At 41.1% G+C, this 144,179-nt stretch overlaps 4 protein-coding genes across 9 annotated transcripts; 1 reads left to right on the top strand and 3 right to left on the bottom strand.

Moving 5' to 3' along the window:
* Window positions 1–27,821: 27,821 nt before the first annotated feature.
* SLC17A8 (solute carrier family 17 member 8) lies at window positions 27,822–58,608 on the bottom strand. Of its 2 annotated transcripts, XM_008144772.3 has the most exons (12): window positions 58,508–58,608; window positions 53,489–53,741; window positions 47,740–47,858; window positions 45,887–46,001; window positions 43,770–43,857; window positions 40,530–40,616; window positions 39,874–40,013; window positions 39,280–39,429; window positions 38,179–38,311; window positions 34,737–34,847; window positions 29,940–30,067; window positions 27,822–28,166 (listed from the first exon to the last, which is right to left on the bottom strand). In XM_008144772.3, exons 1-12 carry the CDS (start codon window positions 58,606–58,608, stop codon window positions 27,822–27,824), a joined length of 1,770 nt encoding a protein of 589 aa, XP_008142994.2. The 2 variants fall into 2 exon arrangements, with proteins under 2 accessions (XP_008142994.2, XP_054574514.1); XM_054718539.1 differs by lacking the exon at window positions 39,280–39,429.
* Window positions 58,609–70,787: 12,179 nt separating this feature from the next.
* On the bottom strand, window positions 70,788–123,896 carry SCYL2 (SCY1 like pseudokinase 2). 5 transcript variants are annotated; one of them, XM_054719400.1, is made up of 19 exons: window positions 123,667–123,896; window positions 113,343–113,546; window positions 107,130–107,287; window positions 105,431–105,575; window positions 103,786–103,935; window positions 102,669–102,890; window positions 102,114–102,230; window positions 101,398–101,523; window positions 99,984–100,160; window positions 98,223–98,345; window positions 89,675–89,788; window positions 88,641–88,670; window positions 86,853–86,985; window positions 84,492–84,610; window positions 79,042–79,142; window positions 76,915–76,981; window positions 76,684–76,776; window positions 74,764–74,883; window positions 70,788–73,409 (listed from the first exon to the last, which is right to left on the bottom strand). In XM_054719400.1, exons 2-19 carry the CDS (start codon window positions 113,517–113,519, stop codon window positions 72,765–72,767), a joined length of 2,817 nt encoding a protein of 938 aa, XP_054575375.1. In that variant the 5' UTR covers window positions 113,520–113,546; window positions 123,667–123,896; the 3' UTR covers window positions 70,788–72,764. The 5 variants fall into 5 exon arrangements, with proteins under 5 accessions (XP_054575375.1, XP_054575377.1, XP_054575376.1 ...); XM_054719402.1 differs by lacking the exon at window positions 74,764–74,883; XM_054719401.1 differs by lacking the exon at window positions 88,641–88,670.
* On the bottom strand, window positions 94,732–96,146 carry LOC103288973 (actin-like protein 7B). Its single transcript, XM_008144774.3, has one exon. The coding sequence runs from the start codon at window positions 96,070–96,072 to the stop codon at window positions 94,819–94,821; it is 1,254 nt and encodes a 417-aa protein (XP_008142996.1). The 5' UTR covers window positions 96,073–96,146; the 3' UTR covers window positions 94,732–94,818.
* DEPDC4 (DEP domain containing 4) lies at window positions 115,863–138,184 on the top strand. Its single transcript, XM_054718632.1, is given in 13 exon segments — window positions 115,863–115,924; window positions 123,304–123,507; window positions 123,972–124,104; window positions 124,106–124,142; window positions 125,393–125,733; window positions 125,735–125,805; window positions 127,266–127,297; window positions 127,300–127,410; window positions 129,248–129,317; window positions 129,319–129,415; window positions 129,714–129,839; window positions 133,753–133,831; window positions 138,009–138,184. Coding segments are annotated over 13 exon segments (1,539 nt in total).
* Window positions 138,185–144,179: the final 5,995 nt, after the last annotated feature.

Below are 144,179 nucleotides of genomic sequence, written 5' to 3'. Positions count from 1 at the left end.
AGGACAGAGAAGAGAGAAATCTGCCAATAGATATGAGGAGGATTAGCCCAAGAGATGTTAATAATCCCACATAACCAATGTAGCTGTAGTCATAATCTAGCAGCACCATAAGAAAATAGATTAAAAGAAATGTAACTGAAAACCATTGATGCAGCTCTTTAATTGCAAATCTGTTCAAATATTCATTTGGCCAAAGATATGGTGGACAAGAGACAGGTTTTTATCTAAATAAAGGCTTGTTTAAATATATTCTGGGAGCTTCATTTTTTTTTCACTCCATTATCCCAATCAAGAATTAATTTGGAGTCATTCATTGATAGATAAAGAGAATATCATCCAATTCCATGCTTAAGGGTTTCCTGTGGGCCTGCATCATGAAATCCCCTTGGCCCTGAGAAATGACTGCTTGTCAGCATGAAGCTAGGCTGGTGAATAATTTTGACAACATCACACACCAAATTAGTGAACTGGCCAACTTCAAATTTCTCCTCTAGCTACTGTTTTTGCCAAGTTTTTAATTGCGAATGGATGTGATAAGGTTACCCTTTCTCCCTTCTCTTAGAATAAATATTTGTAGGCTCACTGACATTACACTATCCATATAATGCATTTATTCTCTCCTTGTGCTATTGGGGATTTAGGAGGATAATACTCCACTGGACCATAGCATAAAAGACGAGGTCAGGGAATCCTTCATGTGAGATAATGGTGCCATTTTAGAAATGTTCAAGGTAAACTTACTTAGCACTGGGGAAAAGAAAGGACATGAGAAATAGCTCTGAGGTCAGACAGAGCTGGTAGTGAATTTGGGTCCCACCACTTAGAAACTGTGAGAATTAAGCATGTGGCTTATAATTTCTGAATCTGTTTTTCCTCCGCCAGATAAGGATAATAACATCAACTTCAGAAGGTTGTTCTGAGGACTAAATTGTGTCTGCAAAGAGCTAGCACAGTGCTGGGAAAGATAGAGCTGGCAAAGTTCTAAATTGGTATATTTACGGATTGTTTTTAATATTAAAAAGGTTATTGAGGCTAAACATCCATTAGCTATGTTGCAAAAGACATTCTCCTTTATTCATTCCTTTGTATAAAGTGTCTTTGTTTGGGAAAAAAATTCATTAATGCAGTCAAGTCTGTCTAATTTTTCTCTTTATGGATTCTGCATGTATGTCTTGCTTAGGAAAGTCTTTGACATTTTTAAGATTTAAATATTGTCCTGCATTTTTCCTAATACTTTCTTAGTTAAGTATAAGCAATTAATTTGAGACTTAGTGTTAGATTATGATGAAAATTTATTTTTTCATAAAATTTATTTTTTCCAAATCAATATCCAAAATTCTCTTTTCCAACACTTTATTGGAATGACAATTTTACCATTCCATATATGTATGCCTTTGTTTATAAACTTTGTCCTCTGTTTCATTGTTCAATTTATTTCCTCATAAGTATCACATTGTTGTATTAATATCAACAGAGTATTTTTGATATCTAGTAAGGCAAGATCTTCATTGTTCTTTTTTAAAATAGTTTTTTATTCTAGCCTAATTTTTTAAATCATCTGAACTTTAGGATCAATTTATTAGTTTTGCTTTTTTTTAATTGATTTTAGAAAGAGAGAAAGGGGAGAGTGGGGGAGAGAGAGAGAAAGAAACATCGATGTGTGAGAGAAATATCAGTTGCCTCCCACACTTGCCCCAACTGGGTATCAAACCCACAACCTGGGCTTGTGCCCTGACAGGAAATCAAACCAGCCACCCCTTGGTGTATGGGATGATGCTCCAACCAACTGAGCACACTGGCTGAATTTATATTTTTATGAAATTCGATCTTCCCATCCAGATCTATTTATTAAAAACTTCTTTAAAAGAGCTTTCTGGCCCTGACCGGTTTGGCTCAGTGGATAGAGCGTCGGCCTGCCGGCTCAAGGGTCCCAGGTTCGATTCTGGTCGAGGGCATGTACCTGGGTTGCGGGCACATCCCCAGTGTGGGGTGTGCAAGAGGCAGCTGATCGATGTTTCTCTCTCATCCATGTTTCTGGCTCTCTATCCCTCTCCTTTCCTCTCTGTAAAAAATCAATAAAATATATTTTTTTAAAAAAAGAGCTTTCTGTTCATTTCTTTATAGCTTTATTCATTCATATATTTATAGTTTTTTATTGCTCTGTACAATTCTTGTTAGATTTTTATATACATTTAATAGTTTTATTGCTAAAGATAAAATAAATGGAAGTTTTATTTTATATTTTCTAATTGATCATCGCTGACATATAGGAAAACTATGGTTTCTTGCTTTTTGTATGATTATGTACGTAATCTTCTGAGTTTTCATGTAAGTCTTACTAGTTTCTCCACTGTTCTTTTGGAAAAATAAAAAAATAGAACATCAGGGTTTTACAAAAAGTGACCATTTTATCTCTTCCTGTCAAATACTTTTACTTCCTTTTTTTTTCTTGTTAAATTGTCATTTTAAGCCTTCCATAATAATGTTGGACAGTGAGTCACCACAGGCCTCCTTGTCTTGTTTTCTGACATTAGTAGGAATTTTCCTGATGTTTCACCATTAAGGACAAAGATTTTTTTTTCCTAATTCTAGTTTTACTAAGAGATTTTATCAGGAACAGCCACTGAATTTCATCAAATGCCTTTTCAGTATCTATCCACTTCCAACTTTTAATAAACAACTCTCTGAATATTGAGGCATCCTTGTATTCCTGGAGTAAACCCTACTATAGTGTGATGAATCATTTCTCTACATTTCAGGATTTAATATGCTAATGTTTTAAGACCTCTTTCATCCATCTAGAAATGGGGTGGGCATACATTTTTCTCTCTGTGTGTGCTCTCTGCGCCAGTTCTTAGGTTATTGTCTCTCAGCTCCAAGACCACCCTTCTGTACTTGGGTTTGTGGTGCTGGGGCCAGAACCCCGCAAATCACATCTCTGCTTTGCAAGCAGACTTCTTCTTAGTCTCTAAGAAAGGAGACTGCAGCCAGGCTGGAGTGGCTCAGTGGTTGAGCATTGACCTATGAACCAGGAGGATCTCAGCTCTATTCTTGGTCAGGGCACATTCCCAGGTTGCAGGCTCAACCCTCAGTGTGGGGTGTGCAGGAGGCAGCTGATTGATGATTCTCTCTTGTCATCGATGTTTCTATCTCTCTCTCCCTCTCCCTTCCTCTCTGAAATCAATAAAAATATATTTTTTAAAAAGAAAAGAGACTGCAAGGCTAGAGGAAGAAGAAGGTGTTTGCTCCTTCCTGACAGTTTGCTATGATCTTCCTGTCTGCTTCCTGTTCCTGTGTGCGGTATCCTGGCAACGTTTCTTCACCCAGGCCGCAGCAGCGCCTTTCCATAGCAACAGCTGCATCCAGTTTGTGGTTCTTCCAGCACTTGAAGAACCAACCTCAGCTCTATACCAACCCCCTCACCCCGACCCTCCCAGACCCCAGCACCTATGGGACAGCAGCCTCTCCTCAGAGATCTGTTTCAGTTCATGGGGACCCTCCTCCAAACTTCTATATTTTAATGACTTCAACCTCTTCCCTTTATCTCTTCATGCCCTGGGGTGGAAGCTTCTTTCTGCAGCTGCTACGAGGTGACACCTTAGAGCTCTCTTTTGGGGTAACTGGGTAACAACTTTATACCTAGTTATCAATTCTTTCCATTATTATATCATTTTTCCTTAACTGGCAAGGTTTCTATCTCCTGACTGGACCCTCACTGCTTCACTAACCTTGTCTGGTTTTGGTAGAGGGTCTGGTAGCCTCTTTGACTGAGTTAGAAAGCTTCCCATATTTTTTCATCTGTTCCACGAAGTTCTGTAAAGCTCTCTCATAGATACTTCTGGGCCTGATGCCTTTTAATATGTATATATTGAAATTAATTTTCAATTTCTTCTTTCCATATAGGTCTACTCAATTTTTCTATATCTTCCTGAGTCAATTTTGATAATCTACTATATTTTCCAAGAAAATCATCCATTCCCACTTTAATTTCAAATTTTCTCCTATTAAAACTGTTCACTGTAGTCTCTTAAAATCCCACTATTACTAATACTCTAATTTGCCTGGCTATAGCATTTTAGATTCAAAATCAAATCCTTTCAGACCTCTGAAAATTTGGTCCACTGTCTTTTAGCATTCTGCCAATGGGAGGCTGTTAACTACTCAACGTCTCTTGCTTTTGTAGAGAAAGCTTCCCTTTCTCTTTCCTTTTTCTTCCTCTGTAGAAGTTTTCTAACTTTTTTTCTTTTTGAGTTAAGAATTTTTAAGGGAGGATATGATTGCATTCACTCTGCTCTGGGCCCTTTCAATGTAACAGCAAGTGTCTATTCAGTTCAAGAATTGTTTTCTATTGTTTTGATGATCCTTGATAATTTCTCTCTGTGTCTGGAAATCTTATCAGATGAATATTGGACCAACTTCCATAGCTACACAATGGTGGAGCAATAGGGACTGAATTTATGCTCTTGCCTTAAACAACTAGAAAACTAGACTAAATATATGAAACAATGGTGTTTAATTATTGGATAATGGAATTTAGAACTATCATCCATGAGAAAAATGAAATTAATGAGGTGAGCCTTATGATGGCTCAGCTGACCTGCCAGGAGGCAATTTCCAGGTCACAGTGCAGGGAGGGTGCAGCCAAATGAATAACTTGGCAATCTTGCTAAGTTGAAGAGATAGATTTCAGGGTTTGGCGCAGCTATCAGAATGATAAAAATTAAAAATTATAACCACACTTTTCCTTGCTAAGACTATGGGGAAACAGGTACCCTCGTGCATACTGGTGGGAATGCAAACTGGTAAAACTCTTCAGGAAGGAAATTTGGCAATACATTACAGAACTACATATGTACTTAACTTTTAAACAGCAATCCCACTTCTAGAAATCTATTTTGAAGATATACCTTCAACAATAAAAACATGCATGCATACATTCATATAGCTATTCACAGCATTGCTGTTTACAACTGCAAAATAATACACAATCTAAACAGTCAAACTTAGGAGAGTGGTTGGATAAACTATGATGCACCCACACAATAGACAATTATGCTGCTGCGAAAAAGAATAAAAATAAGGAAAATGTCTATGAACTGATAGGAAGTAGTCCAGAGCATACTGCCAACCAAAAAGAAGCAAAGTTCAAGAGTGTATACAATATGCTATCCTTCTCAAAAGAAAGGTACATACAAAAATATACATTTCTGCTCATATGTGCAAAAGAAATGCAAGAAAGATAAACCAGAAACTAATGAGATTATTTCCTGCAAGTATTGGGTGGGAATGGATAGAAAGGGGGGAAGAGGATTGGGGTAGTTGGGACGAGGTGGGTAATGGCACTTCTCTGAATACATCTTTTGGATAGCCTTGACTCTTAGAATCATGGTAATGTCTCATAAGCCACAAAATAATCAACCAACATCAACTAAGATGAATGTGTGCATGGGGCAGAGGAGAGGGGGAGCCAAAATGGAATACAAACAGTAACAAATGAATCTAACTGTATTCCAGGTAAATAATATAGCCACACTTGCCACACCCCTGCAAAGTCCGATCCACACAGCAAGAAATCACTGTTCAAGTCTACAACTGCCTTATAGCCGGACACCTAACTTCGTTCTCATGCTTTTCCATGCATGGTAGAAAAGGAAATTCTCCTATGAAATAAAGGGCACTATATTGGATGAGAAAATTTCATAATCATCAGTTTCTACATGACTTTCAAATGCTCTTCATGCTCATTAACACAGACTAATTAGCCTTTTCAGTTTAATCAAAGTTGGAGAAGTAGGCACTGGTTTTTAAAAGCCTGGTGAGACAATGATTAAGTGAGTGCTTAAATGGCTCACTGTTGGGGACCTTAAACTCCCAGCTTATCATGATGTTTTAGGTATATTGTTGAGAAATGATTGATCACCAAGAAGTATTTTTTTTTACCCTTAAAAATATTGACCTGCTGATTTCACATTTAGCAATTTCTCATGAGGAAATCATCAGAGACCCACACAAATATCTATGTACAAAGATTGCAGCAGCATATTTCATAGCACAACAATGCAAAATACCTAGATGTCCATAATAGAGAAATGGCTAAAGGCATTATGTTACTAATACACTGTGGTATACTATGCATCTATTAAAAATGTTTTCCAAAACGGGTTCATGACATCAGGAAATACTGAGAATATTAGAAAATAATGCTACAGGAAAGCTTGGTGGAGCAATAGGGACTGAATTTATGCCTGTATTATGCTGCCCGCTAACAGAAAAACATTGGGTAACAATAGCTCAGAGGTATTTTCATTTTAAGTTTTTTTTAAAAGCAAGATAACTGTATTCTGTACAGCTAAAGCAAAATATATGTATATATGTATATACATATATTGCTATATACATGCATTTGTATATTTGTGTATATATGTATACACACAGGAAAAAAAAAGCCTAAATAAATAACAAGGAAGATTAAAAAGTGACTAGATGAAAACACACCAAAATGTGTTTCTTACTTACAATTTCCAAATATTCTGTGTTAAACAATGAATAACTTTTACTAATTCTATTTTTCTTGTTGCTCAAGACAATAATCTTGACCTTTTTTGTCTAAAACCCTGTATCCAACCCATCAGCAAACCTGTCACAAAAGTTCAGAATCTAGTCACTCACTTACCACCTCCCCTTATTAGGGTCCAAATCCGTGGTCAGCAAACTGTGGCTCGCGAGCCACATGCGGCTCTTTAGCCCCTTGAGTGTGGCTCTTCCACAAAATACCACGGCCTGGGCGAGTCTATTTTGAAGAAGTGGTGTTAGAAGAAGTTTAAGTTTAAAATATTTGGCTCTCAAAAGAAATTTCAATCGTTGAACTGTTGATATTTGGCTCTGTTGACTAATGAGTTTGCCAACCACTGGTCCAAATCATCATTGGTTGCCTGGATTTCTGCCATAGTTTTCGTTCTGGTCTTCCTGTTTCTGCACTTGCCCTCCCATGCCCACCCTAGTCTCTAGAAGGACCAGAAGGAGGGGTGATAAGAGAAACTTATGCGGAGTAAAACAGAGTCCCATTTAGAGAGAAACAAATCAATATCTAAAAAGAAGCATTTCCAGTGGGGGAATTGAAGGAAATGGCTGATACATTTGAAGAAATCCCAAAGTCTGACATTACATATGAAGTTGTGTTCCTACTCTGTGCTTCAATTACACACCTCACCTCCCATTATCCACACAAAACACAACGAACGTCTTTTATATGTAGTCATCTCAAGTTCACGGTGTTTTGAGATGCTGTGGCAAAGACATTCAGATCTCGTACAGAAAAAGGAGACAAGATGACAAAGTGAAGAACAGGAAGGGCAATTGGAGCAAGAAGTGACCAACAGGGATCCTCAGGAAGCTTAGGGCAGGGTACTGACTTTCCCACAGTACTTGCCATGAAGGCGTGAGCCATTTTATTCCTATATGAAGCAAAAAGGGGACCTCAAAAGTCTGGGGAATGTAAGGACATCCACTCAGGCATTGTTACATCAATATAGTGTCAGGAAAGAAGATGGGTTAGACAGATGTCATTTCCACATTGTTTTCTAATTGGCTTCATGTGAATATCATGAGCAGAGGAACAAGGCAGGTGTCAGAAGAGTCAGAAAAAGAATGAATTAGTCAATTAGAAAGGAAGAAGTGAGGGCGAAAAATGAATGAGTGATGAATGAATGAATGAATGAATTTTCAGATAACTATAAGAATGGCTAGTGCTCCTGGAGCATTTGCTCCACCAGGTACTGTTCTACGTGTTTTCCTGTGTTAACTCATTGACGAGATTAGAATTTAATTCCCCCTAGCTTTATGTACCTTGTATACTTTCATTATCAGCTTCACCAGTGATCAGATTTATGGTGCAAAGAAAGTCTCTAATGAGACTAATAAAAGAAGCAAATGTCCTTAATTAAAAAGAGGATGATCATCAAAGGCATTCTTATACAAGTTGTCCAGGTGCTGTTGGCTTATGAAAATGCATATGAGCACCCGAGGCTAGAAACTCTGAGGGGATGTCCTCAATATTCAATTATATGAACAACCAGGAATGACAGGCTGAGTCAAGGCAAAGTAATTACCCTGTTAATTCAGGCTTCCCGAAAAGCTGCTTGTCTTGGCAGTTGTCTTAGTTCACTAATACTAAATATAAAATAAAAATATAGAGATTTATATATGTTTCCCAAAAGTCCCTGAGTGCATTCTCTTGCATTTAGTCATTTGACAAGTATTGAGCACCTACTATGTGCCAGGCACCATTCTAAGTGCCTGGATACAGCAGTAATCCAAAGTCACTGCTCCATAGAGTTCACATTACCTCACAACTGAGATAGCAGAACCGCAATCCCCATTTAATAGAAAAAGAAGCCGGGGTTCATAAAAGTTGAGTGGCTCTGATTAATGCCAAACAGAGAGATAATGGCACTAGCCTCTGATTCTTGATATGTAGAATTTCAAATGCTATAACTTGTAGAGATTGATTGTTTTGATGCAATAGTTTTTAGTGTTTTGGTTTGTCCTCAGACTGTAAAGTATTGCGCCATGTGTCACACACACATTGTGAAGGTTCTTGAACCCTCCATCCCCTTTGTGGCAGTTGCTTAGAGGATTCAGTGACGAGGTCCCTGATAGGAAATTTGTAAGTGTTGATTTCTCTCTTTCTCTCAGATCCCTCAGCAAATCATATCCAGAACCCAGTAACTTCCCTCTACCTCACTGCTACCTCCAATGTGGTCTAAACCATCATCATCTCTTGTCTAGATTCTTGATCTAGACTCCTATCTGGTGTCACCATTGTTCTCCCCTCCACTTTCCTCATCACAACAGCCGGAGGGATCATTTTAATATGTAAGTCAGATTTTGTCACTCCTCTGTCCAAAACCCTACAAAGTCTCCCCCATTTCACTAAGTCAACCAACGTCTTTGCAATGGCCTAGAAGGGTCTGCAGAATCTGTCTCCCATTTCCCCTGACCTCATCTCCATTCTCCTCTTTCACTTTCACCATTCTAGTCACATTGACCTTCTCCCATCTCTCAAATCCATAGGGCATGTTTCTACCTCAGGGCCTTTGCACTAGCTCTTCTCTTTGCTTCAAACATTTCATCCTAGGTATCTTCATCTTCAACTTCTTCAAGACTTTGCTCAAGTATTAACTCTTTAGTGAAGGCCCTGGCCACTCTATTTGAACTTGGCATACTCTCAGATAATTCCAATCCTCCTTACCTTGCTGTATTTGTTTTTCTCATTACACTTAAAAACTATATAAATTGTTTCTATATTATGTTTTCTTTCTTCCCCTACAAGGGCAGAAATTTCTCTTTCTTTTTATTTACTTATATATTCCCAAAAGCTAGAACAATGCCTATTCTATTATAGGCACCTAGTAAATATATATTGTCATTGTTGTTATCATCATCATCATCATCATCATCATCATCATCATTATTTGTGAATGTCAAGGGGCAGGAACTATGAGACCTTTAGAAGAAGAGATTTTCTCACTTAGAGACACCAGACTTCAGAGAAAGATATCAAAGATTTTGAATCCTTGCTCTGCCATTTACTCGAGACCTGTAGCAAGTTACTCAGCCTCTGTGAGTTTACATTCAAGTCTCTTGAATGTAAAGCTGGGAAAAATAATGCCTAGCTCACAAGGTTGCAGAACTAATGAAGTGATACAATATATAGAATCTAGTATAATCAGAGGACAATTGGAATTAACTCTCTCAAATTAGTTTTGTTTTACTTTGGCCAGATTCTTAGTTAACAGTATGGCTTTGAACACATGACTTTCCCTTTTGGAGGCTCGGTTCACACAGCTATCCCGTGAAGCGTTTGTTGAGATGGTCTCTCTCATAGGAGCCCATGACCCCCCATGGCTTGAAGCGTTCCGGCGGGGGTCGGGGGGGGGAGCGGGGGGCCCAATGGGAACCCTGAGCCTCACAATACATTGCTTCACCCTCTCCGATGGGTTAGCTAATCTGCCACTGTGCTGTCCCTTACTGAGCCCTTTAAAAGTCAACAGATAATGACAGGAGATAAATAAAACCTTTGCCACTTACTGCTGCCTCAGTTTTACACAAGTGCTGCCAAAATGAGTTGCAACAGGAACCTTTGAACAGAAGACCAGTCAAATGGTATGTGCTGATAAACGTTTGTTTAGAATGCAGCTCTTTCTTTTCCTGGAATTTCTCAGTAATTAACCAACAGCACTAAACAAGGCCCTTTCAGACAGCTGTTTAGAGTAGTTATTCCCAAACTTCTTACCACTATGCCCCTCCTGTTCCCCCCTCAATTTCCCTCACATAAACCCAGATTTCCAAACTTGTTTTCTATCAAACGAACTGCCTGCACCAAGTGATAATTCTGTGTTTTTTACATTAGTCCAACTAATGAGTAGAGTCAAAGACTTATGCTCTTTAGGACTTCCAATCAGCAGGAACTGACATGCTTTCACACTGCATGGCGATCCTTCCAGCCAAAAACAAAGAAATCTGATGTTTTAGATGACAGCCTGAGCAACCTGATTTGAACTTTATTCATTCAACACATATTGAACCAACACCTATTATCCTCCAGACACGATTCTAGGTGCTAGAGATATACCAGTGAACAATACCCTCATAGAGTTCACATTCTAATGAAGACAGACAATAAGCAAGATAAATAAGTAAAATATATAGTCAGAATAAGTTCTAAGGGAAACATAAGCAGAAGTAAGATGGTATGAGCGAAACACAGTGCAGGTACGGGGATGTTCTTTTCGATAGTGAGGGCAGAAAAGGTCGAACTGAGGTGATATCTGAGCAAAGATCTGGAGGTGGTGATCGAGTGATCCGTTGAGATCCCTGGGAAAAGAGGGAGAAAACAAAGGAAAGAAGCATGCTGTGTGGTCAGGGATCAGCAAGCAGGCCTGGGCCGCTGAGACAGAGAACTGAACCACAAGACACAGTTAGAGAACAGACTGAAGAAAGTCTTGGAGTTGGTTCTCAGGATCGGCTTTTATTATGAGTGAGAAGGAAACCATTGGACAAAAAGAGGAATGGCATGATCTTCCATTTTAATGGCATCATTTTAACAATTCTGTGAACCAATCTGATGTTTCCAGTGATATCCTAGAAATATTGAAAGGGCTCATGAAAGGAGTAAAGGTCGTCTCAAAAATTCAGGACTTCAACATTATTCACAATGGCCAAAATGTCCATCAATTGATGAACAAATAAACAAAATATGGCTTTTCCATCCAATGACATTTATTCAGCCATAAAAAGAGATGAAGTACTAATTAATGAAAGGGGGCTGCAACAGAATTTAAGGATCCAGCTAGTATTTTAAGAAATATTAATCACGCTCTGTTAACCATGATGGTTTTATTCTGATTAAGGAAGGCACATTCTACCCTGGCTGGAGCTAACCTGGAGATGCAGCCCTTCCTCCCCATTTGGAGCTGCCTGTTATCATAGAAAGCTTAACAAGTATGCTGCAGAAACCAGGACTGCCAGCCCTTTGAAGATCCCCAGCCCTTTTTGTATGCCTGCAGGCCTTTGCAGACCTCCAGCCTGCTTACCTGTTAACTGCCCATCTGGCACTCCTTTTGGCTATTTCCCCATGTAACTCCAGCCCTTGCATATCACTAAGCCCTTTGAAGACCCCCTAGTCCTTTTGCATATCTGTAAACTGCCCTTTTGCCTACTTTTCCTTTGTGCTTGTGCTATGTAAACAGCTGGCTTATGGTGGGCTGCAGAGCAGATTTCTGTGGCTGACCTGCTGCTCTGCCATACTGCCAGCAGTACTAAAATAAATGCTCAGATATGATTCAACCCTGTCTTTGCTTCATTGGCTCAAGTAGTGGCAGGCAGCATGGACCCATTGTTTATTCGGTTACACTAATAGATGCTACAACATGGATGAACCTTGAAAACATAATACTAAGAGAAAGAAGCCAGTTACAAAAGGCCATCTATCCTAATAAAAGGGTAATATGCTAATTAGACTGGACGTCTTCCAGATGTCCTTCTGGACATCCTTCCAGACAAAGCCATGGTGGCTGCAATGGCCAAGGGCCAGCAGCTGTGGCTGTGAGGGCCGGTCCAGCACCACGGTCCCTTTTGCAGAGGCCATGGGAGAAGGCGCTGCAGGAGAAGGCAGAAGGGAGAAGGTGGCACCGTGGGAGAAGGGAGAAGGGAGAAGGGAAAAGGTGGTAGTTAGGGGAATCAGGCCCAGGAGGGGAGAGCAGTTAGGCAGTTAAGGGGATCAGGCCAGGAGGGGAGAGCAGTTAGGGGGATCAGGCTGGCAGGGGAGAGCAGTTAGGAGGATCAGGCAGGCAGGCAAGTGAGCGATTAGGAGCCAGTAGCTCCAGATTACGAGAGGGATCCTGGATTGGAGAGGGTGCAGGCCGGGCTGAGGGACCCCCCACCCCCTCCACCGTGCACAAATTTCATGCACCGGGCCTATAGTATGTTATACAATTCCATTTGTATGAAATGTTCACAATAGGCAAATCCATAGAGACAGAAAGTTGGTTAGTCATTGCCAAGAGATGGGGAGAAGGGAATGAGGAGTGACTGCTAATGGGTACAGGGTTCTTTTGGGGGTGATAAAAATGTTCCAATTAGACAGTGATTTTTGTCGGGTTTATAGTTGTGAGTACACAAAGCACAGAGTTTATTCTTGTATTATTATTTATTAATTACTAGAGGCCCGGTGCACGAAATTCGTGCACGGGGGCAGAGGGGTGTCCCTCAGCCCAGCCTGCACCCTCTCCAGTCTGGGATCCCTCTCACAATCCAGGACTGCTGGCTCCCAACTGCTCGCCTGCCTGCCTTCCTGATTGCCCCTAACCACTTCTGCCTGCCAGCATGATCACCCCCTAACCACTCCCATGCCTGATTGATGTCTAACTGCTCCCCTGCCAGCCTGTTTGCCCCCAACTTCCCTCCTCTGCCGGCCTGGTCACCCCTAACTGCCCTCCCCTGCAGGGTTGATCGCCTCCAACTGCCCTCCCTTGCAGGCCTGGTCCCTCTCAACTGCCCTCCCTTGCAGGCCTGGTGCCTCCCAACTGCCCTCCCCTGCTGGCCATCTTGTGGTGGCCAGCTTGTGTCCACATAGGGACAGGATCTTTGACTACATGGGGGCAGACATATTGTGTGTTGGAGTGATGGTCAATCTGCATAGTACTCTTTTATTAGATAGGTTAGAGTCCTGGTGCACGGGTGGGGGCCAGCTGGTTTGCCCTGAAGGGTGTCCTGGATCAGGGTGGGGGTTCCCTTGGGGCGTGCGTGGCCTGAGCGAAGAGCCTGTGGTGGTTTGCAGGCCAGCCACACCCCCTGGCGGAGGCCCTGGTATCTGGGATTTATTTACCTTCTACAATTGAAACTTTGTAGCCTGGAGTGGAGCCAAGCCTCCTGCTTGCTCTGTGGCTGCCGCCATTTCTGTTTGGATTTGTTTACCTTCTATAATTGAAACTTTGTAGCCTTGAGTGGAGGCTTAGGCTGGCAAGGGCAGGCGGAAAGCTTGGCTTCCTCCGTTGCCTGGGAAACCCAAGTCTCCCTCCTGCTCTCTGTGGCTGTAGCCATTTTGGTTGGGTTTATTTGCATACTCACTCTGATTGGCTAGTGGGTGTGGCTGGTGGGTGTGGTGGAGGTGTGGTCAATTTGCATATTACTCTTTTATTAGGTAGGATTATATTATTTGTGTGTGACACACGAACCCATCATCATGGGTGTGACTTCTTTCTTCCCAATGCCTCTCACATCTTGATTTCATTTCCCTGTCACCATGACCCTTATCCATTTCACATGGGTCAATGCATCAGTCTGGATGGAGTACCTACATTTTCCCTCTCCTATCTGTAATCTCCAACCTGTTCTGACAGAACAATCAGAAGACACCACTGTCATCACTCCTGTGCCCACTGAAGAATCTAAACAGGCCTCCCCGAGGCAATTCCCATATCAGAGAATGAATTTTTCTAGAGAGAGAAAAAAGGATCCATCCTTTAACTATGATTTTGTGTTGCTTCTGCCTTTCAAATGGAGTTTGGATGCTCAAATGTTAAAAGATGTTGGTTTATGTAGAAAACAAAATATTTCAAATCAGAACTAGCTTGGAAAATTCAGGAAAGGTAGCCTGGGCTCCACTCCACACCCTCCAGGTGGTTGTAAGTACAGCCGAGGTTGAGAACCATTGTCGCAGGCCTATTTTCCTCCCTGTACACAAAAGGGTCAGCAAAGAAAAGACCAGCTGTCATAGAACTGATATTCTAATGGAAAAATTAGCATATATTTTTTAAAAATTTAAGGTAATTTCAGAGAGTGATAACATAGATAAAGCATACAGAGTGATAAAGAACAGCTAAGGAAGTGGAATGTCAAACACTAGACATTCTGAGGGTTCTCACTTATTTGTGGAATCTAAAATAGTCAAACCCATAGAAGCAAAGAGTAGAATGGGTAGTTACCAAGGGCTGGGCGGGGGGGAGTGGGGGGCAGGAAATGAGCAGGGAATGACCAAAGGTGCAAAGTTTCAGTTATGCAAGATAAATAAGTTCTGGAGATGTATACAACATAGTGCCTATAGTTAACTATACTGCGTTCTATACTGAAAATGCACTAAGAAGGCAGATCTTATGTTAAGCACTCTTATCACACACTAGTAATGCTAATAATAGGGGTGGGAGTGTAACCAAACAATCAATGGGTCCGTGATGCCTGTCACTACTTGAGCCTATTCAGCAGAGGCGGCGTTGAATCATATGAGCGTTTATTCAATGCTGCTGGCAGTATGGGAGAGCAGCAGGTCACCCACAAAAATCTGCTCTGCCTCTCCCCATAAGCCAGCTGCTTATATTGGGTAAAAGGACAAAGATTACATGGGAAAGTAGGCAAAAGGGTATGCCAAATGGGCAGTTAACAGGCAATGCAGGCTGGAGATTTGCAAAGGCCTGCAGGTATGCAAAGGTTGGGGCTGGCAAAATGCAAAGGGCTAGGGTCTGCAAAGGGCTGGGGGGGTCTTCAACGGACTGGCAGCTCTGGTTTCTGCAACAAGGTTGTTCATCTTTCTATGATAATCGGCAGCTCCGTATTTACAGGTAAGCTCCCAGGTCCCACATGCAACTCCCAGCCAGGTTAGAACCAATATTCTATTTCTGCCCCTATCAGGAGGAACCTTTGGGAGGTGATAGACATGTCCATGGCCTTGATAGTGATAATGGTTTCACCTTCACCGGTATATACTTATCCCTAAACTCATCAAGTTGTACATATTAAATATATAAAACTTTTCCATGTCAATCACACCTTAATAATGTGGTGTGGGGTTTGTTTCTTTCATTCTTTTAAATTCTCAGTGACATTTAACCGAGACCTGAATGAGAAGAAGCCAACACACAAGGAAAGAGCACTTCAGACAGAGGGTACAACAAGGTGGGAAGTCTGAGTGACAAAAAGGAGGGCAATGAAAAAAGGGAAGTGTGAACAACAGAAGACTGAAAAGGAAGGCAGACGTAGGGACTTTTCGACCATAGTAAACATTTGGTTTTTATTCCGACTGTGATGAGAAACTGTGGTACACTGTTTGCAAAGATGGCCACTCCTATCCTCACATCCCTAATACGACGTCCCTTTGCAATGTGACTTTAAGGCACCTCCCATCTACAGGGGAGTCTATTTTCCCTCTCCTGGAACTGGGGCTGGCCCAGAACCAAGAGCATGTGGAAGAAGTGACACCGTGGGACACCTGAGACTCAGCCTCAAGAGCCCCCACAGCTTCCACACTCTCTCCGTGGAACGCTGCCCTGAGTCACCAGGTAAACAAGCCCTGGCGAGAGGCCATGGGGAAGAGAACCAGGTCATCTCAGTCAGCAGCGAGCACCTGCCGCCAGGGAGGCCATCTACCAGTAGCCCATCCCAACCCAGGCAAGCACAGGATGACTCCAGTCACAAGAGTGATTCCAGGGGAGACCACAGAAGAACCACCTGTGAGCCCAACCCAAACTGCTGACCCATAGACCTGTGAGCCAATAGTTTTGTGCTTAAAAAACATAAAAATTTAGTGGTGGTTTGTTATGCAGCGATAGCCAAATAAGAAATCTTTGGAGTTTTAAAGAGTGGAATAACATTTTTCTATTTTAAAGACTAATTTCATTCCAAATACAGCGATGAATCCAATCATAAAAACCATGGTCTATAATCTTTCTAAAGATGATTAAAAATATGATGGTCTTCAATAGAGAGAGAGAGAGGAGATCCCAGGGCTATGTTGGACTACTGGGGTCTTAAATTCTTCTCTTCGAAAGGAAATCCTATCCTTACGCATATTAAAGCTGTGTGAAACCACAAACACCAGACCGAAAGAGAGCTGAAAGGCATTTGACTCTTTACCACATTTCTGCTGAGAATATAATGAGAAAAATTCCGATGAAAACCAAGATTGCCTTTTAGACCAGAACTCATTTTGAAACGTGTTCCTAAAGAAGAGTGTAATGGAAGTGACTGTGAACTCTGAACTGTGGAGTTTTGAGTCTGTGTGATGCTGAAATAATCAAGGAGGCATTCCATCACTCTTAAAAATGGGAAAGATGATCTTTGAATGCATAATCTTGAAAACAACCAGCACTCTTACCTATAAAAAGCTATTTTGTTGGGGGAAAAATTCTGTAATTAGCAAAAGCCAAGATGTTTGCTCTTGCTGTGCATAATTATTTGATCTGCAGAGAAATGGGATTCATTTGGTTATATAAATAGCATTATTTTTTAATGGTTCTTTAAGTGATAATATCTAACCAGTCTTCGTGGCTATTTATTCACACTAACTCCTAGTATTTTCCAATAACTTCTCAAGGATGTTAACATTATCATCCCTGGGTATTTATCATCGTGTTTAATTACATATGACTGTTAGATGTTATGTGCCTTGAAAAGGAAACTATGAAAGTACTTTCAAAAATGAGTTTATCTACTTAATTCTAATATCTTGTAGTCACTACTAGGAACGGTGAGAAAAGACGGTTGAGGAGTAAATTGGAGAAGTTCTCACTTATCTGAACAGGCCACCACTCCAAGCCAAGGTCCCCTGTCAGTCTATTCCAGTACAGAAGAAGAAAGGTGGGCGGCAAGGGCAAGAAAGAAAAGAGAAGAACTCAAATGAAGGAAAGAGACAGCAGAAATATGGAAGAGAAACACAAAGGAAATTAGATGAGTAAGGAAGAGGGGAGATGAGAAAGCCAGATGCCTGAGCCAGAGAATAGACTCCCACAAAGGGCGTCTCAGGGCAATGACTACAAAGCTACCACCTAATTATTTCATTTCCTTCCATTTTGCACACTATCTGTAGCTCATTCTGGCAACTCTTAGCCTCTATGGATCATGGACAACTTCGAGCATATGACAAAAACAACAGAGTAGACCCCCATCTCCAGGTAAAAGTCAACACATACACTTACCATTTAGTTCCTATTTTCTGGGGTGTTCCATGAGCCCCAAATTGAGAAGTCTCATGGTCTCACCTCAAGGCACTTGGGTAGCTGCTCCCACACCAACACTATCCAGAACAGCAACGGCTTTATCCAGCTTCAGGATCTGAGGACACTCTCTCCACGTGAAACTTGCGACCAAGTCAGAACTGCACCCAAAAAAGCTCGGCCTCCTCTCCCAGGTTAGGTGAGGGAGGTTAGTTCTGCTGCTCCGCAAGCCCCGGCTGAAAGGTGGTTCCACCTGCCCCCACTGCAGAAAGCTGAGGAGGAAAGCGGGGTGGACACACCTGGCAGGCAGCAACTCTCAAGCCAGGTTGCCACGAAGGCTTCCATCCCAGCCGCTGAAAGGGCCCAACGTCTCTCAAGTTGGCGGTATGTCTGTTACCTGACTTGCCTCACCCTTGATTTCAGAATTCAGACATGATGAGTGGACATGTATATGGGGAGAACCAAGAACCAAGTTGTAAAGTTAACTCGCATATCAGGGCCCACAAAATGCTGGCTGTCCCAATGGCCTGTCTCTCCTCGCAAACCTAACGCGAAGTCAGCCTGCACTTACTGGAAACACCTGTCACGGAAACTCAACATACAAACCAACAACTCAGCTTCAGGTGGAAAACAGGGCCTGCTTATCAGGAAATCCCTGGCCCTCTGATGGTCCATCAACTGGCTCTTGCTCAAAACCCCTCAGGAAGAGTGCTCCCTGTGAGTGAGGCACTGTCCTCCCCCAGTCCACGGATTGTTTTCCCTTAAAAGACATCAACCTCATGACCACATGGCTTCGGTTTTGTCATTTGACAAAAGAGAGAGAGAGACGGACAGAGGGGAGGGGAGATATAAGAGAGAAAGATACTGGTACCTTGTGCTTTTCCTGTGTTTGAAGTAGAGTTGACCTTAGAACAACACGGGCTTGAACCGCGCAGGTCCACTTTATAGCGGCTCCTGTTCAATAAATAAAGTCGGCTCTTTCTAGCCCCGGTTTCGCCACTGCAGATTCAACCCATCGCGCCATGGCTTGAAAACAGTATTTTCACATTCCCGACCACAGATTCACAGCCCAGATGGAAAATAGTGTTTTCATCTGTGGTTGATTGAATCCGAGGATGCGAAGGACTGCATGTAGTTAAATTTTGGGGGAGGCAGAAGTCATATTTCTGTGTGAAGGTGGTCAGCACCCCAAATCTATGCATTGTTAAAAGGCCAACTATACTTTCAAGCCCTGGGATTTTTTAGCTATCAATCTACTTCACATGTAACGTTAAAGATGTGCATCTCAAAGCCACTTTGAAATTGGTTTTCTTACAGACACGTTTTTGCATTATCTGTTCTGTTATTGTTGCTAATAAACTTAACTAACCAGTTACTTACTGAATGACAAATACTATAGAAATGGAAAGTCAGGCCTGAAACCGGTTTGGCTCAGTGGATAGAGCGTCGGCCTGTGGACTGAAGGGTCCCAGGTTCGATTCCGGTCAAGGGCATGTACCTTGGTTGTGGGCACATCCCCAGTAGGGGGTGTGCAGGAGGCAGCTGATCGATGTTTCTCTCTCATCGATGTTTCTAACTCTCTATCCCTCTCCCTTCCTCTCTGTAAAAATTCAATAAAATATATTAAAAAAAAAAAAAAGAAATGGTAATTTCCCCTTTCTCAAGACAAGAATGCTTATAGCAGCCTTATTCATGATATCCCTCTTCCTCCCCCAAATTGGAAACAATCCAAATGGCCATCGACAGGAGAATGGATAAACAATTTTTGGTTTAGTCATACAATGTAATAGCACACAGCAATAAAAAGGAACTACTGATAAACACAATAACATAGATCAAGTTTAAGAATATTATACTGAGGGACAGAAGTAGAATTCAAAAGAGGCAATTCTGTATGATTCCACTTATGTAAAGATGGAAAATGGGAAAAATTAATCACAATAATAGAAGTCAGAATGGTGGTTACACTAGGAAGTGGAATGCATGTGTTCTAAACATAGATTGATCTACAAATCTAAGATTTGTGCTTTTTACTGTATGTAAATTACGTCTCTGATTTTTTTTACAATCATACTCTTACAGAATATTTAGAGACACGGGATTTTATTATATAAGTTAAGTGCATGAAGCAAGGTATAAAACTACATATTTCAGTATTATCCCAAATTGTTCAAAAATACATTATGTGTAAAAAAAAAAAAAATAGAGACTGAAGGCACATGCGCCTAAAAGTTATGCTTGATTAAATCTTCTGAAATATTAGGGTAATTTTTATTCCCTTCAATGTATTTTTCTCAAGTTTATAAGGAGTATATATTACATTTTTTAGAAAAAAAGATGTTTTTAAGTTTTTCATAACTATCCTTTCTTCCCCACTTCCATTGCTTTGATCTGGCCTCGGCCCTGATTTCTAAGGTATTGTAATTGGCTCTTAACTGACTCCCCAGATTCAAGATTCTCTCTATGTAGCCCAAACTGCTTCTCTGGATATTTCTTCCTTTTTTAAAAAGTAGATTTCTATTTTTGTGTCCTTCATGCACTATTTTTTCTTCTCTTTTAGATTAAGGTTTATTCTACTCCTGCATCCTCCAGTGTCCTCCAAGTATCTTCCTTCCTGTCTGTGTTGGAAATGTTCTGAACTCCGGGCAATCCTTGGCTGTCTGTTCACATGGAAGAGCAAGACAACTAAAAGCCCACCCTTCATTGGATACACTTCATTCAGAGTTTTGTCATCACCTCTACATGGAAAACTGCGCTTGTCAAAGTCCCCATGACCTCCATGCTGCTAAATCCAATGGTCTACTCTCAGTTCCCATCTTATTTGACCTAAGTGGCTGCTTTGACACAACAGATCCTGCCCTAATCCTAACCCTAATCCTAACCCTAACCCTCCTCCAAGCCATTCTTTCTTTTTTTTAAATTTTTATTGTTAAAAGTATTACATATGTCCCTTTTCCCCCCATTTACCTCTTCTAGCCTATCCTGCACCCCCCACCCCACCCCACTCCCAGCATTCACCACACTATTGTCTGTGTCAATGGGTTATGCATATAGGCAATACCTAAGTTCTTTGGATCTCTTCCCACCCACCTCTTCCCACCCACCTGCCTTCTTTCTTCACTTGGCCAAAAGCCATCATGCCATCTAGGTTCCCCCCTCTTTTTCCACCACCACCCCCCCAACGCCCCCATCACTTTTCCATCTCTTCTGCTGATTCCTTCTCATCTTCCTGATCTATGTTGAGTGCCCCATGGCTCAGTCTTGTTCAAATCCTGATGATCTCATCTGGTCTCATGGCTTTAACCACCATCTGTGTGATGTGATGATAACTCACAAATGTACAGCTCCAGCGCTGCCCTGAATCCCAGGCTGTATTCCCACTGCCCACCTGATATTTTGACTTAGATATCAATAGGCAAGAAAAATTCCCAAATCAAACATGTTTAAAATTCCTGATTCCTTCCCCCACCAATCCTGATCCTCTCCAGTCTCTGCCTCTCAGTAAATGGTCCGTCTTCCTTCAAAACAGGTTCAGGACCTGACCACTCTGAGGGACTCAGTGTTCTTTCAATATGTCAATGTGTTCCCACTCCAGGGCCTTTGTAGTTGGGTTGTCCTATTCCTGGAACCCTTTGCCCAAATATGCTCCTATCTTGCTCTCTCACTGCCTTCAGTTCTCTGCTCAAAGTTCACTTTATCCCTAAACATCAGCACAACACACCAGCCCCCCCCCACACACTCCCTATCCCTCTCACTCTGTTTTATGTTTATTCTTAGTACTTATCATCCTCTGACATACTATGTACTGGATTTACTCATCTACCTGCTTATTTTTTGTGCCTGCCCTCTGGAGCTCCTTAAGAACAGACTTATTTTGTTCACTTATGTTCTACTAGAGCCCGATGCACAAAATTTGTGCAAGGGGCTTGGCCCTCGCAGCCCCAGCTTCGTCTGGAAGGTCGTCCGGACGGTCGTTCTGCCATTCAGTCTAATTAGCCTATTAGCTCTTTATTATATAGGATTCCTAGTTCCTAGACCATTATAGGTGTTCAATAATTGAGGTTTGCATTATAGGTGCTAAACAATTGTAAAATGAATGAATGAATGAATGATAGAATTTCTATTCCCATGGGCAGGACTTGGTGGGAAGCCTTCACAGTAAGCGATCAGGTAGGGGTCTACTTATTTTGATAGGGAAACCCCCAAATGTTAATGGCTGTAAGCCTTTCTCTTCATGAGTTCCCACCCCTTACCCCCTGAATCCATCTAGCTCCTGCCTATGGAATCTAAGCCTTACAGCCAGCATTTTGGAAGATCGGCCCATCAGTGTTCAGCATGCAAATTTTTAATTTCCCTGTGTTTAGTAAAGTTCATTCATTCATTCATTCATTCACTCATCATTCATTCATTCATTTGATAAATAGTTACCAAGTGATTATTAAATTCCAGGCACTGTTCTAGATACTTAACATACATCAATGATCAAACTAGCCTAAAATCTCTTACTTTTGTAGGTTATAGTCAGCATTTCCAGATATTCTTTTTTTTTTTTTCCCTAGTGGGTATTTATATCTTTTTTTGTTGCTGTTGTTGTTTAAGGTATTACAAATAGTAGTACATATGTCTCCTTTTTTTTCCCCATTGACCTCCTCCCGGCCTCCCCTCCCCTCCCCCAGCACTTACCCTTACCTCCCCCGCAACACACACACACACACAGTTGTGCTTATATGCATGCATACAAGTTCTTCAGTTGATCTCTTACCCCCCGCCCCCAACCCTCCCCTGCCTTCCTGCTGTAGCCAGTCAGTGAAAGATAAATACCACATGATCTCACTCATTTGTGGAATATAAAGAACATTATAAACTGTTGAACAAAAATAGAGGCAAAGAAGCATCGAACAGACTGTCAAATTCCAGGTGTCCTTGAATCCAGAGATCCTGTCCAGAAAATAAACCTTCTGTTTTCCACTAGGTATGGGGCAGGGAAGTTTCTTAGTTGAGCTGGTGGGGGAGATACCCTGGGGTTATAACTGCTCCTTATATGCACTTCAGCAGGGTGGCTAAATCTGGCAACTCTAACTTTCAACCAATCCTTCCGTTCTCAGCCTCCTTCCTCTAACCTCACTCCACCCTTTCACTCTCTCCTCAGGGGGTACTCAGTGCTGGTACCTCCGATTCTGCAGCTTCCCTGGATGCAGCAACACAAAACAGCTTCCTTCTTTTCTCACTCAGTTCCACGGAAGTCAGTTAACATTGATGTACCCGCATTTAACTTGTAAATGTGATTTTCTTTTTTCTTTGTCCTGGAGAGTGTATGTGTTCTTATACTCCATTATCATAATTTTAGACAGCAGCTACGGCTACCTCCATTTCATCTGCTATGCTCAACCAGCCAACCTGAATGTCACCTCCAGCACACTCTTCCTTAAACACCACAAGAGAGTTTGAAGAATGTATTCATTGAGCACCCATTCTGTGCAGGGCACGTCCTGAGCATCTAGACAGTATTTGCATTTCCATACATGGGGTACCTGGGAGTCCCTTGCAGCCCCACCGCTTTCCCCACTGGGCTACCATGAGAATGAAATGAGCTCAGGTATGGAAAGGGCTTAGCATAAGGCCTGGGCCAGATTCGATTCTATTCTATTCTATTCTATTCTATTCTATTCTATTCTATTCTATTCTATTCTATTCTAATGAACTGGTATCTTTGTGATCTTTCCTGGAAGAGGCTCAAAGCTCCCTCCCATACAAGATTTGCTCCCTACAGCCTAGTGCAGATCTCCCAGAATGCCACATAGCAGAATCATGTCATTTATGGCACTTGGGGTCAGTTAACATGTCAACTAAGAGCTCAGAAGACCCTGAACCTAGGCTAGAGCTGAGTGGCAGATGTAATTAGTGCTGACTCAGTAATCCACGTGCTCCCCATTAGTTCCCAGCCACCTCTATACGGCTAGTGTAGATCGATGGACCAGGAGCAGAAATGACAGTGTCATTCCCAACTGAGGCAGTGGAAAGCCAGAGGGCCTCCTTTTCCCTCTCCTTTTATGGTTACGCCAAAGGTTATATGTTCCCAATGGGGAACTGCAAGATGGTAAGTGGAGAAAAAATAAATCCTGGATCCTTGAGTGGCTGCCTGGAACAAGCCTCCAGTCCACCCAATCCAACCGCACTCAAATAGTAACCCAAGAGAGAACTAAGTGTTGGCTGTAGTGAGCCATTGAGATTTGGGGTTTCATTTATTACCACACTATCTCTAGGGAAGCAAATCCATTTGAGAGAACTTGCGAAGATAAAATTAAAGGGACTTCAGCGTCCACTAATGGCAGACTAGGTAATTCAGGCCAACCTTCACACTAGAAAAATTATATTTTAAATGACTGCTCAAACGCACTGAAGAACCAGCATGGCCATGAAAATTTACCTGGCCACCTGGGAGGAGATAAAAATCCAAAGTAGTGAGCTTGACATGTGAGGCCCCTTTTCGCCTGGGAGCATGTTATTGATAACAAAGCCGGTGTTGGGTAGCTGAGCAGTTTGATGGCCTGGTATGGATACAAAAGTTGGATGCTGGTGGCAACACAGTGGTACGGGTGGGGACCCTGAAGCGCTGTACTCTAGGAAGAAGGGGGAATTGAAAGTAAAAGAGCCGCCAAAGCCGGTTTGGCTCAGTGGATAGAGCGTCGGCCTGCGGACTCAAAGGTCCCGGGTTCGATTCCGGTCAAGGGCATGTACCTTGGTTGCGGGCACATCCCCAGTAGGGGGTGTGTAAGAGGCAGCTGATCGATGTATCTCTCTCATCGATGTTTCTAACTCTCTATCCCTCTCTCTTCCTCTCTGTAAAAAAAAAAAAAAAAAAAAAAAAAAAAAAAAAAAAAATCAATGAAAGCCTTCGCATTGCCTGTGGCCCAGCTTCAAACCATCTGGGTGGCCCAGGAGATCTCAGGCCTTGCAATTGGATGAAAGATCGCAGATTGCTAGTGCCTTTGGGCTCTTGGAAGAAGCAAACAAGAATCCTCTCTGGAGAGAAAAAAACAACATTATTTTAAGCTTAAATTCATTTACACAAACAATGTTTCAAATACAAATTCAGATACCAAAAAAAAAACCCACACAGGCACACTGGTCTCCAGATAGTGGCAATAATCAGACTTTAAAATGTGTAGTTTATTATGTTCCAGGGAGAAAAAAAAATGGATTAAAAATTTCAACAGAGAACTAGAAATGTTTTGTAAAAGACATAGCAGAATTGAAAAAGAACCAATAAAACTTCTAAAGCTAAAAAAAAAAAATAACTAAAATTAAGTGCACAATGGATGAATTTTTTTTTTACTGGAATAGATGTTGTTGAAGAGAAAAATAAAGAACTCAAAAATAAGTCAAAAGAAGATGTTCAGAATGACACAGAAAGAGGCAAAAGACTGGAAAATACAGAACAGATGGTCAGCATCCTACACACAGTCCAGCATCCATTTAACTGGATTCCTGGAAAGAACATAGAGAATATAGAAAAAGCAGTATCATGAGAGAGCATGGCTAAAAAATTTCCAAAATTGATGTAAGACATTGAGCCACGGATTGAATTAAATGAACTTGGCAGGAAAGAAAGGACTAATTTTTTAAATAAGTCAATAATTCTAACTCCAGCAAAGGAGTGTTGCAAATTACTTAGATAAAAAACAGAAAAGGAAGAACAGGTTTGTTGGGGTTGGGAGGAGTCAGTGTGAAATAGAAATAGCAGGTTTCAAGTTTTACCTGTTGAATTTAACATCTAGGCAGGGATAACAAATGTGCCATTATTTCTTGAGTAATTGTTCTTTTTCTTGTCATGTTCAGGAGTCTCCAAATCTTTCCATCTTTAAAAAGAACCAGTTAAACCTTTTTGCCTCAAGAATCCAGCACCCTTAGAGGCCTCCTTTCCTCCTTCTAGAATCCATGGTTTGCCTCCAATGCTTGATCTACAAATGGATATTTACACCAAAATGTACAGACTTGCAAACTGCATCTGCCTGGTGTTCAATTATAATTATCTGTTCAAGGCAACCTTCACAATACCCATCACAACAAAATAATGTGCCTTTTAGTTATAACACCATGATACAGGGCTCCATCATTTTTAACACTATAAAGGCAAGTTACAGGTACCCTAAATGCTTTGATTTACCAAAATGTGAAATTTCTGCATATGACACTGACTTTAAATAATGGAGCAAATACAACTTGGTGTCACAATTTCCAATATTACCTTAAGGATTATCATGAGTTTTTTAAAATAGTTATTTGACTTTATTAACAGAAGGAAAAGAAAACACTGGCTACCATTAAGTTCTCTCTTTTTCTTTTTACTTAGAAAACAGCACGACTTTCACAATAAATTCCGTGGCTAATGGATGAAAATAACATAGCATGCTTTCTTTTCAACTGAAAGTTCCCAAAAGGCTAAAAGATAACAATGATGATGGCTAATGTTTATTTAGCACTTTCTACATGCCAGAAGCTAGTCTAAGGGACTTACATGAGTTCACTCATTAAAGACATTTAAAGACAGATGATAATATAAATTATACTAATGTACTAATTATATAAAGAATATTATTTAATGGAGAATCAGGCAATTCCTTTTTTTAACTCAACTCTTCTGGTACAATTGGGGACCAGAAATATATATATATATATATTAGAAAAACACACTTTACAATAATAAACTACATGCAAATGTATTTTTCCACAATATTATATTTTTCTTCTGAAAGTATAAATAAAATTTTCAAAAACAATGAACAGGAAAATAATTTTATTTTCAAACAACCCTTAACATGCCAACATTAAAATTTAAAATATCATTACATTTTAAAATATATCTGAAGAGTATCCATGTTATTGCCTTTTGCAAATCAAATATGAAATTTTCAACACTATGTCTAGTTGTCCCAGATGTTTTCATTCTAGTATTTCCCTGTATAACTACTACCATATTATTGTTTCCCCTGAATATCATTCCAAATACAGTCATTAAGAATACCTCAATCATAATTTTGTATAACTTAGTCAAACTTTCTAATATCACCAGCAGAAATGGCTAAAGACATACATTTTTTTAAACAGACATTTTTCAAGAAAAGTTTACCTCATAAAATGCATGATCTGATTTTTTAAATTACTGAATGTCTTAATGATTTATAAGTAATTTGGGACATTACTTAACAACATTCTTGATATTATGAAGGGTTGACATTTAATAGCCAAGCTTTTGTTTACCTCTTCTTGGCCATTCTGATGAGAGAGTCCTGGAAATTTACTATCTTGCATAGCCTTTTCTTTTTTTTTTTAAACCAGTTTAGTCTCTCCCATAGTCTGTGAATCTTATTATTTTTTAAAAAACTATGAATTCACAGAATCATTTGACTTTTTAGGTCACAGCTCCTCATACAACATTTGAATGCTCTGCCACATTAACCCAAATGCTTCCCATCCCCTACACCAGCCAAAATGCGAAGTTATGCACAAGACAGCCCACTGTTTTCATTATTAAAACTGTCTTTTCTACCCTAAGGTGAAACCTTCTTCCCCAAAACTAATACCTATTTTGGATCCCACCAACCTCAGCACTGGCCCTGGCAGAATGACTGTGGGCCAATCTCCAGCTTCCTTAGTTGGAAAATGGGGATAAGAAATGTATGTCATTGTGGGTGTGCAGATTCAATGAGGATTTTCTAAAGCACCTGGCACAACACAGGGCCTCAATGAGCATAGCCTTTCTTAGGGTTAGGAAACCTCCTCGGCATGCCACCTCTCAGAAATGCAGTGGCAGCTACTGTTTTCTCTCCTCCAAGCCAAATATCCCCATTTCCTCCCGTTTTCTTCTCCTTTTTAAAATTTATTTATTTCAGAGAGTAAGGAAGAGGGAGAGATAGAGAGAAAAACATCAATGATGAGAGAATCATTGATCAGCGGCCTCCTGCATGCCCCCATTGGGGATGGAGCCTGCAACCTGGGCATGTGCCCTTGATCGGAATCAAACCCAGGACCCTTCAGTCTGCAAGCTGACGCTCTATCCACTGAGCCAAACTGGCGAGGGCCCATTTTCTTTTAAAAAAAACATTATATATATAAATATACCTATTTTGTCAACTTAACGCAAATTCCATACCCATAAATGTCATTGCAAGATAATATCTCTTTTCTCTATTGCTGATTAAATCTTCTCTCCCCCTCCCCCACCTCCAGGGTCCCCATATTTAACCCTCTGGCAAGCTGGGCTACGGGGAAGGCAATAGGTATGGATACTTTCTGGTTCTAAGGTGAGGGGGAGACAGAAGTGCCCCTCAGACATTAGGCTGTATCTGAGAAGCTTCCCTCTTCATTCTGGTATGATGTCAGCTCTCCCTCATCAAGGGTCACTCCCCCCTGCCCTCTCCATTCCTTCCTCTGGATTTCACAATTCTGGGTGGTGGCTCCATACGACATCTTCTTTCTGGGACTTGCAAGACTCTCATGGTTGAGTTCTGTCTCCTCGGCTAATTCATCTTGGTCGATGATTCCACACTTCTCCTCGGAGAGGTTCTCAGGGTCGGCCCACTCCTGTTTCTCCCCCGAAGCAAAGACCCCATAGAAGATCACGCCACTGTAGTGCACCAGGGCAGCGATGAGGAACACATTCTGCCATTCCTCGCGGGTCTAAACAGGAAGCGGTATTAATCATTATTTTAACAAGAAAAAGAGAGAGAGAGAGAGATGAACAGAATGCTCTGGACAAAAGCGCCGGTCACCCCAAAGGCAATGTTGTGGTCCTGGGAAGATGTCAGAAGCATGTCCGGGATCCCAACAGAGTTTGAGTGCTTGAGAAATGCAAATGAACACTACAACGAATATGCATTTTTTAATTTAGAAAAAGACTTGACAAAATAAGCATCATGTGAAATACAGCTCTCTGGATATACAAGAGGTTTCCACTCAGCTGGCAGGTTAAATGAAACTTGCTTTGGAACCCACCATTTTTAATATCAGAGGTCTCTTCTCACTTACTATTGGAGATGTAACCATTTGAGCCATGAAAATACTCAGTCTTCACTGTCAATAGCTTATTTATAATTACATTTTCTGTGTAAAATACAGTATCAAAAATAATGGGTATTGCATTTAAAGTTAAGGGGAGATAGTGGGTGAGATTTAGTAGGCATGTTGTCAATCTTACCATCTCACGAACAGAGAGGGAAACTGAGTATTCTCTGACTTTAATAATCTCCAAATCCCACCTTTCTCTTCTATCAACAAATAAGAAACATTGCCCAGCCAGCGTGGCTCAGTGGTTGAAGGTTGACCAGGAAGTCACGATTTCATTCCCATCAGGGCACATGCCTGGGTTGTGGTGGGCTTGATCCCCAGTGTGGGGCATGCAGGAGGCAGCTGATCAATGATTCTCTCTCATCACTGATGTTTCTATCTCTCTCTCTACCTCTCTCTTCCTCTCTGAAATCAATAAAAATCTATTTAAAAATAAGTAAGTAAATAAGAAAAATTGCCCACGCTTTTTTCTCCGAGAAGCTGAAAGACTTTCTGAAGTTATATTTGTAATAGGCAATCCAAGTTTTAAAAATATGCATAACCCATGGACACACACAATAGGGTGGTGAAGGTCGGGGATGGGCTAGAAGGGGGGAAAAGGGGACATGTGTAATACTTTCAACAATAAAGAACTATTTTTTAAAAATAGTAGGGTAAAAACTCCATAGTTTCAAAAATTCTTATTTGTAGAAAGCAGCATCCTGAAGCCTTTTCAGTGACAGAGATTAAGAAGCCACGTGGCCTGTGGCTGAACTCTGCATGGATCTGAGATCCTCCTTCCTGGTCTAAATGCAGAAAGGTTCAGTACTGACTGAGTGCCATACCCTTCTTAGGACGGGTCATTAATGTCTTGTTTATTTTCTGCATAATAAGGAAGTATAATAGCACTATTTTTATGCTGGAACATGTTAAGCAATAGATGGAAATGGGCTATAAAGTTTAATTACTTAGAATTATAAAACAATCTTGAGTAATTTATTCATCCTGAATTGATTGCCTCAGTTTCTTCCTGTCTCTAAACAGTCTTTATGGTACTTGTCCCCACTACACACACACCTTTTATTTGTCAGTTGAGAAAATTAAACATGGAGTCAAAATTAATCAGTCCTGTTGCCATCAATAAACAATAAATTAAAGAAGAAGGAGGAGGAAGGGGAGGAGGAGGAGAGGTGAAGGAAGGAAGAAGAATGGAAGGAAGGGATGGAGGAAGAAATAAAGGGAGGGATGGAGAGATGAAGAAAGAGAGACGAAAAATAAGATAAGTTCAAATGACTTAGCCAAGGTCAAGGACCATACACATTCACAGGCTCAGGTAGGACTTTGAAATCACAAGTGTGTGCAGTATTTCAGTCCTCTGATCCTCACAGCCCAAAAGGAGACCATTACCTTGTGCTTGGTCATTGCACCAACAATGAGGGGACAGACCATTCCAGAGAGGGTTCCCACTCCGTTTGAGATGCCCATGAGAATGCTGGCATAACGGGGGGCAATGTCCAGGTGGTTGACATTAAAACCTACAATGAAGCAAACCTCAAAATCAGAGTCAAGACCAGAATTCCAAATACATTTTGGAAACTACTTAGTTCCTCCCCAACTCTCATCCATCTAAGTGGTTCCTTCTAGCATATGACTAATGGGTACCTGTACAGAGAGGGCTGGGCTGAGGATTGTCAGGCTGTGTCTGCGTATAAAGGAAAGTGTGTTGTAATTGATTAGCAATGTCTGCCATGGACTCTCCATAGGGAAAATTAAGGCACCTGTGTCTTTTAGGTTCAGAACTCCAAAATAATGATGTTTTCAATACTGAAACGCAGAAAGCCTGGGTCACATTTATTCAGAGTAAACAATCACACAATCACATTTGGTGTGATTAGAATAAAACCCTGCCTCAAAACATCCTTCCAGCCCTCCCCTCACTCCCAATAGGCCACCCTAGGGAAGTCTGCCTTGGCCAAATGGCATCCTGGCTAAGGTACTTTTTAAGTAATACAATTGCAGAGACATTGGCAGAATCCCCTGTAATTTACAAAACACTTTCGTATAATACTTGATTTTGAGTCTGTAAACCTAGATTTTAATCTTATTTCTAACACTTAAGTCATCTTAGGCCTTTGTTTCCTCATCTCTAATATAAGGTATTATTACTACTTAAGTCATAGAAGATGCTGTAATATGAGACCCAGGTGAAATATGTATGTAATATCCCATGGCAAATAGCTAAGCTCTGTTACCTACCACTAGCCACTACTAACCACCATTAACTACTACTACCACTTCCACAACTATCACTACTGCCACTAACTACCTCTACTACCACTAACCACCACTAACTACCACTAATTACCACTACTACCACTACCATTAGCAGTACTACTCCTGCTATGACACTGTTGCTAGGCATCTCCCTCTCTTTGATGAAAAGATGCTGCTGCAGGGAGTGGTAAAATCATAACTCGCCAATACCTCACTGTTCCCCTGTTTATCAGGAGAAAAGAATGAGTGGAAATGGGGAGGAGTGACGGCAGGGGAAGGGCCAGGCTGTGAAAGGGGCAGCTTCAGGCCCTAAGAACCAACTCCACCAATATTACCCAAGGGTGCATTTAATCAGACAGGCCCCGCTCTGTTAGCTGAATTGAGATGCAAACCTGGACAAAGGATTTAAACTTTCTGAATTCCACTTCTTCATCTGTAAACTGGCATAATAATTCTTACACAATTGTGTGGTTTTTTTTTGTTTTTTTTTTTCATTTTCAACCTCTTTTTATTTTATTTTATTTTATTATTTTATTTTTAAGTAGCTTTTTCTCTTTATTTTTTTTTTCAATTTCTTTATTGATTAAGGTATCACATATTTGTCCTCATCCCCCTATTCCCATCCCACACCCCTCCCCATGCATGCCCCACCCCCCTGTTGTCCTTAACCACTCTTATACAATTGTTGTAAGAATTCACTTAAATAATGTATGTCCATTACATGGCACATAGAGGTAGAAACTAGCACGTGTGTTCTTTTTGGTTGGTTATCCATCTGTCTTGATTCTATTTTAATACCTGAACTGGCACACAGTAGGCACTCAATAAATCATTATTTAATTAATTACCAATTTGAACCATGACATGACAGCAGGGGATTGTAATTTCTATTTATTCATTTTTTTGTGTATTGCTTTGCTTTTTAATTCTCTATTCTGTGCAAAGAACCTGAAAATAGGATCTAAGATTGTTTCTCCTAATCTGGCACATTGGCTGGTTGCTTTTTCCTACTTCCATTCAGGAAAATTTTTGAGAAAAGCTATTTTTTGTAATAAACATGCCATCTCTTTCAGATCAAAGTGGCAGACAATTCGAATATGAAACAGCTGCAAAATTAATTAATCTTGCTGTTGATTTCAAATGTGATAAACACTTATTAGAAAAGAAACCAGAGATAAGAAGCAATTAACGTGATTGTCAAGCATTATATTCCGATGCAAAGCCCAGGCATCTGCGTTCAGTTAAAGATTAGGTTCAATTAAAGATTAGGTTTCTAGCTGCACAATCCTGGTGTTCAGGGGGGGGAAATATCACTGAGAAACTCAGTTTTATGTGTGTGGGGGTTTTTGTTTGGTTGTTTGTTTGTTTTGTAGCATATAAAAAAATATTGTTGTTGGCATCCAAGCTGGGAGAGTCTGTCTTCTCTACATAGGACATTTCTCAAAACAGGCATCACCCAGCCCTTGTATCTTTCAATGTCACAGTCTTGACTCTCTCGTCTATAATCAGCTCCTAAATTGTGCCAGTCTTCCTTGGCATCTCTATGAACTCCTTATGAAGGTGGCAGGTAGCAGATCCCGAGGAACTGTCGCCCCCATGGCCACAGTCCCTCCCATCGTATCACTGTCGAGTCAAACAAACCTGTATTCCTGTCCAAGCCACTTACTCACCGGGGCAGGTTAAGTCGCCTTTCCAAGCGTCAGGGTCCTCACTGGCTGAACGGACATAGCAATACCCTTCTTGCAGGGTTGCTACAAGGGTTGAATGAGACCATGTCCCAAAAATGGCTAGCTTGGAGGAAGTGCTAAAAAAATAATGGCAGCTGCTGTGCTTTGGAATATTGGGTTTCACTCCTTCTGATTGTGGCTTAATTGGCAATCTGGGAGCAATATGAACCTAAACATTTCAACATTTCTGGGAACAGAATATGAATCTCTTCCGCATCATAGAACTATAGGGAAGGCATTCTTCAACATCCTAGTGGAAACAGGTCGGGATTGCTCTGTCCTTACTACTCAGCGTGTGGACCACTGAGCAGCAGCAGCCGAAGCTTTGCTGAGGAGCTTATTATAAATAACCGGAGGCCCCGCCCTGGACATGCTGAATCAGAACCTGCATTTTGCAAGATCCTAGAGCAGTGATGGGCAACCTTTTGAGCTTGGTGTGTCAAACTTCGCCAAAAAACTGAGCATAACTCGGGTAGTGTGTCACTTTGAGGAAAAAACATTATTTCGCAAATGTTTCATCCTCAGGAGCAGCAAATGTTTCATCCTCGGCGGCCACATGTCATCAGAAATGGCTACGCGTGTCAGTGCTGACACACGTGTCATAGGTTCGCCATCACTGGCCTAGAGTGAGTTGTATGCACATTGAAGTGGGAGAAGGACTGGGCCATCGTGAATAATAACTGAACAATAATAGTAAATACAATTTTGTTATACCTCTCATACCAGGCTAAGGGCTTCTAATGCTTTATTTCCACTAGAATGTAAATTTTTATGAGAATAGATTCTTTGTTGTTGTTTTTTTCTTCAATGCAGTATCCCCAGTGCCAAGAACAGGGCCTGGCTCATGGGACGTGTGAGTAAATGCATGAATCAGTTCATTGAGATCTCTCAACAGCCCTGTGAGGTTGCCATTACATCTTTCCAATCTCTAATAGAAGAAATGGAGGCTTGAGAATTTAATAACTTAGCAATTGTTTTCTTTCATAAATAGTAAGCAGTAAAGAGAGGTCTCAAATCCAGGTCTATATACCCCCAAACCCAAGTTCTCAGCTGCAAGCTACTTTTAAAGTAGACATTTTCCCCTAAGTTAACTATTCACCAGATCTACTTATTTTGAAACGAGCAAGCCCCTATGCTAGGGTAGTTTAAACCCAGAGGTTCCATATTTTTCTGTTCTGGGATGTTACCACTCTGATCCTTCCGGCCACCTGGAATGCTGGGAAGAGCACAGGCCTGGTGCAGGCAGAACCGCCCTCAGTTCTTCCTTTGCCACCGATTGTGTGACCACAGGAAAGGACCCAATTTTTCTGACTTCAGGTACCTCATGAGGAAAACAGTGATATTATTGTTTGTTTCCCAATGTCGTAAGACAGTGTTCTGTAAGTGATGGTTTTTAGTATTATGGTATGTTTTAAAGGCAGAAGAACAACTGAATTTGACTTTTCACCCAGTTTTGCATGGGAGCTTCTGAAGTCTGTAAGACATGATACGGCAGCACTAGGACCTCTCACACGCAGTGGACTGCGTTCTGCTCCTGTAAACGGGGGTGCTGACAGCCCCCCAGGGAGCTGAGAATTACAGGGATTGATGCACACACAGGGCTCTGGACAGTCTGACACAGAGTGCACTTGATCGACGTTAGCTCTCGCCATCAGCTCTCACTGTCACCGTCATTATTCTTACTATCTGTCCCAACCTGTTCCGAAAGTCACTTCTCTGCACCTGCATTTCCTAGTTTGGAAAATGAAGGTCACAGAGTAGACCAAATCTAGAGAAGCTTTGCAATCTAAAAATCTCTGCCTGCAGAACTAGATGTCAACCGAGCTGTTAGCCGTTCTCTAGTTGGAGGTGAGAGTTGAAAAGGTGGCAAGAGCCTCTGGTAGGTAGCGTGACCTGGCTTGGGAGTGTGAGAGTGCCACTTCACCCAGGGAACATGCTTGGGCCTCCGCCCATGCCTCAGGGGTCGCCTGCACTTTTCCCAAGATGGAGAAAATAGGGACAATTCCAGCTGCACCAGGCTCCTCAGCCCAGTCCTCAGTGACCTCACAGTCATTGCCAATAGGTGACATTCTCTAGCCAGAGGCCCCGCTCCGTGGCAATGGCCTGCCTACTCAAGGAAGAGGACCCATTATAGTTTCCCTTCCTTCCTCCTAAGTCGTGCTGGATCTATAGAACAGATTTGGACATCCAAAGGACACTTTACCTGAAATAGCAAAGCCACTAAACCCCACAGCCAGCACCAGAAAGGAGATAGCCACCCCTTTGGTATGGGAAAAGCCAACCACCAGGAGTAAGGTTGCCTCCATGCCAAAACCTGCGAATGGAAACACCAAGGGGGGAAAATGTCATTGTCATGTCAGTCAGCCCAAGTTCATGAACTTATTAAATAAGAATCTATTAATATTTCCATGGACCTGATGTTTAGCACATACATTCTGACACAGTGCTTACACATATTACCCAGGTGTTTCTTGACTATATGACCATGCTACTGTTACCCAGGTGACCATGCTACTGTTACCCAGGTGACCATGCTACTGTTACCCAGGTGACCATGCTGCTGTTGCCCAGGTGACTACACTACTGTTGCCCAGGTGACTACGCTGCTGTTACCCAGGTGACTATGCTACTGTTACCCAGGTGACTATGCTGCTGTTGCCCAGGTGACTATGCTGCTGTTACCCAGGTGACTATGCTACTGTTACCCAGGTGACTATGCTGCTGTTGCCCAGGTGACTACACTACTGTTGCCCAGGTGACTATGCTACTGTTGCCCAGGTGACCATGCTACTGTTGCCCAGGTGACCATGCTACTGTTGCCCAGGTGACTATGCTACCGTTACCCAGGTGACTATGCTGCTGTTACCCAGGTGACTATGCTGCTGTTGCCCAGGTGACTATGCTACTGTTACCCAGGTGACTATGCTGCTGTTACCCAGGTGACTATGCTGCTGTTGCCCAGGTGACTATGCTACTGTTACCCAGGTGACTATGCTACTGTTGCCCAGGTGACTATGCTACTGTTGCCCAGGTGACTATGCTACTGTTACCCAGGTGACTATGCTACTGTTGCCCAGGTGACCATGCTACTGTTGCCCAGGTGACTATGCTACCGTTACCCAGGTGACTATGCTACTGTTACCCAGGTGACTATGCTGCTGTTGCCCAGGTGACTATGCTGCTGTTACCCAGGTGACTATGCTACTGTTACCCAGGTGACTATGCTACTGTTGCCCAGGTGACTACACTACTGTTGCCCAGGTGACTATGCTGCTGTTACCCAGGTGACTATGCTACTGTTACCCAGGTGACTATGCTGCTGTTGCCCAGGTGACTATGCTGCTGTTACCCAGGTGACTATGCTACTGTTACCCAGGTGACTATGCTGCTGTTGCCCAGGTGACTACACTACTGTTGCCCAGGTGACTATGCTGCTGTTGCCCAGGTGACTATGCTGCTGTTGCCCAGGTGACTATGCTACTGTTGCCCAGGTGACCATGCTACTGTTGCCCAGGTGACCATGCTGCTGTTGCCCAGGTGACTATGCTACCGTTACCCAGGTGACTATGCTGCTGTTACCCAGGTGACTATGCTGCTGTTGCCCAGGTGACTATGCTACTGTTACCCAGGTGACTATGCTACTGTTGCCCAGGTGACCATGCTACTGTTGCCCAGGTGACTATGCTACTGTTACCCAGGTGACTATGCTACTGTTACCCAGGTGACCATGCTACTGTTGCCCAGGTGACTATGCTACCGTTACCCAGGTGACTATGCTGCTGTTACCCAGGTGACTATGCTGCTGTTGCCCAGGTGACTATGCTACTGTAACCCAGGTGTTCTGTGAGCCTTCTGACATTATCTTGGTGCACCTTGAACACTAAATGGTCCAGCAGATTCCAATGAAGCCCCTGGGACAAGGGATGTTTATCATCAGTTGCTTCATGGGTAGTTGCCCCTGCAAATTCTAACACTAAAACTCCTCTCCTTTATACTGTGAGTGAGTCCCCTTTGTTTACATGTTATGGCCTCTCACAGAAAAATAAAATGACCACACTTTAATATTTGTTGCCAAAAATGACCTTCTATAGTGAATGGCTTAAGCAAAAAGCATAAAGCAAAATTCTTCCCTTTCAGTTCACCAAGCTCTCGGGCCTCAAAAGTCATGTGATCTTCGCACAGAAAACACAGTGGGATAGAAGTGCTTTCTGTGCTTGTCGTTCAGGATAAATGACTCCAGCACAACAAAAAAGGACTAGGAAATTCTGAAGATGCTCCTCTGACAATCCAAACAACCACACACACACACACACACACACACACACACACACACACACACACTCAGCCAGCAGCAGACAGAAGAATGGTGATGTAAGTACCATTTCCAGTATAAACATGCCCTAGGAAATGGGAGACAAGGATACATCATTCTCAAGACTGCTTATTCCAGACATCTCCTCAAGACTGTCCACAGGTCCTTCAAAGCCAATATCCCCAAGTTCTCCTATTTCTTACTCATAAACCAACAAAACAAACCACCACTGCCATGCTCTTTCTTCTGCTCTAAATTAATCTTCTATCCACCTGTGTTTAGAACCCAGACTTAGAGTCAGACAGAGCTAGGTTCCGATTTCACCTCAAAACCACCCATTATGTGACCTTGGACAAGTCACTTCACCTCTCAGATTCCTTATCCAAAAAAAGGGAGCTAATAACACAACCTTATAGGGCACCGGAAGATTAAGTGAAATTGGGTATTTAAGGTATTGAGCACAACAGTCCCTGGCACATGGGCACGGCTCAACACATGGCAACCAAAAATCCAACACAGAAATCTCAAAATCTCCCTCTTTCTCGGCATTTCCATAAGAATCCATGAGGTCGGTCTCAGAAATATCTGTCAAAATCAACTTTGCCCTCTCCTCCTTGGCCGCTGTCCTCGGCCTGGGCCCCATCACCGCTCACCTGGACAACTTCAATAACCTCTTTACTGGTCTTCCCATCCCTTCCTCCTCTGCTCCATTTTCCACATCACTCTTTCTAAACCACCGATCTAACCAGTTGTCCCTTTACTGAAAACTGTTGTCAAGGGTCCACAATAGTACAGTGTTATTTGGTAAGTCCCTCCTGCCGTTCCTATCTCATCCTCTGCTAGCCCGCACCTTCCAGCTCACCACTGAGCCCAATAGCGCTACCAGCTATTTCCTGGAGAAAACACTGTTTATGCCTATATGTATTTTCACCCACTGTTCCTTCACCTGGGACACTCTTCTCCCGCCACTTATTTCTCTTTTTCTGGAGGAATCATATCCTTTAAAGTCCAGTTCAAATATTACTTCCTCTAGAAAGCTTTCCTGACAACCCTGCCCTCACCCCCCCGTGAAGCTGACATCTTCTTCTTACTCATAGAACTTTTCAACGTTGCCTGGAATAATTTTTCATCTGTGTTTCTGCCTCCTCAACTAAACTGTGATATTTTCCAGGAGAGGTACTGTATATATAGTACAGTACCTGATGGGGGGTAGACTTAGGGGCTTTTAATATCCTTTCCAGTGATTAGACATAACCTCCAAGATATACTTTGCAGTTCAATTTCATCTCTTTCTAGAAAAGCTGCTTAAAACCGCTTATGAAATCTATAGTACCTCCACAGTTCATGATTTTTCTGACAGCAGTTGTGCTCAAAATTTGTCTGCTTCTTAAATAATCTGCCAATTGTCCTCCCACAGGCACAATGATGGTCATAACCATGTGTGGGAGTGCCGACAAGAGTCCCACCTGGATGGAAAAAAAAACAACAACCAATGAGCTATTTTTAGCTGCTTTCTCCAGATGTACGGATTCCCTGTTCCCACCAGCTACCCTGCCTACCACCATCACCACTAAATTTCATCATCTACTTAAATGGGACCCCGGTAGGCCTGAATTCTGTAATAAATAAAGAATGAACGAATGAATGATTATAAAAGTAGACCTAATTGTCTCCTCCAGCAGATTGGAAGCTCCTTAAGGGCACAAGTGATTGTTTTACATCATAGAGACCCCACCACCCAGCATAAGGCCTGGTACACGGTAGTTAAACACTTGGCACAGAGTGAATGTTCATTGATGGCACCGACTTAGCTCTTCCCCGGTCACTTCAGACAGTACCTGGAGCTACGCAGACATCTATCCCTCCTAGGCTGCTGTTCTTCCCTTGTAAGAAGGGGGCTTGATTCCTTTTTTTCCCCTTTTTTTATTAAATTTATTGGAGTGACATTGGTTAATATGATCATATAGGTTTCAGGTGTAGATTTCTACATTACAAGATCTGTATATTGCACAGTCAAATCTTCTCCCATCACCATATATTATAACTTAATTCTTTCATGATGATGGTTTAAGTTTCACCATTCATACCCTGCCTCCATGAAATACAGGCAACCTAATGACTGGGGAACATTTAAAACAGCTTGTAAACAAGGCTTTGGTCACTATTATCATAACCACCATAATGGAGATAGGAATGATCTGCAAAATAAGCTTTAAAAGCAGCTCGCCACAGCTCTGATTCTTCCTATGAAGAAATTAAATAACTATGTATACTATGCACAGAATGTATGACTTGTCTGACTTCCAGGGCATTAGGTATCATACAACTGATATAAATTATGAAAAGCAATTTAATTACATTACCATGCATAAATTTTCTCAGTAGACGCAAGAGATTTAAAGTTCGAGAACATTTGAAGCATCTATGTGTTTACCTTACTTATTGCAAATCCAAAGACCTCTTCAAAATAAGCAGGCTGACTTATTAACAGCAAATAAAAGGTCCAGCTTCTGCAAAAATTTGCCACAATGATTGCATAAACTGGCAATGATGTGAAAAATTTTTTCCATGGTGTATTAAATTTCTAGAGAATAAAAATACCATGAGATTTTTAGGGAAATATATTGACATGTCATTTTCCTTCTTTTATTTATCCATTACAGCTGATATTCAATATTATATTATATTAGTTTCATGGATACAGCATAGGAGTTAGACACTTATATAATTTGCAAAGTGCTCCCCTAATAAGTCTAGTACCCAACCGGCACCATACATAATTATTACAATATTATTGACTATATTTTCTATGCTGTATTTTACATCCCCGTGACTATTTTGTAACTACCAATTTGTACTTTTTAATTCCTTCATCTTTTCCACCAAGTCCCTCAAACCCCCCAACCCCCACCACCATCAGGCAACCATCAGTTGACATGTTATTTTTCTTAAGAAGACAACACAACCACTAAGAGAAATACTCATAGAGAAGAGAGAGGCAAGTCTTCATCTATCCATCGAGACTTACGCTTAGGCTAACCACGTTGGCTCCTTCTCCAATACTTGTCTCTATGTAGGTCCTCTCCTCCTGGGATATTGTTGGATGAGCTGCCGGGCACTCATAGGCCTGCAACAGCCAAAACATGTACCAAATAATGCCAAACATACCTAAAACAAAAGGTTAAAATAGTTAAAAAACCAGAGGTTTGATGATATGGTCTCATTCTCTTCCATCTCTAAATTTTTCCATTTTCAAAATATTCCCAAACAGTACTATGTTCAGCTAGGACAGTGGTCGGCAAACTCATTAGTCAACAGAGCCAAATATCAACAGTACAACGACTGAAATTTCTTTTGAGAGCCAAATTTTTTTAACTTAAACTTCTTTTAAAATAGACTCGCCCAGGCCGTGGTGTTTTGTGGAAGAGCCACACTCAAGGGGCCAAAGAGCTGCAAGTGGCTCGCAAGCCGCAGTTTGCTGACTACAGAGCTAGGAGAAAGGATTTTGTTGTTATTCACTGGTATTTGAAGAAAGAAACTCAACCTTACTATAAATGTTAAATGAATCTTAGGTAGTCAAGTATTCCTTGATATCCTATCGTAAACTCTCCGTCTATCCCATTACACAGTAAAATACCAGCTCTATGAGTCACCCATGGGAACTCATGAAGTCAAATCACTCACCATAAATATAAAAGACGGAGGCCCAGCCAATGTACTGCACCAACACCCCCGCCAAGGGCATGGCGATCACTGCCCCTGCATAGGAACCTGGAACAAGGAAAGATTGAGGGATACTTAGTGATCTCATGCAGGCCCTCTCCACCCACTTGGAGTTCATGTGGTTGGGGTAAGGATGAACCAAACTGAGCAGGAGTCAGAAGGCTGGAAGGCCTCTGTGCAGAGGGACAGGCAACTCCCAGCATGCCTTAGCCCAGGGCTTCCAGGAGAGAAAGGTCACAAGGATGCCCTGGAACTTCACCCAGGTACCCTGGAGGGATTAGACAAAGATTGCTCAGGCACAGCAATGTGAAACTGATGACAGGATGGAGTAAAAAGATGAGAAAAATCTGAGGGAACTTAAGAAACATTCAACCAGGCACAACATTGGGTGCTGAAGACAGCAGGCGAAGAAACATGGATCTGCCTTCCAAAGCTCACAGTTGAGGATTATCGCCTAGGTCTTTAAATAAGGGACCTCAAACTATTCAAGGATCATGCTGTTTTATAGTCTTAATTTTCTTTTTTAAATCAGGAAGCATGTTCTTATAAGTATATCTCTAGTGACACGTGATCTCGCTCATCTAGGGGAAATGATGAACAACATAGACTGATGAATAAGAACAGAACCAGAAACAAGGAGGCATCGATCGGACTATTGGGCCTCAGAGGGAGGATAGGGGAGGTTAGGGGGAGGGGGGAGAGATCAACCAAAGGACTTGTGTGCATGCATATGAGCCTAACCAATGGTTAAGTTCAACAGGGGGTTGGGGCATCCGTGGGGAGGGGTGTGGGATGGGAATGGGGGGATGAGGACAAATATGTGACACCTTAATCAATAAAGAAATTAAAAAAAAAAGAAACATCAAAAAAAAATTAGTAGAGGGTATTAAAAGTGAAAAAAAAATCAGGAAGCATGGATGCTGTCTCCACACACCTCCTGGATGAGTACATTTTTAGGTTTATTTCTTCCTCTGTAAACACTTCACCTGGTAAATACTTACCTGTGTGTGGATGTTTATCTTGTCTAGACAAGATAATTAGGGCAGAGGCAGTGACCTGGCCTCCGCTCTCTCCTGCAGCTCCCTAATGCCTGCTGGAGAAACATGAGCCCTGCAAACTCCCAATAAATACTAACTGAATAAAAGAAATAGCTCTCTGAAATGCCCTCTGGGTTGTGGATGAAAAAACATCTTGCTTCAGAAAAAGTGAGCAGCGAAAGGCAATTCTGTATCCCAGAGGGCAATGCTGAGGAAGACCTTCAGGCAATGGGGGTTTAGGAGGAGGAGATGAAATCCCGTCTTTCCAAGCTGGGCCAGGCTGGTTGTGAAAGGCCCAACCCCCAATCCCAGATCTGGACATCGTGGCCCTGAGGAGGTCTCTCCATTCCCCTGAACCATTTTCCTCGGACAGAAGATGGGAGAACTCTCTACATCACGCGGCTGACTTGGGGGTAAAATGAACCATGTATGTGGAGACTTTTGGTAAGTTACAGTTAGTGCTGCATTGACACCAACTAAAACTGCTTTGTCACGTACAGAATGACGGCACACTTTTTCCTTTTGCCTCAGACTTCCTCAGAGCAATAAGGGAAGCATTCCTGGGCATCCCAGAAAGAGCTGCACCCGACTCCGCCGTGTGCGTGGAGAAGGCCCAGTACCCTGGGAGTGGGGGTGGAGGCTCCTGTTTAGCTGATGCAGAGAAATACCCGGACAGGGAGGGGATGACCAGCAACTAACATGCATTGGGTGCTGTCTGTGTGCCCAGCGAGGTGCTCAGTATTCTGGACCCCGGGATTTTATTTAACCCTCTTTTCAACCCGACAACGGTGGTACCAATATCACCCCCATTTTACAAGAAGGAAGCTAAGGCTGGAGGAGGGGAGGTAGGTTGCTAGGGGTTGCACAAGTGTGAGTGACAGCAACCCAGGTCTGTCGGAATCCAAAGCCTTTACCCTGAGCTACTTAATAATTCAGGCCTGCCTCCCGCACTCAGAAATGCCCTATAATTCTTCATACTAAGAAGCATTCATTCATCCAAGGAATTTTATAACTTGAAGCTGTCCTTCTTCCCTGTCTACTAAACAAACTCTTCCTCATCCTTCCGGACATGGCTGCCTGTAAGCTCCTCTCACACTCACCCACAGCCCCTAGCACACCCCAATAGGCCCTTCACCGTTATTGCCCGGGGAGCTGGCTATGCCTCGACCCATCGGTGCGCTCACCACAGAGGACAGAGGAGCCCTCGAATGCTTGCTGAATGGTGTGGAGTGGGGAATGGCTGCACTGGGGGTGGGAGGGTCCCCAGTTCTGTCCTCACTAGTTGTAAGAATTTATATTTTCTCCTCCCTCACCCTTTGTTTCCTCTCTAAAACAATGGCTATAATTAGATGTTTTCTAAAGTCCCTTCTAACTCCAATATTTTTTAAGTGTAAGAACCTTTTAGACCCCAAGCTTGGGTCTCCTTCTAATGGCATTTTGCCGTGTCTGTTCTTCAACACCTTAGCTGGAAATGTAATAAAGCCTGTGGCTTTGATCAGGTACCTTCCTTTGAGAGTCAAACCACTTCTGAAAGACACTAAGCATGAGGAGTGGCACTAGTCACACTTGTTTTGCTGGCAAATCAAAATGCAAGGCCTCGTAAGTAAACCATCCAAGGAAAATTAGGTCCAGGATCTGACAGTTCACAAGATTGGCTGGGGCAATATATTCTTCTAGAGTTGGTATATGGTCAGTAGTGTGGGTAGAAATGATCTTGGACTGCAAACAAGAGGACAGAAGTGGTTTCTGAAGATGAGTAAAGATGACAGGACATCTCAGCGGTGCATGCAGTTCCAAAATGGGCACAAAATGGGCACATTGGTGAGTATGTCACACTGACCGCCAGGGATGATGATGATGATTGAAGTAGGTAAAGAGGAAGAACGAGGGAGAAATACAAATATTCTCAGAAATAAAGAGGACACTTTCTCCTCTAGCATAAGAGGACACTTTCTCTTAGGGAAGGCACATTACCTTGAAAAACTCTACTGACCTAAATTCTGATCCTAATTCTGCCCAGGCCCCATTGTGACTTTTGCTATCTAATGCATTTTTGTCTTCCTGGGCCCTCCCCTGCTAAAAAAATAAATAAATAAAATTGAAATATATTTCACAACTGTGTTGATTGATACCTAAAAGAAACGTATGATCCTAATACACTTACCACAAAAAGAGGTCGTGGCCAGTCGGCTTCTCTCCAAAGGTGGCGCCCACTTACTCCACATCCCGTGGCAGGCTGGGTAGGTCACACCCTGGCAAAATGGTTGAAAATAGATTATTTATTTTATTTGACTCCAGTTCCTGTTTGTCTTTAAAATATGGACCCTGATTCTTTAATAACGGCTACAATGTAAAAGCCCAATTCATAGACACCAAATAGCATGTGTCAGCTACTTTAACTGACAGCATAGATCTGAATACTAATTCAAAGGTCAGCAAGGTGGAGAATGGGGGAGGAGATCTTTATATTTCATATTATTCAGAATATCACTATAGAAAGGGACTTATTAAAAAAAAGGAAAAGAAAAGGAAGGAAGGAAGGAAGGAAGGGAGGGAGGAAGAGAAAGAAAGAAAGAAAGAAAGAAAGAAAGAAAGAAAGAAAGAAAGAAAGAAAGAAAGAAAGGAAGAAAGAAAGAAAGAAAATAAAAGAAAAGAAAAGAAAAGAAAAGAAAAGAAAAGAAAAGAAAAGAAAAGAAAAGAAAAGAAAAGAAAAGAAAGAAAAGAAAAGAAAGACTTCTGAGCCCTGGGCAGGTAGTTAAGTTGGTTAGAGCCGTGGTCGGCAAACTGTGGCTCGCGAGCCACATGCGACTCTTTGGCCCCTTGAGTGTGGCTCTTCCATAAAATATCACGGCCTGGGCGAGTCTATTTTGAAGAAGTGGTGTTAGAAGAAGTTTAAGTTTAAAAAATTTGACTCTCAAAAGAAATTTCAATCGTTGTACTGTTGATATTTGGCTCTGTTGACGAATGAGTTTGCCAACCACTGGGTTAGAGCATCATCCACAATATACCAAGGTTGCAGGTTTGATCCCCATCAGGGCACATACAAGAAAGAGCCAACGAATGCATAAATAAGTGGAACAACAAATCTCTCTCTCTCTCTCTCTCTCTCTCTCTCTCTCTCTCTCTCTCTTTCTCTCAAATCAATTTTTTTAAAAGTCTCCTTATAAAAAAAAACTACTTTTCCATGGCTTTAACTACCACCTATGATGTTTGATTACTCTCAAATTTTAAAAACAAAGAAAGAAGAAAAGGACTTCCGTAATCACTTAGAGCATCCTCTCATTTCAAGATACAGAACCTGAGGCTCAGAGCCATTAAGTAAGTAGACTCTAGTCTTCATGGCTGCAATATCATGTTCTTCCCATCATACCAGTATTTTTGGAAATGTGGTATATATCCTTCTAGTGGGATTAGAGTTAGGACTAGTGGAGCTAGTGCTACAACAACCTACATTTTTTAATATAATTGTGGCATATATATTCTAATACGCTTCAGAAAATAAGTAACTAGCACTTCATATCCCTGATTTCAAAGAATTGTTATGGACTGTCCAACCTAGAAAGGAAGGTGGGGTGGGGGGATGAGGGGGTAAGAGATCAACCAAAGGACTTGTATGCATGCGTATGAGCATAACCAATGGACACAGAGCGGGGGGGTGGGTGCTGGGGGAGCGGCTGGGGAGAGGTCAATAGGGAAAAAGAAGGCTTATGTAATACTTTAAACAATAAAGAATTTACATTAATAAAGAAGAGAATTGTTATAATGATGTTCTTTGTTTTTATGTTTTTTGGAACATAGCCATGCCCATTTGTTAACATTGGCTCCAGCTACTTTCGCACCATAATGGCAGACTTGAGGAGTTGGCCAAGTCCTCTGGCTATATCATGCTACCTCCGTCATTGAATTAAATCTCTTTGTAAGCTACACTCTTAAAACTTTACAGATTTATTAATAAATCTATTTAAATTGCATCAGTGGGAAGAGCCCTTGCTATGTTTAGGGCTTCAGTTTCATCATTTATTAAATGAAAAGGGTTGGATCAGGCTATCTCCAAGATCATTCCTTACTCATCCAAAATTCTACACTCTATGAAATGGTCCTTTATTGTGTTTAAATTAAAGTGTTCATAAGGGTAGTCATAACCAGTGAGTTGAGATAGCAAAACAAGGTGGAAGATAGGAAAACTGAGTAGAGGGAGTTTCCTTCAGAAGCTGAATTTCCTAAAGGACCATGTTGTCTCCAGCAAGAACATTGAAAACTGTGAGGGGAAGCATCTCCTACCTCCACTAGACCTTGCAAAATCCTGACACACATGACGCAGCCGTAATGCACTCTGGCTGCAGAAGGAATGAACATGTTCAAGGTCGACGTTAGGAAGATGGCGGCTCCAAAGACCCTGAGGGACCAAAACACTGTGTTAGGCCTACTCATAGTTGTGGCACTTTAGTTAAACATCAGAAAAAAAACAAAAAAAAAACAGTTCATGGAGGACCACTATGGGAATTAGCAGAAAGAAAAATAGATGTGTTACAGTCTATTGTGTCCCAAACTAGACTGCTGGGCTGCTTTGATTCCCAAGCTCCAGTCCCCAGACCAGTCAGGGGCATGTTTTTAGCAATACAAGGATGTCCTGCCTGGATGAGGTCCTGATGCTGCAGACTGACCCGCATGTATGTGGTGGGCTTGCTGGAGACCCATCACTATGCTTGGTTCCACACAGCGGACCCATTCTGACCAATACCTGGTGACCTGTGCATATTTGGGTGGTGTCTCCTGCTGCACCATTCTGCTCTCACGTTACCAGGAGGGGATACAGACTATCCGAGAAGCATGCTGTGTCCTGGGACCAGCCAAGCACAAGACAGGCTGTGTACCTGTCTCAGCCCCCGACTCTCTGCCTGTGCCACTTGCCTTGTCCTCCCTGCCTTGACCAGCGTGGAAGAAAGCAGACTCACACCTGTTAATGATGCTTCAGCCCGTTTTACATGCTGGGAAATTATGTATGATTTCTTTTTAGGGCAGAAATGTGAGCAGTAACCCCGGAGATCATAGGAGCCAATATGTTATCACTTTTTTTTAAAAGAATATAATAGGTAAGTGACAATAAAAAGAGACACAAATTAGACAAGAACATAAGTAAATACAGTCTTGCTTATATATATTTAGGTCCTATGATAGTGACTTTCAAACTTTTTTTTACCTTGACCCATAAAACAAAATATATTTTATACTGCAACCTAATACATATTCATACACACAAATGTAGCCAAAACAAGTTTTAAAAACCAAAACTTAAATGTACAATGAGCTAAGATATTTTATGTTATTTTCTTCTATTTAATTATCTTCTCTCTCTCTCTCTCTCTCTCTCTCTCTCTCTCTCTCAAGAAAATGCTCACTAGTAAATTATTATATTGATTTTATTACCATCTAAAGAGTTGTGTTTTAAAACTTGAAAAGCACTGCTTTATAAAATGCATATTTCACAAAATCCATGTACATGAGGTCACACCGGACACACAATTGGAAGGGGCCTGGGGCATTCAGCGCACTCCTTTCTGATACACATACACCCTCCCTCGCCTCCCAGTGGCCATCCTCTTCGGCTGGAATCCCTCCAGTAACAGAACTCACTGCTTCTCGTGGCACCTCATTCTGGCTTGGCTACTTTTAGTTGTCCAAACACCTGCTATTGAATATCAATGGCGTTAAAGACATCTTGCAATCTAGAGGCCAGTCCCTACTCACATGACAAAACCTGTAGGGTACATGACAATATTTACACAGGATCACAGAATGTCACAGGTCAAAGGGAACCCACACACAATCTAACCCATGCTCCATTTCACAGGTGCGGAAACTGAGGCCCAGAGAAGGAGGGAAGGTGACTCAGTAGAGGGCACCAAGTGAGTGACTCGGAGTCACTCGAAGTATTGTGAGATAAATTAGATTCAATAAAAAGAGATTCTGAAGAACAGGATCATGTGGGATTGATATCTGTGAGTCACATCTGTTGGAATGGCTCCTGTCTCTCCTCTGTACCCCCACATTGAGAGCCAGCTCTGCAGACTTGGTAGAAGTGCAAAGCCATGCTATGGTCTGTGCAGCACTCATGTCTTATCGGTTTATCTTACCTGTTAGCAGCAAACTTGTTTGAAATGAAACCACCTGGAATCTGGGTCACAATATAACCCCAGAAAAAAGAGCCATGGATAAAGCCCACCGTCTCTGGATCCCAGTTAAACTGTGCTATCTGAAAATGAGAAATCAGATACAGTTACGTTTGTAAGAAAACACTTGCCCGCCATTTTTCACTGAGGATCCTACATAATAATCCCACGAGTTCCTTCTTTCTTTTGCTTATTCAATAATTATTTATGGAGGGCCCTGGTGTGCTTAGGATACAGCAGTGATCACAACAAAGTACCTCCTCTCAGGGAGCTCAGCTTATAGTGAGAGACTGTGTATGAATTTACACATATGTATATATGATATATATATATGTGGATATATATATGTGCCATATATATATATATGCCATATATATATACCATATATAATATATACCAAATATATATACCATCATATATTATTATATATATGCCTATATACCATTTATCTGAGCCCCCTTAGAATCATAATAACCCCCAGTATGAACCATTAGCATAAGTCAAGCACTTATGGTCCCCAAGTGGCAGACACACAAAATCCCTGGAACCTATGAATGCTGTCTTATTGGGAAAAGGGTTTTGCTGGCGTGATAAAGTCAAGGATCTGGAGATGAGTTTTCCTGGATTATCCAGCTGGGCCCTAAATCCTATGACAAGCACCCTTATAAGAGAAAGGCCCGGGGAGATTTGAGACCGATAGGAAAAGGCCCTGTGAAGACAGGCAGAGACTGGAGTTATGCTGCGCTGACCCAAGGAATGCCTGGAGCCACCAGAAGCTGGGAAAGGCCGGGAGGGATCCTCCCCGAGAGCCTTGGAGGGAGCACCGCCCTGCAGACACCTTGATTTTGGACTTCCGGTCTCCACAACTGTGAGAGAATCAATTTCTCTTGTTTTAAGCCACCCTATTTGTGGTCATTTATTATGGCAGCCTTAGGAAACGAATATAGGTACTTAATATGCGTATTAGTACCAAATTTGATCTACAAAGTAGGTCTTTTGTCCCCATTTCACAATAAGGGAAATAAAGTTAGCAAATAATTCTATCTTCCTGCTCACATTTTTCTTTTTTTTTTTCAATTACAGTTTACATTCAATATTATTTTGTATTAGTTTCAAGTGTACAGAATAGTGGCTAGACAATCATAAACTTTACATAATGCCCCCCCCCCCCCAATATTTCCAGCTGGCCCCAGACAAATACATTATTATTGACTATATTCCCTAAGCTGTACTTTACGTCCCCATGACTATTCTGTAACTACCAATTCCTTCCAAGAGGATTCTCCCCCTCCTCTCAGCACCCTGGGCCTCTCCCCTGCTGAATGGACATCAGAATAGAGACTGGTAAGGCTGGACTCAGCCAGATAGCCTCTGTTTATCTCTGTGATTTTTTCCCTCTATCTCTCTCTCCCTATCTATCTCTATCTCTATCTCCCTCCCTCTCTTCCTCCTCCCTCCCTCTCCCTCTCCCTCTCCAATCTGAACCCAGAGATTCTAGTTAAACAGTACTGAACTGAAACAAGTCCCACTGGAGTCAGGGACAGTTAAGTCACCTCCGTGACAAGGCAAAGGCTCAAGGAAGTCAGCTTTGGAGAGCAGTGAGAAACCATAGAAAAGGCAAGAAAACAGTCCATGGAGAGACCAGGAGGATGGAGCAGATTCAGAGAGAAGCAGAGGAGAGACCATGAGGAGTGAGCACGCTGGAGGCCTTAGCTACAGGGCTCCTGGCTCCCAGGAGGTCCGGCTCCCGCTCTACCTTCCTGGCGGGGCCTCTGTTCACACCTTGGAAACAATTACATAAAGACGCCTTTCCTCCTCACAGTGGAGAACAGCCTGGATCTCAGTCCCACCGCAGGCTGGCCCCCCTGTCCAGGGCACAGACCGGACACACTTAACACAGCAGGGCTGCTCTCTGCCCTCCCCTTTCATGAGATCCCAAATGGCCTCCCATAATTCCCTTTTTGACTCAAACCGGTTTCGCTGAATTTCTATTCTTTTGTAACCAGCAAACCCTTACCAGGACACAAGGGCAACTTGCTCAAGGCCTCAGAGCTAATAAACAAGAGTCAAGTTTGAAACCGGGTCTGGCCAGTTCCAAAGTCCATCCTCTAAACCTTACAGAGCTCATGATTCATGGGAAGGCGTCTAGACTTTTCCTGAGGGTAATGAGAAATAATCGCCGTTTCTCAAGCTTCCGTCATTTATTGCCTACCATATGCTAGATTCACACGCTTTAAAACTCATAATTATGGAATTGTGAATGATTATTCACACATCAGCTAAAATGACCTTTTATACCAGCAGTGGAATATATACCATGTATTTGCAAGACCTATCTATTCATACTGCTTAAGTCTCTCACTCTTTTGAAAATGAGGATTTTAAGTGATCTCTGTGCAAAATATCTAGATTTCCCTCCCTAAAAGGAAAAATCAAACCAACAAAATTACCAGCCATTCAGGGCCTTTATTAATACAATTAGTGGAATCGCTTCGGCATCAGGTTGAACAATGAGCTGATATCTAAGTTCTGTTCTGTTTGGATAAGAGAGAAACAGCCTACTATATATACATGAGAGCTGGTTAGAGCTTCGAAATGCTACTCCTACTTTCTCCGCCAGTGAAAATGACGTCAAGTATATTTTAGATCTTAATCAGTTTCTCTAAGATTCCAGAGGGCAAAGCCATAGAAACTACAGAGCACACACCAGCATGGTACACCAGCATTGGTGCTCGGGTTTATCAAAATGCCTTTTCCGCGTGCCTCACAGCGGACTCTATTGACCTAGGCGTATCGTCTCAGGCAGCAAACAAATGGACAACAGCATTGCATTGTGATCTGGGCCTCGGCGCATAAGGTTTAATTAGCTGGCCTTGCCCACAAAAGGCCGGGAGAATGCATGTGATACACATCTGAAAGCTCACTAATGTTCATTACTTTTTATTTTAAAAATGCATGACATGATCCCTGCACCTCGACTGCCTGCCCCCACCCTCCAATGAAAATAAACAAGGATATCCTTTAGAACAGGCTTAGCTGTGACATCAAAGGGACGAGTCAGAAGAATCTCCGTGGAGCTCTTTTCTTCTAGCAGAATAATCTCTTAGAAAAGGCCTTGCGGCAGCATGGATGGACCTGGAGAGCACTATGCTAAGTGAAATAAGCCAGGCAGAGAAAGACAAGTACCATATGATTTCTCTTATACGTGGAATCTAATGAACAAAATAAACAAACAACATAGAAACAGACTCATAGATACAGAGAACAGACTGACAGCTGTCAGAGGGGTGTGGGGTTGGGGTGAAAAAGGTGAGGCGATTAAACCAACAGACATGAAAACTCACAGACACAGATAGTATGATGACTACCAGAGGGAAAGGGGGTGGGGGAGATATGAGAGGGTATATGGGGGATAAATGGGGACAGAAGGAAAATTCACATTGGGTGGTGAACACACAACATAATATACCAATGTCATCCCAATAAATTCAATTAAAATTCAAATAAAGCCTGCACACGAACTAAAGACTTCTTTTTAATGGATTGAAATCAGCTTTTCCCAAATCAGTGCTTGGCAGGAACTGGTCCGGGTAATGCTAACAGAGGTGGCATGAAGGAGGGCGTTCTGCAATCATGTCTGGGAAATACCGCATTCCACGGCCCCCTCTGGAGCTCCTCACAGAACACAGCACAGTGAAGGCTCTCATGTCACACAGCAGCGCCTTCTGCACAGCACAGCCTACAGAACACTGATTGGCCAGACACCAGGGTGGGAAACTCTGGTCTAAATGTGTTTCCAATTGTGGGCGGGGAACAGACCAGACAACTATTAGATGACTCTCCACAAACGGATGGATTTCCACCAGTCATTCCAATGCATGGGTTCAATACAAGGAAACGTGTATTTATTGGGTATCTATTGGGCATCTATTTTCATCTTTTTTCAATGATTCTTTAGGCCTCCCATTTAAGATATTAACCAATGAACCCTGGCTGGTTTGGCTCAGTGGATAGAGTGTCAGCCTGCGAACTGAAGGGTCCCAGGTTCGATTGTGGTCAAAGGCACGTGCCTAGGTTGCGGGCTTGATCTCCAGTAGGGGACATGCAGGAGGCAGCCAATCAATGATTCTCTCTCTCATTGATGTTTCTATCTCTCTTTCCCTCCCCCTTCCTCTCTGAAATCAATAAAGATATATATATTTTTTTAAATATATATTAACCAATGAACTTATATGCATATATGCATAACCCATGGACATAGGCAATATTGTGGTGAAGGCCTGCAGGGGGCGGGGAGGAGTGGAGGGAGTCAATGGGGAAAAGGGGGAGATATTTGTAATACTTTCAGCAATAAAGATAAAATAAAATAAAATAAAAATAAACAAAGGAGATTTTTGACTTTCCGGTGATTCATAAAAACAATACTATTTAAGTAACGTCAGAGTATGCTCGCTTGTGACTACAACAGCCTGGAACTGGGCCTCCGACCTCCACTCACATCAAATCCGACGCCCCCACCCCACCCCACCACCACCACCACCCCGATCACTGGCTAAACAGTGATCATTGTGGAGCACAGATCTGACAGTATGGCCTCTCCTTAAAGTCCATCTGTGACTTCCTACACAGTTTACCAGGCTTGGCATGACCTGACCCTTTTTCCCTTGCTGCCTCCATCTCCTGATGCTCACCCCCAATCTATGCTCCTATGGGGTTCTCACCCTGGAATCTGTGAATGGGGATCTGTGAACTGGATGGGGAAAAATCGGCATCTTTATTTCTACTAACCGCTAACTGAAATTTGGCATTTTCTGCAATTATGAATGTGGGCAACAAACCACAGTCGTATTCTCAGTACCTATGACTCTATTAGTAGTGGGAATTATCGATGTGTTCACATCTGCATGGCGATTGTTGCCACTATCTCAAACTACTGTTTATAGTTCAAGTTCGAAAGCACACTGATTTTTAGACCCATTGCTAGATTTTGTCATCTGATGTGTTCATAAAGAAGCTCCTAGGTTTCTGCATTGCAAATTTTATTTTCAAAGATTTGGATATCTGTATTTTAACATTAGTTTCTTTTATAATCTCATAGATTTAGTTTTAAGAATTTAAAACATTATTTTGGCAAACAGTTCATAAGGCTCGTAAGTCTTCACCAGGCTGCCGAACATGACACAGAAAAGATGAACTCCTGTCTCAGTTCTAAACTCGTCATATTCTCTCTCTCTCTCTCTCTCTCTCTCTCTCTCTTCTCTCTCTCTCTCTCTCTCTCTCTCCCCTCCCCCTACAGACTTGGACACATAATATTCCTTTTCTTCAAAGATTCTTATTTCTCCCCCACCGAAACCCTCTTTGTCAAATTCTTCCTCATCCTTCAGCTCCAGCCATCACTTTCTCTAGGAATTCTTTCACAATATCAAAGTCTGTACTAGGTCCCCTCCCCTATATGATCCCGACCATTCTGAACACTCCAGCATAGCACCTAGACCCCTGAATTATAATTGCTTTGCTTGTATGTCTCTGTGAGAACCAGGGCCCAGCCTGCGTTGTTCAGCATCTATCCCATCACCTTGCAATGTGCCCGGCACCTGGTAGCCCCTCTACCTTTTTGTCAACATCAACGAATGAGGTGCAGTGCTTTCTTTCACATGGCAAAGCATTTGCACAGCTACGGCCAAAAGAGCTCCCACCATAGACTGACCCTGACCTGAATTTCCGGTTTTCCATCAACGTAGATGGTGCTGTTGTTGACCATTTCCACGATGGCAACTCCGAGGTTGCACCGAATCCCGAAGGAAATGCAGAATCCCAGCCCGCTCATGATGGCAATGATGTACCGCTTGGGGACGCCACAGCACTGGCAGTCGCAGAGCGGGGGGCTCTGCCTGGACGTCTGCACTGGCCTTCCCTCCTCATTCAGCTCAATGTCATTTGCTTCCTCGTTGGTCCCATCGATTTTCCTACAGTGGAAAACGCATGGGCAGAGAAGAAAGGTCAGGAATAGAGAAAAACAAAACGTACTGTTCACAAAGAAGAACGTGTCCCACGAAAGGAGAAGGGAAACACACGTAGGATGCAGCCTGCGTTTTTTTAATGTTATTACGGTTACCATCGTCACTATTCTCACTGCAATAAATTATAAAGGCTAAAATGACTGATATTCTGGATCCTGTGTTGCCCGGTGATAGGCATTAAGTCATTGCAATCTCATAACAACCCCAGGAAGTAGATAGTGTTCTCTGGCCATTTTATAGAGGAGGAAACGAAGTCATCTGAAAGGGGATGTGGGCCCAGGACCAGAGGCTGTGTCTCCAACAATGTGCTGCACTGAATTTCCCAAACTGTCTACAAAACACCCAGTCAGTATTCCTCAAAACCGTCCAAGTCATGAAGAACAGGAATGGGCTGAGACACAGTCCCAGATCAGAGGGGACTGTGGGGACAAGACGATTAAGTGCAATGTGGTATCTGGATTGGATCCTGGGACAGGAAAAATGACATCGGTGGAAAAAGTAATGAAACTTTAATAAAGTGTGGAGTGTACTTAGTAATTCATCAGTGTTGGTGCCTTCGTTTTGACAAATGTGCCATAGTAATGTAAGCTGTGAACATTAGTGGAAACCAAGTCAGGAGTATATAGAACATCTCTGTACTATCTCTGCAACTTTTCTGTGAGTCTAAAATTATTCTAAAATGAAAGCTTCGTTTTTAAAAAAACAAAACAGCAGAACTCCAGGGAAGGTGGAATTCTGAGCTTAGGTAGGTCTCTTTCACCAAAGCTGAGATCCTGATAAGAAATGGTATCCTGAGAACCTGGATGAAAGGGTATCTGAGACTTGGGTTAGGGAATAGATGCACTTGAACATCCAATACCCTAAATTCCTCGGAACCCTCTGGACCAGAACAGGTGGCCACTTCTCATGCTTGGAAGGTATTGGTTCCACCTCTTTAAAGGGAAAGTGTAAGTACTTGCAAGGAGAGCAGAATCCCCCGCAGTCTCCCTTGGGGAGTTTGCCTTAAGATCCAGAGGTTGCTGGCTACATTGTAGCCCAAATAACTCCCTAAACCTAAATGAGTGGTTAAATTTCAAGACAGCAAGTGGGAAGAGCAAAGACAGTTCATTGGAGAGGTAGCATAGTGTCATCACTGACGATGGTGGGCAGAGCACGTCTGGTCGGAAAGCCGGCTCTGCCACTTATAAGCTGTGTGACGTTGGGCAACTTACTTAACCTCTCTGTGCCTCAGCTTCCTCATCTGTAAAACTGTGATTGTAATCGGCCCTACCTCAAAGCATTGTTAAAATTAAATAAGTTCATAGTAGTTGGACCATCGTGCTTGCTATTATCATTTATTACACATAACTAGAGGACACCCATATTGTCATTTAAGTTGGACAAATCTGTCTATCAATTTCTGGACATTAATGTCCCAAGTCAGTGCCTTCTATGCCATGTGGTCCAATACTGGACAATAAGTGAGTGCATCATCTTTCTTCCCACACTTCTGAAATATTATTGAACCGTTAGCTCGTGAAGTTGGTCCGCTGCTTCTTATCAATGACTGCTCTCAAGGAGGCCTCCCAGTGCCTGACTGTATCAGCCTCACGTGGGAACTGCAAACACTTCCCTGTGCACCTGCCACGCCCTTGACCGTGAGCAACTCTCTGTGGTTCAAGAGCAACTCACGAATTCCACTTAGATGATGTTTTCAGTCTCAAACATTAACAGACATCTACGATGTACCTTGTGTGCTAAGTTAGAAAGTCGGTATTTCTAACTTCCAAATGTTCTTATCCTTGTCCCTTACACAATAGGAAGTCGTGCTTTGTGATAGATAGATATATATATAGATATATATATATATATATACTAGTAGCCTGTTTGCACGAAGATTCGTGCAATAGACCTTCATTCACCTGGCTGCCTGCACCAGTTTTCTGCCGGCACCAGGGACCCAGGCCTTGGCTGTGGCCACTGCCTTCTGCCTTCTTTCAGGGTCCCGGCTTGGCCCTGGGCGGTGGCCTTGGGCTCGGCTACACCCAGAGTCCCTGCTACCCGATCAAGGCTGGGAAAGCCTAGGGCGGCTTTCCCCGGCCTTGGGCTCCGCTGCAGCACCCCAGCGTCCCATCGTCCCAGCGTCCCAGCGACCGCAGGAGCCAGCCGACCCCCCAGGTCGGCTCGCTCCTGCAATCAAAGCAGGCACCGCGCTGGCACCCAAGGCCGGGGAAAGCCTCAGGCGGCTTCCCTGGCCTTGGGCTCCGCCACACCCCAGCTTCCCTGCAACGGTTCCCTGGTGGGCGTGGTTGGTGGGCGTGGCTTGGTTGGTGGGCGTGGCTTGGGTGTAGCGAAGGTGCGGTCAATTTGCATATTTGTCTATTATAAGGTAAGATATATATATATTTTTTTATTTTATTTTTTTTTTTTTTTACATTGGATTCTGTCCCCTAGCTTAATGTGAAAAATCAACAAGGGAGGGAATGTCCACTATTAGATGCCAGGCTCTGGGCAAGACATTTTATATGTAATTATCTTCCAGACTTGAGGTTAACACCAAGTGCGTGGCAGAGCTGGTCTCGCTGGAGGAGCCCTAATTCTGGAGCCCAGCTCAAAGACCCCCTAGAGCTGAGCATCAACTCAGATCACTGGTCCATTAATGCCTTTGTTTCCGTCCTAGGCCAGTAATTCCCCTGTAGGGATCACTGAAGGGAGGGGTCCGAGTTTGGCTCCATTTCGGCTAAAGTCGTCCTACAATTGTGAGGGCAATGCTAGCACCCAGCGTGCATTTAGTGCACTCTCTATCCCAAGCACAGGTACTGTGATTGTTCCGGGATTCAGTTCCGAGAAAACTGTTCCGAGTCCGAAACACAGAGCCTCGGTTCTAGGTTGAGGTCGCACAACTTGGAAATTAGTAATTTTGTTATATGCCTAAGTAAACCAGCCGGTAAACAAAAGGATTTTTAAGTGGCTCATCTACTCAAACAGCAAAACCTGCTCCAAAGAGAAGTCTCTTATTGAAAAAAAACAAACAAACAGAATTTCAAAATAGCAATTAAACTTAAAGTTGGAAAAGAAAATTCCTAAGGACTCCTTGCCAAGTGTTTTATAAGCCAAGACAGAGAGTCCGGTGATTATAAATGGCGACTATGGTCCAAAGTCATGGTTTTCCTTCCTGACTTTGTCAGATCCCTTTGTCATCAGGTGACTATGCCAGCGAAGCCACCGTGCATCCTGTCTGCATTTTTAATCCAATGACCAGCACCACGACAAGGTGTTACTGGGGGGAGCTCAGCAGGGAGGACAAAACACTCTTAAAAGAATGGGTTCTTTTCATCATGGCCTGTGTTTGGCAGGTTCAGCTTTCACTAAACCAGGTTTTCATCTCCACGTGATAATGGGGTCCGATTGGAAGCTTTTTGTTTTTAATTAAATTAATCAAGGGCCCAGCCCAGTTCTCCGACTATGAAAGCTCATCAAGAGTGACACAGTAGCCCAGCTGGTGTGGCTCCGTGGTTGAGCGTCAACCTATGAACCAGGAGGTCACGGTTTGATTCCTGAGCAGGGCACATGCCCAGGTTGCAGGCTCGATCCCCAGTGTGGGGCCTGGAGGAGGCAGCCAATCAATGATTCTCTCTCATCACTGGTGTTTCTCTCTCTCTCTCTCTCCCACTCCCTTCCTCTCTGAAATAGATATATATACTTTTTTTTAAAAGAGTGACACAAAAAAAAAAAGTAACACCCACAGGAGTCCCTGTGTTATAAAACACAAGAAGTGAAATGAACCTCAGTGTGCCTAGACAAGTTACATGCTAATGTTTTTAAATTTAAGAGATAACATAGAAAAGTTAAAAGAGATACCAGGTGACATTTTCACTTACCATGATTAGAAATAATCATTCAAATACATAAAAACCTTAGCAAGGATATTTTTCACATTTATTTATATCACAGAGGTTAAGGGAGTCATTTTACCTTGTGCATGAGGACTGCTTACTAATTCATCAATAAAAACCTAGGAAGGCACTTACTATGTCTATTAAAAAGAAAACACAAATTAAAATGTCACATCAATTCATTCACTTAGAGTAAACTCTCCTTTCAATAATAATATATTTTAATTTTTTTAAAAAATTTTTTTTTTGTTGTTTGGACCAAAACATTTAACTCAATGATAGTACTTAACATTTTCCACTGGAATCATGTGAGACTTTCTGCTTTAAAGAATACTAATTTCTTAAGTTACCTTCTTCAAACTATTGTATAACTACACTTCTCTTTTACACAATCAGGAACCACTCTATATAGTTTATATGACAAGCTAAACAATTTGCAAATATCTTATTTTCATTTACAGTGAAAAACAAGAAGTAAAAAAACTCTTAAAAAATTATTTCAGCTCCAAGCATAACCATATTTTTCATTCCTATAGAGTTAATATGAAGTGTCATTTCCCTAAGTCTTTCCTAATTCAATGCCAAACACACGCTACATAAATCACCACGTCCAGTAAGTGCTAATCCTGCTGTATCAGCAGAACCCTATGCTTTGGATGCATCTTTCCCTCCCCAGGCACAGTCAGCTGGAGCTGGAAGGGGCTCCAGAGCCACCGAACCTGACCCACCTTCTCCTTATTAAAAATATGGCTTTAAAAACATTAAGCAAAATCCCTGAAGCACTGGCAATGCGAAGCTGCACAAAAAATAAACCTGAAGTTTGCATTCAAACTTTACCTTTGTAAAATCCCCAACGAATCTCCCACGGCATTCTTCACTCCTTCCTTCCCAGGTTTCAGAATTTTTTCTTTGAAGGTATCCAATGCTTTGAAAGGCATTTTGCACGGGGGACACCTCGGAGCCGTTTAACAGTCAGTCTCAGATACTGCCATCCTCCCTCATTTCCAGCCTGGGGACCACTCTGCTTTCCCTGATGAACAGTCTGAAGTCAGTTCTCATGGAGGTAACTTCTTAAAATCCAGAAGGAGATGAAACACAGCCCAGATCTTTCAAGTTGAGAGACAACACCCTCCACACCCCCACCCACCCACCACACCCACCCCAAAAAAGAGGCCAGGCCGAGGGAGTCTGGTTGGGAATTCAGCCCCTTGCAAAGCTCCAAGCTCCGCAGCAGCTGTGGGGCTGTCTCAGGCTGAGCGCAGCCCCACTCCCTCCCTGGGGCGGCAGCTGGAGAGGCGGAGTGGGCTCCAGCCCGCAAGGTGCTCCCAGACCAGCAAGGCCAGCCACAGCCTCGGTGGTGTGTCTCCCGCCCCTCCTGCTGCTTCTGACCACATCCCCCTCCGCCTCCCCCAGCTTGGCTGTGATCACTGAGTGATCCGTTCCAAGGTGATGCTATAGTAACGAGCACAATACCTGCCCCCACAGCTGGGGCTTATGAATGGGCTCTCAGCCTGGCAGGCACCCAGGATGGAGTGGATGAAACATGGGCAAGTCCTCTGGCCCTGCAGACGGGCTCTCTCGGCCACCACATTATGCCTCTGAGGCCCCAGTGTTTCAGCCACTGCCCTTGCATGTGGTCCTTGCAGGAACGTTTGTTCTTGAGGAGGCTAAATGCAAAACACTTGCCCCGGACATCTGGGAGGGCTTTTGTTGGCTCCTCATCAACAGAGCAGGATCCCCCAAGGTGTGGTGCAACGGTGCCACTGGGCACCTCTGATTGAAGAGACCGGAGCTGGTCCTGGACCTGCTTAGAATGCTTCCCTGGTCCTCACTGTCCCCGAGATAAACCCAAGTTCTTTATCACAGCACACAAGGCCCTCCATGGGGGACCCCAGCCTTGATGCCTGTCACTCCGTTCTTCATATCAGCACTTCCCTGAATTCAGCAAGCTCCCTATCGACCCCCGGGGTTCGCTCAGGCTGTCCTCTCTGCCTGGGGAGCTCTCCTCACCCCACATCTGGGTAACGTCAAGGGATTCTTAAGTCTCAGCGAGGCATCACCTCTTCTAGAAACCCTCATGGACAAGGTTCGCCCTTCTCTGCCCCATAGGATCTGGCATGTAGTGTGTAGCATAAATCGCTGCTGGATTGGGGTTAAAATATCACACGTGGCTCACACATGGATGGGTGGCAGGGTGACACCTCCACAAATGACGCTGCCATGAAGAAATGGCCTTTTCTTGCCGAAACCGGTTTGGCTCAGTGGATAGAGCGTTGGTCTGCGGACTTAAAGGTCCCAGGTTCGATTCTGGTCAAGGGCATGTACCTTGGCTTCGGGCACATCCCCAGTAGGAGGTGTGCAGGAGGCAGCTGATCGATGTTTCTCTCTCATCGATGTTTCTAACTCTCTCTTCCTCTCTGTAAAAAATCAATAAAATATATTTTAAAAAAATAAATAAAAATAAATAAAGAAAAGAAAAGAAATGGCCTTGGCTCAAGGCTCCAGAGCTCCCATCCCCTGGCCTCCACATGCCCGACGACCCCCAAGCTATGGGTCTCGGGTTCCCCAGGAGGCATTTCCACAGGACCAGCTGCTGCCCTCTGCCACGGTCCAACGCCACGGTCCAACCCTTCTCCAAGATTTGAATTAAACTGATCTAAACCAGAGCTGGATGCTTGGTAGATTAAATACTACTACCAACAATAACTATTATTATTATGGCCCATATTTATTGAGCTCTCTGGACCAAACTCTGGGTTAATAAGCACTCTTTGTGTATTGTCTTAATCTTCCTAACACTGCTTTGTGGTTAGTAATTTATTTTCCCCAACTTTACTGACAGGAAACGAGAGCTAAGAGAGGTTAGACTTGCCAGGTTTCAGATCCAAACAGCCTGGCTCCAGCCAACTCTGCTGTCTTTCTTATTCCCATATTCTCAGTTCTCCCCTCTCCTCTCTCTCTCCTCCCTCTCCACCCCTCCCCTCCCCAACTACCTCCTCTGACTTTAATGAGGTATATTTTATATATCATGGACTTCACCCTTTTCAAGTGAACAATCGGTTTTTAATAAATTGACCAAGTTGTGCGAGCATCACCATAAAGCACAAAGCAGATGGGACATTTCTATCACCCTAATGAAATCCTCCTATTCATTATTAATCCTGGCTCCCATCCCCCACACTGCCCCAGGCAACCATCCAGCTACTTCCTGTCTCTGTAGAGTTGCCTTTTCTAGCAATTTCATATAAATGAAATCAGACAATATGTGGTCTCTTGTGTCTGGCTTCTTTCACTTAGTAGAATGATTTTGAGGTCTGTCCATGTAGCAGCTTATATCAGTAGTGTCTTCCTTCTTTTTCTCTTCTCAGTGGACTATTTTATTGTATGGACATACGACATTGTGCTTATCCACTGACCTGCTGATGGGCATTTAAGTTGTTTCCAATTTCTGGCTATCCTATATAATAAAAGTGTAATATGCAAATCAACCAAATGGTGGACGGACCAGTTGGGTGGGGGGGCTCAGGGGGAGGCGGGTCTGCGAGCAGGCAGCACCAGGCCAGCCAAGGTGAGTGCCAGCAGGCAGAGGGAGGGGACAGTGATGGGGGGGGGGATGGGCAGGGGAGGCAGTGGCGACCAGCAGAGGCAGAGGGGCGATGGAGGGGGGGTGGAGGGCAGGGCGGTCTCCTGATCGGCCAGCCTGGTTGCCTCCCGCAGAAGGAGGCCGGACTGCGGCTTAGGCCCGCTCTCCAGGGGGAGCAGGCCCAAGTCTTCAGTAGGACATCCCCTGAGGGCTCTTGGATTGTGAGAAGGCACAGGCCTGGCTGAGGGACCCCCCTGCGTTGCATGAATTTTTATGCACCAGGCCTCTAGTTATGAATAAACTGTTAAGAACATTCCTGTGCAAGTCTTTGTGTGAACATATCCTTTCATTTCTCTTGGGTAGATACCTAGGAGTGTAATTGCTGAATCATATGGTAAGTCCATTAACTTTTTAAGAAACTGCCCAATTATTTTCCAAAGTGGCTGCACTGTTTTGCCTTCCCACCAACATGCCTGTGCGCCATAGGTGGCACTTACCACACGGATGGACTCATTCATTTCCTGGTTGGTTTGTTTCTTCAGGGGATTATCACAGTCAAGCATTATCACCAGTGCCTCAAGAGGGCCTGCCACACACCCGGCCCTCAAGAAAGGCCTGAAGGAATACATGAATAACATGAACTTCAGTTCTGGAAAGTCTGGCTTTATATTGTTTCAACTACCAACAGTTCTAGTGTAGAGGTTAAGAGTACAACTCTGTTATTGCTCGACTTCCTGGGTCCCTATCCCATCTCTGCTTCGTTTCCCAGGTGTGAACTTGAGTCAGAAGTCCCTATTTGAAATTGGGGAAATACTGGTTCATTTCATCCAGTATTATTACGGCATGGAAACACTTTCCCATTTTCCTTTACACACCATAAATGGTGTCTTGAAAAAAAATATTCAAGGCTATCTTAGGTTGTGTCCAAGGCCAAAATATCCTCGAATTTCTGCTAATGTAGTCAATAGAGTTGCATCATAATAATGCAATCTAAAAATGTGGGAGGAAGTCAAGATCAGAGTGTATTTTGGAAAATTTCTCATCACCTTCACTCTTCTTGAAAGTGCAGCTGAAACGCAGAGTATCCAGATAATTTCAATACATAAAGCAGTGAACAGGGCACACATTCAGGGCATCAAGAATTAAGTTGAGCCGAAACCGGTTTGGCTCAGTGGATCGAGCGTCAGCCTGTGGACTCAAGGGTCCCAGGTTCGATTCTGGTCAAGGGCATGTACCTTGGTTGCGGGCACATCCCCGGTAGGGGGTGTGCAAGAGGCAGCTGATCGATGTTTCTCTCTCATCGATGTTTCTGACTCTCTATCCCTCTCTCTTCCTCTCTGTAAAAAAATCAATAAAATATATATTTTTTAAAAAAAGAAGAATTAAGTTGAGCCCTAGCCAGTTTGGCTCAGTGGATAGAGAGTTGGCACACAGACTGAAGGGTCCCAGGTTCAATTCCAGTCAAGGGCATGTACCTTGGTTACAGACTAGATCCCTGGCCTGTGGGAGGCAAACAATTGATGTCTCTCTCTCACATCAATGTTTCTCTCGGTCTCTCCCTCTCCCTTCCACTCTCTCTAAAAATCAATGGAAAAATATCCTCAGGTGAGGATTAATTTATAAAAAAAGAATTAAGATGAAACCCACCTACACACTTTCAACAAATATTTGTTATGAGGCCCTATCCTTCTCTTCATTTAAATTCTAGAAGCCAGATATTCTCATCAATCTGTCATAACCTATCCATGTTCAAAAAATGTACCGGAAAAGGGACCAATAGATGGACCATTACTTAGGAGACAGTGACATCTTCTGGTAGTTCATAGACTAAATACATTTATGCCAGGCATTCCCCCACTGCCCCCCACCGCGTATAGACTGGCTGTTCAGTGTACATTTATGGAGCCCATAAGTGTGGATTCTTAAATTTCTGAAATGTTCAATGAGGCATAAATTATTAGCTCTAAAATAATACTACACTCACTTATTTTGCTCCTTGCCTGCTGTCATCCTGGCTTAATAGGAAATGTTTTTAGCAGCCAATGTTTAAGCAAATGTTTTAATTGCCCTTTTCCTGGTAATCAAATCATCTGACCAAACTTGCCACCATAATTTAAGTACTTTTCATATAATCTCAGAATTTAAAAGGGCCTTGGGAGTTACCTGCCTGACCCCCTCCCCAGTATGTCCATTTTAATTTGGGAAAATGTGATTCCTAGGTAATCATTCGATAGCACCAAAAACAACTCTAAAAAGGCTCCACGCAAGGCCGAGCTCAGGCCCCATCTCCTCTGAAGATGCCTAGTCTAGGTGGGGCGTCTCTGCTCTACGTCGGTCACAGCACGTGTCACACTGTCCTGTAACTGTCTGCCTACTCGGCTACCTTTATAACCACAGCGCAAATTCCTTGAGGGGTAAGGCCTGTTTCTCATTACTACTTGTGTCCCATGAATCTCACAGCGCCAAGCCTAAAACCTATTTTCCCACTTGTTTTTGAAAAATAGATGTATTTAAGTAATGCTAGGTGAGGTACCCGTTTGACCACTGCATTTACAAAGACTGGCAGCTTTAAGAACAGACTCGGAATAGACTGTATGAATGTTGATTCCTACATTCAAATTCTAGACATCCAAGTCTCAATCTCATTTACTTTTTGTTGTTGTTGTTGTTGTTGTTGTTAAAGCGTGGGAGGGTGGGAAGGAGGAAGGGGGAGAGAAAGAGAAACATCAAATGTGAGAGAGACACATCGATTGGTTGCCTCCCACACATGCCACTACTGGGGCCAGGGATTGAACCTGCAACCCAGGTACATGCCCTTGACCCTTAGGTCTGTAGGCAGATGCTCTGACCACTGAGGACCCGGCCAGGGCTCATTTCCCCCTCCCCCTTTTTTAAAAATCTTTATTGTTGAAAGTAGTACATAGGTCCTCCTTTTCCCCCATTAACCTCTCCCAGCCCCTTATCCCCCAGGCCCTCACCACCCCATTGTTTGTGTCCTCGGATTATGGATATATTCATACAAGTTCATTGATTGCTCTCTTCCCACCCACCCTCCCCTGCCTTCCCCCTAAGTTTCAACAGTCTGCTCATGTCTCTGGGTCTATTTTTGATCATCAGTTTATTTGGTACATTAGATTCCACATATGAGTGAGATCATGTGATACTTATCTTTCTCTGACTGGCTTATTTCACTAAGCATAATACTCTCCAGGTCCATCCATGATGTTGCAAGTGGTAAGAGTTCTTTCTTTTTTATTGCCAGGTAGTATCCCATTGTGTAAATGTACCACAGTTTTTTTTATCCACTTATCTGTTGATGGGCACTTAGGCTGTTTCCAAATCTTAGCTATGGTAAATTGTGCTGCTATGAACTTAGGGGTGCATATATTCTTTCTGATGAGTGTTTTGTGTTTCTTAGGCTATATTCCTAGAAGTGGGATCACTGGGTCAAATGGGAGTTCCATTTTTAGTTTTTTGAGGAAACTCCATATTGTTCTCCACAGTGGCTGCACCAGTCTGCATTCCCACCTCATTTACTTTTATATGAAAGTCAAACACTGACTTTCCTAGGCCATCTCACAAAGGAACATATCCAAAAAGTAGAAAATAAAAAATATATATAAATTGAAGCTGCATCAACTAGGTATAATTAAAGGAGCTGAACATATTTCCACCTCAGAACTCTTTTAAGAAAGGAAAGTTGTTAATATAGGCTAGCCGCTAGGCATATATAACTCACAAATGGCTTTTGCTAGCAGCATAAGTACATACCATGTTTAAAATGGCTTAGCGGCCTGTCTGGCATGGCTTAGTGGTTGAGCATCAAGCTATGAACCAGAAGGTCACGGTTCGATTCCGTCAGGGCACAGGCCCGGGTTTCGGGCTCCATCCCCAGCCTGGGGTGTGCAGGAAGCAGCTGATCGGTGATTCTCATCATTGATGTTTCCATCTCTCCCTCTCCCTTCTGTGGGGTGCGGCTACAGTGTTTGGACAGGTTCAAGCCTCGGACTGATGAGAGGGCACAGTCCTCTCGTGCCATGTGCAAGTCCCAGCTTGGAGGGCAGAGCCCTCCCAGCACAATTACAGCCAACAGCTATAGTTGTAAGCTTGAACCTATGGTCTGAACACTGGCCCCACATGCCTAAGTGATAGAGGCTGCAAGTAAACAAAGCTTGATCAGGTGCATGTAATTGAGTAAGATTGAAACCCACGAGAATGTTGTAAACATCTTGACCATGCCCTTACTTTGCCTCGTGGCATTGGCTATAAAATAAAGACACGGCTTGTGAGCGTCGGCACTGTCTCTCAGGAAGCAGCGTCCCACCGAGACCCAGCTTTCATTCTCTTGTCTGTCTTCTCTAAGCCTTTCAGCCGCCCCCACTCAGGTTCACCCTTGGCAGTGCTGGCACGGCACACCCTTCTCTGAAATCAATAAAATATATATCCTATCTAATAATGAGGGAATATGCTCATTGACCATCACTCCATCACAAAGATGGCTGCACCCACAGCTGAGGCCACGTTCCCATAAGGAGCCTTAAAGAGCAATCAGCAGGGACCTGAGGCTACACCGTCCCCTGCCCCCATGGGGCTTGATAGGGGACCTCAGGCTGTGCCCCCCACCCTGCAGGGCTTGACAGGGGACCTCAAGGTGTGCTTCCCATCCTGGTGCTGGGCTAGGGGACCTCAGGCTGCTCCCCCTGCCCCAGCGCCAGGCAAGGGGACCTCAGGCTGCACCCCCCCACCAGGTGGGGCTTGACGGGGGACTTCAGGCCGTGCCCCCCACCCTGGCACCAGGCAGGGGGACCTCAGACCGCACCCCCCACCCAGCAGGGCCTGACGGGGGACCTGAGGCTGCTGCCCCCCCTCCTGGTGCTGGGCCGGGGGACCTGAGGCTGTGCCCTCCCTGCCTGGCAGAGCTTGATGGGGGACCTCAGGCCATGCCCCCCACCTGGCGGGACTTGACGGGGGACCTCAAGGCATTCCCCCCACCCTGGTCTGGGCTGGGGGACCTCAGGCCATGTCCCCTGTCCTGGCACCAGGCTAGGGGACCTGAGGCTATGCCTCCTGGCCGGCTTGACAAGGGTGGGACTGGCCGGGTCTGGATCTAGCCCCATTGGGGGGGGGGGGGGCAGCCAGGTCTGGGTCTCACGCAATTTTGAGGGGCATGTGGGTAAGCGGGGACTTGACTCTGGGTCCTGTGGTGTGCCCCAGACTCTAACAGGAGGAAGGTTTTCATATACATTTTACTAATTTTCTTTCATCTCTGACACATCTATTATAGAGTAAGGGCAAATAGCAATATTAAATTATTTCCTCTAATTAATCTCCTTTTAATGTGCACAAATTTCATGCACCGGGCCACTAGTTTAAAAATAAAATAAAATGGCTTAGCAGATTCAGGAGCATATCAGAGAGTGAAGTCAGGAGACAGAAATCACACAAGATCCTTGAACAGGACCATTTTAATAAAATAATTAATTCGTAGGTGATTACTTAAAAGTGAAAAGAGTTTTTAGGGGTAAAATAGGCAGGTTTCGGGAGTTTTAGGAATTAGGGGACTCATGGGGGAGGGAGGCACAGCTGGCTGGGGACTTGGAGCTGGCAAAAGGCATATATTCACCGAGAACTAAAGGCGCCAGTCTAAGGGGAAAGGAAGACACCCATTCACAGGAGATAAGGGGAAAGCCACCGGGAGAAAAACAACAGGGAGAAAGAGGAAAACAGATTTTCACAGGGAATAGAGAATTCTACCACAGGAGGAGGAGAAAAAGAAGGGGCCCCACGTGGGTTGTTTTTTTTCAATATATATTTTTATTGACTTCAGAGAGGAAGGAAGAGGGAGAATTAGAAACATCAATAAGAGAGAATCATTGACCGGCTGCCTCCTACATGTCCCCTACTAGGGATTGAGCTTGCAACCCAGGCATGTGCCCTTGACTGGAATCTAACCCAGGACCCTTCAGTCCACAGGCCCACGCTCTATCCACTGAGCCAAACCAGCTACGGCCCCGTGGGGTTTGAGCTTTGAAGCTACTATAGTGACCAATCAGAGGAGAATATCAGGACACAAAGAACTGCAGCCTTTATTAACCTTAGGAAAAAGGGGCTTAGTGGACTACCCCTTTGGAACCCCCTCCCCACCTGGGAGTCTGCTTGTTTCCCAATAAATTTCCACCTTTCCTATACCACCTTTTGTCCGTGGCTTCATTCTTCAAATCCACCTGGACAAGGACCCGGGAAAGAAATCACCTTTGCATCCTGCCCAGAGGAAAACCATGCGTTTCAGATTTCCGTGTTTCAAAAGAATAGAAGAGGACTCTGAGGAGTCCAGAACAGTTGCAAAAACAAACAAACAAAAAACCCCATCTCTCTCTAAGCCAAAAGTGAAAAAAATGAAGGAACTGAAGACTATGAGAGGCTCCTAGGGGTGGCCTCACAGGAACACAGCCTGCCAGTGCTGAAGGAACTTGTAGAGGGAATGGCCCACAGAGGACAGCTGCCTGAGGGATGGCCAGGTTGCCACAGAAGTAGCCCTTGGTGGAGGGCGGAGCTGCACCTTGGTGGCAGGGTTGGCAGGTGTGCGCTGAGGTGCGATCAGCTGGAGCTCCTCTGCTGGGGCCACAGGGCTCCTATGAATGGAAATGAGGAGCAGCCCAGGGCGAAGTGTCTTCTGGCCGCTACTGCTCAGCAGCACCACCTCAGGGCCCTCTACCTAGAAGGTACCACTCTGCAAGCTGGCGAAGCAGATGCCTCTCTAGGGTCCGCTCCAGTTTTACAAAGCAGAGCCAAGAGGGAGGGATTTGGAGCTGGGAGACAGTAAGTGGTAATGGCCATAGTTCAGTCTTTTGGCTACTTAGCTTCCATATAACCTACACTAATGCAATAGCTACTCATTGGCTGTGACTAGCCTGAACTGAGATGCGTTAAGTGCAAACAAAATATATACTATATCTCAAAGACCAGGTATACGGTAAATGTCAAATATCTCCTTAAATTTTCTATCAACTCCATGTTAAAATGCTATTTTGACTCTAGTCAAGTTAAATAAAACATTATTAACATTAATTCTGCCTAACTTTTTTTAATGTGGTCACTAGGAAATTACATGTATGGCTTGTACCCCAAGTATTAAATGCTCCCCGAGTAGCTGTGGACAATGTTTCTAGTATCCAACAAACTCCAGTTGGTGAGATGGCTGTTTGTACTGCACCTCCTCCTCGGGGTTACATGCTTTAATTCCGATGCATACTGCAAGCACTGCTGACCCGGCTCCCCAACCCTCCTCACCTACAATTCAGAGAAACAGTCCACAGGCTGATTTTGACTAAACATTTGTTCTGTCGTTTCCCTCTTCAAAGCCAATTTGCAATGAACACATACTTGCCACAAAAAGTTTCAACAAAAGCAACTCCAGAAGAATTCATACAGTAAAGGACATAAAGGATGCAACATGGCAGAGTCGTGGGACTGCAGATTAGGAAACCATCTAGCTTCTCTTCCTGGCTCTGACCAACTTGGGAAACATGTAAATCTCTGGCCCTGTTTCTACATCTGCTTAGAGAAAGATAGGGCTGAATTATTTCATTTTTATTCAAACTATAACATGAAATTCTTTTAGAGATTGTAACCAGCTTTCTTTTTAATAAATAGAAAAATTCAAGACATTTTCTGAAACTTGTTTCAGATATATATATAGAGAGAGAGGCCCGGTGCATGAGGGGGGGGTGGTCCCACAGCCCGGCCTGCCCCCTCTGAGTCTGGGAGCCCTCAGGGGCAGGAGTTGACCCAGCGACCAGGGGAAGGTGACACCCCCATCACACCTCTGCTGCTGCCACTGCCAGCAGCGCAAGCCTAGGCCGGCCCTGGTTATCTGAACCTCAGGTGGCCCTGGGCAGCTGGGCAGCTGCCATCCAAGGCTTGCCTGCGCCTCGGGCCCACCCTGAGCAGTTGGGCAGCCTACACCCTATGCTTGCCTGTGCCTCGGGCTGGACCTGGGTGGCTGGGGGGCTGAGGGCAGGTCTGGCCGCACCGTGCACCTGTGGCTCCCCCGGCTGGGGTGAAAGGACTGTGGGACTCCGGCGGGGCTGAGGGGACTGGGTGCTGCCATCTTGTGGCTATGGGTGCTGCCATATTTGTGATGGCATGATGGTCAATTTGCATATTCCCTCTTTATTAGATAGGATATATAGATTTCAGAGAGGAAAGGAGAAAAGAGAGCTAGAAACATCAATTATGAAAGAGAATCATTGATTGGCTGCCTCCTGGTTCATAGGTCGATGCTCAATCACTGTGCAACACCAGCCAGTATATTTTACATACTGGTTTGCATTATAACATATTTCTTAGTGAATGTCACAGTTAGTTTAAAAACCACTGATGTGGCCGTGACCGGTTTGGCTCAGTAGATAGAGCATCGGCCGGTGGACTGAAGGGTCCTGGGTTCGATTCCAGTCAAGGGCATGTACCTTGGTTGCAGGCACATCCCCAGTAGGGGGTGTGCAAGAGGCAGCTGGTCGATGTTTCTCTCTCATTGATGTTTCTGACTCTCTATCCCTCTCCCTTCTTCTCTGTAAAAAATCAATAAAATATATTTAAAAAAAAACATACTGATGTAATCTTTTAAATTGCTATGTAATAGTTTGAATTCTTATTGATCTGTTTCGTTATAAAATTATTTCAAGACCAGTAAGTCACGAAGCATGAAATCACCACTTATATGGAAAGTTTTATCAAAGCTAACATTTATTTGGTGCATACTCTGTGTTTGCTCTCAGGTGCCTTCACATATATCTTTTCCTTTAATATGTAAAAGCAATCATGTGAGGTATTTTACAGGTTAAAAAGACAACATAACAAAAAACTACTTCCCCTTAACTTATTTAAGTGAAAAGAAAGGTTATAAGCATTCCAAAATAAAAACAAAAACAAACAAATCAAACCCAACCAAGTGCAGGGTCTATTTCCATTTCCTTTGTACATCTTCTACGTATATCACACACTTCAGCATTAGAAGAGCCAGTTCAAACAAAAAGGAATATTCCTTGTAATTTTTGTCTACAGGTGCTTTTTAACTTACCAATTTTCTACTCTAAGCACAAAAAAACTTAAATGCTGTCAATATCTGAAATAATTTTTAAGGTGATCTAGTACTTTGAAAATTCTGTTCACACAGAAATAAAAGTCTAAATATAGAACTTTTTCAGAGGCAATTTCTCAACAGAAAAAGGCAATGGTAACAGTTCAATTGATGGAAATGATTTAAATAAAATACCTTCAGGAAAATAAAGTGTAGGGAAATTTTTTCTACAGATGTAGCACCATTACCTCAATAAATGAGCAAATTTCAAGATGTAAGAATTACATATAATTTTTCAAGTAACCTATTTCATACTTATAAGTTCAAAGTATATGTTATTACATTAAGCTTTCCTTCTAACTAAAAGTTCAACACACTGACATCAAGGTATTTTACAAAATAAAAAGCAATTTCCTAATAAACAGTGACTACTAAATTGTTACAAAGAAAAACTCTTAACATTAAGCAATTTTATTCCATATGTAAACTTTTCTCAAGAGAAATATTGTGTTACAAACAAGACATAATCTGGTCAAGGTGAATGTATTTGACAAAACACTTGATCTTCCTAGTGCTTTTTATTTCTTGGCTGTTTTTTCAGTATTTGAGTCCTTTTTCTAAAACCATGTAACAAAATACAGCTCATACAGAACCCCAATATAAAGCTGACTTTTTATTTTTTAAATATGTTTTTATTGATTTCAGAGAGAGGGACAGAGTGATAGAAACATCAAAGATGAGAGACGATCAATCACTGATTGGCTGCCTCCTGCACACCCCCTACTGGGGACTGTGCCCACAACCCAGGCATGTGCCCTGACTGAGAATCGAAAGGTGACCTCCTGGTTCATGGGTAGATGCCCAACCACTGAGCAACACTGGCCAGGTGCTGACTTTTTATTTTTTAAATTATACTCTTACTGAATGCCACTATCAATATTACCATCACTTTATAATCAAGTACTGTCTGGTCAATGATATATTTAGTATGTGTATACATACGTATTTCAATGAAAACTTAGTATCAGCACACTAAATAGCATATGATTTATTTTAAAGAATTGCTGGTCTCATATTTAAAAAACCACAAACTCTACGGCAGCAACTATAATACATATATATTCCTCTGAAAGATGATTTTAAAGTTGTCATATAATGGCAGAATATAATTTAACAAAATAAAAATCACGTTTATAACATACGGCTCCATCTGCGACTGAATGAGTAATCAGCAAATCAAAGAAAAATATCAGAGAAAGGCTTTGAAAAATAAAGCATGTTTCCTGTTAGAAGAATTTATTCTTTCCTTCTAAAAATATCTATTTATAACTTTCAAACAAAAGGTTTCTGAAATTCCTAGAAAGAAGTAAACTTCAGTTGTAGTAATTGATGAGGTCACACTTTATCATGGTAAACTCAAAATTAATCTCTTGGTAGCCAGAAGATACAACTGCTCATTTTTATAGAAGTAAAGTTTATTACATTTGAAACAATACAGCAGAAATCTCAAATGTTTACTCATTAAATATAGTTTAATTCTTACAAATCTCCTTTTGAAAATGCAATTCATATATACTGCAACCTCGGAATTTTGAATTCAAGTGAAATATAAAGGCAGTAGTCAGGGAAATCACATCAGGGAGCTTTGTCAAATATATGTACAAATCAGTACATACCTCTCCTATCTGGACACCATAGGAAAAAGTGATTCTAAATATATCCAAGGAAATGCAGAAAAATACATTACTATTTGAGGCAGACCATGCTAAAATATAATTTACAATGATTAATTTGCATTTAAGATGGTTAGTAATGCCTTTAGTTTGAACCAATGAAATCAATGTTAAGTTAAATTTTGCAGTATTTGCTCAGTCTTTTGTACTAAACATTAGTTCATCTGAGAAGTAAATAAGATTGGAAAAAGTAATGATCCTTTTCTCATTATGCTTATTATTTTCTCACTCAATCATACTAAATGCAAACAAATCAACACAGCATCAAGATTTTTCACATATTGAAATGAAGACTAATGACTTGTGAAGGCAGACTATGTACCATGTAGTATTTAATAGGTAAAACTTGCAATTACCATCAACTCAACTTTTTAAAATAAGATTTACAAGCAAAATAAACATTTGATTAAAAAATTTTGCTATTCAAGATCCTCAGGTATCTTCTCTTTGAGATTGGTACAGGTTGGGTCTTTTAAAAACCCAAAGAGAATATGGTAAGAGGGAAAAAATTCCTCAATGCTTTAAAAACTCTGTTAGAGGAGTCCATACAACGACTATGCTGGCATAGAAACAGATGTTTTCTATCTTAGAACCATTCCTTTTCCCACAGAAATAGTTCCTCCAAGCCAACTATATAAAGATGTCAATCAGTTCACACATGATTAAAATTGAATCCTTTAAAAATAGGAGCAATACACCTCACCCAAACAGATCTTTTAAATCATTGCTAGCTGAACTGCTATTGGTCATAGTAGTTGGTGGCTGTGCAAAGTTCTGTGGGTTAAAGAAAGGATTGGCTTGCATACCAAAGGCAGATTGTCCCATCATGTTCATTTGTGTTCCCATTACTGAACTGCCCATACCTGGAGACCCTTGAGGAGGTGCAAACTGATTAAGCCACTGATTTGGTTTCTGTTGTGATAACTGGTTCATGCTAACTTTGGGTTTCTGAGGGCCAAAGAGATTATTAAGAGCAGACATATCTGGGGGTCTCTGTTGAGTCTGCTTTGCACCAGCAGGAGGAACCCCCACAGCATTGAAGTTTGGCAAAGTGGAAGGTGTTCCCATTGTCATCGTGGTCACTCCAGGTGTGCTTGGACTACTGAAGAAGTTCTGGTTTGTATTAACCGGCATGTTGAATCCTGAGGTCTGAAAGCCCATGTTAGCATTTAGGCCATTTGTCAAGTTTCTCTTTGTATTATCAACTGGTGTAGAAAACATCATGCCAAGGCCCATGGAAGGAACAGAAGTGAAGGTACTTGAAGCAGAACTTTTAGTGGTACTAACAGACAGGCTGGTCAAAGATGACATACTATCCATCAATGTGTCTGTCAAGTCCTTAGTCTGAAAAATATGAGGGAGTTACTTCATCACCAAGAATTATAAATTACTTAAAATTAATAAACATTTGATAGATTATATTATAAAGGACAAGTTAAAATTAAGCTCAACAGTCTACACCAAGTTAGCAAACCATGCCACAGACCAAATCCCACCTATCAATACATATTTTTGTTTTTTCACAGATGAACATTTGTAGTCAATTTGCTGACAGGGAACACTAATTTTGAACTCAAATGAATTGTTGTCTTCCCCACCTTCCCCAAAAGAGAACTGTAGTCTTCTCATTAGTAAATCTTTATAACAAAAATGGATACTTTATTATTTTTATATTTTGAACTCTATCAAAACTTTGTGAAAATTTGTTTTCTTTATTATTACGTAAGTAATTTAAAAATATTCTGGCCCTAGCCAGTTTGGCTCAGTGGAAAGAGCGTCAGCCTGTAGACTGAAGGGTCCCAGGTTCAATTCAGGTCAAGGGCACATGCCTGGGTTGTGGGCTTGGTCCCCAGTGTGGGCAGTGCAGGAGGCAGCCACTCATCACTGATGTTTCTATGATTCTCTCTCATCACTGATGTTTCTATCTCTCTATTCTTCTCCCTCCCTCTCTGAAATCAATAAAATATATATATATATATATGTGTGTGTATATATATATATATATAGTATATATATATATATATATATATATACACACACACACACACACACACATATATTTAATATTCTGGATTTTGCATGTTGACGCACTAAAATGTTTTCCAGAATTTTAGAGATTAAAAGATAACAAAAAATAACTTAAAGAAACCTTTGAAGAAAAAGTTATTTCTGAAACCAGTAAGGAATGTACACTCTCTACAAGCAGGGACTTTAATCACTGCCACAGTACCAGCACCTATATAACACTGCCTAGAAAATAGTAGGAAATAATTCCTGGTCAGGAAATACATAAAAAGTATTCCTTAACCAAGTTACAAGCCCAACTACAATTGAAACACCAAAATTTGAAAATTATTTTTTAGTCAAAAATACATAAATGCATATTATATTACTGATCATTTCAAAGTGAATAGTGTTGAATTAGTACAAGACCTAATATTAAAAATAATAATAATAACCTCCTGTTCATCTAGCTTCCTCTTTATTGGTAACAAGCACTAGCACAAAACATTATCCACCAGGCAGGGTATTGAGTTGTTGGAAAATCCTTTATGCCCATACTTCCCAGAAACTGCATATTAAATAAAGTATTATTTACAATACCTTTTTATACAAACCCCAATAAGCAGATTAAATTCTATATTACCTTACTCCTTAAGAGTAGTGTATGCTTTAAAAAAAACAAATGAACTCTGACCTGTTTCACTGGAGCAATAGGTGTATGTACTTGGGGTTTAAGAGGCTGCTGACTTTTCAACTTCTGTGCCTGCTCCTGTTCTTTTGCTAATTTTTGTTTTTCTTCAAGTGTAAGTGATGCCTTAAAACAAAACAAAAAAATTAACTGGAAACTTCATAATTCTATTTATAAGACAGAAGATTTCTTTTTTTGTAAAGCATGTTTTGGTATGTTTGACAATACCAAATAGTTTGCAAACTACTCATGTATTGGTGATTGCTACAGGTAAGTTACATTTTGAATTAACTTTAAACAAACTGCAAAAAATAATCTTTAAGTAGAAAGTTACAGAATCAGTGCTAAAATATTTCTAGTATGAAAATAATGATTGTTTTAAGAACATTCATTAAATCATATTTTTACAGACAATGAGAATATAATTAGGTGATTTCATTTTACAAAATTAGGAGATTTTGTTCAACTTTAGTCTATTTCACTCCAAAAATATTTTAGGAATTCATAAAAAAGCAAAGGAAGACGTAAAATGCTTCTTTCACAATGCCTGCATCAAATTTGACATTTGTCTATTTCTCTTATCAATCTTGCTAAACTATAAACTCTTACAATTTTGAAAAGCCACAATGGCTTTACACACATAGGTATTCTCATTTGTTGAATGAAAAGAGGAAACTGCCCTCAGCAGAAATTCAAAATTGAAGTAGTATTTTATATTGGATGCTACCAATATTTCAATTGGAAAGTATAATTTTATATTCTCAACATGGGTCAGCTCATGTTCCACTGATAACTTAAATTTCATAAAAATAAATAATGTTTCTTATTAAGATGCTAAACATTATTTCCCAACAAAAGTCTGTGGTTTACAGGAAACCATACACACACACACACACACACACACACACACACACGCGCGCACGCACACACGCACACACACTAGAGGCCCTGTGCACGAAATTCGTGCACGGGAGCGGGGGGTCCCTCAGCCCAGCCTGCACCCTCTCCAATCTGGGACCCCTCAAGGGATGTCCGACTGCCCATTTAGGCCCAATCCTGGTGGGATCGGGCCTAAACGGGCAGTCAGACATCCCTCTCATAATCCAGGACTGCTGGCTCCCAAACACTCACCTGCCTGCCTGCCTGATTGCCCCTAACCACTTCTGCCTGCCAACCTGATCACCCCCTAACCACTCCCCTGCTAGCCTGATCGACGCCTAAATGCTCCCCTGCCAGCCCAATTGCCCCTAACTGCCCTCCCCTGCTGGCCTGGTCACCCCTAACTGCCCTCCCTTGCCAGCCTGGTCACCCCTAATTGCCCTCCCCTGCCAGCCTGGTCACCCCTAACTGCCCTCCCCTGCAGGTCTGGTCACCCCGCACTGCCCTCCCCTTCAGGCCTGGTCCCCCCCAACTGCCCTCCCCTGCAGGCCTGGTCCCCTCCAACTGCCCTCCCCTGAAGGCCTGGTCCCTCCCAACTGTCCTCCCCTGCAGGCCTGGTCACCCCCAACTACCCTCCCCTGCAGGTTTGGTCCCCTGCACTTGCCCTCCCCTGCAGGCCTGGTCCCCCGCAACTGCCCTCCCCTGCAGGCCTGGTCCCCTCCAACTGCCCTCCCCTGCAGGCCTGGTTGCCCCTAACTGCCCTCCCCTGCAGCCTGATCACCCCCAAATGCCCTCCCCTGCTGGCCTGATCACCCACCACTGCTCTCCCCTGCCGGCCATCTTGTGTCCACATGGGGGTAGCCATCTTTGACCACATGGGGGCGGCCATCTTGTGTGCTGGAGTGATGGTCAATTTGCATATTGCTCTTTTATTAGATAGGATATACATACACACACACACACACACACACACACACACACATATATATATAAATATGTGTGTGTACATATATATATGATAAAAAGAACAGTAGTAAAGAAACTTACTCTTTTATGTTTATTCTGTAATACATCCTCTTTATTTTCTGATTCACCACCAGTCAGAAGGTCTGCTCCAATGTTGTTGAAAACTTTGTCAATCTGATGAAATAGATAAAAGTCAACTGCTTAAATGACATAAAAACATATTGTGATTTTACTTCTTAAAGATCAAAAGCCCCCAAATGAAGCACACTGTGACGCACTTTTTACAAAAACTTAATCTAAATATCTTCATACCTGAGATCCAACATTTGTAACTTTTGTCTCTTCAGAAATATTCCTTTGATTTCCTATATCCAAAGATCTGTAGGAAAATTGATAATTATGACAAAGCAATAAAAAGAAATGCATGTTTTTGAAATATGCATGCTAAAATTAATTCATTCACATGGAGTTTATTAGAACCTGAACAAAATGCAACTTCATTCTTTAAGAAGAGTCATAAATATTTTTCACTGTTTACTAGTAGTAATGTCTGCTTGCCCCGCCCCCCAAATGAACATTTGTATACAAGTCTTTTTTTTAACTCAACATTTGAGATTTACTGCAAAATTTACTCAGAATGTATTAAAACCAGGCAAGCATGGTTCTTACCATCAGTTTATACACTGAGAGATAAGATGTAAATGGGGAAAAGTTCAGAATCTGTGACTCTAACAATAAATGCTATAATCACTGTGATGTGGACCAGATCTACATCTTGAAAAAAAAGATAGGATTTATATTGGAAAAAGAAAAAGAGGGAGTAGGTTGGGGGGGGGGGGCATTGGGGGGATAAGGACACATATGTAACACCTTAATCAATAGAGAAAAAAAATAAAAGAAAGAAAAAGAGAAGGTTCATTTATACCTTAAGTATAAATGCTAGATATTAAAAATTTGTTATAAATTTTTAAAAATTATTTTTCAGGGTTTCTATGTTTATATAGTCAATCGATACACACACACACACACACACACACACACACACACACACACACACACACACTAGAGGCCCAATGCAGGAAAATCGTGCAAGAGTAGGCCTTCCTTCCCCCGGCTGCCGGCACTGGCTTCCCTCTGGCACCTGGGACCTGGGCTTCCCTCACAACCCTGGCTTCGTCCGGAAGGACGTCCAGTCTAATTAGCATATTACGCTTTTATTATTATAGAAGATCACAGCATACTTAAAGCACACAAGGCTATTTCACATCATTCTACAATACACCTTGTGTATTTACTTACATAAGCCTTCATCTTACATTGGGTAACAGTGATGGGCAACCTTTTGAGCTTGGTATGTCAAACTTCGCCAAAAAACTGAACATAACTCGGGTAGTGTGTCACTTTGAGGAAAAAACATTATTTCGCAATATTTATAATTTAAATAACATAAATGTTTCATCCTCGGCATGCGCCCGCCTCAGCGGCCGCGTGTCATCAAAAATGGCACTGACACGCGTGTCAGAGGTTCGCCATCACTGGGGTAGAAGCTAAAGAGTTTCTATTTGGGAAACTTGCTCACAATTGATATCAATTTTACTGATTGCCAGATGTCTTTGGCTTATGGTCAAAGTTTAACAAGTATCCTAAAACTGTGTGTGTGTGTGTGTGTGTGTGTGTGTGTGTGTGTGTGTGTGTGTTTCCCCCTGGAGCAAAGAATACAGCAAAGATTTTATTTTAATAAACTAGTATTCTCTAGTGCAGTGGTCGGCAAACCACGGCTCGCGAGCCACATGCGGCTCTTTGGCCCCTTGAGTGTGGCTCTTCCACAAAAAATACCACGGCCTGGGCAAGTCTATTTTGAAGAAGTGACATTAGAAGAAGTTTAAGTTTAAAAAATTTGGCTCTCAAAAGAAATTTCAATCGTGTACTGTTGATATTTGGCTCTGTTGACTAATGAGTTTGCCGACCACTGCTCTAGTGCATAACTTTTACCTTTCCCTTCTTCCTTTGAACACAAAATGAACGTTCTATAAATGTTTCTGGGGTTAGAGAAACAAGGAAGGGGGAAATTAAAACACCAAGGTTTAATAGATTTGAAAAATATTTATAAGTGGTGCTCTTGATGATCAACACCCTGAGTTTACAGCACCAGCGGGTAATGTTGACGAGATTTTCTCAGAAACATAATTTTCTCTATGTAGAGAAAATGCTAAGATTATATCATATTATTATACTTTTGTACTCAGAAATAACATTAGATTTTCAACAACAGTCTATTTTAACTCAGTTCAATTTAATATGCTGGAATTTTTTTTTAATGTTTCAAATATAGTCAAGCTAAAATCCATCAATTTTTCTAGTCCGTATTTCAGAAAATTAATCATTAGATAAGTTTAATCTCACACTTAACCACAAAAAATTCACATGCCACCTACTTACTTCTGCTGTTCTTGCATTATATGAAGTTGTTCCAGTTTAGTCTTATGTTCAGACTCCAATCTATTAAGCATCTCTTTAATGACGGAAATGAACGAATTGAACTGGTATAACAAGAAGTTGATATGGTTATAATGTTTCAAGTTAGCAACAAATGTTATGTAATAAGATAATTCAGCAAGTGAAACATAATATCCTCTATTTTCACCAGAATATGACCTACTCATAGTATTGATGTCACAAAAAGTATATTTAAATTCAGCATATCATAGCAAGTGTTCACAATATCTTAGTATGGTGGTGTATATAGTTGATGAGACTTTTAAGTTCCAGAAAACATGTCTCAATTAATTTTATATCCTGATTGTCTAACAGCTATTATTCATGGGTCTCATATAAATTCATCCCCAGCAGTTATTACATATTGATTTTTCTAGAATAATCAAAATTTGTGCATATCTAGAAGCAATCTGCTTAATAATGCATAAAAAATATTACTGTATATTCAGATTATTATAAAAATGTTTGGCCAAAGTAAGCCTTGTTTTCTAAAAAGTTAGAAATACTAAGTAGCCATAGAGGGTTTGGCTCAGTGGATAGAGTGTCAGCCTGCAGACTGAAGGGTCCCAGGTTCAATTCTGGTTGAGGGAACTTGCCTGGGTTGCGGGCTTGATCCCCAGTAGGGAGCGTGCAGGAAGCAGCCAATCAATGATTTTCTCTCATCATTGATGTCTCTCTCTCTCTCCATCTCCCTTTCTCTTTGAAATCAATAAAATATATATATTTTTAAAAAGAAATACTAAATAAATATACATAATCTAACTTTCAAATAATTAAAGTTCATAAAGTAAATCTAACACTATATCTTAAACTTTGGTTAAATAATTCTTATAGTCCCCTTCAGGATCATCAAGAAAAATGTATTTAAATAACTAGAGGTCCAGTGCACGACATTCATGCACTGGGGGGGGGGGTGTCCCCTCAGCCTGGCCTATACAGTTTGGGAGCCCTCGGGGGATATCCGACTGATGGCAGACATCCTTAGCACTTCGTGGAGGCAGGAGAGGCTCCCGCACCACCGCTGCGCTTGCCAGCCATCAGCCTAGCTTCTGGCTGAGTGGCGCTCCCCCTGTGGGAGCACACTGACCACCAGGGGGCAGCTCCTGCATTGAGCGTCTGCCCCCTGGTGGTCAGTGCACATCATAGTGACCAGTCGTTCCGCCGTTCGGTCAATTTGTTTGGTCAATTTGCATATTACCCTATGATTATATAAGATACCATATATTATAGGAAAAATCTAGAAACTTCCTTCCCCTCTCCAAATCTCATAACTACATCTTTGTGCTAGGTGCTTATACATACACTATTTCATTAATCCTCACAACCCTTCAAAGTTGACTTACTAACATTTCTATTTTATAAATGAGGAAACCCAAGGTCAGAGCAAGAGAGAAAGCAAATGCCCTGGCTGGTGTGGCTCAGCTAGTTGGAGAGTTGGCCCCTACAATGAAAAGGTTTCGGGTCCTTCGAATCTCCGGTCAGGGCACAGACAGGAGGCAACCAATCCTGTTTCTCTCTCACATCGATGTCTCTCTCGCTTCCCCTCTCTCTAACATCAATAAGCATGTAACTTACTCAGAGATATTAAATAACTTACATGGCATAAGTAGAATTCATACTGTGTCTCCAAAGCTTAGCTCTTTTCTACATTGCATTGCCTCTCACCATGCTCTACCATCCATTTATCCTTTGTCTTACCAGGAGAGTAACAAAAGGTATGTTTCCTTACTGTGACTGACTCTCTGCTAATTAGTTTTTAAAAGTTTTTAATGAAGTATAACATACGAACAGAAAAATATACATATAAGTGCACATCCCAAAAAATTCACAAACTGAACTTAACCAGTAGCCATATGAAGAACAGAACATTGGCAGCGCCCCAGAGACTCCTTCTGCTCTCGTCCAGTCATTTACTGCCCACCCCCCACACGCCCTGTGAGTAAACACTAGCCTGGCTTCTAGCACGTAGTTTTGACTATTTTTTCAATCCTCTTCTATGTCTACCTTCATTTGCTCAACATTATGTTTCTGACAGTCATCCATGCCACATGTAGTTGGTGCAAGAGTTAACATAGTCCTGACTGCTCTCCTTGAAAGGCCTGCTTACGAGGTTGGCCCTTGGCTGGTGTCCAGGAATTTAGCGGGTTCCCTCCATTAACTGATGATAGTGGCAAACTGTGCCCAAGTGCACAAAGAATACATTTCATGCTGAACACCTGCCTTTCTTCTGGGAGTCTGAATTTGAGTACATGACAGGCAGAGGGTGCTATTGATCAGCTCCCAATAAAAATCTCCAGGCACTGAGTCGAATGAGCTTCTCTGGTTGGCAACATTTCACACATATTGTCACAACTCATTGCCTGGGAAATTAAGCGCATCCTGTGTGACTCCAGCAGGAGATATCTCTGGAAGCTTGAGCCTGCCCCCCAGCCCCTACTTTGCCTTCTCCGTTTGCTGATTTTGCTTTATATTCTTTTACCATAAGAAATCACCCATTCACTCCGGCCAGAGTGGCTCAGTGGGTGGCAGTCGCTCCTTGCCCCTAGTGAGGGCACATGCAAGAGGCAACCAGTCAATGTGTCTCTCTCTCACATCGATATTTCTCCCTCCCTCCCTCCCTTCATTGTCTCTGAAAAGCAATGGGGAAAATATCCTCACTCCTTGAGTGAGGAAAAAGAAGAGAGAGAGAGAGAGAGAGAGAGAGAGAGAGAGAGAGAGAGAGAGAGAGAGAAGGAATCACCAATGAATGCAATTTTATGCTGAGGCCTGTGAGTCCTAGGGAATCACTGAATCTGGGGTGGTCTTAGAAACCCTCCCAAACACCACTGTGATTGTGTTTTAATTGCTGTGTGGAATTTGCTGTTTTTCAATCAAATGCTAAAAATATATTTTCCTAAGTTACTTTATCTTTTTCACATAATGCATAATATACTTAGATTATTTTACATCAGAACTGACAGAAGAGTCTTGAGTTAGGAACCCTATCCATAAAATATATAGGAAAGCGAGCACTCTAAGTTAGACCACTAACTATTGTAAAATGCCATAACACATGAATCAAAGTATTTCTGTTGATGAAAATAGGCCCCTAAAAAAATCAACCATAAAGCTGAGCAAATCTAACACCACATTTCAAATGAAATTATATATCCTAAAATAAGCATTTGGGAATATTTAAATACTTTAAATCATAAATATAAGAACAGAAATGACCCAAAGTTGAAGACTATCTTGGACATATGATCATCCTATTCTTCCTCAACATTCACTTTGTCCCATTTTGCCAATCATAACCTCAACCGTGCCATCCAAGATATAAAGAAACTTAACAAGCTGAAACCGTTGTAATTAACCTAGTTATTAATAATAGGAAAGGAGCAAAGGGGAGCCAGATATTACAAGCATGTCATTTAGGCAGCTTTACCAGGAAACTACTTTACCCTCCCAGGGGTCCAACAAAGAGAAGACAGACACATACCCAGTAAAGTTGGGGGGACTAGCGAAGGTGGTTGATACCAATCACACCTAGGGACAGAGGTGGTCGGCCAGAATGGGGGTAGCCACTGCAAGGGCACAAAAATTTGGGATACTTAATTCTCTGAACAAAGAAGCTTGCTCTCTTATGCTCTTGGGACTCTTGGGACTTATGTGACTCTGGGCTTGTGGGGCTCCCTTGCATTCACCCCACACACAATGGACTAATGGACTGCAACTAGCCTGATGCTGAACTGAACCCAGCTCCAACATGGAGAGGAAACTCCAGACACTGGCTTTGCCTTTAGTTTTAATGAAACCCCAGCTATATTTCTTCTATGCCTGGACTAAGGGGAATGGTACCTTGGAAACCTAGGGGTGTAATTCCAGGCAAATAAAAATCACTCATTCTCCTGCGCAAGTCTTAGAAAATTATTTTCTCAATATACTGTAAGAACTACACCCCCAGCACCCAGTGGGGAAAAGGACCCTCCATTTCGCCATAAAACAAAGCCCAAAACTAAAATCTAGGAACACAAACTTTCAGAGGCTTACCCTACCACTTCAATGAAATTTGGGGTCTGATTCATGTCATACATTTCTCTAATTCCAAAATTCCATTCACTCAGCACTGTCCCCTTATGCCCAAAGCTCTCTTGCTTAACTCCTAGCTTTGCTCTAATTCACTTTCAGTCCTTAATTCCGAATCTTGCCTGCCTATCTATTTCTGAACTCTCAGTAATCCTTCCCAGTCTTTTCATTATACTTCATTAACCACTAGTTCTGTGGTGAACAAACTACGCCATTACTCTGTACCTCAAATTTTCTCTCAATAAATATTTTTGTTTCAGGCACTGAACTAACTGCTGAAGATATATTGAAGAATAAGCTATAAAAACCAGCCTTGCAGGACAGTCAGGCATGTGAGTACATAGCTGTGATAACCACAGTGATAAAGGTAGGCAGAGAGGCAATTTTATAATACTCAGAACACATTACTCCTTTGCTCATTTACCATCCCTTCAAAGTTTGAATATCTAAATCATACCTATTCTAGACTAACTTATCATATCACTACTCCCCTACTGTATTATAGGTATCTCTCATTCCAGTGGCAGACAGGGTAGAATGGTTCCGTCATTTCATTCTGCTACTCATGCCTTCGTGCAATCCCGTCTTGAGCATTGGCAGGACCTGAGATCTGCCTGTAACCAACAGAGCACGGCAAAGGTAATGGAATGTCGTTTCCTTGATTACTTTATAAGACTGTCATTTCCATCTTTCTAGCAGATTCTCTCTCTTTCTGGCTTTGATAAAACAAGTTTCCATGTTGAAGAGATCCATGAAGCAAGGAATTGACAGTGGCATCCAGCTAAGAGAGAGCTAGCGGCTGAGGCCCTCAGTCCAACAGCCCAAAAGGAACTGAATCCTGCCAACAGCCATGTAATGAGCTTAGAGGCAGTTCCTTACACCAGCCGAGCCCTCAGGTGAGACCTAGCCTTTGATGGTAGAAGTAAGAGAAACTGAGTAGAGAATCCAGGCTCTGGTTTGGCCGACCCACAGAAACTGTGAGATAAGTGCTTATTGTTTTAAACCATCAAGTTTATGGTGACTTGCTATGTAGCAATAATGACTACATATCCCAGGCACATTAATATTTCTTTGTTCATGTCTACTTCCCAAATGTAAAGTAGCCTCAAATCCTATACATCTTTCAACATTCTGCTCATTTACTATCTCCCAATGAAGCCTCCAATAATCCACCCTTCCACCTCACATACCCCTTACTTCAAACCCACAAGCTTTCACTTAACTCTGTGACACAGTTTTCCTTATTTACCCAATACAAATATGTAATATATTTAATGCCAAGAAACAGTAAGCTGAATAAAGTGAAAGAAGCACAAAACTCCTCTTACCTGATTGAGATTAAGATTATTTTCAATACTCAGAGGAATCAGATGAGGCAATACTTTTCCAGCCAGCTGCTCTTTGGTGATTCCCAACTTCTTATGAGTAAAAGTACATTTGTAAATGCCTGATAGAAAAGAATAAAAAAATTTGTAATACAATACCACAAATTAATAGAAATTAGGAAAACAGCTAATGTACATGAAATCTCCTGACAATTAGTTTAGCTATAAATGTTTCCTTATCAGTGCTTAGGATGAGGATGCTCTTACATATGGCATATGGAATGATTTCCAGCTTTGCCATCAGTTTAGATTTAAACACCAGGACATATTTATCCTGTATTCTTTGGCATAGTGGAAAGAGCCTAGTCCCAATCTGTTTCTTCATCTATCAAATGAGGATGAAAATAACATCATTATAAGTGGAATCTGTGAGAATTCAGTGAGAAAACTGAAGAGAAAGTAATTGGTTTAAGAGCACATGTAATAATAGCATAACATTAAAAGCCTATCAGAACTAGGTATAGTTCTTACAGTGCAGCAAGAAGATTACAGAATGCCCTCTACCCTGAAAACATTTAGGTATATATTTCGGACCTCTCACTCAAGTAGAAACATCTACTTCAAAGTGTATGGGTAGAGCTCCTATACATTTATTCACATCTTTAACCAATAACACTCAACATGTTTGAACCTTAATAATTTAATTCATCTCCACACAACCCTCCTCTATTATCTCATCAATTTACTGGACCTTCAAAACTACTGGTTACACCTATTCCACAAACTCTGCATTTGGTCAACAGAGCACATTTACTCCTCGTTCTCTAAATGTTTTTGTGTTGTAAGCATTTTGCATATAACCCAAAACTGAGTAGCACACCATCTCCTATTATTCTGTTAATGTACACTTCACCTATATACTGAAATAGCAACTTTATTGTGAACGTACTGAATGCTTATTTGTTAGGCACTATACTAATTACTTTCTCTTCAGCTTTCTCACTGAATTCTCACAGATTCCACTTATAATGATGTTATTTTCATCCTCATTTGATAGATGAAGAAAGAGATTGGGACTAGGCTCTTTCCACTATGCCAAACACCTTCTCAGGAAGACTAAATTCTTTGAGCTCACAAATTTCATACCATATCCCAAAAGTGCTACGTTTCCAGAGGTCCACAATAAATTACTTGCTGACCATTCCTGCAAATATTTACTGAGGGCTTTCTATAGACCAGACACTGTAATAGGTATTAAAAATACATGGCTGAGTAATATAGTTTTTCTTCAAAATTAATGAAGAACTTCAAATTTAGTAACAAGTGAACTTTTAATTGTTTTTGTGATTCCATAATTATGTCTGTTTCTCTTAGTAGAGTAGACCTCAACATTTCCAGATTGGACTCTCATAGCTTTAACTGTTCACAAACAATTTCAGAGTTCTTGACATAATAATCTGTAATTATGCTGATACAATAAAATGTGCTGTAAGGCTGATATGCTTTATCAGCACATCACTTACCAGAGAAACACAGTGCTTAAGATTTAAACATATCTAAATTAAAAACCAACCATGGCTGGTGTTGCTCAGTGATTAGAGCATCATCTGGAGCACTGAAGGTTCACGGGTTGGATTCCCAGTCAAAGACATGTACCTGGGTTCCAGGTTCAATCCCCAGCCCCGGTCAGAGCGTGTGCGGGAGGCAACCCATTGATGTGTCTCTTCCCACAGATGTTCTTCTCTCTCTCCCTTCCTCCCTTCCTTCTACACTCTCTAAATATTAATGGAAAAAATATCCTCAGGAAAGAATTTAAAACAAACAAACAAACAAACAAAAAACCAAACCAGCTCCATCACATATCAGTTGTGTATTCTTTAAGAACTTACTTCACCTTCTGAGCCTCAGTTTACTATTGTAAAACAGAAACAATAGTATCTATATCTCACTGGATTCTGGAGAGTACAAAATAAGATAATGCAGAGAAAATACTTAGCGTAGTGCCTCTTACAAATTGAGTACCAAGTAAACATTAGGAATTACCATTAAGACTAGTATCAGTATTTCAAGTAGCTTTGTTTGCCTCTCTTTTTGGTACCATTTTACAGGGCAAACTATATGCTATCATGGTATTTGTGAAGCTAGAATTCCCAACTGTCTTATTCCTTTGTAAATGTCAAGGTTCTACTGCTTTTGCTAAAATTAACACAAAGAAAAGTTATATCATGGCATTTATCCCATCATTCTCCAATTACTGAATGCTATATATGTGAAAGTAGAGTACAATGGTTCTATAGAGGGAAAAATGTATTTGCATGCCTGTAAAATGATAAAGTAGTATCAAATGACAAAGTTTTCAGCTACCTAAAATCCCCATGAGGACTGCAGGTTCCTTGGATGGAATTTGTTGTAAGAAGGGCAGGATATCATCAAGTACAAACCACTTATCCAAGTATTCCAAAATCTTTCCTAAGCATACTAATGAATTTACACGAACCTATTAAAAGAGGTAAATTGAATTAGTCATTTAAAGTCTTTGTAATATAGAACAAAATATTTAAGTATTTCATCTTCATATAGGCATGTTAAAAATAACTCAAGAATGAAAGTAGGTTTAAAAGCTCTCATCCTTTATTGATACAAGAAATTCACATATTTACTAACTCCCCTGATTTGTTTCAGAAAAAATTTATGATGACTTTACCAGGATATTTGTTAGCTAAAGGTATGGAATGACTTCAGTTTTGTATCATTTTAAATAAAGTAATTAGGACTTAAGAAGCTTTACTATATGTTTACTGTACTAAGAACATTGCTTTGGGCATTTGAGTCATAAAAAGGACTACATTCTCCCACCAAGTAATCAATTTTACTGGGCTTCCAGTATTTTTCTATAACTCAGGTTCAATTCATTGTTTAAATATTTTAACAACATGCAAAGAGAATCCATATTTGTCATACATAAAATTGTTTCTAAATATATCTTTAATACAGCTACTAAAATCTGATATTTAGGAACTCTTTTATAAAAATTCTATCATTCATTTGATTATTTTGGTAAATATTTCACACTCTACTTTTTTAGCTAGAATTTGTAAAGACAGACTACTCTGAGCCAGGATCGTATCAATAAAACTCCATTTATTTAAAAAAAAAAAAAGTAAACTAAGAAAAGCAGAAAACAGTTTAGTTTAAAAAGCACTGTATTTCTGCAAAAAAGATGAAAATATTTTTCTGAAAAATAATGTGTAATTGTTTTCTCAAACCCAAACACAAGGGAATTTATAAATTCAAAATTATATCTAAAGGCTAAACTTGCTCGTAGTTTAATAACAGGAATCGCTGCATTCTTTATATATATATGTATGTATGTGTATAGATATACACAAAGATATATGAACTAAAAAAAAGTTTACTTTTATTTTCTTTCATGATATATAAAATATTAGTCATGTGAGTCATGAAGAAATAGAGCTCTTGGAGCATTTTATCTATCTCTGCATAGAATTTCTTTCTTCTTTATTTTCAGGGAACTGTATTAAAATATAATTTTAACTCATGATTCACGTTTCAGGAATTTCCTAGCATATTTAAACCTTAGAGGTCTATGTCTATGGATGTAATTCAAGAATTCACATTTGCCACTGTGAAGGTAAGAGCACTGAATGTGATCTATAAACTGCAAATCCATTTCAGTTACTATTCTAAATCCATTCATTATAATTCCTTATAAACAACATGCCTTTAAGGGCTCAGTCGGCATCTTTAAAGGGGATATAAACATCCCTGAGCATTACAGATTATTTAAGTACCCATGCTTCCCACCTTAGAACTCATCTAGAACATCTATTTTGACAAAATGTATGCTGCCAGAAAATACTATGTGATTTTTAAAAGGGCATTTTAAAAACTGAGTTTTAAGCTATATATTATTACTATGTAGTTTGAAAATTTAATCTTAAAATTAGAAAATTTCAGAGAAATGGACTGCATTTCAAATCCTTCTAATGTTGAAGACAGACACTCAGAGAGGTACAGTGACTTGCCTAAGGGTACAAGGATAATTAGTAGCAGAGTCAGAATAAGAACTCATGTTTTTTTACTTCATTTCATACAAATTCATTTCAGTAAACAATTATATTTTTTTCCTACTTTAGTGTTGTATTCCATCTCAGAGTCTTTCTACCAAAAAGAAAAACAAAAATAAATAAAACATGAACTAAAATGGATTAGATGGCTGTAAGGTAAGAGTATATCATTTAAACTTCTTTAGCCTATAAATCTATTCAGCTACAAATATTTACTTTTATTTAAATTCACATTTCACCCCCCCCCAAAAAAAATTGATGAGATCTCCAAAGAACTATCTTTGCTAAATGCAAATTTAATGCTATGCCCATTATTAAACATCAAAATAAGAAGTGATCAGGTGAAAGAAGGACATTTCTCTCTTTTTTCTAAAGCTGGTATTTGCAGTGAAAAGAGTATTCAATGTTACTTCTATAAAGAAATATCAATGAGATAATTCTTATGATTCAGAGTTAGAGAAAAGGTTGGGCACATTTATTGCCCCCAATATGAGATCACGAGAACTTTGTTATTTATCCTACCACCCTGACTACCAAATAACAGTATTAAAATTCTGTATTCAAGGAGACAACTACCCTTACTCTAGACTTTTTAGCACAACTATTTTCCCCATTGATACTCTTATTAATTTATTTTTTATTGTTCCCTTTACTCTTTTTTGAAAGTAAGCAAATAAGTGAGGGATAAAAATATTTAGAGTAGATGACTAAAAATAAAGGCAGTTTATAAAAGGAATCATTAAAAAAATGTTTAGGTTTATACACCAAGTTAAACTCTCATGATTACTTTAAAACTACCATCAAAATAGTGAATTAAACCAGAAAAGGATTAAGAAAAAAAAGTACTCAAATTTTCTATTAAATCACTCAAAATTAGGGGATAATGAATAAGATCAGGGATGTACTACTGTAAAATTATATACTACTGTAAAATTACATATCAGGAAAAACTATAGCTATTGCTCACTTTTATAGTACTTTAGCAGTTACTTATAGCCAAGACAAAATACATGAACACACTATAAAAGGGTCATTAAACAATAATAAAATTATTTAAACAAATGAGAAAAAATAAAAAATTAATATGCAATTACTTACAGCAAGGGAAGATGTTTGTAGACATGCATTTTTAATTCTTGGTATCAAAGCATTTTTCATAGATGGGTAGTCTATAAGATTTGCAAAGGTTGGAATGATGTTTAGACAGAGTTCCTATTAAAAAAATTAACTGGGTCAGTCTTAAGGACTCATCTTTTTTCTCACATATTAAAAAATATTTTGCATTTGCATGGCTAATTTGTCACATAGTTGGAAATAAACTTTTATGTACATTACATCACTTTGTCCTTTCAATAACTATTTGAAATAATAGTTATTTTCAGTTTTCAATTTTACAGATGAGGAAACAGGCTCAGAAGACCTTACTCAAAATTATACTAGGTCCTAAAACTAGCATAGGATACCACAATCCCCTGGTCTCATTCCTAGTTTCTTTCCCTGATAACAGAATTCTTCATTTATTTTTAAAAATAGGAAACTTGGGAATATCTAAGTTTTGCTATCTTTCACAAAGATGGGAAATTAAAAACAAAGTTATGTAAAACTATTACTCTTAAATAAGGAATTTCTTAGCTGCTACATATATCTATATGATGGAATGTAATATAAACTTTTTTTATATTTTAAAACATTGTTTAATAATATTGGGTAGAAAATGCAATAAGACACTATTATATAGTCCCAATTTTTAAAATGTGTATGTACATGTGTCTGTCTACAGGCTTAGGATAAAAGCCTGGAAGGATACCTAGAAATGCTAACTGTAGGCCTCTCTGAGAGAGGATTTTAATTTTCTTTATATTTTTAAGTACTTTTAAATTCTGAAACGTAAGCAAGTATAACTCACAGAAACAAGTAAAAGTTATTTAAAACATTCTTGTTAACTAACGCCATGCCACAGTGTAAATAATTGCAACTGGGAACTCTGAGGATAACAGGAAAAAGGAGGATGTCTGAGGATAAGTGGACCAAGTGAGATAAGGAAAAGAACAAAAATGGCTGAGAACCAACTGGCTAAAGAACATCTCAGATACCTTTGAAGGGCCAGAATGATCCTTGTAGCAAAGCATAGCAGAGGGATTACTAAAGAAAATGGAGGTATAAATGTGTATCAGAGAAGGAGTTTTTGACAATACTTGTTAAACACATTCATTTGTAGTTAGCAGATAGAAACAAGTTAACTACTAAGAATCTGTTATCAAAATACTGGGAAGTATTTTATTTAACTTATTCCCAGATTTTCAAAAGGCAAATAGAGTTATATGTTTATATCCACTCAGAACTATAATAATTACATGGGTGGCATCACTGAAATACAAGCTACATTTAAGGACCCATTTTCTCCAGGTGGGAGACAATTAACAAGGGTGAGTAGTCAGTAAGAAACTGTGCTCATTACCAAAGGGTTCCTTTTTAAGGAAGATCAGTCTTTAATTGATAAGGGGAGGGGAGAAAGAAAGAGAACTATGATGTATAATCTAGCCATAGGTTACAAAGAGGCAAATCTTGAATTATGATTAAATCACTAAGCAAAAGGAAAGGAAAGCTCTCTCCATAGGAGGAGACAGGATGAAGAACCCAAGAACAGGATTAGCACATTCTCAGGAACTTCTGCCTTGTATTTATACCTTTTCTGTAATTGGTGGTGGGGAGAGGAGAATGAACATAGCTTCTATGTTTAATCTTAAAGGCAAATAATATAAGAAAACTGGTACAGATAGATTTCTATTAATGCCTCTAAGGACCCTAACTTTTGTTAACCATCTCCTACTTTTCCAAATGTATTTCTAATCTCTCTCTAGCCTGTTAAATAAATCAAACTTCTACTTCAAAAATATCACTCCAAAAATGAATGTCAGAAGTTCCTTTCCAGCCGTGTACCTGCATAAAGCTTGAGGAAAAGATTTCTGTATCTTGTTCTTGCTCTAGGAATCTCCCAAAGCTTAGACAGGCTTTAACTTTATCAGACTCTTACCAAGCAAGGTTTGATGCAAGTTAATTGGACTGGTGACTAAACACTTATCCTATATAATAAAAGCCTAATATGCAAGTCGACCCAACAGCGGAATGATTGGTCGCTATGACGCGCACTGACCACCAGGGAGCAGACGTTCAACACAGGAGCTGCCCCCAGCCCGCAGGTCCCAGGCTGGCCAAGGCGAGTGCCAGTGGGGGCCCCCCCAGTCGCCCCACCAGTCACCCTGCAGAGGGAGGCGACCAGTGGCGGGGGGTGGGGCCGACGAGCAGGCAGCGCCAGCAGGGGCCCCCTGATTGCTCTGCCAGATCGGCCCTGACCACCAGCCAGGCCTAGGAACCCTACCTGTGCATGAATTTCATGCACCAGGCCATTAGTATTGAATAATACCATACATGGTGCTTTAACTATTTCAATAAAATACCGGCTGATACCTATTAGCAAAACTAACTCCTTATTAAGAAAAAATGGCCTTTTTAGGTCACTTAACCTTTCCTCTCCTTCCTAATCTCACTGAATATAAAACCAGGTTGGCTACAAAGAGCCTGTGGGAATGTTTCAAGAAGCTTTAAGTGACAACTCCTTTGGAAAAAGCTAAAAAGTAGAAGTACACCTTCTCCAATAACCCCATGTCATTTGGACAAAGGCAACATATCCTTGCCTTTTAGAAAGCATGCCCTTATAAAAATAAAATTTTTAACCTTAACTTCACAACTTTAAACAAAAGAATTTAGCAGAAAAGGATTGAAATGAGTCAAAAAAGTGACCTTATACATGTGGTATTAGGCTCACATTAAGAAAAAAACACTATGGTCAATAACTTTTAAAAATTAAAATTGTTTTTCTTTACTATAATCTATACTGAATTTTTATAGTAGCAATGAAATGAAAAACTTTTGGAACCATTTTTATAGTGGAATGTTCTTAACATCCTATATAATAAAAGCCTAATATACTAAGTTTCCGGTCATCTGGTCACCTGTTCAACCAACCAAACGATGATATGCTAATGATACGCTAAGGCTGCTCAACCGCTCACTATAATGGGCACTAACCACCAGGGGCCAGATAGTCGGCCTGTCAACCAGTTGCTATAATGTGCACTGACCACCAGGGGACAGACAGTCGACCAGTCGCTATGACATGCACTGATCACCAAGGGCAGATGCTCCAACTGGTAGGTTAGCTTGCTGCTGGGGTCCTACCGATCTGGACTCAGTGAGATGGGCCAGATACACCCTGGAGCCCTCCCATGGTCCCTCCCTGGCTGGCCAACCTTCCATATCCCTCCAGGTCCCCAATTGTGCACCAGTGGGGTCCCTTGGCCTGGCCTGTGCTCTCTCACAATCCAGGACTCCTGAGAGAATGTCGGAGAGCCAGTTATGGCCCGATCCCACTCAATGCAGGAGCTTCCCCCTGGTGGTCAGTGAACTCCCACAGGGGAAGCGCCGCTCAGCCAGAAGCCAGGCTCATGGCTGGTGAGCACAGTGGCGGTGTCAGGAGCCTCTTCTGGCTTATGGCAGCGCTAAGGATGTCCAACTGACAGCTAAGGACCGCTCCCCGTGGGCCTAAGCCATCAGTCAGACATCCCCTGAGAACTCTCGGACTGCGAGAGGGCACAGGCCAGACTGAGGGACACCCCTCCCCCCAAGTGCAAGAATTTCGCAGGAGCCCTAGTTAAGTATATATTTTTCAAAGTAAAAACACAAAAACTATACCTTTAATAGTAATCCAAAATTTCTTCCCAGGTAGCCAGCCATAGAATCAAAATTTTAATAGCAAAACTAAGTTTGGCAAAGTACATGATGTTTTAACATCACTTTTGTGACACAAAAGCATGACTATAAGTAAATTAGGAATGATTACACTAAATTACTGTTTGCTTTTCTACCTACCTGCTACACAAATTAGCTTCAATGCAGAAGGAACATTTCTGAATAGAAAATTAAGTTACCAAGTATGAAAGAAAATTATGAGTATGGGAAGAATTACTTGATGTTTTCTTAAGAAAAAGGCACATACATATTTGACATTTTCATTTACATGTAAAATACTCATGTAGGAAGAAAGTATATAATAATCTAAACTATAATCAATCAAACCTTCCAGAATAGTACATTTTTTATAAATAAAAGCAATGACTCATTTTGCTTCACTAATACAGGTATTTGTAAATTGATTCTTTAAATTAGTTAAAAGACCCCTTCCATCATGTGAGAACTCAGCAAGAGGTCAGCAGTTGGCAACCCAGAAGAGGGCCTTCACTAAAACCTGGCCCTGTTGGCACCCTAATCTCAGATTTTGTCTCCAGAACTGTAAGAAATAAAGTTCTATTGTTTATAAGCCACCTGGCCTGTGGTATTTTGTTATAGCAGCCCAAACTAAAGCAACCACATTTGCCCTTCTGGAAATAATCATGACCTGGGACAGAAGACCTGGACTCATCCACTGACATGGGCCCCTCCCTCCTGGTCTTCAGTTTCCCCACCTCTACAGGAGGGAGAGAACCACATGATTTCCAAGGGACCTTCTGGTTCCTCCAACATCCTCTGGATTCAGTGGCTCTACTTTGTGACTGCAAAAAAAGTTGCAGTTTTGGCTGAAGTGGAAAGGCGGATGGATAGAAAAGGCCCCTCACGCTCAGGAGACACACACCTGTGGGCTGCACCTCTGAAGGTGGCAGGCAGTGAGGGGAGGTTAGTGAGGGAGCAGGGCAATCAAGCAATGATGAAGCTATGGGCAGACACACATCTGGCAGAAACAGGAGATGGAAGTCAAACACCTGGTTTTGAGTGTCCCCCCATCACTTAGCCACATGACACCCAAGCTAGTCCTTAATCTGAGCCTTCATTTCCCCCTTGGTCCATGGACGAGCTAGCAATGTGTCTGCTGAATTGGGTTTTGAACCCTGAGGAGCTAATGGAACAGGAAGCCAAATTCTGGGCTCTGAGATGTCACCTTCAGGAGGGGAGGGGCCAGTAAGGGGAGCCCCTCCCACCTACTTCCCACCCCCTGCTACTCCAGATGCAGCAGAGCAAAAGGTACTGATACCTCTAAACCCAACTCCCCACAACCTTCTGCTATCAGACTAAAGCAAGAAATCCGGACTAGACAAGAGCCATTGTGTTAAAATTTTATGTGAAATTCTGTAAAGGTAGAGTGTGGCCTGAGGTCGCCTGCCCACGAGGCCTGGCCTGTCGGCTTCCACTCAGCACTTGGTGTGGATAGCTGTACTGCCCTTCTCCTCAAACTCTTCCTTGCTGACCCAGAGCTGCTGGAAGGCCTGCAGGGAGGCCAGGATGGAGCCACCGGTCCACACGGAGGTCTTCCTCTCGGAAGCTGCAGCCACTGCGGGGCTGTCCCCAGGGCACAAGAGGCTCAGCTCCCTCTGGAAGCGCTCAGGGAAGCCCTCCAGCATGGTGCAGCCGCCACACAGCAGCACGTTTGCGGCCATCTCCTCCTTGAAGCCCGCCTCCTGGCAGTGGCCCAAGCAAGTGGCTGTGAGTGCAGGGAGGCCAGGCTGGCTGCTTCCCACCAGGGTGGGCTTGAAGAGCATCTCGGCGCACTGGAAGCGCTCATGGCCAATGGTGATGACCTTGCCATCTGGGAGCTCGTAGTCCACGCGCAGCTCCTCCAGGTCCAGGCCAAGCTCCTCCTCAGGCTGGAAAGCCGAGTAGCAGCACATCTTCTTGATGTGGTCAAGGATGTGCAGGTCGTCGTCCTTGGTGAACTTGTGGCCGGCCTTGATGAGCAGCTGCAGCAGGTAGTTGGTGAGGTCGCTCCCGGCATAGTCAACATGGCCAGTCAGGCCTGGCAGCACGTTGCCTTCTGAGATGGGGACGACATTCGAGACACCGTGCCCGCTCTCCACCACCAGCCCTGTGGTCTTGCCATAGGAATAGATGGACAGCAGTGACTGGGATGTCACATGCATGGCGGGGATGCCAAAGGTCTCAAACAGGAGCTCCGCATATTTCTCCCGGTTGCTGCTGGGGCTAAGCGGGGGGTCGGAGACCAGCACGGCATGCTCCTCGGGGAGGATCTTCATGGCCTTGTGGAAGATGTACTCCCAGATGTTCTGGACGCAGTCCCAGTCCACCACAATGCCGTGTTTTAGAGGGTTAACCAGCCTCAGGGGTGCCTCAATGTTGAGCAGCTCGTGGCCCACATAGATCTCCTTGCGGGCATCGCCCACATCAGCTGCCTCATAGGGCTTGCCCACCGTGGAGGAGATGAAGTAGGTGGGCCTTGGGTCTCCTGCATAGCCACACTTACAGTACTGCGAGCCCAGGTCGACGATGAGTGCCTTAATCTTGTGCACATTCTTGGGCTTCATCTTCAGCTGAGTGGCTGAACCTGTGTCCCGAATGCCAGCATCAGGAGCTGACAGCGTTCCTGCCTCTCCAGTGTCACCATGAGCCGTGCCCGTGGGCATGGAGCTCAGGCTGTTCCTCGTCGTCATCTGCCTTCCTGCTCACCTTTCTCACATCTACATCCTAGAGCTCCATGGAGAGAAATGAGGGTCCCCCTCCAGCACTGCCAGAGCAACTACTCAGGATTGTGATGTCACTGGGTGCTGGTCCATTCCAGCAGCCAGGGATTGGCTTGGCCTTGGCACCTATGATCTGTCACCCTCACTCCCATCCCCCTAACTTGACTTTGCTCACAACAGAGCAGGTGACCAGCACAGTTTTAAGAACCCAAGCAACTGGGGTCTCAGAGATTTGTATTCCTACCCCCTTACAGCCCACTCCTGACCCCCTGCTCACTAACTGGACACCTTTTCCTTCTCTGCTTCTTGGCTACCAGAGTGATACATATTTGACCCTTATAGTAAGCCAGGCACTGTACCAGGCACTGTACCAGGAACCTCACATGTTACTTCACAGAATCCTGAGAGGTAGACAGAACTGAGGAAATTGAGGTTCAGAATTCCAATGACTTGCCCACGAGCACACAGGTCTTGGAATGTTTGTAGTTTAACTCAAGTTCATCTAACTCCAATGCACCAGGTCTCCCTACAGAGTGTGACGGCTCCGACAGTACTTTCATTCCTTCAACATTTACTGGGGTTTGTGGTGGATCCAGCCCAGTACAGCCTGCCAGTGATAGATAGGAACCCAGTTGTGACTTACCAGAGCCCAGCCTAGGTGGGAAGAAGATGGAACTGATGCAGGGATTTTACAGGTGAAAGTCCACTGGGAGAACAGAGATGCACAAAGAAGGGAGCATTCATTGGAGGGACGGAGTCAGAAGGTTCCCTAGAGTGGTGATGCTTAAGTCAAGTTCTCAAAGATATGTGGATACCTGTCAGGTAGTTGAAGAGGAAAAGGCATCCCCAGTAGACAGCACAGCCTGAGCAAAGGCTCAGAGGGGGGCATGATGGGGAACTACCTATAGTTAAGGTGTTTGGAAAAATGCATGAAGCTGGAGGGTCACGGAGCCACCCAGGGAGGGCTCACATGCTAGGAATAGGAGCTTGGATTGAACTGAGGACAGCTGGAAAACCATAACTACTCTAAGCAGAGAAGTGCTCAGATCTGACTTCTAGAACAATTTTAGAAAGATCTGTGTTTAGCTGTAATATAAAGTGGCAAAACTCTAAGACCTGAAAGGAGAATTGAAGAAATTCTTATAAGACTCCAAGGCATCCTCAAGTAGGGCTGTGATAGTGTGGAAGAGAGCAGGGGCAGGTGCTAGAAAAGTTAGAAGGTAGAATCTAATCTAACTGGTTGGTTGGCTCCTGTGCCATCTCTAGCCTCAAGCATTGCATTTACATTAGATGACTGGATTAGATGTGGAGAGTGAAGGAGAAAGAGGAACTTCTCACTTCTGCCCAAAGAAAGAAAGATGGTCTGTCATCCAAATGGACAAATTCACTAGTTTCCCATAAGGCCCTCCATACCAAAATGCCCCAAACCCACCAAAAAACAAATCTATTAGGACTTTGGTGACAAAGAAATAAGAGGAAAAAAGGAAAAGGAAACAACTGGGGCTGAGGAGGTTTTCGGTGCAGAAGTAACTGAGGGACTAGGAGACATGGATAGGAAAGAAAAGGGGGGGTTATTGCTATGAAGCATGTAAGCATGTTAATGAAGGACTCATGGGGATTTTTGTTGGCTGAACTGTTTCTGGAACATGGCACTGTGAAGCTGGCTTATGTAGATAACAACTTTATAAGGATCACAGTTATAAGCATCACCAAGCTCCAGGGGTGGTATCACAAGTCACAGAACTGGAGGATTGGACACTTAATCTGGAAGGAACAGTTGTGAGTCATAAACTTGTCCTCACACTGGACAGATATAACTTTCTAAAGAAACCACTAATTGGTCGTGGGTCTACTTTTGAGACTGTGCAGGGCAAGCCAATTCTTCCATGTGACAACCCTTATGCTATTCAAAGGCGGTGCTCATAGAAAAATAAAATAAATTAGTTAAGAGTGGGTACATTTTAGTAACTGTGTATGATGCAATTCAATTGATTAATATATACTACTGAGTTATTTATATAAAAGATTTTATGACTCAAATCCAAAGTGTACTTTACTTTTTTCTTTTGCTTTAAGAATCAAAATCATCACTAAAGGGGGGAAGAAATCAAATATTGTACCTGGATCTGAATGGAAGGAGCCTCTAGTGCTCTGTAAACCATTGGTAGGACACTGTTCTTTATTTCATCAGGAGGAGTTTTGGTTAGTAGCAAATCCATTTTTTGTAAGAAAATTAACAAAATCTGTGTAGAAAAAGGGAATAATGCATTAAATTCCAGAATCTTTACATAATTTTACATATCCCAAAATTAAAAGAATATTCTAAAGAATAAAATTCTAAAGAATAAGTTATATATTTTCACACTTACCATGTTGCTAGCCTGAGGGCATGGAAGACAAAAACATACAAATCAAGTCTCTTACATTTCTGGAAGCACAATATTTAACATCTGCTCTCAGTTTAGGCATTTAAATAAAGACTAATGTCCTAACTCTCACAAATCTTCAGTAATATGTCACTCACCCACAAGTATCAACTATCTGGAAAGCAACTGGGTAAAGAAATAAAAGCCTGAGGGCAACAAAATCACATGGCTTTTCTGTCACTTGGTTTCTATGAAGCTCAAGAGAAGAAAAGGTATAGGAATAAAGAAGACTGTCAGGAAAAATTCTAGAAAGAAATGTCTCCGTTCATTTTTTGACCTAGCTGCCACCACCTACCTAAATTATAAGGAACAAACTGCCTCTTCTGTTCATAAAGAATACTTAGTCTTGCCAAGGCTCGGTTAAAATTTTTCAGAAGGAATTTTTAACAGGACTACTAAGGGGGAAAAGAGTACCAAAGAATGAAGGCAAATAAGAATTCAGATGGTATCCTTGGGATACTATATTGATTAATGCATAGCTTAGTGGACACGGGGCTCCGCTACTTTCCTTCCTGATATCTTAACAGCGTTTGCGTGAGGCTGCTTCCAAGTCACCAGTTCCTTCATCTGCCCTTTCCTTAGCCACAGGAACTCCTGCCTTACCACAAAGACTTCCTTCTGTGCCCCTCCTTTCAAGGGAAGGATTGCAAACAGCCTGCCACAAAACCATTAAATCAAGTAGCTGATAGTTTATTAATAATCGATTGCCATGTAGTGGCAAAAGCAAGTAATAATTTACTATGTGCCAGAAAATTTCATTTACTCTCAACAGCCTCTTTCATTTTGGAAATGAGCAAAAGGAAGCTTTAAAAGATTAAGGACTTGTTCAAGTAAGGAGATAAAGGACAGATTCCAACCCAGGTGTATGACCCTACTGCTCTTAAATCCAAGACCACCTTGAATCTGGCAAATAAATATTATAATAGAGTTTACATCAGACACTAATTACGTTTTTCATTTACAATACACACACATATTATTTTTGGGTGCTGTAAGCATTTTCACTTTTCTGATGAAACTCTTCATTAACAGTAAAATAAAAGAGAAAATACTGGCATAAACCTATGTAAATGAAAAACCCTGGATAATAGAACAAACAAAAAACAAATAAAAACACTTAGGCGTGTAGGAGAAAAAGATACACTTCTTTTTCCAAACCTATAACTTTTAATAAGGCCAATGGGAACAGCATAATACATGCACAATCTCATTACAATTAATTTTCTGAGATGTTAACTTACAGAGAACTGCAAACATTTACTTGGAGAGTTCAATTATAATCTTAAGAATGGTTCACTTCAAACATGAAAAATAGCTGACTAATGAAAAAGGAGTCTTATATTTACCTCAGTTTTTTAAAAGTCACATATCCACTCCTTGTTTTCAATGATAGTCACCAATGACCAATATTACTGAATAACAGCAGATAAATAGGAAAATTATCTATATACATACCTGTATTGGCTCCTGCTGTTTAAAGACAGGGCCAAGGTCAGGTAGAATTAATTTGACATATTCTTCTTTGGTGCATTCTTCAGCAATCATTAGAACATTGGGCAAAACAAAAGGTACCATGTCAGGGTTTACAAATTCTGAAGTCAAGCAAGGCAAAATTCTCTGCACAATGACACGCTGAAAGGAAAAAATGTTTCATAAAATAAATTTTATTTCAGGTCTTTAGTATTAACATTGAAATTATAGTTTAAAATCTCCAATCCCTTTGGGTAAGGTGACCATATAATTTATGGTTGAAACTGGGAAACTTTTAAAAGTAAAATAGGGTGCTATTACCAATTATGGCAGGACAAAGACATAATTTGGTAATGTCACAGATAAAAAAGGATACATAATCACTCTTCCTTTAGGAAACCTTCCCTCAATTAGCCTTCATGAATATGTTTTTCCTCTTAATTCCTTCATTACTTATGATTCATACCATACAATTTAAACACTGTCCTATATTGTTAATTATTGCTTCATGCATGTTAATCCTATTTACACTTACTATAAAGGCCTTGAGAGCAAGAATAATTTTTGTTTCCTCTTTATTCTCCATAGGATCTAAGTAAAGGGCTAGACAAGCAGTACATAACCAATTAATATCTGACAGATTAAACATGGGATATTATTTTGAAACCCGAAATTTTTCTTTTTCCAACCAGTGGTTTCTTTAGCATTCATAGAAACTATACTAGTATATACTATACTATACTAGAGGCCCAGTGCATGGATTCTTGCACGGGTGGGGTCCCTTGGCCTGGCCTGCAGGGATCGGGCCTAAACGGGCTCTCCGACATCCCCCGAGGAGTCCCAGATTGCGAGAGGGTGCAGGCCAGGCTGAGGGACCCCCATCGGTGCATGATTGGGGCCAGAGAGGGACTGCGGGAGGGCTCCAGGGCGTGTCCGGCCTGTCTTGCCCAATCCCAATCGGTTGGACCCCAGCAGCAAGCTAACCTACTGGTCGGAGCGTCTGTCCCCTAGTGGTCAGTGCACGTCATAGCAACAGGTTGAACAGTCGGACACTTAGCATATTAGGCTTTTATTATATAGGATTACATTCATTGTTTAATAAGCCAGAGAGGGAGAGTTGAGGAACTGGAAAGGCCTAGCATCAATACAAACTATCCCCTTAAGTATTCCACAATGACAGATTATGGGCTTCTTTTCTGACATTTATCTTGCAAATTTTTTTATGCTATTTCATTTTTGAACAATGCAAAAGAAGGTCCACTAAACTTCTGGCTTCAGTTTCAAGTCTTTTACAGTCATAAAGTTACATTTATTTCTTTGGAAGAGTTATTATAGCAAGTTAAAGTAAACTTTAAATTCTAAAATCCTGGCTATAATAAGAAACTGACCAACAACAAACCTTGGGCAATTTTGGTAGAACCTTTGGCAGTCCTTTGAAAAACTGTGATTTCTGAAGGTTATCTCTTTGGAATAAGGTATCAAAATACTGCAGTGTTACTGCACCAACATCATCAAAGAAAGGAATCTAAAAACAGGAAATAAAATTATTTTGATAAACATTAAGGTACTTCTCATATCTGCAACTGCCAGTTTGATGAAAAAATATTCAGAATATTTAACAAAATGCTAAAAGATTACTTCATAAAAATTCTAATTTAAGAAATCAGAATAAGGAAGTAACAAATTATTTTTCTTTCCAAGTTCAAATTTTCAGAAGCAATACCTTCGAGTTGGCTGGAATAATTTTTTTTTTTTTTTACATAACTAGTAAAATATTGAAATATTAAGTAAAATAGGTTGGAGGTACAAAGAACATCATTAATCTATTAAAGTCCACGCTTATATGAGTGAACAAGAGTTGGAGTGTCCAAGACTTTTGCATGTATAACTATGCCACAACTGTTGTTTCTTTGAAATCTTAATTTTATACCAGAGCAAGTATATACATAAATTATTTAAATGTTTAAGAGTAAAATAAACTGAATATTTAATACATTCAAGAATACAGATATTATCTGGGGACTATATCTGATTAAATCTTGTTTTAGAAGCAGTTTATCTACTTTCACAGATTTTCTGTTCCTCTACCTAAGGCAGAAATTCATGTGTACTCACCTTTGTCATTTGATCTGCATCTGGCCTTACAGTTGGAGTTACATTTAACAGTAGTTTTACATGTTCACGGACTTCCTCAGGTATATTTGTAAGTGAACTAGATCCTAAACGACTCAACTATTCAAAAAAGTATAATATTAATTAAATATGAATAAAAATATTCAGATATGCGCATTTATACTGTCAAGTCCATTTAAGAAACTTAACATTTACTTAAAAATATATTTTTAAATTCAAACAAATTGCTAATTCTACTACTGCAAGATAATTAAAACACTTATCTTTATTAGCTGATTATTTCTATTCCTAAAACAAAATGCCCAGTTTTTTAGACCATATTTTAAAATTCAGTCTAGTAAATACATGTCATGATTACAGTTGTAGTAAGACTTTAACTAATTCTCATTGATTAGAGAATTACTTTTGCTAAGTTGATTTTATGCAAACAAACTATAAGACACTCATCTCAGAATTTTCTGAATACATTTTAGAAAAAAAAAATCAAAGCAGCTCTTAATACATTTTTAATGCAAGCAAATATTTAAAGATAAATACCTGATCCAACTGCCTACTGAAACTCTTATAAATATCTTGCTTGTTAATTTCAAATACAGGTTTCCCTTTGTTAAATACAGCATAAATGACAGTTCCTAAAGAGTACATATCACTGGCCGTTTCACAGCTCACAGAAAGTATGTATTCAGGAGCCAAATATTCAGGATTTGGAAGACACAATGATGGTAAATTTGGGTCCCATTCTTTACATGGAAACTTGGGCTATAAGAAGACAGAAAAGAGATTTTATAGCTTACATATTTTAAATTAAAACAAACCTCTATCAAGTAGCAATGATCTAGTTTTAAATTCATAGTTAGCCATGTAAGTAAAAATTGTCATCCCCACCTTAAATCATAAAATTCTCTCATTTCCAAATCTGGAAAGTACATGGAACAAATTTAAGAGATAATAAAAAGATCTCTTATATTGAGATTACTGGAGTTCTCTTCCAGAAGACTATATGATACACTATGTTTTATGATACACAGGGTTCAAGTTTTATGGGCTCAAATAGATTATTGATTGAAACCTTGTTCTTGTACTACCTATGTGATTTAGTTAGTAGGTTAAAAAAGTTGTAAGATTAAACAAATGTATGGAAAATAGACTTAACGCAGTCCTTCACCCACAGTACATAATCAATACAAATTCTTTCTGCTTCCCTTAAAAATGTTTACTTAAATTACAAATCTATCTTAGGACAAATCAATGTCCCCTTAACAACTATATATAGTGAAAACTTAAAATACTGCAGTGTTTTCCAAGTGTAAACAGGCAGGTATAATCACTAAGTAACAAGTGCCTGCTGGAGGTTCACAACGTTTGTTAGTGCATTTGACATGGCGAGGAAAAAAAATACTTTACCCAACAGTCCTCAAATTTATTTAAATCTAGCATCTTTTTCTCAAGCAACATTAACTATTGTAGGATTAATGAGCTGAAGAATACTCTTAGGTACAATGAACTCTAAAAGTTTTCTATAAATTTAAGCATACCATTATACCATGCAGCCTATTTCTAGACATTTGTCAGGCTTATAAATTCTCTTGACCATTCCAGACGCTGTCACAAATTTCCATAGCTTTAAAAAATTAGAACACTAGCACTTCATTACCTCTTGTTCAGAAGGATTGGTCGATGATACACAAAAATCAAAGCCCATTATTTTCCAAGCTCCACTTTTATTCAAAATTATATTTTCAGGTGTAATATTTCCATGAACCATTTTCACACTGCTATGCAAAAATGACAATCCTTCAGAAACCTTTAAATGTAAAAATAACCAGACATTTTTACATTAAATAAAACTCCTTTCAATTACAATAAAGTGTCTCATAAATCATAATTGCTGCCTCTCCCAATAAAAGATTTTTTATTTGTCAAATAACAATTAAATTTCATCACAAACGCAAAAGTGCAGATAATCGCAGTTGCTAAGATAAACGAAACAACAACCAGAGTACAACTATTAAGTTCTTTTCTTAAATTTTGTTTGTTTGTTTTGAGAGAGAGAGGGAGGGGGAGAGAGATTTGTTGTTCCACTTATTTATGCATTCATTTGGTTGTTTCTAGTATGTGCCCTGACTGGGTGTGGAACCCGCAACTTTGGCATATCTGGAAGATGCTCTAACCAACTGAACTACCCAGTCAGGGCCATTAAGTTCTTTTCTATAAGCAAAAAGATAATATAAAAGCACTTTACTATCCAAACTTACTCAATTCCTGATTTTGAAAACTGAGGAAATCTTTGGTTCCTCAGTTACAGATAGTAAATATTAAGAGATACCTTTGTCAATTTCATTCTAATTCTTAGTATTTTTTAGACTTACACTTCATATTGAAATTCAATTTTTCTGAATAGCATTGTGCTCAGTTTTCAAATATTAACTAATGTTCTCTCATTCTCAAAACATTTAGGTTTACTGAAAGAAGCCAGGCCAAAAAAGGGAATACATATTGTATAATGCCATTTATAAAATTCTAGAAAGGACAAACCAATTCATAGTGACAGAAAGCAGTTCAGTGATGTCCTAGGGCAGCAAGAGATAGAAAATAAGAAAAGAGTAGGGGAGAGGGATTATAACCGGTATGAGGAAAGGGGGGGGGGGGGAATAGGGGGTAATGGATATATGCAGGATATATGCATTATTTTTATTGTGGTGATGATTTATGAACTTATAAAACTGTGTATTTTAAATATGGAACTTTATTGTATACAAATTAATTATACCTTAATAAAGATGCTAAAAATAATAAATGGAATGATCAGTTAACTGTCCTCAAGGAACTAAGAATCTATTGCAATTTATTCTATAGAGCTGAAGATATTTTGCTAAGCAGGGAAAGAAAAATCAGAAAATATGGATATATATGAAATGGCTTACTATATCTTCTGATACCTATTAAATAATTCCTTTAAAGATATAATTTCTTTTTATTATATACTTTATTATTTCAATTTAATATTTATGAAATGAATTCATAAGATTTAAAACTCAAAAAAATCAAAAGGGAACCACTCCATGCACCAGTTAATGAGTGCCCTTATCCAAAGGTTACCCATATTATGTTTCCAACAATTTAAATATAAGTCTAGAAATAAACTACAGAAAATTCTAGAACAAAGAAATAATTTTTAAATTACTAAAAAAAAATGCAATGGTTTACATAAAGTAGTCTACATGGCTAATAAATTTGAAATAGCCAAAAACAATTTTGAAGGAAAAAATTCTTTTCACATGATGAATAAAAATACATACCTGAAGCAAACCATATTTAGTTTCTACATCATAAAGTTTATAATCCTTAATGTCTGGAGACACAGTAGAAGGCAAATTTTCCCAGTTACCTAGAACATTGGCTAAACTGGCAAAAACTGGTTCTGTACAAAATGCCAAGCAATCCCTGTTTTAAAAAGGAAAAAGGGTTATTCACTATCATTTTTTCCCACATTATCAAAATTATATATACCTAAAATATTATTGGTTCTATTAACAAAAACATAATCTATTTTAGATTTCTCTTCAGTATTAACTTAATAACTCAAACCAATAGAACAATGTCAGGAAGCTTTGCATAGGAATTATACTGGTAAATCATTCAATAGTCTTTTAAACTAAGTGTTATAACCATTGTGATACATTTTTTAAAACTTAAAAAAAGTCAGGAAATAAAACATTATTTCAACTGTGCTTTTTGATTATTGATATTCTTCATGGAAAACCAATAAGCTAATTTAAAATATTATTACATTATACCTAAAATATTCTACTTATAAGGCTATAATTTTCAGACTATGTGCAAAGGAAGCCACAGATTTCCCATAAAGGCCTCTGGAGCAAGAGGAATCAGAAAGAGGGACAGGGCATAGGTCCAGGTCCCCTATAACCAATTCCATAGGAGCAGCTTTGCTTTTTATGTATTTTATATACCACTTTGAAAGGTGTCAGATTTTTCCCCCCAAACTGGTTTGGCTCAATGGATAGAGCGTCGGCCTGTGGACTCAAGGGTCCCAGGTTCGATTCCCGTCAAGGGCATGTACCTTGGTTGCAGGCACATCCCCGGTTGGGGGTGTGCAGGAGGCGGCTGATTGATGTTTGTCTCTCCTCAATGTTTCTAATTCTCTCTCCCTCTCCCTTCCTCTCTGTAAAAAATCAATAAAATACATTTTTAAAAAAACAAACAGAAAGGTGTCAGATTTTTAAATTTTTAAAATTACTGCTCTTTGCCCAACTGGCGTGGCTAAGTGGCTGAATGTCAACCTATGAATCAGGAGGTCAGGATTCAATTCCTGGTCAGGGTACATGCCCTAGTTTGGGGGGCGTACAGGAGGCAGCCGATCAATGATTCTCTCTCATCATTGACATTTCTATCTCTCTCCCTTGCCCTTCCTCTCTGAAATCAATAAAAATGTATATTTTTTAAAAGATGACACAACATAAATTTCATTTTCTTGTCATTCTCAGCAACAGATCTCAAGCTCATCCTTGAGAAAGATGGTAGAGTAACTTAGGGCTACAGACTAACAAACTGGGCACAGTAGGTTAAATGTATAGAACAGTACCTGGAACACACATAAAAATAGCCCCCAAAGAGTGAATCAATGAAGAGAGGACAGGAAATTCTAGCAAATTAACAAGGACAGCAACTTTCAGACAGGGACTGTATTCTATACTTCTATTACATCTTCCATTTTGACTATTTCAGTGCTTAGCACAGAATAAGCAAATAGACTCATGGCAAATGTGAAGAAAGCTTCAGTTAATATTTCAAAAACAGACATTATACATAGAATATGCAAATAAATTTTAGGGAAATAACTAATCCTTAAGAACTCAACACTCAGTTTATAAAAAATTTTTTCACTGACAGGATACTATATAGACAGATTTCATATATAAAGTTATTATAAACTATTTGTTCAGGAAGTTTCTTACATAAGTTTTTATAAAAATTTACCTGGATTCTTCTAAAGGATGCTGGACAGTAAGAAGTCGAGGGTGCCGTAGCCGAGTTAACTGTTGGACTCCTCGTTTTAAAGAATCGATGATTTGATCCTTTTCAAATTTTTGATATTTGTCAATCAGCTTTTTATCAAAGACAAAAACAGCCACTTCCTAAAAAAAAGAATTGTGTAACTAATTTTAATCAAGAATATATAAGAGTATTAAAATTTTATTTAAGTTCACAACAGTCTTCAAATAATTAAAAACTAATAACCTGGAAATTTTAGCACCTTTGTAATACTTTTCTGATATCAAAAAACTAATTTCTTCATGATTAGTAAATCTAAATATTTTTAAAGGTATAAGATCCACAGCCTCATCTAAGAACATAGGAAAAATCTCCATATCTGAACTCTGGTATCAGAGGTACACATAAACTGTGTGCAATGTGTTGTCCCACATTTAGTAGTCTCTTAAGTAACCAGAATTCATATAAAAGTTAAAATGTTTAAAAATTCAAAATGCTATTCATAATGGTAACGCTGGAGTATATTATAAAATTTTGAAATCCTTTTTAAAAGAAAGACTGTATACACAAAACAATTTATAAGCTTCTTTTACATATGAATAACCTATAATTTCTCTCTCTCCTTCTACTCTATCCCCATCTTGTTATGGGTAATAATGGGAATGGTTACCAGTACAGGAAGATGCTTCCCCATCACCTCTCTTTGAGATCATTCACAGCTTATTTTATTACTACCAAAATCATACATCTTTCTTAACTGTCATCTTGCTTTCATTCTCTCAGTTACCCAGGAAAAATAGTTCCCATCCATTTACCCAATCTTAACAAATCAGTCAAAAACTAGCCATATTGATAGTTGATGAATAAACACTGTTATATCTCCATCATAAATACAAAGAAAACTGATAAAGCTGGAAGCAAAATTAGCAGGAATCAATGCTAGCCTTCCAAAATTCTTTGAAAGATTTTTTTCCTTTTTATTGAATTTATTGGATGACACTGGTTAACAAAATTATACAGGTTGCAGGTGTGCAATTCTACAACACATCATCGTAATTGTTTTGTGTGTTCACCACCCCAAGCCAAGTCTCCATCCATCATCATTTATATCCCTTATGCCTTCCTTCAGCTCCTCCCATCCCCCTCCTGTCATGAAAGATTTTTGACTGATTTGTTAAGTCTCTTTCAAAAACTTCTAATTAAATTTATTACCACTAAACTTCAATATCCAAAACAATATCTTTCCATTTTATTGCTGTTCTAATTATTTTTGCCATTATTTTTGCCACATTATGACTGTTTTCACAAGTTAGCCTAGCAACCAAATCACATAACAGAGATTTCACTGCAGAATTCCAAACCAATAAATTTCTCAAATACAACCTGTTTTAAGTTAGAGGTTCCTTATATATGGACAAGTGAGTTAAGGATATTAGAGGATATCCTTAACTTAAATCTCTGAAAAGTGGTAACATACAGGGACTATTTAGTACTGAATTTTAACATCCCATTCCCTAAGCATCTGTGTACTTTTTAGGAATTCTTTCATTCCTAATAGCAACCCTGTGAGACAAGTTATCCCCAATTCACAGATGAGGGTATTGTGAAGAAGATAAATGTATTATCTAAGATTTCACAACTGGTAAGATGAGAAAAATCAAGATTCGAACCTAGTCCATCTAATCCTAGGGCCCACATTCTTAGCCAATATACCATTTTGTCTCCCCAGAAATAACACATAACCAATATATATCGAGCACCCCAGCAAAACATGACATATGCCTTCAGGAAAACAATCATTTAAGTGAGAGCTTTAAACAACATTCATATATAAATACATTATTTTACCTCTTTTGCTCATTATGAGACACAAGACAATCTGGAGCTAAGAGCATTATGTACTATTAATATGAACTAAAAACAAATGACCTAGAAGTTCAAGTTCCTATCTCACTACTCATGTGCACAACCTTATTTTAGTAAGTGTTCTGCTATAACACATTTTATAAATGCATCCAATTTAAATCTGTTTATCTTTTCAAGATGTTTTACGTCTTTAAAAACAGGTCATGTGAAATGGCTCTTGACTCTTGCAGTTTCACCACCTTCAGGAGGAACACTACAGTTCGTAAAGATGAAAAACATGAAATTCTCTCAGACTTCTTTTAGGTCAAAGATGAAAGATTCCTACATAGGTCAGAATAGGTTATTTTCTTTGTTTCAATCAGTTAATTAAAGTAAACCACTTTCAACAAAGTTGTTACTAATTAACTAACCCTTTAGGCCTCATACCTACATCCTATGAGAAAACTCTTTCATCAGAAGACTATTATCTAATTTCTAATTTGTGTTTTCCTTCTAATACTTCACTATACTAACCTCTGCTAACAAATATCACATGTGTAAAACTCCTACCATCTTATATGTTTACAAGTTTCTTGAAGAAAGAAACCATGCCTTAAGTACCTCTGTACCCACCACAGGATCTACACCTAGAAGCAGATGTTTATTGCCTACTGGTAGTCAATAAAGATAAGCAATTACATGAAGCTCTTCATTATCATCTTGAATTAAAATCTTTTTCAACTTTTCATTATGAAAATTTTCATCCAATGTAATCATCCAATATATCTTCCACTTAAGATTCAACAACTGTTAACTCTAAATAAAAATTGATTCTTTTTTATTTAAAAAAAAAACTACTAAAACAAAATGTAAGCCATATTTAGCACTCTATGGTTTGGCTCTGTGGATAGAGCTTCAGCCTGCGGACCAAAGGGTCCTGGGTTTGATTCCAGTGAAGGGCACATACTTTGGTTTCAGGCTCCTCCCCAGCAACCAATAGATGTGTTTCTCTCACACTGATGTTTCTCTCTGTCTTTCCCTTTCTCTCCCACTCTCCCTGAATATCAATGGAAAAATAGCCTCGGGTGAAGATTAAGGGAAAAAAAAAAAAGAAATGCCAATTGGATCAGAACTATGGTAAATAAATCTAAATGTCAGGTGAATAAAAAATATTTTTTAAAAACAATATTTTTCCTAAATAGTCTAACTTTAAATTTAAAAAGGCTATGAAATAAATTTATTGTAAAAGCAAATGTTTCTCAAAATGGAGGCTGTATATATCCACTGAGCCAAACCAGCTAGGACTGTATATATCTTTTGATATAGGCCTAATTTATAATTTTTAAAAGCTACTTTGCTTACTACAAAGTTGAACACTTGCTGAAAACAAGATAGTTTAAGTCAGTGGTCGGCAAACCATGGCTCGGGAGCCACATGCGGCTCTTTGGCCCCTTGAGTATTCTAACGCCACTTCTTCAAACCGACTTCTGCGCATGGGCCACAAAGTTTCAATCGCACTGTACGTGCGCGCCCGCTCGTGGTATTTTGTGGAAGAGCCACACTCAAGGGGCCAAAGAGCCACATGTGGCTCACGAGCTGCGGTTTGCCGACCACTGGTTTAAGTAATAAAATCTAAGTTAATGTAGACCAATGTGTCTAGGGTTTCCTAACAGCAGTCATGACCTCCACTAACCTATCCGTCAAGCCACCAGAGATGGTTTTTTAAACACAGTGGTTCCCTGTGATCTCTATTGCATGGGTCTTTCATGACAGGCCAGTGATGACTGCCAAGCATCATACTCTTTTTTCATGCGATTTTGCAACAATGTTTCTTTCTCAAAATGATAAAGCAAAATCTAAAATTTTATTTAGATTAAGTTAAAAATAAGGTGGTTTTGAGAAGACTAAGAGATAAGATACATCCTTATTTATTTTTAACGATTAAAACTAGGTATTCGAATCTCTTAGCCCAAAGTCCATCTAGTGTTTACCTCAAAGTCAAAGTCAAATTTAAGATCATATATTCTGCTATACCAGTAAAACACAACTGCAATCAAGTACACTGCATGCTACATCAAGAAAGATGCTCTCAGTCTCAATGTCCCTTTATAGGGGGAAGTAAGGAGGGGGAGGACTAAGGAAAGTATCATTTTCCTTTGTTTTTTTCCTTCTAGTTTCTATAAGTTCACAGAAAGTTCTATATCTTGTCCTATATGTTAAAACCAGTCACATGTGGCTATGGAGCATTTGAAATGTGACCAGTGCAACTAAAGAACTGAATTTAATTTTATATAATTTCAATTAATTAAAATAGCTATATATAGCTTGTGGCTACCATACTAAATATACTGAATAGCAAAACTCTAGATTATTTTCTGTGATTCCCAATTCAGTGCCCAGGTGGGTAAAGACTTAGCTATTCCTTCAAGAATGAGCCAGTAGTCCAGATAGGATCATCAGTTCTGACCCATAAGGTGTGAAAGAGGCAAAGAAAAACATTTCAAAACCACATCCATAGAGAACAATGAAATATTTCAAAACTATATTTTTCCTCAAAGCAATAAATTTGGGGGTGAAGGGGCAAGAAATATAGTAAAGCTTCCTAAGAGAACCCAGTTCTGGCAGTCAGCAATTAAGAACTGCTGTATTACTGTACAGTAGTTAACCAATGACCTATTATCTGTGCCTTGTTCTCATGTTCTATGAGCAGCAGCTCCAACATTATTAGTGGATGTCAGCGTATGAACTACTAATATAAACACAAATACCTAGGACACTTTTGGTTAAGCACTAAGACACTATTATGTTGCCACATCCTTAAAAAGTAATGTAAAATTCAGTAAATTTGGTGTTTTTTCACTTTCCCCTTATATAATTACTTGTAAAAGCAATTTGTGCTATTGTGGGAGGTTGGTCATTTACAGGCTTCATGACTTCAAACTTCATGAGCTTTTTAAGTAGTCAATACTCAAGAAACCACTTACTTTGTGGATGAAATTTTGTTGAATTTAAAGGGAAAACAATGTTCAAAAAATGACAAATCAGTCAGCATTGAGGACACAAATCAATATTGTACTTAAAGACTCCCTCCAAATGGCAATAAAAACAAGATTTGCAGGTCAGATACAAACCACATGCCAGCAATACTTTTCATAAAAGTATTATCAAAGCCAATTTGGTCTTAAATAGACTTGTTTGGGAAATAAGCTGATTTTGGAAAAGTGACAAATAATACATATCCACAATTATATGACTGTGATAGTCACCAGAAAATTCGTGTAATAAATCCCATAAGTCTTACAATCCAAATGTTTCACTTTTAGGGAAGTAAAGTACTTTTAGAAATGGTGATATTTTCCTTTTAAAGAACATACTTCTACGGAGGCCTTAAACGGGAAGGTTTTTCAATTCTTTAACAATTCCAACAGAAAGCTGCAGTAAAATTTAACACTAATGATCCTCCACATTTCTAAGAACAATCTGTTGGATCTCCTAAATCAAATTTAGAAAATAATACTACAACTCATTCAAACTACTCCTCACTAAAAGGTCAGTTAGTTTTAAAATAACTTTAAAATCAGTATACAGCAAGACACGTTAGTACTGATTATAGCCTACAAATATAGCCCTTTTTTTTAAATATATATATATTTTATTGATTTTTTACAGAGAGGAAGGGAGAGGGATAGAGTTAGAAACATCAGTGAGAGAAAAACATCGATCAGCTGCCTCCTGCACACCTCCTACTGGGGATGTGCCCGCAACCAAGGTACATGCCCTTGACCGGAACTGAACCTGTGACCTTTCAGTCTGCAGGCTGAAGCTCTATCCACTGAGCCAAACCAGTTAGGGCAATATAACCCTTTCTGATGGTAAAACTTATTCAGGTTAAATGCAAAAGAATATTATAGGAGTCAATTTTCAAGAAGGCTATAAAATTAAAGAGGGAATGAGAATACACTACATAAGAATGCACTTAATGCTGAAAAAATTTAACTGCTTATTTTCCCAATAACTTATTGACAAATATGAAAAGCAACATGACAATTTTTATTCTAAAACATACTTTGCTAAATATTAAAATGTAATACCTACATAATCATTTGTGCAGTTGATATGTTTATTAAGTAAACAAAATTTAATTATAACATGAGATGATATATCAAACAATATACTCACAACTAGGAGATTCAAGGCATGTTTAAAAGCATTTGTTTTTGTATGACTTCATCAGACAAAATGAGAACTAAAGAACCCATAATTTTTGGCATTTCTTAACATAAAAATGCATTCATGCATGTTATGATTCTTATTAGCATGTGTTTTTTCCAATTGGACTCAATGAAAACTTACCTGTTTTGTTGACTTTTTTGTGCCATTAAAAATCTTCCAAGCTAGCCCATTCCCACCACTGGCAATGTGTCGACCAACATCGAATTCTCTAGTGACAGGATTTCCCATTACAGCACTAGTGACGTCAGCTGTTACTTTTGTAACAGTACTCTTCAACTTATTAAGCATGGACTCCATGGCTGCAATATTGGGCAATTATAATTCCTAGAAACACAGGGGGATAGGGGAGCTCTGATCATTTCTTTATTCTTATTTAAGCACTTAACATTCATTACTTAGTATGAAAAGCTTAATATATCTAAACATTCAGCAAAACAATCCTACAGAGATAAAAGCTACATGATGGTTTAGTCTTCTGAGAACCCAACATAACTTTCGTGCAAATTTAAGTCTAGGAACCAAACAGTTCTCTGCAACCTCAACTCTCATAGACCAGGAAGAAAAAGACATATTTACACTTGACACTGATATGAATGTTGCTCAACTATGTAACCTGGACCCCTACAGTGGTTCTCAACCTTTTTAACCACGACCCTTTAATACAGTTCCTCATGTTGTGGTGACCCCCAACCATAAAATTATTTTCGTTGCTACTTCATAACTCTAATTTTGCTACTGTTAATGAATCGTAATGTAAATATCTGTGTTTTCTGCCCTAACCGGCTTGGCTCAGTGGATAGAGCGTCGGCCTGCAGACTCAAGGGTCCCAGGTTCGATTCCGGTCAAGGGCATGTACCTTGGTTGCGGGCACATCCCCAGTAGGGGGTGTGCAGGAGGCAGCTGATCGATGTTTCTCTCTCATCGATGTTTCTAACTCTCTATCCCTCTCCCTTCCTCTCGGTAAAAAAAAATCAATAAAATATATATATTAAATATCTGTGTTTTCCAATCGTCTTAGGCTCTACAGCAGCGGTTTTCAACCTGTGGGTTGCGACACAGATATTTACATTACGATTCATTAACAGTAGCAAAATTACAGTTATGAAGTAGCAACGAAAATAATTTTATGGTTGGGGGTCACCACAACATGAGGAACTGTATTAAAGGGTCGTGGTTAAAAAGGCTGAGAACCACTGCTTAAGACATACAGTGGTGTAAAGAGTCTGAATCTTCCTTCATACTAAAAACAACCATGTAAAGCTTGAAAGGAGCTAAAAACAGTAGATTTAAATCCAACCATATAAATAATAACATTAAGTATAAATCATTTTAAATTCAAATTAAAAAGCAGATTGTCAAACTAGATTTTTTTTTAAAAAAAAAAAAAGGAAGACCCAACTTATGCTGCTTAGAAGAAACCCACTTTAAAACCACTTTACAAGATGACTTAAAAGTAAAAGAATGTGAAAATATACCAACCTGGTATGGCTATATTAATAGACAGAATAGGCTTGAAGACAAAGAGGGACATTTCATAATGATAAAGTTAATTCATCAAGAAGACATAACAAACCTAACTGTGTACACACTCAATAAGAGAGCTTCAAAATAAATGCAGCAAAAAGTGACAAAACTGAAAGAATAATGAGACAAATCCACAATTATAGTTGGACTAGAAGGCTCCTCACTCAGTAACAGATGGACAGAGAGACCAAGTAGAAATCAGTAAGGGTATAGAAGACCTAAACAACACTATTAAACAATCTGATCTAAAACACTCTACAACAGAATACATTTTCTTTTCATGTATACATGGGACATTCACTAAGACAGACTATATGCTGGGCCATAAAACACACCTCAATATATACTTGTTAGACATTGGGAATATAGATGTAAATGGAAACATATCTGCTCTTTAGGGACTCAGTCCAATAGCAGACTCAGACCTCCAAAATTTTACAGCAACTCACTAGAAGTATGAATGCACAATGTTATTTTATGGGAACACAAAAATGGGCTTAAAAATGAAGTGTTTTTCAGGTAGAAAAAAATGGGAAGGAGCATTCCAGAAAGGATGTGCCAAGACATAAAGGAGAGAAAGACTATGATGTGATCTGAAAACTACAAATAGTCCAGAATGAAAACAAAGGATATTTTCAGAGTTTATATTCAAATTTGAGATGCCTATTCATAATCTAAACAGAATCAACACTAGAGTACACAAGGTAGGAATAGACATGAAAGTTCATCTGGTGAATTATTTAATATTTATTGAGGACCCACTATGTACCTGACACCATGTAAGAAACTGAGAAGAAAGAAGTAAAAGAAAAATAAGTCATGAGAGATCTTACCATCCAATGGGCAAGAGAGAAAGAAGTAAGCCAACCATAGCATTAGCCTAATGTGATAAAATGCTAAAGAATATAGTATATGCACAGTGTTACAGGAACAAAAAGAAGAGGAACAAATGGAAGCAAGTTTCCCCCAAACAGTAATACTAGAGATGTCTTTAAAGGTGAGTAGGAGTGAACTAGATCGTGAATGGTAGAAGTACTGGAGTAATAAACAGTTCAGATAAAAGCTGGAGTATAAGAAGGAAGTATGGGAGAGGAGACTTAGAAAAGTGAGATCGCCATGGGTATCAAAGTAGTAAGAAATCAAGCTATAATAAGCCACAGACGGATTTCAGGCATGAGGTGAGATGATCAATCATTAAGAAGAGTGAATGATATACTCGGGGTGAAAGTAAGGAATATGGCAAGACTAAAGAGAATATCAATATGTATTTCAGAAAAGAGGAAGGGAGGAGAGAGAGAATACAAAGCAAGAATACAAAGAGAAAAGACACTAGGAAATAGGGACTAAGAAGATAGGAAAGAGATGGTGAGTGGACGGGGTGCTAGTTAAATGGATGTTTACTTTATAATTAACTAGAGGCCTGGTGCACAAAATTCATGCATGGAGGGAGAGGGTCCCCTCAGCCCAGCCTGCACCCTCTCCAATCCGGGACATCCCTCTCACAATCCAGGACTTCCCCCCACTCCCGTGCCAGCCTGATCATCTCTAACCACCTCTGCCTGCCAGCCTGATCGCCCCTAACTGCCCCCCGTGCCAGCCTACAGCCTGGTCGCCCCCAACTGCCCTTCTGCCAGCTGGGTCACCCCTCACTGCGCCCCCTGTTGGCCTGGTCACCCCATGCAGCCTGCTGTTGTCCTTTGATCATCTCTCGCTAACCCCCCTGCCAACCTGGTTGCTCCAAGCAGCCTGCTGTTCAGTTGTTACTGTGAGGGCGTCATGACCAATTTGCATATTACCCTTTTATTAGAATAGATATTAAATTTCATTATGTCCTTTAATATATTATACATCAAAATTTAAAAGAGAAGTTGCTGAATTAAGAAAATAGCTATAAGGAAGGGGAAGAAAGGAAAAATTAAGAAACAAGTATGCATCAGAATTAAGAAAACTTACTGGCCAATTAAAGGGAAGGGACAAAACTAGGAATCCCATCAGGTGTCTAATTTCAGAGTCTAGGTGGAGAGTGAAACCATTTACCAAGGCAAGACTTAAAGCAGGCAACTGTCTTTTGTGGGAGGAAGAACTCAATTTTGGATAGATTGAATCTGAGTTGCCTTAATGATTTTCATATGGAGATATCTAATAGGTTTTCAAATATGTGGGCCAAAAACTTAGAAAAAACTTCTTGATTGAAGATCAAAATTCAGGCACCATGACCTTATAAGCAGTGCAGTAGTTAAGACTATGAGCCTGAAAATGGTAACCCAAGGAGACCTAAGAAGAGTATCATGAGAGCAACAGAAAATTAAGGACAGATAAACTGAATGAGTTTGTAAAAAAACATTTTGAATTATCAGCAATAACCTTTTAACATTTAAAAAACCTAGTCTAAATATCTTTTCTTAAACTAAGTGATAGCTTTTCAGATTTTCACTTGATTAATGAATAAAGAAATAAGCTATATTTTCCAAACACAAAGTTATAAATGACAGAAATATATATTCATATAAGCCATTTCCCCTTGTACACCACAAGAATTCACTTGAAATTCAATTATCTTCTCCTCCTAAATCTCAGCCAAAATAAGATTTGAGACAGCTTCAGTATGATCCCAAGATTATACCTTTCTACCATCTGGCTCAGCCATCACTTGGCTTTTAGTAGAACCAGTAGGTGAATCTGTTGTATTACTACATTTTACATGTACCTGATGAAAGGTGGGTTGAGTATTATAGTACCTGATGGCAGGTAGTTTAAAGGAACTGGCAATTCTTTCAGTTCTGCCTACTCATAAACTCTAGACATAGCAAGAATATAGTAGTTAAAATTATATTCATGCTAAAAATATGTCCTGAATTTTCAAGTAACACAAGTGCAAAAAGAGTCTCTTAATTTGCCAAGAAGAAAATACTGAAAAGTAGAACTTGCATTTTTATTAGAAACTAGAGACCTGGTGCACGAAATTCGTGCACGGGGGGAGGGGGGTGTTCCTCAGCCTGACCTGCACCCTCTCCAATCTGGGACCCCTCAAAGGATGTCCTACTGTTGGTTTACAGGGATCGGCCTAAACTGGCAGTCAGACATCCCTCTCACAATCTGGGACTGCTGGCTCCAGCCGCTCACCTGCCTGCCTGCCTGCCTGATTTCCCCTAACCACTCTGCCTGCTGGCCGGCTCGCACCCAACTGCCTCCGCTGCTAGCCTGCTCGCCCCCAAATACGCCCCCCCGCCAGCCTGATCACCTCCAACTGCCCCCCGTGCAAACCTGCTCACCCCCAACTGCCCCCCCCTGCTGGCCTGCTCGCTCCTACCTTCCCTCCCCACTGGCCTGCTCACCCCCAACTGCCCCCCTGCTGGCCTGCTCACTCTAAACTGCCCCCGCTGCTGTCCTGATCACCTCCAACTGACCCCCCACTGACGGCCTGCTCACCCCTAACTGGCCCCCCTGCTAGTCTGCTTACCCCCAACGGCCCCTGCCGTCCCATCCTGGCCTGATGACCCCCCCGCGACCCAAGGTCCCAGCCCCTCCTTTTTTCCTTTTTATTTTTTTTCAGCACCTCCTTGAGTGGAGGCCAGGGCCGGCTGGAAGCAAGTATTGAGGATTTATTTATCTCCTATAATTGAAACTTTGTAGCCTTGCTTCCTCCATTGCCGGGGCAACCCAAGCCTCCTGCTTGCTTCAGCTCCGTGGCTGCCGCCATTTTTGTTGGGACTTGTTTATCTTCTATAATTGAAACTTTGTAGCCTTGAGCAGAGGCCAGGGCCAGCCAGGGCAGGTGGGAAGCTTGGCTTCCTCCATCACCGAGGCAACCCAAGCCTCCTGCTTGCTCCAGCTCTGTGGCCAGTCGCCATCTTGATTGGGTTAATTTACATACTCACTCCTGATTGGCTGGTGGGCGTGACTTGTGGGTGTAGCGGAGTGATGGTTAATTTGAATGTTTCTCTTTTATTAGTGTAGATATTGTAATGCAAATAAAAAGGTTACTGTGATTACATCTGATGATGAAATTATGTTTAGTAACTGTTCATCTCATGGCACCTAACAGAGACTAGACTTTCAATAAGCACAAAATATTACACATTGACTACAAAGAACAATATAAATTAATACAAATGAGCTCAAAATAGTTTGTTTTGTTCCTTAAAGAGGTACCAAGGTCTAAGATTTCTTTCTATGTAAATGTCTAAAAATAAAAGAATATAATTTCACCCTGGCCGGTGTGGCTCAGTTGGTTAACCCTTTGCACGCGCTTACTTTTTTCTTGATTCCTTTATTCTAATGCTAACCGTGTCGAGTCACACTCAACATCCGAGTGCAAAAGGTTAAAGGGTTGTCCCATACACCAAAAGGTAGTAGATTAATTCCTGGTCAGGGCACATACCCAAGTTGCAGGTTCAATCCCTGGTCTTGGATGGGACAGAAGGCAACCAATCGATGTTTCTCTCATACATCAATGTTCTCTCTCTCTCCCCCTCTTCTCTCTCTAAAATCAATAAAATTAGAAAATAATAAAAATTAAAAATAAAAGACTACCACGTCTATAGTAATTTTAATAGTTAAGCATTCATAAATGGAAATTTATAATTTGAAATAAGAATTACATTAACATGACATAAGTACCTTTGGTAAAATGCTTCATAAAATTTGGGGAAATTTTTTATACCTATACTCCCATATGCAGCACTTATCTGTTTATACCTAAAGTAAGATGATCCTGAGAAACATTCTTGAAATACATGTTTTCTTTTTCCTGTGGGAGCATTCAGAGATTAGAAGTTTTAAAAAGATACTTAATAATTTAATGAGATGTTTTTTTGAAAATGGCTACTACCATTCTTTGGCCTATACTAGCACAGAAGTCATGCTTAATCTTACTCAGAAAACAAAGATTATACCAGCTGAGTACAAACATTCTCTTTACAACCACAGGAAGTATCTAATATTATCAGTTGAGCTAGGACAGATTACTTACAGAAGACAAACCCGATTTTAAGAAATAAATATAAATCACTGAAGAGACTTAGCAATGTATTATGAAGTACACATCCATTCAACAAGGAGAAAGAAGTAAAACATTGTTTCCATCACTGCTTACAAACTTAAGACCATTGTGCAATAAAGTTTAAAAAGCAACATGAGAGATCATAAGGAAACATATGCTTAAATATCAAATTAGTAATGTGAACAATAAGTAAGATCTGAGGAGAGGTTATATCCAATTCTTTTTTTTTTTTAATATATTTTATTGATTTTTTTTTTTTTTTTTTTTACAGAGAGGAAGGGAGAGAGATAGAGAGCCAGAAACATCGATGAGAGAGAAACATCGATCAGCCACCTCCTGCACACCTCCTACTAGGGATGTGCCCGCAACTAAGGTACATGCCCTTGACCGGAATCGAACCCGGGACCTTCCAGTCCATAGGCTGATGCTCTATCCACTGAGCCAAACCAGATTCGGCTATATCCAACTCTTTTGAAGGTACTTCCAGACCATGTACCTGGTTTAGTTTTTACTACAGTAAATCGATCATATTGTTTAAATTATTGTAATTTGTTTTTTAATGTAGAAGCACTGGAGTTGCAGATTCTTCGGCTAGAAAAGGCAGAAAGGAATAACTGGGTAGGAAATTTGACTAAGTGACCAAAGACCCTTCCTTGGGTCTACAGTTCTTTCTTGATTTAAGAACATATAAAATCTGAAATATATGGTAGTACAGTATGTGAAAACTGGTATTCATAAAATACTGAAGTGTTGTCTAAGACAAATGGTTTTCAAACTCTACTGAACATCTAATAACATCTAATGACTGAGTACCTTGTTAAACCATATAGATGCTTATATAGTATCTCAAACCTTTCGAATCAGAATTTATAAATGTGCAGTCAGGGCATTTGTATACTGAGCAGCTCCCCCAGGTGATTCTGATGTGCAGTGTGAGAATTAAGTGTTATATAATTCAGTACACAACCTTCAGTGGCAAGAAAGCCTGAGTTCGAAAGCCAGTTCTTTTTTTTTTTTTTTAATATATTTTAATTGATTTCAGAGAAGAAGGGAGAGAGAGAGATAGAAACATCAATGATGAGAGAGAATCGTTGATTGGCTGCCACCTGCATGCCCCCTACTGAGGATTGAGCCTGCAACCGGAGCATGTGCCCTTGACTGGAGTGGAACCTGGGACCCTTCAGTCCGCAGGCTGATGCTCTATCCACTGAGCCAAACCAGCTAGGGCCAAATCCCAGTTCTAATACTTAATACACTGTAACCACCAACTAACCTCCCTAACACTATTTCTAACCTTTTTTTTAAAAAAGGGGGAAAATATCACCCATTCTTCAAGTGATTTCTCTGAGGATTAAAGATGATGAGGCATGTAAAATGTCTACTACAATTCCTGGAATATTTAGGAAGCATTCAATGAATTCATTCATTTAACAAACATTTATTAAGCACTTACACAGTATCAGAAGATGAGGAACATCTCATTAAGTTATTAAGTATTAATAAATATGGCAACTCTGTAATGGTGTTATGAGAACACATAATTAGAAGAATCTATCCTAATCAGGAAAGTCTTCCTGAAGTGAGCTGCATGATGAGTTGGCATTAACTGGATGAAAAGGAAAGGAAATGCATTTCCAAGCAGAGGAAGCTTCATAACCAAAAGCCATGTACCTGAAGCAGAACAGAGTGACTAGGGAAGAAAGGAATGCCACAAAGCACTGTGGAGATGAGGTTGGAAAGTCAGACATAAGGGGACCCAAATAGGCTGTTAAGAACTTTAGTTTCTTTTATAAACAATGATGAAAAGTCACTGAAAGAGACATATTGGAGACAATATGATTAGATCTATATTTTTAAAACGTCACTCAGTATGGGGTGGAAACCTAGAAGGAGGCACCGTAAATGCAGCTAGACCATAATTAGGTGGCTAGTGATGAGAGATGATCGTGGCTGGAACTAGTGGCGAAGATGAAGACAGACAGATATTCAAGAAGCACAATCAACAGGACTTAATGAGAGATTGATAATGAGGCACAAGAAAGAGGAAGCTGTCACACTTCTCCTCTTATAGAAAACTAGAGGTCTGGTGCATGACATTCATGCACTGGAGGGGGGGGGCACATCCCTCAGCCCAGCCAGCTTGTGCCCTTTCACAGTCTGGGAGCCCTCAGGGTATGTCCAACTGACAGCTTAGGCCCACAGGGAGCGGGCCTAAGCCGTCAGTCGGACATCCTTAGCACACTGCCAAGGAGGCCGGCTGATGTGCTCGCCAGCTCATCAGCTCGTCAGCCCAGCTTGTGGCTGAGAGGCGCTCCCCCTGTGGGAGCGTACTAACCACCAGAGGGCAGCGCCTGATTGAGCATCTGCCCCCTGGTGGTCAGTGCACATCATAGCGACCAGTCATTCCTCAGATGGGTCTATTTGCATATTACCCTTTTATTATATAGGAGGATTATATAGGATGATAGATGATGAAGCCAGTCACTTGAGTTAAACACAATAAGAGGGCCTATTTTTTTTTGGGGGGGGGAGGTTAAAATCATGAATTTCAAACATGTGATCATGACTAAGTTATTCACGATTATAGGGTTATTTGTACAGAAATATTCTGTTGTATGGAAGTATAATGTGCTTGTATTTATTTTATTGGTTGTTTGTGGGTCTTAGAGACAAAAGAATAGGTTTCTGAGGTTTCTGCATATGTGTAAAGTGGATCTAAAAGAATTAAGGTCCTCGCCTTTCTTAGGTTCCTTTCTTTTACACAATGCCCCAGAAGCGTCTTTTAAGAGTACAGTTTAATAGTGATAAGAATTTTACCTATACTCAGCTGATAAATCATTTTTAAATTTAAAAAAAATTAACATTCATACTAAAGAATAAGACAGGAAGCCAAACAAAAGCACCTGCAAAGTTCAAAACGTAGCTTCAAGCACCTGACTTTCAAACCATTACCAGAGCATGAGGGGGTTTTACAGGGACAGGCTGTAAAACTATGTTAATGTTCCAGAATGGAGAGGCACATGAATCCAATTTGTAAAACAAATCATCATACAGACAATACCTGAATTTGATCTACAAAAAAAAAAAAAAAAAGCTTGCAACTTAAAAAAAACACACACACACAAAAAAAAAACAGCTTGCAATTTACAACTGTTAAGTCACTACTGCCTTTAAGTCGCTTAAGTCTGGAGCCTCATGAAACCTGTTCCAGGAGCTGACTTGACAGCACTGGTCTCCTTAATTGCTAATCATAGGTATGTATTCATTCGTATCGCAAGAAGTTTTTGCAAGCTTTATCGGTCTAAACCGCCCTCCATCCTTTCTGTCCCGCTTAGAAAAACCTCGAGTGGACGGCGTTTTTTAGTCTTAACAAAACACCTGCCCCACCCACCTCAAGCACAATAACCTTCCGTTCCAGAACCGGAGCCACTGTCAGAAAAGGACGCCGGGCGCTGGGGCCCTGGGGGGGTGACCCCGGTGATCAGAGAGGCGGACCCCAGCACCGAGGGGAGCTGCCTCCTCCAGTCCCCAAAGGAGTGTCCAATTTCCCAAAAGGGAACCAAGACTTCGCCGACGGAAACCCGAGCTCCCGAGCCGGAGCGGGGAGCTCTCCCGGCGGCAGACAGCTCCAGCCGCGGTCTCCCGTCGCTTCCAGGCCTCGTCCGGGGGCTCGGGCCTCTCGGACCCGCTCCCCGAGCTCCACTGCGCGCGGGCGCCCACCGCCCGGCCAGCCTGGCCAGCCCGGCCCTCGGCCCGCAGGCCCGTCACCTAGCAACAGCCGCCAGCACCGGGGGTCTGGGGAGGCCTAGCCCGGGCGCGGGTCCTCCCCCATTTCCCCGTCGCGGGCCTTGGAAGCCCATGCGGAGCCCGGCCGGTGAGGGAGGTCACTCGGTGCCCGGGGGGGGGGCGGTCACTCACCTCTTCTCTTCTCCCGGGAGGGGCGGTGCTGGGCTCGTCTCCCCTGCCCTGACGAACGCCTCCAGGTGGCTCCGGCTCGGCTTCGGCGGAAGCAGCCAGCTCACTCCATAGCCTCCTCCACCCGCGCGCCCTCACAGGCTGGAGCCGGAGGAGGGAAGGGGGAGGGGAGGGGAGGGACTGGGGAGAAAGTAAGGGAGAGGGAAGGAGACCCAGAGACCGGCCGGCCAGGGCATTACGTCACTTCCCGCTGGTCCGGAAGGGGCGGGGGGCGGGGGCTACCTTGGTCTCCGCCCCCCGAGGATCAGGTGGGGGCGGGGCTTCGGGCCGGGGGCGGGGCCGGCGCGAGAGCGAATGGCGGTTCTTTCGACTCCGCGGTTTCGTAGCCTTGGCAGCCAGAGCGAGCTTTCCGGCCCCGGGCCGAGCGGGTCCGCGTTTCGTAAGCCGTGGAAGTGGCTTCTGCCGGAAAAGGAGGACAGGTACCCTAACCAAACATTAGGCTCTAGGGGAGGGTGGCTGAGGGGAGCGGTTGGTTTGGCCCTTTGCACCTCAGGTTTCTGGGGGCCGCCCCCTTCCCGGGCCCGCCCCTTCCCTGGCCCCGCCCCTTCCCTGGCCCCGCCCCTTCCCTGTGCTCCTGCCCTCTCTGGTCTGGACTAAGATCCGACCTTGATGGAGCTTTCCGAACTACCCTCTTTGGGAAGTCCAGGAAAGCAGTGATTTTCAAACTTTAATGTGCACACGAGTCATTTGGGGATTTTTGTTAAAACGCAGTCTGTGGATTCAGGAATAGCCTGATAATCTGCGTTTCCTGTAAGTGCTGTTGCCAATGCTGTTGGTCCACTTGCTGCACTTAGAACTACCAGGGGTTGAAGTACTAGATGGCAAGTTCCTTGAGCACAAGTTCCTATTTCTTCCAGCCCACGTGTTTAATGACGGTTCAAGGCAGATGGTCCATTGGAAAATATCATTGTCTCCACCACTCACAGACTTTTCACCTTCTCCACCCCACTCCAACCCTACCCCATCCATCACACCCAAACTTGGTGCAATCTTAGTAAATATTGTATAGTTTACATAAGATTGGAGGAGTAGAAACTTAACAATGGCAGCAGATATGCCATAAAAAAAAAAAAAAAAAGCATAAGGTTGTCCTAGCAGGTTTCTCAATGGTTAGAGCATCAGCCCAGGGACTGAAGAATCATGGGTTCAATTGTGGTCAAGGGTATGTACCTCAGTTGCAGGCCCCATCCGTATCGTGGGGGAGGAAACCAATCGATGTGTCTCTCGCACATCCATGTTTCTCTCTCTCTCCCCGCCTCCCTTCCACTCTATCCAGAATCAATGGAAAAAATAGCCTGGGTCAGGGGGAGCAGAAGAATACCCTTGGGTGAGGATTAACAACAACAACAAAAAAGCATAAGGTTGCCCTGGCCTGGTGGTTCAGTTGGTTGGAGCATTATCCCTTTACGCCAAAAGATTGTAGGTTCCATTCCCAGTCAGGGCACACACCTTAGGTTGTGGGTTCCATCACCAGTCCAGGCGAATATAGGAGGCAACCAGTCAATGTTTCTTTCTCCTCTCTCTCTCCCTTCCTCTCTCTCTAAAGTCAATAAAAACATGTCCTCAGGTGAGGATTTAAAAGAAGCATAGGTGTCAAAACTGAAAAACTTATTTTAATAATTTTGTGTAATTTATGTGTTTGGTTTTTTTGTTTTGTTTCAATTTTCAGGATGTTCTGGTCCTTTTCAAGCTACTCAGCTATAGGATGATATTATTCATTCCCTTCAGACTCAAGTGGAAATAAAAAGAAGGAGGCATCATTTACGAACATACAAAGACTGTTTTACTGGTTCTGATGCTTTTGGTGTAGTATTAAGTCATCTTATGCAAAATATGTGCCTAAGTAGTAATGATCTCTCTCGTCTTAAAGGAGTTCATCTTTGCCAAGTTCTAATGAACCATAAGGTATTTCAACTAGTAGGAGTGAAGCTATTCAAAAATGAGAAGGAATTGGAATTTGAAGATTCAAACAATAGACTCCATAGGTTTCTAGGCAATAAATCATCTTATGTTTTTTTGTGAAAGAAAAAAGGATGCTGAGAATGGATTAACAGATAAAATAAATGCAAAGAAATCTTTAAGGTTAGTGTTAATCGAAATACTGTATTGTATTTAGATTATGGCAGAACAGTTGTCATTGAGCTAAAATTGAATATTATGCTTTCAGAATTTTTCAGAAGTCAATAAAAGAAATAACTGTGTAAAAATTCAGCATTTCAGCATTTGCTCTAAAACTGTGGTGGAGGACATTAGCACAAATTTTGCAGAATTTATACCAGGAAAAACTTTATATCCTGTGATGAATTGTATGTTTCCTAATTTTGAAAAATGACTTACCCAAAGTAAAAAAAAAGGCAAGGTTTCTGGAAACTCTGTGCAAAAATTTTCTATCATAGTAACAATGTTCACCTTATAATTATTCTTTATAATATATTTTTCTCTATTTACAACCCTAATCTGTCCTCTTTTGGTGAAATTCTATTATCTAATAACTAAATAATAGAGGCCCAGTGCACGAATTTGGTGGGGTCCGGCTGGTCCTGTGGATTAGGGCCGGGCCTGTTGGGAGGAAGAGACGGCAGGAGGTTGGCCTGCCGGCCCGCCCCAATCGGGGCCCAATCAGGGCCAGGCTGGCTGGGGGGAGAGGCCTCGGGTGATTGGCCAGAGGGCCCCACCCCTAATTGGGGTGGAGGGGCCAATTGGGGGCGGGGCCAGCTGTGGGGAGGGTCTGTGGGCTGTGGGTCCGCCAGCCCCACCCATGATTGGTTGGAGGGGCTGATCAGGGGCAGAGCTGGCTGGGGGGAGGGGCCACAGGCCAATAGAGATGGTGGGGGCTGATGGGGTGGGGCTGGCTGGGGGGAGGGGCTGTCAGTGGTGGGCCAGCCGGTCCAACCCCAGAATGGGGTTGGGAGGCCAATCAGGGGCCAGCAGCCTGCAGGAGGGGCCATGGGTGGTTGGCCACCAGCCCTGCCCCTGATCAGAGTGGGGGGGAGTTAATTGGGGGTGGAGCTGGCTGGGGGGGAGGGGCCACAGGCTATTGGCCGGCAGGCCATCCCCTGATGGGGTGAGGGTCTAATTGGGGGTGGGGCCAGGGGGAGTGGGGGGGACTGCAGGAGGTGGGCTGGCCAGCCCCGCCCCCTATTGCAGTGGGGGGGTGCAATCAGGGGCGGGGCCGGCTGAGTGGGGGGGATGGGGGGAGGGCGGAGTTGGCTGCCACCCTGCCCTTGATTGGGGTGGGAGAGGCCAATCAGGGGCGAGGCCAACTGGGGGGAGGGGCCGAGGGAGGTTGGCCAGCTGGCCCCAGCCCCCAATCCGCTGGTTTGCTGGCTGCAGTGGGCGTCAAAGGGACCAGTCATTCCAGTTGTTATGGTGTTCAGGTGGCTGGCTTTTTATATATATAGATTTTATTACTTGTGTCTTTTATTGTAAGCTGCCTGAGATCTTTTTTGGAACTAGGGAATATATGATTAAGTTTAATAAATTGTTATTTGAAAATTTGGTCCTGTATATAATGAAAAATTTCACATATTATTTCTTAACAGACCAGAAGATGAAATAATTTCAAATCCTCTAGCACAGAAATTGGTGAGAAAAGAATTAAGGAACTTATTCATGCAAAGAGTGGGAATCTGGCTTTACCTCCAAATATCACAGTTGACAAACCTGTTCTCCCGCTTTCAAAAGAAGGTAATTGGTTTTCATTATTTTTTTTCAGAAGTTTGTAATGAAAAACTGACTTTTAAAAAAATAAACTTTGTTTTTTAGAACAGGTTTAGGCTCACAAAAACTGAGCAGAATGTATAGAGCGTTCCCATATACTCCTGCCCCACAGGCACACAGCCTTCCTCACTGTCAGCATCCTGCACCAGAATGGTTGTTACAATCCATGGAACTATAGTGATAGATCATTGTCAAGCCCATAGTTTACATTAATGTTCACTCTTGGTGTGTATTCTAGGGGCTTTGACAAATATATAATGACATGTATCTACCATTATAGTATCACACAGAAAAATCCTCTATGCTTCACCTGTTCCTCCCTCCCCTCCCCCAAACCCCTGGCAACCACTGATCTTTTTACTGTCTCCAAGAACTGACTTTTCAGATATAATAAAAGTAGTGTGTTTGGCATATTGACTCACTATTCTCTTCCCTGTAAAAGTTTCCTTCTACATAGCAATTACGTCAAACAAGACAAGTGAGGCAACTTAGATCCAATAACATTTAGTTTATTTTTTGCAACCATAATCAGATTAACCAAAGGTGCTATACTCTACACTACCAGTCCTTATTCTTTTTAATCCAATACCATCTTCTAATGAACGTATCCTCTGTCCATTGTGTAAGCCCCTCCTAAACATCTCCCTGCCATTTGCCTTTCAAAACAAACTAAGCTACCTCTTGCTTTACTCCTCTTGACTATATACTTCATCGACTTGTGGTTTTCTCCTTTTTATGTCACTGACAGTGGAAAGAAGAGCCCCATACCCAGGGCAATTAAGAGGAATGCATACACAATTCATTAGCGGTTAAACCCTTTACTACATTTGGTCAAACCATGAGAGAAGCAAGACGAGCATTGTTTGCACCCTGGAGGAGCAAAGGCTGTCAACAAGTTAGGAAAAGTGTGATGAGGGAAATACAGGGTGCCCGAAGAAGGGGTGCAGAGCAAGCATGTCAATGAACTTTGATCTGTGCTCTCTATTTTCTCTCATTTTGTACACATACACACACATTAATTCCAAGTTGATATGTAAGACTGTGTGGGAATGTATAAGATATGAGCACTAAATAAGTCAAAACAAGGGAGACAGTATTAAGAAAACTTACAATAACCTGGGGGTTGGTAAGATGGCAGATGAGGTTAAGGGGGAATTAACCTCACTGCACGCTGAGTGGGCAGTCCACTGAGCCAAACCGGTTTCGGCTGTCCCTTACTCTTGATTGGAGCTTAGGCTCACAGTCCTTAGCGATTGGCTAGCATAATAAAACTTTTTAAAGGTACAAATTGAATAAATGTTATATGTTATATGAGTATAACATTTTAATATTTTCTTCTGTGGTGTCAAGGTACTGCATGGAGTCTTTTTTCACTTCACTAATGTTGCCTGCCATGTAAATTGTACCATCCAATATAACTAATGCACTATAGAACATTATATCAAAGGTAATTATATCACAGGGACAGTCTAAGAAACATATTTTGATATAATACAGGATTAGAAAACTGTGGTATTTAGTGACCTTTTAGCAAAATAAAAATTGAGTGACATAGTATCGCAACTTTTTTAGCTATGTAGGTGGCTATATAATTCCATGTTGAAAACAAAATACAGTTTGATAATGCTGGATGTAATTACACAGGTGTTTGGCATATATAGAATTATATTAAATAATTTCCTGTATGTTTGAAATATTTCATAACAAAAACTTTTAAGTTGTAAAAAAGAATCCACAAGTCAAATACAGCATCATAGCATTTTAATTGGCTACTAAATTCTATAATCTCCATTTTTCGTCCCAGTCTTTGTCATCTTGGTAACTCATGTAACAGAAAGTGAGATAAGAACTGAAACACTGGAGGCAACACAACTCTAAGATTGTTGTTGCCAACAATAGAGAAGAATTAGGACGGCTACTTACTTTTATGGCTATTGCATCAGAGCCTAATGCCTACACGTTACAAAAACAGGTAACAAAATATAACAATGTGACAGTTTGGGGCTATTATTTTAAAAAGTGTTCAGACGGACAACAGTGTAGTGATTGCTGGGGTGAGAGGGGAGAGAGGTGATGGGGGAAGGTAAAGGAGGGATAAATGGTCATGGATGGAGACTTGACTGGGTGGTAAACACAATACAGTGTACAGATGATGTGTTGTGGAATTGTGCGCCTGAAACATGTATAACTTCGTTAACCAATGTCATCCCAATAAATTCAATAAAAAGAAAAAATAACTGTTCGAGATAATGTAATCTTTCTGTTTACAGTATGATAATAAAACGGTTGTCCTGAAAACTCTTGCCAAAGCAGTTTTTCAAACCAAATCATTATCAAAAGTACGGGCAGAACAACTCATCTGGTTTCTACTGGAATATCACTCTGAGCTCTTCAAGGTATCTCTGGCATTTTGCCTGGGCACATTTAGTACCAAGCTATTTCTGTTAAGCAAAAAAGGCAAGTAATTCACTTAATAAATAATCTATTAAGTGCCTGTAATGTGCAAAGTTTGAAGGAATGCTCTCTTCCCCTACCCACTAAAGAGAAGGAAGCCGACTTAATGTCAATATTTGAAAATATATTAATTCCTTCAACCCATTTCTGCTGCATTACTATGTGCCAGGCACTGTTTTATTTAGGCACTTAGAATACATCAGCAAACAAAACACGAAGATGAGGATCCTTGAGAAGCTTATATCCAGGTGAGCATGACAGACAATAAAAAAGTACACACAATCATCAAGTCAAGTCTTATAGTTTGATAGGGGGCAATAATGCAATAGAAAGAGGAAAAAAGAGCAGGTTCAGAGGACTTATGGGTGCTAGAGTGGGGATGACTGGAGACTTATAGTATTAAACAGGGTGGCCAAGATTGGGCTCAATGAGAGAGTAAAATTTGAGCAAAGACTGGAAGAGAGAGAGAGTCAACCAAATGACTGCGGGGGTGGGAGTCGTGGTTTGGGGGAGAGAGATTGGGTCCTAGAGCAGAGGCCCTGGGGGAGGCTGAAGTGGTGAAGTGGTGAGCAGAATGGAGGGTAGTATGAGATGAGGTCAGAGATGTGGGGGCCCTTGTAGGCCATCGGAGAGACTTTGCTCCTCCTTGGAATAAAATGGGGAATCACTGGAGGGTTTGAGCAAAAACAGTGGCCTGATATGACTGACATTTATAAAGATAGACTAGAGGCCCGGTGCATGAAATTCGTGCATGGGGGGGGGTGTCCCTCAGCACAGCCTGCACCCTCTCCAATCTGGGTTCGGGCCTAAATGGGCAGTCAGACATCCCTCTCACAATCCAGGACTGCTGGCTCCCAACTGCTCACCTTCCTGCCTTCCTGATTGCCCCTAACCGCTTCTGCCTGCCAGCTTGATCACTCCCTAACCACTCCCCTGCCAGCCTGATTGATGCCTAACTGCTCCCCTGCCAGCCTGATGGCCCCTAACTGCCCTCCCCTGCAGGCCTGGGTCCCCACCCCCCCCAAATGCCCATCTCTGCAGGCCTGGTCACTCCCAACTTCCCTCCTCTGCCGGCCTGGTCACCCCTAACTGCCCTCCCCTGCAGGCTTGATCGCCCACAACTGCCCTCCCTTGCAGGCCTGGTCACTCCCAACTGCCCTCCCCTGCTGGCCGTCTTGTGGTGGCCATCTTGTGTCCACATGGGGGCAGCCAATCTTGTGTGTTGGAGTGATGGTCAATTTGCATATTACTCTTTTATTAGATAGGCTGTGGCTTTTGTGTTGAGAATAGATTGTTGAGAGGCAAGGGTAAAAGCAGGAACATCTTTCAGCAGACTGTTGTAATAATCTGGGCAAGAGATATAGTGACTTGAAACAGGGGTAACAATAGAATTAGTAAAATGTGGTCAGATTCACAAAATATATCAAGAAAATGATTGTTTTTTAGCCTCACTACTATATTTTAGTACTGACAGTGGTACTTTTAGTGGTATTTCTCCAAAGCCTGTACAAAAAAATTGTTTCCTTCAGTTTTTTTGCTTAAAAATTTTGTCTCATGTCCTAAGAAATAAACATTGGTTCAAATTTTGTAGTTCTGTCAACCTGAACTGAAGTTTCTTTTCTATTATTTCAGAGAAAAAGGTGGTAATTAGAATATACAAGAGATAGTCCCCATATTATGAATTTTGAATGAAATATATTCTGGAAACTCATTTGTAAGTCAGTTGTTATGTATATAGTTGTTTTTTTGTTTGTTTGTTTTTATCAAAATCCTATATAATAAAAGGCTAATATGCAAATTGACCAAACTGTGAAACGGTTGCTATGACACTCACTGACCACCAGGGGCAGGGACAGACACTCAATGCAGGAGCTGCCCCCTGGTGGTCAGTACGCTCCCACAGGGGGAGCGCCGCTCAGCCAGAAACCCTGAGCCAGGCTCATGGCTGGCAAGCTTAGCAGCACAGGGGCGGCAGCGCTAAGGACCCCTTGGGGGATGTCCACCTGCCAGCTTAGGCCCACTCCCTTGCAAGAGGGCACAGGCCAGGCTGAGGGATCCCTCCCCCCCCCCCCAAATGCACAAATGTCATGCACTGGGCCTCTAGTATATAATAAATGGCATGGCTGGTGTGGCTCAGGGGTTGAGCGTTGGCCTATGAACCAGGAGATCATGTTCAATTCTGGTCAGGGCACATGCCCAGGTTGTGATTCTCAATAGGGGGTGTGCAGGAGGCAGCGGATTAATGATTCTGTCATCATTGATGTTTCTATCTCTCTCCCTGTCCCTTCCTCTCTGAAATCAATAAAAATATTATATATTTCATTTCATATATTTATTTATTTCATATATATATGAAATAAATGGAGGTTGAAATAAATGGAGGTTGGACAGCCCAGGTTACATAAATGTTTAATTCTACAATCACTAAATCAAAACTCATGTCTATAGTTTACTTGTAAAATGGGTCCCAGATTTCAACTAGGAATTTAGAAAGAACATTTCCTCTCCCTCTTCCTTAGCACTTAGCCTCTCCACTTTCTTTTTTTCTCATCCTGCCTATTCCTCTGGGTAAATGAATTCTCCTCTTTCCTACATACAGGCAAGAAATTAGAAAGGATTTTTTCATTTTTTGACCTTCCCTTCATGTTAAGAGTGAACAGTATTATAATGAAACATAACTGGCTTAAATTTTGCAGCAGGCCACAAAGGAGAAAAGGAATTGACGTGGACTGAAGGAAGTGCGGATGTGGGATTCAGGAAGCAGGGAGAAGCCCTCTCATGACTGGTTTCTGGAGATTAGGGCAGGAGGTATTTCAGGGAGGCTGAGATGGCGGCATTTATAATGGAGGCTCTCAAATGTGCCAAGTTTTTTCCTGTTACGGGGCTTTTTCTATGCTGTCTACTGTCTGTCTGGAACATTTTTCTCCCAAATCTTCTTATGGCTCACTCCTTCCCATCTGTTCAGGCTTCTGCTTACAATGTTACTCTCAGCAGAAGCCCTTCCCAAGTAGGATGGCTACCCATCGTCTTCACTCTGGCCTGTTACCCTGCTTCATGCTTACTCAATGGCACTATCACTACTTGAAAACAGATTATGTATTTGCTGATTTTTTAATTTTTTTGTGGTTTTGGTTGTGTGTTTTTTATTATTTGCAGGTTTTTTTTTTTTAAATTATCTTTCTCTTCAATGAGAATGTAAGCTCCAAGAATTCAGAAACTTGATGTTTGTCACCTAGAACATAGCAATCACTCACTAAATTTTTATAGAATGACAGAATGAATTGATGACAGCTTCATGACTCGAAATTGGCAAGAGTATAGAAGCTAATGTAAAGGCAGCCTGGGGTCCAGGATGAAGAAGCTGTGTAGACACGAGGTTCAGCATTGGTAGGTGTAGGGATGCCCGCTGTAGCAATATTAGCTGAGGGGATACATGTTATAGTCTGGGACTACCTTTGTGTGACCAAAACCCGGAAAAGGAGCATTTACCCATTTTAAGATAATAATGTTTTCATGTATTTTAGAGCTACTATTTACATACTTACCATGTAATTACAATGTAAGATAATTTAGATCAGGGATACTATAGAACCATAATTTTTTATAGAACATTACACTAATGACTGTTTAACCTAGTTTCAGATGTAGTTCACACATGAAAGTAGACAACTGTAAGAATTCTAAAAAAATTTCAAGAATTCATACCTTTTATAATTCAGAGGTCTGCTGCCCACCCCTTCTCCCCAGCTGGAATCTTTTCCCCACTCATTGGTCAAACCATTAAGTTTTTATCTATGTTTCTGGATAGAAAAAAAAAATCATATTAAATATTTGAAAATCCCTGTTTTCATGCAGACACCAGTTACTTTATTGGACCTGGTTAGGAAGAAACTGAAGAAGCTTCTGCATGGAGAAGATCCAGATGCCGTATCAGGTATTGATTCACACTTGTTCCTTTTTTTATCAACGACAGTTATAGCCAAGTAAGTTGGGAGGGACCGAGTATGTAATAAATATATAATGTTATACAAGGTGGGTACATTCAGACTACTTGTTAATATCTAGGTTTTTTTGTTTGTTTGTTTGGAAGCGCTTGGTTACCTTTCTTCTAAAAAGGTGAACACTTTCTCTCATTCTGCTCCCAAGTCTCACCTTCCCTTCAGCATATCACCCACTGCTGCTTCCAGGCTCCTGCTCTCTCTGTTGTCTCCTTTTCTGACTCTGAGTCTTCCTATTGTTGTTCATTCTCTCTCCCCCTCCCTCCTCTCTTTTAGGAAATGACCTAATTTTACAGAGGAGGAGCCTGGCCAGCAGTTGAGTAGGCTCCATGATTTTTTTCACTCAGTGTCTTCTGGAAGTTCAGCTGATTCCCTAATTTAGGATTTCTTTAAACTAAAAAAATAGTTTTAATGCAAATTTCCGAAGATTGTCATTCGAGAGACAAAATAGCATAATTGCCATAACTGGGTTATCAGGGCCAAATTGCCTGGGCAAGTCCTTTAACCTCTTTATGCCTCAGCTTCCTCGCCTATGAAATGGGAAAAATAATAGCAACTACTTCATAGTTTTATAACTACTTCATAGGGTAGTTATAAAATACTTAATATTTAAATTAATAATATATTATAAACTATAACTATTAAATACCACTAATGTTTAATATTAGTTGACACTAATGTTGAGCCTACTATGTGTCAGGCACTAACATGGATTTATGAAATTATTTATTCTACACAATAATCTATGTAGGTATTATTATTATCCCATTTTTATAAATAAGATAACTGAAGCTTAGAGAGGTTAAGTAACTTGGCCAACTAGTTAACATTTTATTCCTTTAAAAGATGTTTTCTAAGGCATTCTAATTTTTAGAAAAAAACATTCAGAGTAGGGCATACATTTATTTGCCTGAGCTACTGGGATTTCTCAGCTATTTTCTCTCATGTTCTCTTTTCCCCATATCTGAGTTTCTTACCAAGTAATTGATTACTTGAAATTCATCAGTTGATGTAAAATGCTCCTGATATCAAATATTTATCCATTCAATTATTCACCAAAGATTTTTTTAAATATTTACTACATGTCAGACTTTGTATACGCACCAAAAAATACTAAGATATGTAAGATAATGTCTCTGCTTGCAATAAGCTCATGTTCCAATGCTCAAAGTGACTAGCACATAGACGTTTAATATTTGGTGAATAAATTCAGTGGAAGAATTCATGTATGAGAGAGACAACCATTATAAAGCAATCTATACTAATAAAAGGGTAATATGCTAATTAGACAAGATAGACCAGACGTCTTCCAGACATCATTCCGGACATCCTTCCTGACAAAGCCAGGGGCATGGCCAGCCTGCACACCACTGTGGCCCCTCGCCCACGCCGGCCCTGCCCCCTAGCAGGGACCCCCACCCCGATCAGGGGCAGGGCTGGCCTGCAAACCCCACGACCCCCCCACCCATGCACTAGCCCTCTATCCTATATAATAAAAGGGTAATATGCAAATTGACCCTAACGGCAGAACGACCAGAACAACCGCTGGACCAGTCACTATGAGGCACACTGGCCACCTGTTGGTCCCTTTCCCTGGCCAGAAGGCTCCGATCGCCTGATGGCCACCCATGGTCAGGGTAGGGCCTGTGAGCAGGCAGGAACAGCCGACCTCTGGGTCCCATCCCCTGGCCGTCAGGCTCCGATCACCTGATGGCAAATGAGGAACCGGGGGTGGGTGGCAGCGGGGGGCGGGGCCAGCTTTGGCAGCTGGGGAAGATGGCCCTGGTCGCAGGCCGGGCCTAGAGAATGTACCCGTGCACAAATTTCGTGTGGCGGGCCTCTAGCCTATATATATAAAAGGTTAATATGCAAAGTGTCCCCTCGGGAGTTCAACCAGGAGAACGGGAGTTCAATCACTTGCTATGACATGCGCTGACCACCAGGGGGTGGAGCAGGACATGGCGGGCAACCAGCAGTGGCAGTGGGGTGCTGAGGGAGAGAAGGAGGCAAAGAGGCGGAGAGGTAGGGGGGAACTGCGTGGTGGAGGTACGCGGGTGGCAAGGGAAGGAGGAGGCAGGGAGGTGGGGAACTGGATCGGCCCTGATTGCCAGCCAGGCCTAGGGACCCTACCCATGCACAAATTTTGTGCACCAGGCCTCTAGTCATAATATAATAGGGATGTGTACGAGCCAGAGGAGGTTATGGAAGACTGGAGGAGGAGAATTTACCTGATCTCATTTGAGGAGATCAGGCTAGGCTTGTGGAAGCGATAATGCCTACTAGGAATCTTAAAGAATTAGTAAATATTAGCTAAACCAAAAAAGCAGTGAAGGATATTCTGGACAGAAGGAACATTGTGAGCAAAAATAAGTAAGTGCTAGAAACTGCAGCCAAAGGGTTGCCAGGAATTGAAACTAGAGAAACAGGCAGATGTCAGGTTATGAAGGACCTTATTTAGCAACCATGGAATTCACTAGGCATTTGGGAGACGTCAAAAGTTATTTTTAAGAAAGTGATATGGCTAGATTTGTATTTTAGATAGAGCATGCGTAGCTGCCGTTTGGAGACAAGCTGGACAGGGGCACTGGAGGCAGGGTTCTTAAATAGGAGGCTACAGTGCTCCAAGTGAGAAATTGCATAGGCCTGTACTGTGGCAGCGGAAAGAGGGACGAAGAGGAGGGTACAGGTTTGAGGTATAGGTGACTCATAGGTGACTCTCAAGTTTCCAGGTGGGGTGACTGCCACCGATTCAGATAGAAAAACAGGAAGAGGAACACATTTAGGGAGATGATTGAATCCGTTTTGGTCTTTTGATACATGTGGGACATACTGGTCAAGATTTTCAGCAGGGAAGCTGGATGTGCAATTTTGAAGCTCAGGGAAGAAATAGGAGCTAGAATTAAATGATTGGGAGCATGTGGAGATTGAGGCTGTTTAGAGTATATTGAGTAAAATAAGAGGTCCAAGGATAAAACATTAAGGGACACTAATGGTCAAAGGGTAAGTTAATAGGAATCTATCAATGAGACAGAAGTGAAATGTTAGGAGGGGAATTAGGTGAAGTTGTACTCATTAAGCCAAGGAAATACATGATTTTAAGAAGGATTCCATTTTAAGGTGGTGATTTTAAGGTGGCAGAAAGTTAGGACTGCCACTGACCATGTGGAGCCAATTAATAAGAGGTGATTTAGTAACTTGTATTTTTAAGTAGACTTGTATGCTTTTCTCCTGCTAATCTGTCTTTGTCAGTTTACTTTTCAGGCCCAGCCAGGGGCCCAAAGAGGAAAACATTTTTTCTACCCAACACTTCCAGTTCATTAGCCATGTCACTTCAATTCCTTATATTCCTCTAGAAACTGGGGGAGTAGTTCCTCACTGCTTCTTATACTGCATGGGTTTTTTGGAGATCAAAATAATGTATGTAAAATAAAAGTGTTTTTGCTAAATATAGAGCACTTGTGAAGATACAGTATTATTATTCTGAAGCAAAATATGAGTATACTGAGCTTTCCACACCCCACCTTTCCCATCTCCCTCCTCCTTCCCCCACCCCCAAGGCACCTTACCTTTACCCTTCTCTCTCCTAAGCTCCAAGGGTCCTTCTTTTGCCTCTGAGACTTGTTTCCTGAGCCCATTTCTTCTACCACTCACTTCTCCTACCTCTGTGACTTTCTAAATAAACTTTCTTTTATTTAAAAAAATTGAGTATAGTAAGTACAATTATCTACAATATTTGGGGGGGGGGGGAATCTAGAATAAGGCCAGTTTGAGTAAATACTTTTTTTGTTTTGTTTTTAACTTGCTTCTCCTATTGTACTTTTCTTTTTAATTTTAGTAATACATATGTCTCCTTTTTTTTTTTTCCAATTGACCTTCCACCAGCCTCTCCTCCCCGCCCCCCACCCCACACATGCCCTTACCCCCCTCCCAGTGTCTTGCGTCTGTTGGTTGTGCTTATATGCTTGATCTCTTACCCCTCCACAATCCTCCCCTACCTTCCCACTGTCATTTGACAGTCTGTTCGATGCTTCTTTGCCTCTGTCTATTTTTGTTCAACAGTTTGTAATGTTCTTTATTATCCATAAATGAATGAGATCATGGACTTTTTTTAAGGCTTCACATTTTGCCAACGCCTGACATACAAGGAATTTGAAAAACACAAGGAAATGACAACTCAGTATCTTCACCAGTTGGCTCTTGAGATTACTAGTAACCCCAGTATCTCTTTGAAACAAAGAAAGAAATTAATTAAGGAATTTCAAAAACACCATCCAGAAGCTTTGCATTAACATTTCTGTGGCAAAAAACTACCATTTGTGAATGTAAACAAATCTCTGGGGGTTTCCTCAAACTACCACACTGACACCTCAGGGACAGAATAGATTCCAAGTGTAACCGTGCATAAAATGTCAAGGAAGGTGGTCAAAAGGTACAAACTTCCAGTTATAAAATAAATGAGTCCTGGGATGTAATGTACAGCATGGCGACTATAATTAATAATACTTAATTACATAGTTGAAAGTTGCAAAGAGAAATCTTTTTAAAAAATGTTAGGGAAGTTTTTAACTTTAAAAGGGAATATAAGTTAAGTTCATGTATGCTAATGTACTTAATTATCATGCTGCTGAAGTCATGTGTTAAATGTGCTACTAGGGATCTGGCACATTTACTGTCTTTAGGTTGATTTTCCCACAGAAAAGGAACATTTCACACCTGAGTTCTCTGAAGAAAACATGCACTTTCCTTAGCATATATTATTTTTAAGCTATCCCCTTGGGCTGCTATTACTTAAACACTGAATCATCTAAATAGTATAAGACTAAGAAAGTAGGGGATTTTAAAAGCCATAAATTTAAAATTCATGAATATCTAAAACCATGATTTTGCATTGTCTACTTCTTCTTTAGTCTACAGAGAATTTTATGGTTTTCTTCTTTCCTCCTTCCCTCTTTCTATCCCACCCTCCCTTCCTCTTAATTGGAGGGACATACCTGGGGAAAGTTTCCATTTTATTGTTCTGTGTAAGTCTGGTGGGGAATTCCTCCCTATTCCTATGAATGGCTGGAAGTGTATATTACCACGTCCTTGGATCTGATGATTAGAAGATTATATATACCCTTAAGTAAATATCTTCCCTCTAAGCCTCAGTTTTGTTTTTTACTCTCTAGAATAAAAATACACATGCAGAGATTGCATTTATAGGACTGGACCAGAAATATCAGAGGCACGAGGGAGAGCATGTGGTATGGTAGACAATGAGAGAATGGGCTCTGGAGTCAGAGACCTGGATTTACTAGTGACCTATTTGGGTTCAGAAGGGAAAATTTTAGCAAGTGAATGACTTTGATTAAGGCAAAATCCAATTTAGAAATAGAATTACTAGAAGTTAGAGTTGCTCAGCAATGCTTGAAATGCTTTATTATTATTTAAATTGAATGACATTTCTTAATGAAGCTTATTTTCATCAACATATATACTACTATTAGATTAATCTTGTTTACAAAAAGAAATTGTCTTCTACTGAATGGTTTTTGTAAGTTGAGGCATTAATTCCTAAAAAGAAAATCCTAACCAAGAGGTGCCACTCCACCTAGTGACAATTCCATAAATTACAGTTATTAGGCTTAAATAGAATTCCCAATTTGAGAGACTCATCATATGCAAAGTATTTTTTTTCCCTGTATAAATAAAACCCAGCTCCCGTCACTGTAAAGCTTACCTCCTGGTAGAATATCCAGTAAATTACCACGGGAATTCACAGCCTGATTCACAGTGCTTAAGAATGCTTGAATTTCTTATATTATTCACATTCTTAGGTACTATCAGGTTAAGTAAGATTTTCTAACTCACAGAAATAAATGTTGATACAAAACTCTTCTCACATATAATTTATATACATAATATACAAGATTGAAAGCCATTCTTGAGATCCTTTTTTATTTTTCCTGGAAATCTTTCCTCCCTGTACTCTCCACAAGTGGATTTTGGGGTGCTTTTACTATGCAACTGCTGGCGTGCTAGAAAGATTTTTGAACATAAAAACCAGAAAGTTGGTGTTGTAGCTGCAACTCTGTCCTTTAACAACTCTGTCATCAATGACACTACTACGCAACTCTTTGTTGCCCAACTGATTCCCTCACAGGTGTATAATTCAACATTTGATTAATGCCAGCACTCCACTTCTGGCCAGTGCCCACCATATCATGCAGAACTACCTATAAACCAGGTTTGAATTCTTTCTCTTTGGTACTAGGGAACCTCCATGAGGTCACAGATGTGGGCTGAAGGAAATGTAAACAGTGCACTAAATTCTCTAAGGGTGAGCTCATGCAATTGACTTGTCCAACCGGAGTCCAAACTTGTATGTACCACTTCCACTGGACAGTGGCATGCTGCTGTGCGTGCCTAACCTGCAGGGGGCAAGGGAAACGACCCCAGGGAACAGAACCGAGAGCAGCATTTCCAGTTGTCCAGTTTGCATAAAGATATGGCTGGAAAGACAGGCTAATGGGTTGACTGGAGGATTAGAGACTTGAAAACAAAGACAAAAAAACATGGGAACGAGACGCTTCAGGATAGTATGTGATCGGACATCTCAGAATAGGCCGAAAGTGCAAGGATACCTGTGTCCTGTATGAAAGCTCATCCCAGTCCTCGTCTTCGGGGAAGGTCAGGGGTGGGGAACGTGCAGCCTGCGGGCTGTAGAAGGCCCTCTGAATCATTTGGTCTGGCCCTGCCGAGGCGTTAGGGGTGACTGAATTAAATATCTGACCAAGTATAGCAGGCTAATTTTTAAGTTGATAATTTTGTATGGCCCTTGAATGAGGTTATAAATATACAAATGGCCCTTGGCAGAAAAAAGGTTCCCCACCCCTGCTCTAAGTGGACAGCATAGCCTACACTGTGGTTGTTAGTTAGCCTCTTTCCCCAGCCACCCCAGTCCTTGCCCAATTATGCTACATTCTGGGAAAATTCCCTCAGCTTCTTTCTGTTTTTCAGTCTTTAGTAGTATCCACTCTGCTATTCAACCATCAATTAAGCATAAGAAATCTCTTCTTAAGGCGGGGAGGGGAGTGATGGGGGAGTGTCAATCGGGGGGAAAAGGAGACATATGTAAGACTTTAAACAATAAAAAAAAAATTTTAAACAAATCTCTACTTTTTTTTTTTTTTACAACTCTACTTTTAATTTCTAAGATCTATCTTTGTTATAGCAACCTGTTGTTGTTGTAATAGATGCAATTCCCTCAACAGTCTCTCAGGGAATATTACTTAAAAAGTTTCTTTTGCTTATTTTATTCCCTAGGGGTTCATTCTTGTTTGCTGGATTTGGTGGTGTTAAGCACCCCTCAAATGTTTAACCTTTTGTACTCGGATGTCGAGTGTGACTTGACATGGTTAGCATTAGAATAAAGGAATCGAGAAAAAAGCAAGGGAGTGCAAAGGGTTAATGCTTGGGTGTCTGTTTTTTTTTTTTTTAGCATTAGAATAAAGGAATCGAGAAAAAAGCAAGGGAGTGCAAAGGGTTAATGCTTGGGTGTCTGTTTTTTTCATTTATGAATTCCATGTTTCCCTGACAGTGAATTAAGTTCTAATTAGGGTGTCTTTCACCAGCAGGAGGAAAGTGTACTAAATTTAGGGCCCTTCCCAGTCAAAATTCTTTCTAATGAGGTCTGAGCTCTTGTCTTTAGCCAAAGATCAGTGCCACAATCAGCTGCCCCTTTAATTTTTTTTCTATATTTTATTGATTTTTTACAGAGAGGAAGGGAGAGGGATAGAAAGTTAGAAACATCGATGAGAGAGAAACATCGATCAGCTGCCTCCTGCACACCCCCCACTGGGGATGTGCCCGAAACCAAGGTACATGCCCTTGACCGGAATTGAACCTGGGACCCTTGAGTCCACAGGCTGATGCTCTATCCACCGAGCCAAACTGGCTATGGCCCCTTTAATTTTTTAAAATTCTGATACTCTTAGTGGATATGACATTATTTCAGGTTCTATTCTGTTTCTCCTTCCAACTCTTACACTTCTACTCTTTCTGCTGAGCCTCAACTCCAAGAAAGGGAGAAGGGCTTAGCTGTTTCCAACTCATTCTTTATATGGCTTCCCCATGATCTCCTACTCGCTGGATTTGTCCTAAATTAAAATATCTCTCGAATTATTCTTACCTCTTTAGTTTTCTCCTGTCCTGATCTGGGTTTTCTTGTCCTTGTTTCTCTAACAACTTAATCCAATTAGTTTTCCATCTTTTAAAAAGTTCCTCCACATTTGTTCATTAATGGCACCCTTCAGGGTGGCATACTTCAGGATTTACTCTTCTAATAAAATATATGAACTGTTTCATGCACACAATGAAGTATAGATTCTAATACCATAAACACCTATGTGCCTACCACCCAGGTTGAGAAAGAATATATCACAAGTAGCATCTGAGTGTTCTGTGTATGCCTCCCTGATCTCATTTGCCTCTCTTCTCTGATTGAAGGGATTTGGGACAGGCAGAGAAGTAGATGGACATGATCAGTTTACTAAATTCAAGCCAATCACCACTGAATTAAAAAATTCAAAACCAAGATAGAAAAGTGTTTGAGAGGGCAGTTCTAGCTTGATTACTCATTGCTGTAAATCCTAATCCTCTACTGTCTTAAGGTGTATATTATGCATGGCCAACATGTTACTTCCCTGCATGCAAATTATAATAAAAATTTTAAACTCTAATGTGGCTAAGTTCTGTCTCTACTTCTAGTAAATCTTAAACTTAAGATCATCACTCATTTTTCTGCTTTTCTTGGTAAGTGTTCAAAAAAAAGATCATTAATATCCTATCCTATATAATAAAACGATAATATGCAAATTGACCCTAACAGCAGAATGACCGGAACAACTGGTCGCTATGATGCGCACTGACCACCAGGGGGCAGATGCTCAATGCAGGAGCTGCCCCCTGGTAGTCAGTGCACTCCCACCAGGGGAGCTCTGCTCAGCCACAAGCAGGGCTGATGGCTGCAAAGTGCAGCAGTGGTGGCAGGAGCCTCTCCTGCCTCCTCAGCAGTGCTAAGGTTGCCCAACTGATGGCTTAGGCCCGCTCCACACAGAAAGCAGGCCTAAGCCATCAGCCGGACATCCCCTGAGGGCTCCCAGGCTGACAGAGGGAGCTCTGACTGCCAGGTTAAGCCCAATCCCCTGGGGAGCAGGCCTAAGCTGGCAGGTGGACATCCCCCAAGGAGTCCTGGACGGTGAGAGGGTGCAGGCCAGCTGAGGGACCCCCCTCCCGAGTGCACGAATTTTCATGCACTGGGCCTATAGTTTTTCTATAATAATAGAGATCTTTATGCATCATCTCAGACAATGTTTATTATTCAGAGCTAAAGTTAAATTTCTCTTTGAAGTCAACTTATTTTATAATATTAAAAGATTATCTCTAGCAATAAAGTTTTCAAAATCAGGCAGGTGTTGAAATGCATGGGAGCTTTGATGCTACAGATAAAGGATTAGGCTCTATGTTCATTAATTTAAGAAATTAATTTTTATGGTCTCAAAAAAGCACTATGAGACCTACACTGTATACATAAATTCCAGTCTACTGTAGTAAGGATATGAACACATATGCATCATCCTCGGTAGAATATAACAGAAGACTTCAGGTAAGGGCATGTTTTGGGAATGCAGCCTTGAGGAATGCCCAGTTCCTCACAGCTAAAACACCTGGTTGGTAATGATAGTATTCTACCTGACCAAGATGAGATCCTGACAAGTCAAGAAAAGCCCTTTAAGTGGGGCTTATCTTTTTACCTCCAACCACATTACCTTGAAATTCTAGCACTGTTCAACTGTACGGCTGCAAAAACTTTTTTATGCCAACAGCATCTTTTTCCTACAATGTCCACACATTATATGTTAGTAACTGGGTATCTTCAAACTCTGTAATGATAACCAGCCTAGGTCTCGGAAGGACTGACCTGGCCTTACCCCAATATGATCCAATATATAATTGTAGTTAGTACGCAGCTCTTTCACCCTGCTCAGCATCTGTCTCTTCACCTTAATTTTCCTATGGGAAACTTCTTTCTTTTACTCTAGGCTGTCTTACTGGGACTGTCAAAGTCCCTGAAGCCATGGGGTAGGCGCATGATCCCAAGTTGGGAAAAGAGACTGGGAGGAATTCGATTTATGAGCACGGGCCAAAGATAGAAAATACAGAAGCTGAGATATTTTGATGGCAGGGCGCTGTAAGGATTATCTCTTAGTTTGTATAACCTAGATGCCTAAGGTTATCTGGTTT

Source organism: Eptesicus fuscus, chromosome 7 (genome assembly GCF_027574615.1).
Source record: "Eptesicus fuscus isolate TK198812 chromosome 7, DD_ASM_mEF_20220401, whole genome shotgun sequence".
In the NCBI taxonomy this organism is placed as follows: Eukaryota; Metazoa; Chordata; class Mammalia; order Chiroptera; family Vespertilionidae; genus Eptesicus; species Eptesicus fuscus.
Note: the sequence above shows the minus strand (reverse complement) of the source record. Positions and strands in the feature narration are given on the sequence as shown.

Coding starts and splice junctions, on each gene's coding strand:
- SLC17A8 (XM_008144772.3), bottom strand. CDS start 58,608: ATGCCTTTCAAAGCATTGGATACCTTCAAAGAAAAAATTCTGAAACCT. Junction 47,859..53,488: donor ATGGAAAACCGGAAATTCAG/GTCAGGGTCAGT, acceptor TCTCATTTTCAG/ATAGCACAGTTTAACTGGGA. Junction 30,068..34,736: donor TAGTGGCTTTGCTATTTCAG/GTAAAGTGTCCT, acceptor GCTTCATTGTAG/GTTTTAATGTCAACCACCTG.
- LOC103288973 (XM_008144774.3), bottom strand. CDS start 96,072: ATGACGACGAGGAACAGCCTGAGCTCCATGCCCACGGGCACGGCTCAT.
- SCYL2 (XM_054719400.1), bottom strand. CDS start 113,519: ATGGAGTCCATGCTTAATAAGTTGAAGAGTACTGTTACAAAAGTAACA. Junction 107,288..113,342: donor CAAAAAAGTCAACAAAACAG/GTAAGTTTTCAT, acceptor TCTTTTTTTTAG/GAAGTGGCTGTTTTTGTCTT. Junction 98,346..99,983: donor AACAGCAGGAGCCAATACAG/GTATGTATATAG, acceptor TTTTCTACACAG/ATTTTGTTAATTTTCTTACA.